This window comes from Nycticebus coucang, chromosome 4 (genome assembly GCF_027406575.1).
Source record: "Nycticebus coucang isolate mNycCou1 chromosome 4, mNycCou1.pri, whole genome shotgun sequence".
Lineage (NCBI taxonomy): Eukaryota > Metazoa > Chordata > Mammalia > Primates > Lorisidae > Nycticebus > Nycticebus coucang.
The window spans coordinates 80,986,349-81,130,527 of NC_069783.1; the positions used below are offsets into that span (position 1 = coordinate 80,986,349).

General features: G+C 34.4%; 1 long non-coding RNA gene across 2 annotated transcripts in view; it reads left to right on the top strand.

Moving 5' to 3' along the window:
• The window catches only part of LOC128584845 (uncharacterized), an 11,929-nt gene extending 10,057 nt beyond the window's left edge, over positions 1 to 1,872 (top strand). For both annotated transcript variants that reach the window (XR_008379745.1, XR_008379746.1), the window contains one exon: positions 1,710 to 1,872. This is a non-coding gene — a long non-coding RNA (uncharacterized LOC128584845). The remainder of the gene's footprint in view (positions 1 to 1,709) is intronic.
• The last annotated feature ends 142,307 nt before the right edge of the window (positions 1,873 to 144,179 follow it).

Consider the following 144,179-nt stretch of genomic DNA (forward strand, 5'->3'; position numbering starts at 1 on the left):
GGGAGATAGCTTTATGTGAATCTCTAGAAAGCTTAGCGCCTTTGTGGACATCTTTCACTGTAACTAAATCCAGGCAGTATGGGTGTAACACAATATCCCTTGGATTTTGCTTACTAGCAAAATATATAAGCATTACAAGTAACATATATAAAAAGAAGATTTATACAACTGTATCTAAACTTAAATCTTTTACCTCTAGGATATTATTAAAAATAAGCATACAGAGCTATATTTGTTTTCCAGATCCTACACATTTGGCAAGAAAATAGAGAGTAAGCAAATAATTTAATAAATAGTATAATTTCAGGTGATAATGCATATATTATTTTCTTGAATTATATACTTAATTTATATATCTTAAATGATCTTTTCTGCACAGTAATACTTATATAGAGACAAAGTTTTCTTGCTTTAAGGATACTATGTGTCACCATGTAATCAGTAAGTACTTGCTAAAACATACCCACACCTATACACACACAAAGAGTTCTTGCAGCAAACCTTTACTAAAATTATTTTATAAAATTATCTGTTAAAATATGAAATACTATTTTCTGAAAACTAGTATTTAAAGGTGCATCCCAGTTTAGACAGTCACAAGTAAATGATAGAATTTCTAGTACTCCTCAGTAAACGTAAAAAATGAACCATCAAAAAAATTGAGAGGAAAATTCTCAGAGAATCATTGTGTATAATTCTCAGAGAGTAGAAAGAAAATAAATTGAATAACATCACCATATTCAATACCTTTTCCAAAGAAGACACCTTAAATAATACTATTTTTCTGCACTTCTAAACATATGCATGCTGGGTTTAAACAAAGCATTTAAACAAACAAAACAGAAAAATTATCCCAGAACTCCAGTTCAAATATTTACCTCCAATAAATATTAACCTAATTTATTGTAGTGAAAAATTATCTTCCTTATTGCACATTGTCAAGCTCTTCTAGACTCAACTAGTAAGAGTTCATTTCTTTTTTTTTTGGCTGGGGCTAGGTTTGAACCTGCCACCTCCGGCATATGGGACCGGCACCCTACTCCTTGAGCCATAGGTGCCGCCCATAACAGTTCATTTCTAACATATGATATGTGATTTTATGTGCATGAATGAGATTACAATGAAAGTTAAACTAAATTGTCAATTTAAAAATCTGTATTCACAAAATAGTAGTTATTTTTAGAGATTAGAGATACAGAAAAAAATGTCAGAATTACAGCAAAATGTACATTTGTGAGCAGGGAATTGGTAAGTTCAGTAATCTGTGTATTTCAGAAAGAAATTGTATTTACAATCTGTATGAAGATCTATACACAACAATGGATATAAACTTTAAGTCAATATGGACAGAAGAAATATTTCTGTTATTTAAGGATATAATAAGCATTTATTTTTAAAAGAATTAATTATATTTCTTTATTCTTTGAGAAAGAACAAAAACAAAAACAAAATCAGAAACATTATTTCTAAATAGAATTGTTACTAGGTAAATCACACTTCAGTTGTGAAATAAAAGTATGAATATGTATTTACTTGATGGTTTAAAAATTTTTTCTTCAGGATAGTTCATCTTCAAATGAAAGGTTGTTGCTACAAAACTAAATCTAAACTTTAAAGTCTTAAATTATCTAAGGGAAGAAATGAAATAAGCTTAATTCAAGAAACATTTTCAACAAGTTGTTAATAAAATTGTTTTAAAAATCTTGTAGGGAGGATTCTTGGAAGATGGCCGACTGGTAGCAACCCTCAGCAGAGGCTCCTGACCAGAGGGAGAAAAACTGGATGGAATGGGACTCCATGAAGCCAAAGGTGGGGAGCTGAGCCAAGAAAGAAATTTGGCGAGCTGTAACTCCAAGGAAGAGCATTAAAGAAAACAAATTACAGGTACAAAGCCCATCAACTAGAGGACAGGAGACCCCCTTCCCCTGTATATATTCCCCTAATATAAAGCAGGAGGCCTGCCACAGGCTACCCTCAAGCAAGCAGGGAACAAAAGACTTCTCATTTTTACCTCTCTGGAGGAGCCATTAAACACTAGGTCTTTTTATCCAGGGAGGTCCCACTTATGAACCTAGATACCACCCTGCCAGGCATAAAATTGAACAGATATTTTCTCCAAGTCCAAACTCCTAGTCCACCCTTCCCAACTTGCATGGTAGTCTGAAATTCTGCCACCCACAGAGCACAGAGTGTTCAGTCTTTTCCTGAGAGATCTTGGCATAGTGTGGACCACCAACCATCAGGACAGAATCTGTGACTACAGGTGAAAAAAAGAGAGTGCAGGAAGAAAGGGACACTCGGCAGGAAAAGGAGCAGTACCCTGGTTATGACTATGCCCAGCCAGTGGTAGTGTTGACCCTTGGTTCGGGCTATATCTAGTGGGACGGGATGCAGAATCCCGAGCTCTGACATCACCCACAGCGGGAGAGTGGTTGCCCCCTGTAGACTGAGTTTGGCATGCAGGGTTGGTCCCCAGCCCCTGCTGGGCCTGTGAGCAGAGGCTTACCAGGCATGGACTGAGATCTGAGGACAAAGGCATGGTCCCCTGAGTCCAACAGAACCCTTGAGCAGAGGCTTGCTCGGTGTGAACCAAGACCTGAGGGCAAGTGCATGGCCCCCTGTCTCCAGTGGGGCTGGTGAGCAGAGGCTTACCAGGTGAGGACTGAGACCTGCGGGCAGGGTATGGTGTCCTGACTCCAACAGAGTCTGCGAAAGAGGCTTACCAGGCAGTGGACTGAGACTGGCAGGTGGGGGCGAGGTCCCCTGACTCCAACTGGTCTGGCAAGCAGAAGCTAGCTAGGTATGGACTGAGACCAGTGGGTGGGAGCATGGCCCCTGGCTCCAACTGGGTCTATGAGCAGAGAAGTGGAAAAGAGTATGGACTGAGTCTGGTGGGCGGGGTTAGGGATCCCTGGCTCCAATTGTGCTGTTGGAGACCCTTGAATCCCTCTCCGTTGAGCAGGGTTTACACTGCCTGAGATAATTTAATTAGAACTTGTGTCTGGGGCTGTCCACTCAGGGAAATTCTGAGGTTGACCTTTGAAGTTCTGTAGCTGAAAAGAACTGAAGGGTGGGGGCTGGGGGCCACAGCTATTTGTATCTCTTCATAGCCAAGATTTAAACCTAATACCATGGCTTCTTACAGTAGGTAGAGGTTGGCTGATATCAAAACAGAACTAGCTTGTGCTGTCTCACCAAGTAGGTCCTCAGTCTCTGGCCAAAACTCTGAAAGAAACTTTGTAAGGTTGTAGGAAATGAGCCACAATTATAAAGCCTAGTGCTTTGGTAAGGGGCTATCTCTACAACCTGGGAACCCCAATTTAATCTCACCCTGCTAGTTCTAATAACCAAATGGTGGAAAATAAACATGGTGTGGACCCAACAGAAGAACTCTGGCAACATGACTAACCAGAGTAGATCAACGCCCCCAAGAAATGACAGTGGAGCTACAACTGAAGATGCCATGCATAGACAAATGGCTGCAATGTCAGAAATCAAATTTAGACTATGGATGGCAAGTAAGATAAATAGAATGGAAGAAAAGATAGAAATTGAATTCCAAAGATTGTCTCAAGAAATTAATGAATTTAAAACCCAAGTCAACATTATGTCTCATTATATGGACATAATGAGAAAAGAGATAGAAGAGCTTAAGGAAACAAAAAAGTTAGTTGAGGAGCTCCAAAATACAGTAGAATCCCTCAGTAATAGAGTTGATTAGAGTTGACCAGGCAGAAGAAAGGATCACTGAAACTGAAGACAAAGCTTTTGAACCTTCCCAAATGCTCAAAGAGGCAAACAAATGGAGAGCAAAAACTGATAATTCCCTGAGAGAGTTGTGGTATCAATCCAAAAGATCAAATATTCAACTTGTAGGAATTCCCAAAGGAGAAGAGGATGGTCCTAAAGGTACAGATGCTCTTCTCCAAGAGATCTTGGAGGAGAATTTCCTAAGAATTGCAAGAGATACAGATCTTAAGATAGTAGATAGTTTCAGAACCCCAGCAAGACCAAATCCAAATAAAGCATCTCCTAGACACACTGTGATTAACTTCACCAAAGTTAAGATGAAGGAGAAAATTCTGCAAGCAGCCAGACATAAGGAAAGCATCACCTACAAAGGGAGAAATATCAGAATGACTGCAGATCTCTCAGCCAAAATGTTTCAAGCCAGAAGATGATGGTCATCAACCTTCACTCTCCTAAAACAAAAATAACTTGTACATTTTTGTGAAATCATATATGTGATCCATATGTATGTGAATCATTCAAATATATTGAAAACTAAATTCTAAATAAATTCACATATATTATATATACCAGTACCCTTGAACAATGCTGGGTTTAGGAGTATTTGACCCCCTGTATAGTTATAAATCTGCATATAACTCTTAACTTCCCTAAAATGTAATTACTAATAGCCTATTGCTGACAAAAACCTTACCTATAACATAAACAGTTGATTAACATATACTTTGTATGTTTCATGTATTATATACTATATCCTTACAATAAAGTAAGGTAGAGACAATAATCATAAGGGAGAGAAAGCATTATTTACTCCTCATCAAAAGGAAGTAGACCATTATTAAGACCCTCATCTTCATTGTTTTAATGCCATAAGAAGAAGGAATTATGAGAGCACTTGTGTAATTGACCCACATTGGTCAAAGATTATATATATATATATATATATATATATATATGTTCTGTTTGCAACAAAAAGTTTAATAGACTAACATCAACTATCCTTTGGCTGAGTAGATGGTTAAATATCCAAATAGTCTTTAAATCTGTAACCCATTAAGCTAAAAATCATTTTTCTTCTCCCTGGACAAAACCAGCCTTTAGAACCCCATTTGTTTTGTCATTCAAAGTAACTTCGACTAATATGGGCTTTTATATTAGATGTCTGGGTCCATGGAAAACATGCAAAACCCCCCCAAAAAGAAATCTTGTATTTGTTAATATGCTCTTGAGAGCATCACACCATGTTTCTTTTCTAAGAATAAAGGCTACATTTCTCCTAAGCAGCTGGTATGTTTTACCTTAAAATTATTAGGAATACTGTATCTATCATCTTTCTCCATTTCTTGGGTTTCTAAAATATTTGAAATCGAATGTGGAATCTAGCTTAATGACAGTGAAGGCTTTTTTTATGTGTGTGAATGTGGATATGCACACACATATGTCATTATGAAAGTTTTGATATGTACAAAAATCAGGAAATGTAAAAAACTCCATGCAGATGGAAAGAAAGGAAGCCCTCCCAGCAAGTTGAAACTTGCATGGATGATTCAGAAAGAAGGCTATTGAGTGTGTTTCTTGGAAGTGAAATAATAGACCATACCACAGTCTGTCTCAAAACTTTCCCAGTGACCAACGTATGTGTGTGTGGCACACACATATATATGTATGTAGATAAATGAATTTTATCGCTAAATGAATGGTATCTATAAACACATCACTAATTTTTCTGTTTGCTTTAATACTTTATTGTAAATTTATGCCATAAGAAGAAGGAACTGTAATATATCATAGTTCTAACTCCTAGCAATGGACCAATAACTAGGAAGGATGAAATCATTCACACTATTTACCTCTAGAGAAATTTTCAGGATTTCAAGTGGTATGGTATCAGCATACAGTTATGCTGTAACTAAAATCACACAGACACTTTTAGTGGAGCTATAGAAACTCCTCTGCAATTAAGTCAGTAGTAGTAAGTGGTTGTCATTCAAAACACATTCCCACCTGGCTATCCAGTAATTCTTTGGACCCAATATAATCATCTGTAATACAACAGATTTATTTGAATACGACCAGCACTCTATACTTTGTGCTTCAGTAATGTGAATTGCCCACATACGATCGACAATCAGAAGAATAACGTCAGTCAAATAGGGTCTATTAATCCACATGAGATTTCTCCCCTAGTCTAGCAATGTATTGTGCCATGTGAGTGTATGCGACAGCATCTGAAATGAAAATCCAAGGGCAAGGACACAGTGAGCTGGGAGCAACACACAGTAGTGTGCCAGGTCTATTCACACACCCATCTGCCTCCCAACTCGGTTGGTCACCTGCTACACATATGATGTACAATTACAGTGATACTGTCCGGTATTTCTTGCAAGTCTCAACCTTTGTTTACAACCCCTTTCATTCTATAAAAGGAAAAAAAAAAGAAAGAAAAGGAACATTTTTATATTCAATATATAAATAACATTTACTCATTAGGAATGCCATTTTATATGTAACTATGCTATCACATTATTTTTTAATGTCACTGTGTTAGCAGCATAGTTATAAGTTGACTATATTTTCATTATTCTGCTTGTAGATTTATTCTTTTCATGAGCCCTGATATATTTAGTTTGTACAGAACATGAGATTTTTCAGGAGCACATTAATAACACTTTAGCAGAAGTACCTATATTTTAGTCGTTATCCATCCTTTAAAAAAACATTCCTTTTCATGATAAAACATCCAATATTTTTATTTGATAACATTTCAGATAAAATACAGATGAAAAATTTAAAACAGTACCACATACATTTAACATTGCTTTTTACTGCCAATTATACAAGTTGTATACATTTGAAATCTGACACTAATATGTACTACTGAAAATTTAATTTACTATATATTAGTAAGACAAAATCAGGGATATAAATACCAATTTATAGGAATTCATAACTAAAACAATGAATCCACATTGTTAGTGCCCAATTATTTAGCCCTTGTCGACGAAAAACAATTTTGTTTAGGTACCCTCTCTGAGGCAGGGCAACCCTAATCATCAGATTGGGATTAAACACTCCATCCAACATTTAGGCTATTCGTGGTAACTCTGTTAGTTATGTGCCTGTGATGCAATTCTCCTTACTAGTGCAAAAGGAAAACTGCTATAGCATTTTAGATAAACTTTCCTCACTCTAAAAGAGACATGAGCAGAATTGTTTTATATCACATTGTCAAGTGAAGTATTTTTCTTTTATTGAGACAGTCCCACTCTGTTGCCCCAGGCTAGCATCATAGCTCACAGCAACCTCAAACTCCTGGCTCAAGCAATCTTCTTGCCTCAGCCTCCCAGGTAGCTAGGACTACAGGCAACTACAACCACACCCAATGAGTTTTTCTATTTTTAGTAGAGATAGGGTCTCACTCTTACTCAGGTTTGTATTGAACTCCTGAACTCAAGCACTCCACCTGTGTTGGTCTTCTTGAATGCTAGGATTACAGGTGGAAGCCACTGCACCCGGCCTCAAGTGAAGTATTGATGTATGACATCAATTTAGTATTGCAAGAACATAAGGGGCCTGAGGACAATCCAAAGGCAGAATGAAAAACTGACAGCAATTCATGAGGCTTCATTAACCAACACAAACACCATCTACATAATGTTGTTAGTTCTAAAGAAGATAAACCTATTCTGATCTTTTAAGCCATTTTAAATGTACTTTTTTGTCATACTCAGTCAAAACTAAGCGCGTGGGCATGCCCTCTCTTTTTCTCTGTTTCTCAAGCTTTCAAAAAGATTTTATTTGCAAGGATCCCCAGCAGTCATTTGAAAAATTCTAATATCTATCTCTATTTATCTATTTATTTTCTCACTTCAAATGAAGGCATTTCTGAAGGAACAATACTCAAAATTTTCCACTTCTTTTTGTAGTCTTCCCCATCAATAACTGAGTTACTCACAGATCCCACCATCTTCTCTAAGAAACTTAAATAAATGTTAATGATGTCATTCCATCACTGAAAACTAAGTTCTAGTGCAGTGTTGCTGCAGACTCTAAACACAAACTAGCTTTATTCCACAGGATTCTAACATCAGCCATCACTAAACTGTGTTGAATTACCTTTCACCAACTCTCTATGGCGAACATTGAGTTTAGTTCTTCAGAGGTATAATTTTCCTACCATTTTAAATATCTAATGTATTCAATAAGATTAATTTGTCTTTACAATACCAGACTTCCTCAAGAGGAATACCTAGTCATGTGTTACTTCTACAACAATTTTTGAGCATCTAATATGTGCCAGAGTCTCTTCAAAGTGTCAGTGATACGTGAGTGAGGGAAAAGTCCCTATTCTCATAGAACTTAAATTCCTTTAAAGTAGTTTGATTAGGAGCACACAGGTTTTCAGTTTTTTCTCTGTATGTACCAAACATTGAATAAACCTTGTAAGCCCTCATATTGATCCTCGTCTTATTTTGCCTCAGTGTTTTACTCAGCATCAAACATTAGGTGCCTATTATATGTGAGGAACATGGTTCAGGTTCGGTGGATCTGAAAATACAGAGGGAAGGAGAAATGTTAAAATGTAAGGAAAGGAGAAATGTTAGTCAACTATAATTTACTGAAGTAAATACTAGAAAGACATATGAGAATGACTGTATCAGATCACAGAAAGTAGTTAACTTTTCAAGTACATGAAAAAGAGGAGAGAATGTTTAATTGGTGCATAATTATTTATGCTGATTTTTTTTATCCAAGGGCAAAGAATGAGCAGTTTTCCTTTGTCAGAGAAAACCACTAATTTTAAATTGAAAATAACTGAGAATTTCAGAAAAGCTTCACTGTCTTAGCTGAGGAATATCACCTTTATCTGCAGGCTATAGGAGTCATTAGAGATTATAAAAGGTGTGGTACTATCAGATAACCTGTAGGGAGTTTACTCTCCTGCCAGGTAACGACCAGTCTATAGCAGGGTAAAATGGAGGCAGGGAAATCTTTGGTAAATTATTGCAATTTATAAGACAGAGATAGATGAAGGCCTAAAATACTGAAATATAGTAGAAGCAGCAAGAACTGATAGCAGATAAAAATGAGAAATATTGATCTAGGACTTTTTAAGACAGAAAAGCCTTAGATACTGGTGTGTATCTAAAGATTAGATGAGCTTCCCCTAAAAACATAATGGCTTCTTTAATCTCCTAGCTCTGATCAAAAATCAGAGAAATGTGTGTGTGTCGGGAGGTGGAGGGGAGTGTATGAGGGAGGTTATGTGTGTGTATGCGTGTGTGTTCTCACCAGCGTTTTACGGGTGAAATCCAAGGATACATAATATTAAAAATGTGTTTTGAAAGTTTCAAATGCATTTTGGAGAGAGCTGAACACCTTAGGTAGCATTTGGTGATGCTATTCAAATAAGGCAGATAACAAATATGTTGTACTTACTGTGAAATCGGAAATCACAGTCTAAGAACAATTTTAATAAGTGAACTATAAGGATGGGGAATATTTAAAGGGTATATTTTCAATCAAACCATGGATAAAATTATACCTGCCATCAGTCATAGACATAGCAAAAATTCTACCCCAGACCCATCTAGAAAAGCACATACTGTGCATGGTGAAGAAAATGAGCTTTCAATTTGATTTTCTAGTCACCTTTCAGCAAGACCTAAGTTGCTGTGTTTATTCATTCATTCATTTATTCACTTCTGTTACAAACTGTACAAATGATTTTCCAGTAGCAATCAGAAAGTACAAGGGCTCCCTTTACTGCCTGTGACCAGTCATGTGTACCACTTTATAGCCAGATACTACTGTGGGTTATTAAGTTGTCACCCAAAGCAGAGAACAAGCAGCAATAAAAATAACTACAAGATTTACAGTTTGATTCAATGTAAAAGGCAGAATATGTGGTCTGTACTGGGTGACACTCCAGCCCCAAGGACTCTCACCCAATTCCAGAGATTGTACAAGTGCCGTGCAATTTTCCTCATTCATTTGGGGATATGAATTACAAGACTGTTTGGGCTTTATGATATTATTTACTTTCCCAAAGGTCATGAGAAAAAGAAATAGCAACTAATGAGTTAGTTCCAGAAGAACATATTTTTATTATACTATGTTCATGCAGTGGAGCAAAAATTGGACTACGATACATTAGCATTTATACTGCTCTTGATCAAAGAGGACGTACTATACAGATCGCTTTTATGGAAAAAGGCATTAAAAAGGCCTATGAAAGGATCATATGTTCTTTGTAATTCCTTTTTAAAAAATATGTTCCTCTCATAATAAAATTTTGGGTAAACCAGAAAACATAATATGTACTTAATAAAATGTTTAAGAAAAACGAATTGACAAGCAGAAATTAATTAAGACATTAAATACAAATTTTAACTAATATTCTGAAAGTGAATGATGCCTCATAATTAAAAATATGCTTTATAAAATATCATCAAAACACTGACAAGGTCTAATAAAATCCAATTTATTTTAAAGGGCAACATGAACATCTCACAGCAGTGGTTTTGAAATAGCCAATTCCACATATACAGCGAAATAAATCAAGTGGCCAGTATGCACTCTCTCTCTCGCTCCCATTTTATAGAAGTATGATATCATTTTTCAGATAATGATAGATAATTTAGAATAAAGAGAATAATTTTAGAATAAAGAGAAATATAGCTTTTCCCTTAATCATTTGCTTCACACTACACTATAGTTTTATGTATATTCCATATATATGTATAATATGTAAATATTCCACAAATAGGATATTCTGTATGATATTCATGGAAACCACTTAAAATGTCTAACACATTCCAAACTGATGTATTGACTTGCCAAAATGAAATTCATGCATATAATATATACATGTATATATATATATACACACACACACACACACACACACACATATATTTCTTTATAGGTATAACAAATTTTGAGAAAAAAATGGTGGTAAGAACAGAGTCCTTCTATTCATCCCTAGACATCCAGGTATTTATTCTCAAAACCATTGAGTATGCTATTTTACATGGAAAAAATAATTAAGGTTAAGATTAATTTAAGCATATTAATGAATGGATAATAGGAAGATTGTCCTGAATTACTGGGTATTAACTAATGTAACTACACATGCCCTTAAAAGTGAAAGAGGAAGCCAGAAGATTGGGTCTGAGGCCTGAGGCAGCAGAGTAAGTGACAGGAGAGATGTGTGGCATGAGACGGACCTCATCTGCCACGGCTGGCTCTGCAGAGGGAGGAAGGAAGCCTTGAGCCAATGAACACCGTGACCTTTGAAAGCTGACAGTGATCCTCAGGTGACAAGCCAGCAAGGGAACAAAGGCCTCAGCTCTGTGATCACAAGGAACTGGATTCTGTCAACAACCAAAATGAGCAAAAAACAGATCCTTTCTTGGAGACTCCAGACAAGAAACTCTGCCCTGTGGAGTCCCTGCTTTTCTGGTAAGACGCACATCAGGTTCCTAAACTCCGGTCTATACAATAGTACATTTGCATGATATGTATTTTTTTGAAATCACAAAATTTGTGGTAATTTAATACAGCAGTAATAAGAAGCTAATACAAACATCTTGTCATAAACATCATTTTTATGTATTAGAAAACTGAGGCCTTATAGATTCAATGGCTTAGCAGACTCATGTCCAAGTAATAACAGGATTTCTAGACTCCCGACCTTCTCCCAACAGTGCTGTCTGCTCAGGCCATCTGATACATTCTAATCAAAGCTCTGATTACTGTTAGACCACATCAGCTCATGTGCCTCTGTGCTTACAACTCACTTATGGTCACAGGTCTTTTCACACCTTAGAATTCTCATTATCTAATAGTTTGCTGTCTGCCCCTTCTCCAACCTCATCCAGAATCCAGCTGTCTGCATTCCATGTGGCATGGCTCTGATCATCTCTGGGGACATGACCACTGCTTGCATGATGGCAGCAACCTTTTGTTGATTTGTCCCGAAACATGACGTCCTACCGTTCTGTCCATGTTCTCAGCATGTCTGGTGAATTCTCATAATTGAGGTGTCAGCTTAAATATCAGTCCTTACAGAAAATTCCTAGATAGATTTTTTAAATCACCATGTTCTTTTCTGTCATTTCATTCTTTTCGATCTGCATTTTTCTCTCTTCTCCATTACTGACTGCTTCTTCCTCTAGACTTTAAGAACAATAGGTGTGGAGATATTTTCTTGTACATGAATTAAAGACATTGGCATATAAGGGTCTGGTAAAAAAAATTCTTGTGCAAAATAACCTATTAAAACAATTTCTGCTTCTACTTCAAAAGCCTTGTATCCACTGTACCCGACTAGTTACAGGAATTGTGACTGGAATCCATACCTCCATGTTCTAGTGCTCCTTGTCACTGATGGCATCTACTTATGTTCAGTCACTGAGTTTATATTAATAAATAGTAGTAAATATAAAGCTATAAAATGTACTAACAGGAATAAAGTACCACTTTTACCTATTTCATGCATTAGGGATTGACATAATTCTTTATCTTTCTTCTTTTTTCCTGATGATAGAATAATAAATTACTAAAATAAGTAAATTAGGAGCATTAATCTGGCATATTCCAAAAATATTCAATGACTAATAGTTCAAAAGCAAGCTGATCATACTCTACAATGTTTATTTAGACAGAAGGAGAATATGGCCAGATCTAGAAAGAGTCAGTGGGAAGAATGAAAGGGGAAGGGGGTGAAACCTTTAATCAGAAAGAGAGGCTCACTGTGGGAATAGATCATAACAGGACTTACCAGAGGTTAGAATATCAGTGTAGAAGGTGAATGACTTACTTATGCAGGTAAAAAGAGAGTAAGAGATGGATTGATCTATTTGTACCAGTCCTACAAAACTGACTTACATGAAATTTTAGAAAATTTCTCATTTTAAATATCCAAATGAATAAAAATAAATTAACATGCCCCTAAAATAATTATTGAGAAACTCAGACAATTCATTTGAGACAAAAATTTTTTTTTTTTGAAGTGTTAGTATGGTGTCTGATATTAGTTTCTGTCACAAAAGTTTTGTGTGTCAGTTGTCTATATAAATACAAATTTTGTAAATTTTGGCAATTACAGTTTCTATTTTGATTGGCAGAACACTGTAGCTTGTTTGAATATAGTCATAAATTTTGTGCACATCACAAGCAATCCCAAATATGTTTAAGTTCCATACATTTTTAAATTGGTAAGAACACTGTTTTTATTACAATGCTGTGCTCCTCCAACAATGGCATTCACAATCTCATTTTCTTTTTCTTTTTTTTTTTTTTTATTGTTGGGGATTCATTGAGGGTACAATAAGCCAGGTTACACTGATTGCAATTGTTAGGTAAAGTCCCTCTTGCAATCATGTCTTGCCCCCATAAAGTGTGACACACACCAAGGCCCCACCCCCCTGTCCCTCTTTCTGCTTCCCCCCCATAACCTTAATTGTCATTAATTGTCCTCATATCAAAATTGAGTACATAGGATTCATGCTTCTCCATTCTTGTGACGCTTTACTAAGAATAATGTCTTCCACTTCCATCCAGGTCAATACAAAGGATGTAAAATCTCCATTTTTTTTAATGGCTGAATAGTATTCCATGGTATACATATACCACAGCTTGTTAATCCATTCCTGGGTTGGTGGGCATTTAGGCTGTTTCCACATTTTGGCGATTGTAAATTGAGCTGCAATAAACAGTCTAGTACAAGTGTCCTTATGATAAAAGGATTTTTTTCCTTCTGGGTAGATGCCCAGTAATGGGATTGCAGGATCAAATGGGAGGTCTAGCTTGAGTGCTTTGAGGTTTCTCCATACTTCCTTCCAAAAAGGTTGTCATAGACACTTGGAATCGAATTGAAAACCAAGAAATGAAACTAACATCTTACAACCACCTAATCTTCGATAAACCAAACAAGAACATACCTTGGGGGAAAGACTCCCTATTCAATAAATGGTGTTGGGAGAACTGAATGTCTACATGTAAAAGACTGAAACTGGACCTACACCTTTCCCCACTCACAAAAATTGATTCAAGATGGATAAAGGACTTAAATTTAAGGCATGAAACAATAAAAATCCTCAAAGAAAGCATAGGAAAAACACTGGAAGATATTGGCCTGGGGAAAGACTTCATGAAGAAGACTGCCATGGCAATTGCAACAACAACAAAAATAAACAAATGGGACTTCATTAAACTGAAAAGCTTCTGTACAGCTAAGGAGACAAATAACCAAAGCAAAGAGACAACCTACACAATGGGAAAGGATATTTGCATATTTTCAATCAGACAAAAGCTTGATACCTAGGATCTATAGAGAACTCAAATTAATCCACATGAAAAAAGCCAATAATCCCATATATCAATGGGCAAGAGACATGAATAGAACTTTTTCTAAAGATGACAGATGAATGGCTAACAAACACATGAAAAAATGTTCATCATCTCTATATATTAGAGAAATGCAAATCAAAACAACCCTGAGATATCATCTAACCCCAGTGAGAATGGCCCACATCTCAAAATCTCAAAACTGCAGATGCTGGCGTGAATGTGGAGAGAAGAGACAAAATTTTTTTAGAATTATTATTATCTTAAGTTGGAAATTGGTCAAGAGTCTCTACCCTTTTCAATTCCATTATTGAGATGTAACCTTAAGCAGTGACTTTATTTTTCTAAAAAGGCAACATAATTTTACTGTGTCTCACTTGTTGTACTGTAAAGAAATGTTACTTTATCCCTATCCCCTGCTTTAAAATGTTCCTCTGTTTAAGATTTTATATTTATAATTTTATGTTTTATCTTGTTTAATATTTTTACTATTTATAATAAACATTGCTTAGAATACTCAGATTTATTCTTTATGCAATTTATTCAATAAATCATTCAACTTGTTGGCTGGACATTAAGTCACAGGAGATTAAGAATGAATTAATTCTTAAATTTGCCTTCCAGGAATTTATATAGTAACAGGGAAGTGAAACGTATGCCCAAAGGGTCCTCTTAAAATAAGGGCCTGTCTTAGTCTGCCTAATGCTATTCCTACTTATTCTATTAAATTCAGAGCATATTCTACTTAATTGACATACATTATACCAAAAATGCGTCAAGGTTCTTTAAGTTAACTTAGGGTATTGGAGACTTCTTTCGGAGGAGGTGATTTTTAAAATAGCAAGTAAAGAATGAAAGGGATGTGATCATGTGAAAGCTGGGGAAGGATGGTACTAGAAAAACATAACATGCCACACCTCATTGTTACATCTACACTGATAGGTGATAGGTACATAGCATCAAAGTCTAGTTGGGATACACAGAATCTGGTAGCAAATATTCATGAATTCAACAAATATTCTCTTTCTACACCCTTTTTGGCCACTGTGATAGACTATATTACTATTACTCCTTCTGAGGGAGGCTCTATACCCTTACTCTGTGAAACTCAGTAGTGGCCATGTGAGTGGCTAATAAAAAAGTGTGTGTGTGTGTTTGTGTATGATGTATGAAAATACATCTCATAAATACATATAATATGCATTATATTATATATATGAGCAGAAGTGATGTGTGTCAGTAATGATCAGAGTTTTAAGAACCTATGGAACATGTGGCTTTACAAGCTTCTCTTTTGCTCTACAAGAACAACTAGCAATGTTTCAGACAGAGATTGCTTTGTGGCCTGCACCCAGCTTGTAATTGATATCAAAAGTTCAGTGTGAAGAAGAGAACATGAAGCAATGGCAGTTAATTATTATTGATTAGGATTATAGAATTTTCAGGATTTTTATAATTTTATCACTTTTTTAATTATTTATGTATATATTTATTTTATTTTTACTATGATATCCCCTAGTCACTTTTGTAGAGTCAGCCATTGGAAAATTTCCAAAGTTTTGCTTCTTGTTGCTAGGAAAAAGTTTAGACTTGCGCCGTCCAAAAATATAGCTACTAGCCACTAGGATATTTAAATTTTAGGGCAGCGCCTGTGGCTCAGTGGGTAGGGCACCGGCCCCATATACCAAGGGTGGCGGGTTCAAACCCGGCCCCGGCCAAACTGCAACCAAAAAATAGCCGGGCATTGTGGCGGGCGCCTGTAGTCCCAGCTACTTGGGAGGCTGAGGCAAGAGAATCACTTAAGCCCAGGAGTTTCAGGTTGCTGTGAGCTGTGTGAGGCCATGGCACTCTACCGAGGGCCATAAAGTGAGACTCTGTCTCTACATAAATAAATAAATAAATTTTATTTATTTCAAGGTAAGTATAATTTAAAAATTAGTTCCTCCAATCCATTAATCATATTTCAAGTATTCAATTGTCACATACATCTCATAGGCAGCACACAGAATGGCCCAGATTTAGATGATTCCCGTCACCACAGAAAGTTCTATTGTGAAGTAATGACCATTACTATGAAAGATACGGATCTTTTTTCAACTTCTATCATGTTTCCCACCCTTATAGATTAATTCATTTCCTTTCTCCAGGGGCAATAATTCAAGAGAAGAGCTTAATTTCTCCTAGGAATCTTAAATCTCACTGGCCTACTCTGAATTTTTATGCCTTTTTCTCTAAAACCAATTGAAGCTGTCACTGGATTTTTTTTTTTCATTACTAATGGCCAGACCCTCTAGAAATAACTAATACCATTATACACAGATCAATAATACTTAACTCCCATTGCTTTATGTTGATCTCCTGGTTCCAGGATTAGGAGCAAGATATCCTTGATGTAATTAAGAAATTCAGTTATTTCTGAAGCTTTTTAAACAAATTGATGTAAACTTTATAAATAATATCCAGACACTCATCCATGCATCCTAGCTGATAGAAACCAGCTTACTTTAAGCGGATTGAGTAGAATCAGCATGCCAGTCAACACCAGCGTCCAATTTCTCCACTGCCAATTTTCTTGACTTTGTCTCATTCCAAAGTTATCAAGACTTCCAATAAAGACTATATTCTGATCTAAAGAATCAATCTTCTTTTCCCATTTGAAGTTACCCTCAAAACTTCATTTTCTCCTTAGTCTTCTGAAGAATATTTTACTTTGATATGTTTAATTTTTGTCACTATTCACCAAATTTTCTGTACATATTGCTATAAGTATTGACTATAAATGAATCTCTTTATTCATATATACCATTATTATCTATATAACATTTAAGACCCAATTTGAGCTCCATTTGTCCATGACTCTTTCCCAGAACTTTTCATCTCACACTAATTATTGCTTTCTCAGAAATATTATAGTAGTTCACGTATTTTCTCTCCTATACATCTTCATTTATTATACTACTATTTATTAAAGGCCTACTGTATTGGACTCTAGAATACATAAATACGTGTGTATTCTTAGAATACATACATCCAAGTACACTTAGAAAACATCAATCAATAAATTAGAGTAATAAATTAGTTCCCATGGGACTTACATTTTAGTAAAATTTGATATACTTTAGCAAATTCGTTATAAAGTTCTCAAATACAGATGCTATATATTTTACTTTTTAATCCCCTCTGATTCTGTATTAATGAAAAACTTGTATGAAAAATATATCAATGTATATTGATCAACATTTTCAAAGAGTCATCACTCTCTCCTCTTATTAGGCTCCAAAAATCTTCTAAATCCATGGTTCCATACAGATTCTACTGGGTACTATAGCTTTGTAAATTGTTCCTATTAATAAACTGCCTGAAGACAACTGAAGACAGCTATCTGTTGTCTTCTATGTCTAAAACATAGCAGACTTCCATCTATCAAGGGCAGGTACTCACCTCAGTGATTCCGTTTAGTTAATATTCAAGTCTAAGTTGTCCAGTGTTGAAATTCCCAACTCTCCAATGGAAAAAAAAGTAGTACTATTTCTTGTAAGAAAAAAAAATAGTGTTTACTAACCATCTAGCTAATTCCCGTATGTGAAGACAGATATGCCAATATTATTCACAAATCATTTACTTGATGAGTTTGTCTTAACATAAGTGACAGATGGATAAACATATTCTTCCAGTGTCTCTGAAATATAATTCTGAGTCACACTATGTTTAAATATTACTTGAAAAAAATCATAATCTAAAATATATCCAAGAAGCCTTAATTAAATAAAATTTTTAAAATAATAATACAGAGTGCAACAACCCAGATATAATAAGATTTGTATTTATGTATTCAAAGAGTAGATTTAGCGAGTACATACCTCTTAGATTTTGCTCTCTCTCTTTCTCTCTCTCTCACTATGTATATATGTATATACATATCGATATTTTGTAAAACATTGTTCATAGAAGCTTTATTTGCTCTCCTTTAGTGACTGTTACTGAAAAGGTTAGACCTCCGGATGCTTGAAGAACTCTGGTCTACAACCTCTCATTGATTCTTCATCTCTAAAAAGCCATCTCTAAAAAGATTTCATAGCTATAAATCAAGTATCATTTAAGACTTATTATTACATACAATATAATTATAAATGTATATAACTTATGATGATATAAAATAATTATTATTCATATTATATCTCAAGTGAGATCTGTCCTAGATGTAACATTGCTATTTCTAGATAAAATGTGTTTGAGGAAGCATGGTCACCTTCAGTGAAGTTATTGGAGATTTCTTCCTCAAGGAAACTTAACATTGTTCCTTTTATGAAAAATAAAACATGTAGCAAACTGTAGATCTAATCAACTAATTACCAGATTTTTAGTTATTTTTATATAAATATATACTTGTATGTATGTATATATTTGCAAGCTAAAATATATGAAAATACAAAGATCAAATATAAGCAGCTATATTAATCTAAAGAGTCTGCTTTTTATTCAAAATGTTAACTATTTAATCACATAGTCACTCATTTTACACTTTTTCCCTTTACTCCTAAATAAAAATTCCAAATGTTTTAAGCTTTTCAATGTATAAAATTTTCAATTAGCTCTGGACAAATACATTACCACCTCATCTCTCTATCAGAACACCTCCAGTTTTTATGTCATCAGCAGACATATAGATAGTTCCCTCAGGAAGTTTTGTGATTGCTACAGTGGGATTGTAGCAGTGCTTGCCTTTGATGAGTTGCAACAGCATGATTGCAAATACTGGCTGAAATATGAAAAGGTCAGACTGTAAATAAAGTTTAATATTTTAAGTGCACTGTTTCTCCTGTAGAGGGAGCCAGTAGATTCTCAACTTTTTCTTTTTAGGGCAGGTTCACTGGGGTAGTCAATTCCTGGATGATTTATTATTTCAAAGAGGAGAGGACAACATACTGAGAGGACTGTGAGAAGTTAAGGATTTTTCTTGATCTTCAATCTCTTACAGCTTATCTACAGCATATACATTCATCTTAAAATCTGTATTCACAGAGAACCTAAGTTCTCCTTTGAAAATGGATAAAAGATCCATAGGTAGCTTAGACAGGTGAGGTCGGAGAATTATCCTTCAGATTGCATTTCATAATAGGTTTTGAAGAAAAATATGGGAACCAAAATCTATAGGAAGACAAGATATAAACCATCTCTAGGTATTTTTTTCTACCTCATTTAAGCTTCTAGAAATTATGTCTAAAATATATATATAGAAGAGTTAGGGAAGGAGGGAACTAGAAACCTACTGAAATAACCTGAAAAATCCATTGGTAAACAAGCAACAAATATTAATTTTGTTAACTAAATAATTTAACTTTCCTTTTAAATGATCATTGCCAAACTCTAATATATCTAGATATGATCTCATGGTCATGTGTCGTGTTTTATGTTATTCATCTCATTTCATCCCTTCATCCTGGTGGGCAGTTGACTGATAACACAATGCTATGAATGAGAAAACTGAAAATTATAAAGTTGAAAGATTTTTTTTCAAATAGCCCACAGAATAAATCTTAGAGTTAGTATTTTGTGTATTACCTTTACTTTCTCATCATAATTCTTTATCTCTGAAAGAACATGACATTATTTTTAGTTGTATAGTTAAAAAGGAAAGTTTGTTCTTTGGGACTTTTTCACTTTCTCTTCCATACTTCTTTTTACACTTAGTTCAGTGGCCATGTTCCCCTATGGGAAAGCTGGAAGCAATAAACAAAGCTGAGAGCTAACATACAGGTCTGTTTCTATAATGCTTACCATATTAGTTGTGGGGGGTGTGAGGTGGTGACAATTCCTCAGAAAATTCTCTGCCACCATCTTTGAACATTTTACAAGCTGGAAAATCATTATGATAAATGAAACCAGCCAGTCTCAGAAGAACTTACATGAGCTATCTAAAATAGTCAATTAATGAAGGCAAAGAGTAGAATGGTGGTAGCCAGGTCAAGGAGAAGGAAATGATGAGTTGTTCACAGGTATACAATTTTAACTATGCAAGATAAAAAACTTTATTTGCCAAGAAATAACAATAGCATATTCTACTCTTAAATATCTGTTAAAAGAGTAGATTTCCTATGTAGTGTTCTTACCAAAATAAAATTTTAAAAAGAAAAGAAAAAGAAACAGACATCGATGGGAATATTTATGTAGTTAGATAATGGCTAATACTAAAAAAAGACCTGCAAATCCATACAAAGTAACCTACTTTGGGAGTTATTCAGTAAATGTAGGGCTACTGTTTTATCTGAATGACACTTCAGAGATGAATAGAGTGTCATTTTAGTTTTGTACAAATAGCGCACTGTTCATGCTCTTATTTTCTGATGTGTTTTATAGGGTTATAACTATATATATATAACATTATATTATGCTTTCTGCAAATTAAAAAAAAAAAAAAACATTGCCTTATATAGATTATCCTGGAGGAGAAGTTAAATAAGTCAATCCAAGACAAACACTGGATGTTCTCACTCATATGTGGGAACAAAAAATGCTTATTTTATAGAATTCGAGAGTAGATAGTGGTTATTAGGGGCTGAGAAGGGTAGCGAAGAGAAATAGATAGAGAGAAGTTGGTAAATGGGTACAGAATTACAGCCTGAAAGGAGAAGTAAGTCCCAATGTTCTATTGTATTTTAGGGTGTCTAGAGTTAACATTCTTCATAATAAATTTCAAAATAGCCAGAAGAAGGCTCTTTAAGGCTACTAACAAAAAGAAATAACAAATTTTTTCGGGCGGTGCCTGTGGCTCAGTCGGTAAGGCGCCGGCCCCATATACCGAGGGTGGCGGGTTCACACCCGGCCCAAGCCAAACTGCAACCAAAAAATAGCCGGGCGTTGTGGCGGGCACCTGTAGTCCCATCTACTCGGGAGGCTGAGGCAAGAGTATTGCTTAAGCCCAGGAGTTGGAGGTTGCTGTGAGCTGTGTGAGGCCACGGCACTCTACTGAGGGCCATAAAGTGACACTCTGTCTCTACAAAAAAAAAAAAAAAAAAAAAAGAAATAACAAATTTTTGAGGTGATAGGTGTTTTATTTATCATGATTTGATCGTTACACATTATATACATGTATCAAAATATCACTGTACCCCATAAATATGCACAATATATTAATTAAAAATAAAAACTAACTTAAATAATATTGCTACTGCATTTTTCCACAAAAATTGTCCATGTTTAAGAAGCCAGGTGCAAGAAGGTCTTCTTTAATAATTTGAAAGTAAGTTACAAACATCATATTTTCCGTACATTCTCCAATACACATATAACCAAAATAGCATTATCACACTCAATAAAACATTAATATTATCTAATCTAATTATGAGTTCAAGTTAAAATTTCCCACCTGTATCAGTAATGTTCTTATATTCAGTCAGGCTATGATCAAGAAATATACATTGCCTCTAATTTTCAGATATATTTGCTCTTTTATTGAGAACAGTCATCCGATTTTCTTTGTATATGGCATAGATATTTTACATGGTGCATTTCACTTGTTTTGTAAAGTATTGCACATTACGAATTTGTCTGGTGGCAAATATTTTCTCATGAAAATATTTAAGTTAATGTTGTTGTCAAAAGTACTGCAGAGATGTTACTGTGTGCATACTGTTGCAGTACGTCAGAGGCCAAAAAGTCCCATCATCCCATTATTGGTTATGCTTAGTTTGAGTGGTTGGGAGGTGGGGTCTTCCATAATTCTCCCATGTAAAGGTAACTTTGCACCCTATTGATAGTTTGAGAGGTGATGTTTGAAACCAATGTCTAGGGTTTTCTTTAACAAATATTTCGTAAGTTCTTTTTGCATTCATCAATATTCCTTGCCTGAACAAAGCATTGCAATGGTGCTTTGCAATGGTGCAAATTTATGAATTTCTATTCTTATCATTCTTTTTAACATTAGCTGGCACTCTTCTGTAATTAAGGGTTCTCCTTTTATTAACATATTGCTATTGATTCATGATTTATTTTGATTCAATATATTAAAATCGATGACCATAGGTTTTTTTTTTAATGTACAAATTGTTTTTCATTTTACTGATGGAAGCTCTTTCATGCAGGCTGCTATGTTCTTTCAGCATGTCTCCCACAGTCTTTGAGTCCCTTCTCGCTTTCTGTCATAACAACCTCTATTAGGCTCTCTTGTGTTTCCTCTGACCCACATATATTGAAAAACATACTTTTTCTTATTGGACAACAATATTTAGAAATGAAGACATGACAATTAAATGTGGTAGATCAAAAAGGAGTATGTTGTTTCAGGGACCTGTGGGTGAATAGAGCTATAAAATAGCTTTGTAAAGATATCATCAATTTATACTGATACTTCTAATTCAGGTCCAACACTATCCTTGGCTGCTATCATTCCAAATTTATATCTTACTCTCACAGAGGGAAACCTAGAAAGACGTGTGTGTTTTCTGTCTTGTAGTATGCATGTATTGTTTCAGAATTACTACCACTTATCACTATTAAAAACTAGTCAAATAATAAAAGTTCAGAATTCTTTGTACTACTTTTACTCTTAGAATATATCTTTTTAAGGATATAAAGATAATACCATGTGTTGAAAAGTTGTATGGATTAGTTCAGTTTTTCTCTGTGTGATTATTTTTATTTAATTTCTGTTTGTGTTTTCTCTTTTTTAATTGTTCAAGAAAGTTTATTTCAGTATACTGTGGGGATATATACCTTTGGTTACAGAGTTTGATTTTGTAAATTTTAAGTCAAAGTTACAGGTGTACCCCTCACTCAGAAAGTGAATCTATCCTGAAAAGTACCCCTTGTGTAAGAACTTACCATTTGCCTAATTTATTTCCCTAACCATAATTTATTTTTCATTCCAGAGTATTACAGAGGTACATACATTTTGGTTACCTAATTTGCATTGTACATTTGAAGTTGATATGTACATCATACCCATTTAGGTGAATTTGTCCTACCGTTACTACCCCCAACCCTCTACTAAATTTCCTTTGAGTTTTACTTCCATATATGTACATTTCCTCATAAAGAGATCTTGACAATAAAATATTAAGCTTCCAAATTCTGTCCTCCTGTGTTAAGTAATAAATTAGGATGATAATATCAAATGCATATTCATTCATCGAAACTAGTAAAGTTCACTTATTATCTGAATATACTTTTATAGATACCTGAAGTAGAGGGGTATGTGCATGGGTGTGTTTGTGTGTATGTTCATGTAAGATTATATAAAGGAATTGTGTTTCTTGGAAGTCCAGTATATATAGAAACTAAAATCTATGAATTTAATTTAGCAACTATTACATTCATACCTATATTATGCAAGACACTTTATAGAGACAAATTTATGACACACTCTTTGTCTTCAGGAAGTGATACTCTAGTAGAGAGACAAAAATACCAATATTATAATATCTATATTATATATCAGAATTTATCATACCTATTTTTACATAATTGATAAGTCTAGGTTACCTAAATATTACCAATCTGTGTCACAAGAATGGAATTCAGATTATCTTGCTCACTTTTGAAAATGAAAGAGCTATACAAGTGTCTGACACAGGAAAAAATATTTTTACCATAAGCATCTTTCACTTATATGTTTATAGCGGCTCAATTCTCAACTGCAAAGATGTAAAAACAGCCCAAGTGCTCATCAACCTATGAATTAATTAATAAACTGTGGTGTACATATACACACACACATATATATATATATATATACACACACCATGGATACTATTCAGTCATAAAAATAAGATGGAGACATTACATCTTTTAAATTTACCTGGATGGATTTAGAGAACATTCTCTGTTAAAGTATCTAGAAAACGGAAAAGTAAGCATTCCATGTACTCAGAACTAATCTGAATAGTAGATCAACAACTACATGCCCACACAAGAGAAAAACAAATTTAAATACAAGAGAGGGAGAAAGGGGGTTCAGTAATTCCCACCTATCAGGTATAATGTAGGGGTATATGGCCTACTTACTGGGAGGACTCTACTACAGCTCAGACTTTGAATTTTACCTTACAAAGGCAAATAATGTAACCTACTTATATACACCCTCATATTAAACCAAAAATTAAAAAAAAATACATGTAAAGAGAGAAGAAATTGATAAAATGAATAAAACACAAATGAAGACTAAAAAGAGTGATGTTTGGAGTTAGTCAAATTGTAACATTTTGAAAGACAAGGTAAAATAAGAGTTCTATTATAATAATTTTCTAGTATAAGTTATAGTTAATTTACTATGGTTAGAAGAACTATCTATTCCAGAATTTTAAGTTTTTCATATTTGAGACAAATAATCCCTTTTACTAAAACTCAAGTCAGATATTTTTATTTAGTATATTTAATCTCCCCATAATCCTATTATCTTCATTTTTTTTTCCAAATTACACCATAATACTTAGCAAAATTTTCCCCTCTGGTGATCAAATCATTAGAGCAATTATGCAAAAGAGAAAATAAAAATTTTCAGGTTTTTCAGGCATTATATGATACCAGCTCTGATTTCATGCCAGTAATGGAAAATTCAAAAATCCCTGAGATCCACAGGTCTGAGTGAGGGCTAGTGGAGTTCAGATAATGAAAGTTATGTTGGCCTGAGTTCATCTCTTAGTAGCTCAGGGCATCCATAGACATATTCTATGTTTACCCAGATATTGACATATATTTGTACTATATACTGAATATAAGGCACAAATAAAGCACTGCATCACGGGGTGAGTGGTATAATATTAGGGAAGTTCAAGTGGATGATATTCCAGAAATTTGTGTCCCCAGTAGATTATTAAAAAGTAATAATCAGAGCCTTCCAATTTTGGTAAAGATTGAGAATCAGGGATAAGATATACCAACTCACCTGAAACAACCGAAAATCAAACAATGTATTCAAATCAATGTACATCAGACAATGAAGAACAGTAATAGCCAAGAAACGGGAAGGAAATGAGGCTAGACCTAGGCTGCACAATACTGCCATGGGACAATTTCTAGGATAAAATGCAGGGAGTACAGAGCAAGGTATATGCCCTGTGATGAGGGAAAGGAGCTGATCATCTGGTGCAAACAAGGTGACTAGTGACTAGAGTTAATGAGAAATAACACTAAAAAGGGTAGACAAGCACAAAGAATGAAATCCCCAGGTATGTGTCAGCTCTGGTGACACCTGAAGGGTAGTATTGAAACGATGGCATCACAAAATGATCTCAAAGGTTACTTGGAGAGAAGTTACTGCACTAATCCACACAGATCATTAAACTTCCTTGTTATAAGACATTCAGATATCACTGCTGTTTAATACAGTACAATAAATAACCTAGTCTATTCTGACAGGTAAATTTTATGCAAATCTATGTCAGTTCCTGGAATTATTTCCACCATTTTAATATTCAATGAATCACCATTTTGGAACCACTATTATAGCCAGTGGGGTTTAAAAAGAGAAACAACAAAACAAACAGAAATGAATGTGTCAGGCCAAATGAAAGGAGAAACAAAATCACATGTAATACAAATTTCTGTTGTCAACATTAGCTAATTAATTAATTATATGTTTGAATGTTCATTATTTTGAGATACTGTGCCAGTCACTCTCAATGTAGAAAGAAGTCAAAGTCTCTGCATTTATGAGTCCACTTTGTTACAAGATAGGTAAATAAATGAACACATAATTATAGCACAAAATTTCTTATAAAAGTGTATAGCAGGTAGAGAAGAGATACAAAAGAGGACAGAGAAAAATAGGGGAGAAAATATATTTAGAAGATATTAATGAAAAGGAAGATGCAGGAAGGGAACAGTACTTCATAGATAAATAGAAATTTAAAATTTCACGAAGTGAAAGACTAATTATAGCTAAATTATAATATTATGTGATTAAGATAACTTGAAAATATAGAAAAGGACAGATTTGGATTATAGAGAGCCATCTAGTAAAATGTGACCAGGTTGGGAGTCATTTCAGATCTTGAATGATGAGAATTACAGGCTTACACTATCTTTTCTTTTCTAAAGATAATCCGGTCAGATATGAACAATTGGTGAAAAAAGAGAAGACTTTGGAGGGAAACCAATCTGAAGAATATTGAAATCACAAGGAAAAGAAATAAGGCACTAGATGTTTGACAAGGCTATGAAATGGATGAAGAGATATTTAGGAAAAAATAATTTGTGTAAAGACAGAGAAGTTGGGACAATTGTTAAAGGACTGTATGGTAGGGTATTTTGTGTGGTAAATGATAGACTTTATTAGAGAGATGATTAGCAAATCAGGAAGCCAAAACAATACTACACAAACCACGTGAACACAATTCTGTCTCTTTCACTTAGTGTCTTAGTTGTTAGACCAAATTTCCAAACTGTTCTAAGTTTCGATTACTAAGTAGAGATGACACTATCTACTACATAGAAATATGGTAAAGATTATACAGACATTTAACAATTGTAAGAGCTCAATAACTTTTCAGACACCAAGTTTTGGAGGTATAGTATTAAATTTTTATTATTGTTTACACATGTGTAAACTTAGACGTGAAACTGCTAATTTATTTGTTAAATGAAACAAAATTCAAATGCAGCTGGCATGAAGATATACCTCAACTACGCTATAGTCATTTCTTACTCAGTACTTAATAAATACTAATTTTATAGGACAAAAATTAGAAATTTGATTTTATGAATCAGAATGCAAATTACAGGTGAATTTTTTTCAATGTTCAGCTTGATACAAACATTGGAATCTGAGAGATCAATCTGTGCATATTTACCATAAATCAAAGACATCAGAAGGAGGTGACTGTAAAAGCCATGGGAATGTGGATGAGACCCGCTAACAAAGTATATAGTAAACATAGACACCTGGAGGAACAACCACATGTAGGCCATGCATGAAAAAGAAACTAAGAGAAGTTTCTTTGTCATTATAAAAAAACTTTGGTGAATAGGGAAAACCGCCTTTTTTTTTTTTTTTGTAGAGACAGAGTCTCACTGTACTGCCCTCGGTAGAGTGCCATGACGTCACACGGCTCACAGCAACCTCCAGCTCTTCTTGGGCTTACGTGATTCTCCTGCCTCAGCCTTCCGAGCAGCTGGGACTACAGGCGCCCGCCACAACGCCCGGCTATTTTTTGTTGCAGTTTGGCCGGGGCTGGGCTTGAACCCACCACCCTCAGCATATGGGGCCGGCACCCTACTCACTGAGCCACAGGTGCTGCCCGAAAACCGCCTTTTTAAATCTATGTTCTCCTTTTTAATTAATTAAACCTTGCCATATAGATGGCTTATTATTATTCGTATTAAGAATTATGCCATTAAATTGGCCATTATTGGAATTATCTGAATAACTAAAAGATTTGAAAATCACAATTACTATTCACAAATGAAAAATATATGCCAGTATTATTTTCAATCCAAGGTGCATAATGAGTGTTCTTCTTTTCCCAAATATGTCTTGATAAAACCATTTATCTCCCATCATAACAAAATCTAAAAGCTTTTTAAGTTTCACTTATTTAATAATCAAAGAATGACTTATACTTACTAAATACACTTGACATTTCAGTAACTGTAAACAAGGTAAATGAGAATAGCAATGATTTCCTGAATTAGTTAGTCATGGCAAAAAAACACCCTCTGGAGAACGATTTGTCAAAGTATTAACTTAAACCATAGATAATTACAAGTTATGCCCTTGGAAGAAGTTTCTATTGCTGAAAGATAATTCAAAGGAAAAAATCTTGCTACATTCTTTTCGGGTCATAGCAGGGGTAATATACAAGTTCCTTCAAATAAAACAAGCTTAGTACAACAGAATATCTAGCATCATTATGCTTAGTTCATTTGTTCAAGCTTTGAAATTGAGACATACAGCCCCGTGAGTTCAACTCCTCCACATTATTAATTTATTTACTTTCTCTGGGGTATTTCGGTAAGGGCTTAGAATATAGTTCTTTTTTTTTCTTCTGCTCTTCTAAAATTGACGAAAAGTACTGGCAATTAATTAAACTTTTTAAATCTCAGTTTTCCCATATATAAATAAAAGAGAATCCTATTCTCAAAATGCATTTGATTATCAAAGGAAAGCAAAATAAATCACTTCTTAAAGTAGAAAATATATATTAATTATTAATAACTGTTATTCTATAATGGATAAAACTAAGTGAAAATTTAAAGCTTAAATAGCACATCCTCTTTAAGAGAGACAGAGTGATCAATTCATGCAAGGGCATACATTTATTTAATGCCAAACATTAGAAGCCTATTTGTGTGACTGTACCATTTCCAACAATTATTCATCAGTATTTCTAAAAAGAATATAAATATAAATACATGTATTTAATGGTTTTAGTTCAATTTTGTTACATGGATATCTTATATAGTGTATCCATCACATGAATAATGTATGTTGTATACAACTATTAAATATTACATTATAATAATATTTTCTTATCATCCAGCCATCTCCTACCTCCCCACCCTTCCAAATCTCTATTCTCCATTATTCCACACTCTATGTTCATGTATACATATTACTCAGTTCCCACTTACAAGTGAAAAAATGATGTATTTATGTTACTATTTCTGTGTTGTTTCACCTAAGATAACGGCCTCCAGTTCTACCCATGTTGCTGCAAAAGGCATGATTTCCTATTTTCTGCCTGAATAATATCCCGTTGTATATGCCAAATTTTCTTTATTCAATTATCTGTTGATTCTTTATCTTTGCTATTATGAACAGTGCTAAAATAAACATACAAGTACAGTATATTTTTTGGTATAGTGATTTATTTTCCTTTAGGTACATACCCAGTAGTGGGATAGCTAGGTTGAATAGTAGTTATATTTTTAGTTCTTTGAGAAATCTCTATACTGTTTTCCACAGAGGTCGTAGTAATTTACATACCTACCAAAAGTGTATAAGAGTTCTTGTTTCTCCACATTATATATGTATGTATGTATGTATGTATACACATACATATACATACATGTATAATACACAGGTGGACATAAGTTTGTGTGCAGTTTACTATGTTAAACTATTTTAAGTTGCACATGACTTTTAGGTCCACCCTGTGTATATGTGTGTGTAAATATACATATACCATATTTATGTGATATGTATATAGTGAATACATTAATATTATAATAAGTTATGACATATGTGCTCAATTCCCTATGAAAAAGTTTTTTAAAAAATAAGTAATATATCATTGTTTCAATCTTGCAACTAAGTGGTCAAGTAGAGAATCACCATAGATACACAAGTAAGTGCACTACAGAAAATAAGTGAAAAAGAAAAATTTAAAAAGTGAAAGCAGTATAGGCAATTAGAGCTCCAAATCTATAATAAATTATAGATTTGGCTTTTGTTACTATCAGAAGAAGAAAATGATGCCTGTGTGTAAGGTATCTCAATAAAGGCAATAAACAACAATTAATTATGAAGCACAAAATACTTTCTTTAATTCTTTCATACATAGAGTCAGAAAATATAGCAAAATATAAATTATATTTGATATTGACATTGGTTCTAGAAGAAAGGAATTAGAATATGAATCTTCTGGAATCAACCATCTAATCTGATCAGATTTAAAGGTTCAAGAGAGTGCAGGGGAAATGCTTGATAAAAAGGCCTGGAAAAAGATTTTATGAAGAAAACACCCTTGTCAATTGCAGCAACACCAAAATGAATAAATGAGGCATGATCAAGCTAAAAAGCACAAGTAAGGGTACCACATGTAAAGCAAACAGACAGCCTTCAAAACAGGGGGAGATGTTTGCATGATATGAATCTGACAAAGAACTGATAACTAGATCCACAAAGACTTCAAATTAACCAACAAGAAAAAAGCAAACAATCCCTTTTATAAGTGGGCAAGAGACTTGAACAGAAACTTCTCTGAAGATAAAAAATGGCCAAGAAACACATGAAAAACTCCTCATCCTCCCTGATCATCAGAGAAATGCAAATCAAAACCACCCTGAGATATCACCGAACTCCAGTGAGATTAGCCCACGTCACAAAGTCTCAAAGCTGCAGATATCAGCATGAGTGTGAAGAGATGGGAACACTTTCTCATTGCTGGTGGAATTGCAAACTAATATAACCTCTATGGAAGTCTGCAGAATTCTCAAAGAACTTTAAGTTGACCTTCCATTTGATCCTGCAATCCCATTACTAAGCCTCTACCCAGAAGAAAAAAATCATTTTACCATACGGACATTTGCACCAGAATGTTTATTTCAGTTCACTTCACATTTGCCAGGACATGGAAGCAACCCAAATGCCCATGGACTTATAAATGGATTAACAAACTGTAGTTATGTATACCATGGGATATTATTCAGCTATGAAAATGATGGAGACTTTACATCTTTTGTATCTGCCTGGACAGAGTTGGAACACATTGTTCTTAGTAAAGTATCACAAGTATTCATTGTACTAAGAAAAGCAAGTATCCAATGTACTCAATACTAATATGAGGCCAGCAGATGATCTAGTACACACCCACATAAGAGAAAAACTCAATTCAATTGAAAAAGAATGTAAACATTTTCTTTCTAAATGCTTAAAAAGCAAGTTGTTTTGGACTTCAGTTACAGATAAGAAAATATTTGGGGTAATTTTTTATAGTACACTTCTTTCTTTATATAAAGTTGTTAATATTCTTAATCATGCCTAGGTTAATCATATTGTTAACATGTTCTAGTGTTTTGCCTTCTGGTACATTTTGAAGTGGCCAGTTGATAAAATGCCTTTAACATCCATATGAGATATGAATTATCCTCAAGTAAGAATTTTTCTTCAAAGATTTATCATCTAAATTAAATAACTAAAGCCTAAATATAGTTTCCCAAGAATATATTGTTTAATATTTATAATTTAGTTTTCTAAATAATTTTATAAAGGTTATAATTATATTATAAAACAAAGTGTCTTATTCTGTAATATGAATTATAATATTATATGAATGTATTTGGACTCAAAAATTTTACTCTTAATCAGAAGTAGCTGTTACAGTCTGGTAATACTCCTATTAACTTTTATTTATTCATTATTTGCTGTAAAACTATTGAAAGGTATAAGCAGTGGTGCCCAAAGACAAGGCCACAGTGAAGATGTTCAGACCTGGTTTATTGAACGGGGAGGTTGATCCACCTGGGCAGTGCAAAGGCAGTGTCTGGTCTGGGGCAATGAGACTCCTTTTACATGGGGCTATAGGAAGCGGGCAAATTCCACATCTTGCCTAGAAATTTAGGGGCCTTTGGCAGGAACTTCTGAGTGTGGAGCTAATCAGATCCTTTGTTTCTTTGTCTTTAGTAGGAGAGGAGGAAGAGGAGGGTAAATTGTTCATATGGGGCTTGCTTTAGTGCCCCAACAACTATTAATTATTCATTTTGCATTAAATTATCCTCTTTAAGAATCACTAACTAATAATTTTATTCTTACCATAAAAAATATTTGTAATGTAACTGGCTTGGGTAAATTCCGCATATGTGCAATACATGAGATTTTTACTCTGCTTTATGTTAGAATGCTCACTTTGCTTGAACATAAATATTTACAAGCTAGGACAGTCAAAGGATAGTTTTGTTGACATCACTGATTCAGTTACAATGACTATATATCATCATACCTACATTACGTAGAAACTTTGTTCAGACATGTATTCAACACTAATAGAAATGACAAGTTAGCCCTTCAAGTTCAAAGCAGAAGCTGAAGCTAGAAAGTAGAAGAGTGCCAAATAGTGAGACCAACATCTAAATGTGGTGCAAACATAAACATGAGATCAGAAAATAGTCTTGCCCACACAAACTTTATGGAACTTGGGAGATCATCTCCCAGTTTAGAAATATTATAATGACAGGCATATTTCCAAACAAGGCCACATTATCATATTTCTTCAAATACATTTAGTAATACAATTGCATCAGTATCTGTGAGAACTAATTGGAATTTAAAAATTCACTGAATATTAGTGATAGTTTTTATATAAGTATTTTATTATTAAATAAATTGTTTAAAAACTCGTGTTGGCTAGTCTGTAATAATTTTTAGTAATTTTTAATTTAGATATGTATTCTTAATATAAATTTGAATACATAGCCATCTTTAGACACTGAGTGGGATAGACCACCAATTTATAATTACAATAATCATTTTAATTTTCACTGTGTAAACTCTGATTATTTCAGAGATCTTTGACAGTCCTAATTTGGAGCCTGTTTGTGAGCAATCCTCACATCTATTCTTGTATTTGGAGACTTCTCTCCCCTTAACATGGACAAAGGGTATAGCAGGAGGAAGAGAAGAGGAAGTCTATAAGAGAGAAAAGGTAGAACATAATTTGTATCAGTAACAGAAAGAGATCCTTGTGCCGTGCTTTTTTCACTCCAGAAAGGGGCTTTGATTATTCACCTCTAGACTTTCACTTTATATGGATTAGATAAATTTAGTAATTTTTTCACTGTTTATGTGGGAACTTAGTGTGATCTTGATAAGTTACTTAGGCACTTGCCTATGCCCCTGTTGGATCATTTGTGAAATGAATATGGCAATGGTATTCATATTCCATAGAATTTTGTAAATTATTCTTAATATGCTCTTTAAATGGTATTCATATTCCATAGAATTTTGTAAATTATTCTTAATACTCTCTTTAAAAACTATTGGAATTTATAAGCACCCACCCATTAAATGTAATTAATGTTGTTAATTTGGATGATGACCGTTACAAAGATATGTTGATATTGAAACATCTAGTTTGGGTTCTCAATTTATCAATTTGATCCAAAGTTTTACCAAATTATAAGGTAAGAAATTTACAAATGTGATAGTCTGTGTAATGGCCTGCCAAATATATTCATAGCCTAATCTTCTGAAGTTCAAATTCTTATGACAAAAGGGCCTTTGCAGATGTGATTAATGCTAAGGACTACCCGGTCAGGTTTAAATCAGCTTAGTTGTGCTAACTGCAATAGGGGCCAGGAGGTTTCACAAAGACTCAATTGCCAATCAAAGTGCTTTTCAAATGATGTTTTATTGGGAGGCTTTTACACTTTGGCAATCATGTGAATATATTCCATACACAAAGGCAGTAATAACAGAGCTACCATAGCAACTAGCTCAGAGATCAGTATGCTAACTGGCAGGTCCAGATCTCCCTCACATTACTAGGGGTAGGGCTGCTGCTCTTATCTCAGCAGAGATTCCCCTTTTCCAACCAGAAAAGAATTTTCATAGGCAGAACTTCTTCAGACTTCTAGTCAATGGTCAGTTTCTTTGTAAATATTGTAGCCCTCCACAGGAGTACCTATGGCCATTATCTCAAGCTGCCTTTTGGCTTCACTTTCTAGTAAGGTCTCAGGGGTGCCTGGCCAGGGCAAATGTTAACACCTCAGTCCATCATAGATATATGTTTTTCAGTTGTGGGTCAGGTATTTCACTGTATACTGAGTCACTGTACACTAAGTGACACCAATTTAAGATATTTAGAGTCAAAACACATTAACAAATATCATAGACCTTGATATGGGAAGAATATCTATGATTTTCCAGTGGAGTTCAATCTCATTAAACAAATTCTTAAAAACAATCAGAAAACAAGTAAAACTGATATCAATGAATCCTTACTTATCAATAACTACACTGAATGTAAATCGTCTCAATTCTCCAATTAAAAGGCATTGGGTGGATGAATAGATGAAGAAAAAAGACTCAACTATTCACTGCTTTTTATCTATAAACCACTTTATCTATAAAAGCACACATAGACTGACAGTGAAAGGGTAGAAAAATATATTCCAGGAAATTGGAATATACTTAAGAGTATATTTAAGTATACTTAAATATACTTAAAGAGTATAATTATACCCATATCAGAAAAAAATAGACTTCAAAGAAATACTATAAAAAATAGTTTTTTTTTATAGGAGGGTCCCTTATGTAATGATAAAGTGTTGATTCAGCAAGAGGATAGAACAATTATCAATATCTATGAACCCAATACTGGAGCTCCCGAATATATGAAGCAAACATTATGGGAGAGATAGACTGTAATACAGTAATAGAGGAATGTTAACATTCCCTTCTAAGTAATGAGCAAATCATCCAACAAAAACAATAAAGGAGTATCAGAGTTAACCTGCACACCAGAAATAATATGTCCATCTTATAGAACATACGTCATATATGACACATGGTAGACCCTGAAACAAGTATTTACAAATAGAAAGCATATCAAGTGTCTTCTCAACCACAATGGAATAAAAATAGGAATTAATAGCAAGAGCAACCTTGGAAAATACACAAACACATAGATCAATGAGCTAATGAAGAAACTAAGAAGGAAATTTAAAAGTTTCTTGAAACAAATGAAAATGGATATAATGTAACAAAATCTATAGGAGATGATGAAAGCAGTACTAAGAGGTACGTTTATAGCAATAAACACCTACGTCAAATAAAAAAAAAAAAAGACTCCAAATTAACAACTTAATGGTGAACTAGAAAGGCAGGCATAGATTGAACCCACAATTATCAGAAGGAAATAAATAATAAAGAAAATATTAAAGATCATGACAGAAATAAATGAAATAGATGAAAAGGAAATAAGATTGAGAAAATGTAAAGTTTCAAAACTGACAAATTTAGTTATACTACTTAAGAAAAAAGCAAGAAGACAAATATATAAGATAAGAAATGAAAAAGGAGGCATACAGAAATACAAAGAATTAGAGACTGCTATGAACAACTATATACCAACAAATTGGAAAATCCAAAAAAGGATAAATTCCTGGATACTTACAACCTATTAAAAGTGAACCATGAAGAAACAGAAAACCTTAATAAACCAACAACAACTAATGATACATAAGCTGAAATAAAAAGTTTCTCATCAAAGAAAAGCTGAATTGTACCAAACATATATAGAAGAACTAATAACAATCTTACTCAGACTCTTCAAAAAGAATGGAGAGGAGGGAATAATTCCAAATTCATTACATGAGACCAGCATTAACCTGATAGCAAAACCAGACAAGTACACAACAAAAAAAGAAAACTACTTGCCAATACCCTGAAGAACATAGTTGCAGAAATTCTCAAAAAAATACTAGCAAACAGAACGCAATAGCATATTAAAAAAATCCTTTACCATGATCTCATTCAAGAATGCAAGTATGTTTCAATATGTGCAAATCAATAAATGTGATACACCACATTAACAAAATAAAGATGCTGAAAAAGCATTTGATAATGTTCAACAACCTTTTGTGATAAAAACTCTCATCAAAATGAGCAAAAATGAGCTGAAAGTAATGGAGGCCATCCATGACAAATCCATGGCTAAAATCCTACTGAACGGGGAAAAATTGAAGGCCTTCCTTCTAAAGACTGGAACAAGAGAATGATGCCCATTTTCATCACTATTATTCAATGTTAAACCAGACGTTCTTGCCAGAACAATTAGGAAAGGAAGAGAAAGAAATAAACAAGTCAGAAATAAAGAAAATATTTTTAAACTACTCATCAGACAAGGGATTAGTAGCCACCCTATACAAGTAAGTAACTCAATAGCAAAAAAATTAATAATCTGATTTTAAAATAGCAGAAAGATCTGAAAAGACATTGATCAAAAGAAGACACAAAAGTGACCAACATATACATGAAAAAATACTCAACATCATTAACAATGTGAGAAATTCAAATCAAAAGAGTAATGCAATATAATATCATCACAAAATTAAAGTGGTTGATATCAAAAAGATAGGCAATAATAAATGCTAACCAGGATGTGGACCAGGATGAACCCTCATACTCTGTTAGTGGGTATGTAATTTAGTGCAGCCACTAAGGAGAACACTGTGGACCTACCTCAAAAAATTTTTCATATGACCCAGCAATTCCACTAAGCATATATCCAAGAAAAACCAAAATTTGATATATCAGAGTGGCACTCCCATGTTTACTGCAGCACTATGCACAATAGCTAAAATGTGGAGTCAACCTAAGTGTCCATAAATGTATGAATGGATAAAGAAAATGTAGTGTATATATGAGGTTGGACAATTAAGTTAAAAAACTGATCCTAGAAAAAGTGCTACATGCTTCATAGCTAAATTTCACTATGGTCACCTTCAAAGTACTCTCCTTGGCCATCTGGTGATCCTAGTGATATTCAGCAATGAGGTATGTGGCATTTTTTCTAGAATGAGTTCACAACCTTAATTTTCAGACCTCATACACAAAGAATATTCTGTAGCCATAAACTGAATGAAATCTTATCATTTGTAGAAACATGGATGGAACTGGAGGTCTTTATGTTAAGTGACACAAGCCAAACACAGAAAACAAATAGTTCATGTTAAAATTCAGATGAGGGAGATGAAAATGTATCTCATTAATATAGTGACCAGACTGGTGGTTACCAGAGGCTATGGAAGGGGAGAAGGCAGGGAAAGAGATAGGGGAAAAAAGAATAAAAATGTATTTATTACCACTACTCTGTACACTTAAAAATTGTGAATATATGTGCGTATTGCCTGCATTTTTAAAAGTTAAATTAAGAAGAAAAATGGAGAATTTTTCCTAGCCTACATCTATAAAAGAGATGCAAAAGCACAAGCTAGGTCATATAGATGGCATTATTAGAGAAGTCAACTTGTTCCTGATTTGAAAGATGGAGGGAGGGGACCACACACCAAGAAATGCAGGTGCATCTGAATGTGGAAATGAGAAGAAAGGGATCCTCCCCTAGATCCTCAGAAATGAGCACAGCCTTAACAACATCATGATTTTACCCGACTTGAGACCCATGTCGTACTTCTGACCTATATGATTGTAATATAATAAATTTTTGTTGAGATGAGCCATTAAGTTTGTGGTAATTTTTTATGGCAGCTATAGAAAATAAGTATAATAAAGAAATAGTAGAGTGGTCATTATATTAAGTGACATAAGCCAAACACAGAAAACCACTCAAAATCTGACCTTGGGTGTATGGGATTTGTTCAAGGCCTAATGGAAATGGTTTTGAATTCTACTAATGTTCCATCTTCCATGATCAGGCCTGAGTAGATTTGATAATCAGGGAAGAGACTGAATGTTCATGTAGAAAAGCCTGAAATGCGGAAGCAGAAAGCACATGATGGAAAATGAGGCAGGAGCCGGCACATTGTTCAGTTTCTCCTTAAAGACAATTTCTTAGGAATTCACCTGGTCCTGTGGAGGATCAATATTAGCATAAAATCTTTGCTGAGTACAACTGGAAACAGAGCCAAGATACCTGAATAATTTTGCGTGATATTTTCTCTCATGGCAAAAGGGAGGGGTGTCTTGCTAAACAAACTCTTTCTAATTACAGATGAATCTAGTAGCTAAAATATTCCCATTCCTCAGAAACTGTTCTTTCTTTTCCATATAGAGGCTGGATAAACATTGACTTGCTCCTTCCTTTTTTGTCTTATTTTGCTACTTTTAGTATTTCTATTCTGCCATATTTTGTAAGAGCAGGAGGTGAGTCAGTCAGCTCAAGTGACCTGCAGATAAGACCCACCATATCAGTGAATACGTTATATTTGATATTCCCAACACACGTACAAACACATACATACAAAATGGTACAATTCTGCAATTTTGAATAATCAATCATAATCAGTATTATGTGGTTCTGGTTATAGTCAAGGTTACAAGACAGGTAACACTGAAGAATGTTTGCATAAACTCATTGAAATGAAAGCACTGAAGGGAAAAGCTGGTTGTTGAAATGTACCTATACTAACATATTGGGACTGTTCAGAGACTGGGTACTTCAAGTATAGGTCAAGCTATCTTGTAGGTGACAAAACCCAGAACTAGTTTAGGACTGCTATTTCTGCAAAAACTGCAGTTGTCAGTCTTAAGATGGTGCCTTGAAAACAACTCCATATTAGAAGTAAAGTGACATATAAAATTGAGAACATTCTGAATAAACTTAAGTTTTAGATTTCTAAAATACAAAAATCTGTTCAATACCTTGTCAGTTTTATAGGCTGAACATTCTCTCTCCCATCTCTACTCCTCCTTTGTCCAAGAAACAGCCATCATCAAAATGGTCTCACTTGTAAGCATCATTTAACCATGCTTCCTGTATCTATGCTTTCCCCTGTTTAATTAATAATAGAGTTTGGCAAAAAGATTACTTTTAAACAGGCAAATAAATTAAAAAAGTGTCCTGCTTTAAGCTACCTGATGCGTACTCACTCTGATTAGAGTGGAACCCTTACTGACTCCTAGTAGGCATTATGTGTTCTCCTTCTGCCTTCTGGTGGGGTTCTTTTCTGCCTGGCCTTCAGTGTTTGTGGATTCCTAACAGGAAGCTGTTCAGGTTTTCATCCTACCACACTCTCTAGCACATGAAATCTTTTGCATGCCATTTTCCTCTCTATGAAATGCTCCAGGCCCTTCCTAAGCAATTCTATTCTTCACTTTTTCCAGATTATTTGATTGTCATTCTTCTCATCACAGTTTGTACAGTATTTCCTCAGGAAAACTTACTCTGACACCTCAAAACCGACAGAAGTGTCTAGAAATTTTCTTTAACAAATGGTGAAGTTTTTTATTGCTTATATACTATTGCTAATAAATAATATGCTAAACTTATAGCATATTAACTGTGCTACTTATTTCTCATATATATTGTGTCAGATTTATTCAGAAATATTAGGAAATAAACTAAGAATTCGTTATAATACTTTATTAATTAGAGGAATTGGTCTTCCTTAAAAAATAGGTCAACAAATCAAAACACAGAGTATCTTTTTTTCTTTCCCGCTGTAGGTAAATACTTAGTAGTGGGATTACTGGATCAAATGGTAGGCCTACTTTTAGTTCTTCGAGGTATATCCATACTACTTGTCATAGAGATTGTACTAGTTTGCAGTCTCACGATTAGTGTATGAATTTTCCTTTGTCTCCACATCCACGGCAACACTTACTTTGGAACTTTTTGACAGGAGTCATTCTCACTGGAGTTAGGTGATACTTCATTGTAATTTTGATTTACACTTCTGTGATAATTAGAGGCACTGCGCATTTTTTCATGTGTTGGTCATTAGACTATCTTCATTTGAAAAGTTTCTGTTCATGTATTTTGCCCAATTTTTAATGGTTTATTTGATTTTCTTCTTACCAATTTGCGCATGTGACTATTTTCTCCCTTTCTGTAGGGTGTCTATTCATTGTGTTCTTACTGTGAAGAAACTTTTTAATTTGTCAGGACCCATTGATTATTTTTGTTGTTACTGTGATTGCTGTTGAAGTCTTATTCATAAATTCTTTCCATAGCCCAATAGCTATGGGAGTTTTTCCAACATTTTCTTCCAGAATTCTTATAATTTCATACCATTGGTTTAAATTGTTTATCCATTGTGAATTAATTTTTTTCATAAAAAATCATACGATTAGGTTACATTGTTTGTATTCATTAGGTAAAGTCCAAATTGTAGTTGAGCCCTTCACCCAGGAGGTGTGCCATGTACCCCTACATTGTACCCATTATGTGAGAGCTTATCAAAACCCTCCCCATCCCTTCTTCTTGAGTTTAATTGTGTTTTTCTGTCATGTGGGCATATAGATGTTCATCTACTAGCTTCAGATTAGTGTTGAGTACATTAGATGCTTGCTTTTCTATTTTTATGATTAATGTTAGAGGATGGTTAGAGGATGTTCTCCAAATTCTTCCAGGTAAATACAAAAGCCTTCATCTTTCTTTGTGGCTAAATAGTATTTCATGACATATGTATGCCACAATTTATTAATCCATTCATGAATTAATGGACACTTGGGTTGTTTCCACATCTTGGCCATTGTGAATTGAACTGTGACAAATATTCCAGTGCAATTTTTGTGAAGCTAAGAGGTGCAGATCCTGTTTCAGGATGTTACATGCAGCTGTTCAGTTTTCCCAGCACTATTTATTGCATAGAGATTCTTTTCCCCAATTTATGTATGTCTCTGCTTTGTCAAAAATGAGATGGGAATATAAGGGTTGTTTCATCTCCGGAGTAATAAAATCTGGTATTAATATATGCCATACACTAATCCATCCACACATACCATGAAGTAATACTCAGCCATAAAAAAATTGTGATCTAGTATCTTTTGTGACAGCCTAAGATTTAACTAGAGGTTATTCTTCCAAGTGAAGTAACACAAGAATGGAAAAACAAATAGCACATGTACTCTATACTATATTAGAACTATAGATCAACACTTATATGTACAAATGGAAGCAAAACTCAGGGGAAATCAAGTAAGTAGGAGGAGGGTGGAAGGGTTGAGTAAATTCACACCCCTCTAGTACAATGCTCACATTCTGAGTGAAGAATACACTTACAACTTTGACTTAAATGTAAAAAAGAAAATTATGTAACCAAAACATGAGTAGCCTTGTAATAATCTGAAATTAAGAGGAAATTTTAAAAATAAATCAAAATGCAAAATAAATATGTATTATATTTAACATATATAAATAATAAATATATACCATATGTTGGCTTAGCACTAATTAAGTTGTTATATAAATAGAAAATTCTAGGTTCCTGGAGTGTGAATTAATCAGGTGATCATGTAAGGCTAGTTTACTATTTACTACAGGCATCTTCTCAACTGTATCCATGGCAAGTAATCAAAATGACCTTGAGAATATCATATGGAAGAATTCAATCTCACAAGATATTGCTAGTAGTTATAGTGAGAAAAGTTAATTTTAAATACTGAAATATATCTTTTCTTTTGTAACTTCTACTTAATGATCCTAATTTGGCTATCTTACTGCACACAATGACTTAAGTCTAGAGATAAGGGTACAAAAAATAACTATAAGCACAGAACATATTTTTCCCCAATTTTTTCATATACAATCTAAAAATCTGTTATATCTTTCAATTTAACTTTTAAATGATACAGTTTTAGCCATAGTTAGGTTATAAAAGACTGTCTTGATTTGAATTTAAAATTTTTGATAGAAACAAATCTATCCCATGTCCACTTGATATGAACTTTTTATTCCCCATATTTTTTTGGATAGCCCCAATAATTTGGTTGATGATAATCGCAATACCATGTAAAATATGTTAATTTAGTTAACAAAATATTTGTATATTGTGACATAAGTATAAATGCAACTCTTCCTTTTTGCTCATTTTAAGTTTTGTCTGAAATGCCCTTTCTTCCAATTTTCATATTATTACATTTAATGGTTATGGTTATTGAATCTATAGAGAGTTTGGGGTTATATATTTTTGTCATTTAAATTATTAATGCTTGCAAGGTAACCTACCTCTGAGCCACATGAATGTATCAGCAACAATATATCCAAGCCTGTTGTAGAAACTTAGATATATATTTTAAACTACGAATATTATAACAAAGTGGTAGGGGAATTTTCTAAGATGTTTATTGACCAGTATATTTATTTTTTTAATTAAGCACGTTTAATTAAGATGCTTTACTTTCTGTTTACATATAATTACTGGAAAAATTATCTTTTAATAATTTTGGTTAATCTTTTTAGTGATATTTTAGTAAACCTTTGCATTTCAGATTAGTTTCTGTTTATTGACTAACAAGTACAATGTGACCAATTTAAATATGTTAAAATGTGTATGCAGATTAGAAATTTTGTTAGCTCCTGTTTCATTTTTTATTATGAAATGACCCACCAATGCAAATTAAGATGTATCTTAATACCTATTCATCATATGCATTTTTTTCCTTTTTAAATCTATCTGCTCTAAAAGCTCTAATAACACAAATATCCATAAAAACAGGGTAATTGACATCAAGTGGTGACTTCACATGGTCAATTAAGCAGAAAGTATTTTTTTAAGATTTTAAACATCCTTAAGCTGAGAATGTTTTATTAAAGGAGTTATTTTACTTTTAATGGCTGAAATATTTCTGGGCTTTGAAAGTATATTCAGTCCTTAAGGGCTCCTTCGAGAAAATGAGTGACCTTTATCATCAAAGCACTAAATGAGAACACCACTGGCATAGCTGTATTATCATAAAGCAAATTTAGAAACTAGATTTCTAAAAGGGCATGGAATTGGCATAATGGAAAAGGCCAAGTATGAGTCCTCATGGAATTTCCCCATGTATTGAAAAGAATGCAGATCAACTGGAGTGGGACCAATTTACTCTTTTAGAAATCTGAGGTAAATTGAGCATGGGATTATGAAAATAGGATGTTGTTGCAGAGGCCACACACGAGCCATGCATATAAGTGATTGTGGCTTAAATCTTCTACAGATAACAGGTCAATGGTAATGGTGATTGATTCCATTCAAACATTTCTTGACCTTGGGCAATGACCAATGAGATAAAATCCAGCTGAAAAGTTGAAATCACTCCCATATGAATACCAAGCATTGAGTTATAGAAAGCAGCATAATATTTTTATGGCAAAAAATTATGAATTCATTGCAAATAAATTTATATTACTTAAAATACACAAAATATAACACTACAGAATACAAATGGTGGATGTAACATAGTTAAGGAAGATGATCTCTTACCTTATTCTTTGTAAACAAACCAAACTACACACACAGATGGGCACAACTATGTACCAGACAATATCCATTTATTTGCTATGTGTCTACAATTGCCTATTTAGAATAGCTAGAAGAATAACTTTTTAAACGTTCTCATGATGAAATAAGTTGCTAAAATGGTGGATATGTCAATGAGATTGATGGTCTCTTCCTACAATGTAGATATACGTCAACACATTAGGTCATATGCTATAGATTTACACAATTATTTTCTATTAAAATAAATTAAAAATACCACAAATTAATTAATTAATTAAGGGAACAAGCATGACTACTTGTGAGAACTGCTATATAAAGTAGCTTGCAAATAATATTCTATAACATTGCCATTCTCAGAATATTGATCCTTCGTAATGGTTTAAGTTGTAGTCATGTCTTTAGATATATAGTATTACATATTTAAAGTGATATTAAAGTAATAAATTAAGAATATTAGCAGAAGCAAGAGTTTTAGTAAATAATGTATAAATAGTAAATAATTTAGTAAATAATGTATAATATATAGTTATAATAAAATTATTCAAAATAAATGGAAATTCAGAAAAAATTCAGATAAGAAAATGTAAGTGAAAGTATGAAAATGTAAAATGCAGACTATGATTGCCTAAAGTGTAGGCTATGATTCCTTAATTATGTGAGTACTTAATCAATGCTTTCTCACCAGATGATTAGTAAAGTCAAGGAGGATATCTGTTCAAATCGCATCTTAAATCCTTAATACCTTAAATGTCTGTTGATTTAATTTAGAAGAATTATACAACCTAGCTTGATATATGAACGATTCATGAATATAAGCACATACAAGACCAAAGCAAATGAAAGAAGGTATCTATGTTAAGCTCCAGAAGACTAGATAAAATTGAAACTGGATATTTCTTTTTTCTTTTTTTTTTTGTAAATTTCAGTATGACGACAAATGTGATTAGGTTATATTGTTTGCATTTGTTAGGTAAAGTCCAAGTTTTAGTTGGGCCCTTATCCAGGGGGTGTGCCACATACCCTTACATTGTGCCCATTAGGTCAGAGTTTATCAATTTACCTTCTTCCTCCCCCCGACTTGAATTTAGTTGTGCTTTTTCTCTTATGTGGACATGTAGCTGTTCATCTACTGGTTTCATATTACCACTGAGTACTTGCTTTCCATTCTTGTGATACTTTGTTCAAAAATGGAAGTGAGGTGTGGGGTGAGTCTAATAAACTGGACTTTGCAGAAGCAGTGAGATGGCCATCCTTTCTCTTAAAGGAACAAGGGAAAGGAGCACTAGAGGGAACCCTGAAGGAAGGTCATATAGAGGAAGGCACAAGGAAAAAGACAGTGATCTTCACTGGAGAGAAACTGCTGCTAGCTGAAGATAAACTTGTAAAGAAGAAATACCGGGAAAAAACTCTTGGCCGCACTGTCTTCCATCTTTCCAGTATTTGTATGGGCTCACTATTAGACAAATTTGCCTGGAGGACAGATAAAACCAAAGTTTGGTTGGTATTTCACGCCGGTCAGTCAGCCTCCTAAAAAGAGCAGGGTGGAGAAACATGGACAGTGGATATAAAAGGCCAACTTGAAGACCCCCAGCATTTTCTCTATGCCTCTTCCCTAAATTTATTGTTCTTTTTTATTAGAATTACACACTCAGCTTACTTTCTTTTATGTTTTTATGATATTATTTTACTCCTCACTTGATTTTTAATTTTGGCATGTGCCTTTGGTTCATGTTGGCTTTACATATTTTTTAACACAACTATAATTATAAATCCAATCTGATCATGTTAGGTCTCTGAGGAGTAAGTGACAAAATGGTTTTATATAAATTGTGGTCACTAATTATTTCAGCAATTTATTGCTATGTAACAAATCTTGTCAAATTAACAATGCAATTCTCTTATTTAGCTTATGCCTCTGTGCGTACATCGAGTGTTGCCTACAACAGCTGGGTTTAGCCAGAACCAATCCCATAGGCTGGAATTACGCCCTGTGTGTCTTATCCTCCTCTTGGCAACCAGAGATTTCCCAAGACCTGTCCTAATCTAGACAGATACAAAAGCACAGGAGCAGGGAAACAAAATCCCATTTAATGAAAAGAAACACAAAGTTCCATGATAAATAATGTGAACACAGGTAGAAGTGAAATATTAGGATTAATCACATAATTTATAATAATAATTTAGAATTAATATTTGTGTGTGTGTGTATTTTCTTTTAACAGCAATGTTTTCTTTTATGTTATCTCCTAGGGTTCTTAACATTTCTTTATTTTCCTGTGATATTTAGGAAAATATTGATTATATTACTTCTATTTCACAGTTATCATACTATCTATAGTACACAGGCAACTATATAGTTCTATTACATATTCTAAGATATGATATAGAATTTATTACAAACTAATATATATTCTCTATATAATCTACGTTATTCAATATTCACTTCCTTTCTTTGATAAAGTCTTTACTATGTTTAATTTCACATTAAGCTATTGCTGCATCTTCCATTTAAGGTTTAAGTTTTAAAGCTTTAGTTTTAACCTGAAAATAAAGCATAATATTAGTTGTTTCATTGTTTAACAATTATGAACCAGACCAGGCCAATGTGCAAAATGTTTATTCAATTTATTTAAACATGGTGGTCATAAAAATATCTGTGGTAGTAATTTATAATCACATGCAACCTTGCTATCAGGTTTAAATAAATTATTTTAGAATACGTTTTCCATGCAGATAGAAATTACTGTTTAAAATAGCATTGACAACTGAAATATGTATAAGATCTGCTCTGAAACTTGATGATCCAATTGCCTGTCCTTTAAGTGCTCAGATTACTATCTTTCAGGACATATTCATTGCCAGCATGTAGAATAATATGACAAATGCATAATTATGTCACCCTAATACCATGAAACACTGTTAACTTATCTTACCAAAATTCAGACAGAGAGTTATTTACACATCAAGCCTCAGGTACCATTCCTATAAGTGCAGGCTATATGCTTCAATAGATTCTTAAACTATTCCTACAAGGGTGTGTTTATGTTCTATTTTCATTTAAGACATTTTATGCCAATTCACAACACACCAGTTTCACCAATGAAAACCTGTTTCTGACATTTGTTTTGCTAATTGACAAAATATCTGATATTTATTAAAGTTAAAAATAAAGTGACAGTTCAGCGGACACCGATAATGGAAGTTGTGATAATGCCAGCTGTCCAATCTATTAGCAATATTATATTCTTAGAAATACACAGTGCTTATTCGGTGCCTGTAGCACAGTGGTTACAGCACCAGCCACATACACCCAAGTTGGAGGGTTTGAACCCACCCCAAGCCAGCTAAAACAACAATGACAACTACAACAAAAAGTAGCCGGGCCTTGTGGCAAGCACCTGTAGTCCCAGCTACTTGGGAGGCTGACACAAGAGAATCTCTTAAACCCCAAGAGTTGGAGGTTTCTGTGAGCTGTGATGCTATAGCACTCTACTGAGGGTGACACAGTGAGACTTTCTCTCAAAAAAAAAAAAAAAAGAAAGAAAGAAAGAAAATAAAAGAAAAAAAGAGGGCGGCGCATGTGGCTGTGGCTCAAAGGAGTAGGGCACTGACCCCACATGCCAGAGGTGCTGGATTCAAACCCAGCCCTGGCCAAAAACTGCAAAAGAAAGAAAGAAAGAGAGAGAGAGAGAGACAAAAAGAAAGAAAGAAAGAAAGAAAGAAAGAAAGAAAGAAAGAAAGAAAGAAAGAAAGAAAGAAAGAAAGAAAGAAAGAAAGAAAGAAAGAAAGAAAGAAAGAAAGAAAAAGAAAGAAAGAAAGACACAGTACCATTGAAGGGGAGATTATATTAATTAACACATACACTTTTATCATAATAGAAATGAAGAAATAGTTTAAGTTGTAGGCACTAATATTTATCAACGTATTTTGCCTTTCTTTTCTTTTCAAACTTTACTCTGCTTAATTTTTCATGTACTGAAATTGAAAGCAAATATTCTGATATAGGGCATATGTATTTTTCTTTTTTTTTTTATTGTTGGGGATTCATTGAGGGTACAATAAGCCAGGTTACACTGATTGCAATTGTTAGGTAAAGTCCCTCTTGCAATCATGTCTTGTCCCCATAAAGTGTGACACACACCAAGGCCCCACCCCCCTCCCTCCGTCCCTCTTTCTGCTTCCCCCCCATAAACTTAATTGTCATTAATTGTCCTCATATCAAAATTGAGTACATAGGATTCATGCTTCTCCATTCTTATGATGCTTTACTAAGAATAATGTTTTCCACTTCCATCCACGTTAATACAAAGGATGTAAAGTCTCCATTTTTTTTAATGGCTGAATAGTATTCCATGGTATACATATACCACAGCTTGTTAATCCATTCCTGGGTTGGCGGGCATTTAGGCTGTTTCCACATTTTGGCGATTGTAAATTGAGCTGCAATAAACAGTCTAGTATAAGTGTCCTTATGATAAAAGGATTTTTTTTCCTTCTGGGTAGATGCCCAGTAATGGGATTGCAGGATCAAATAGGAGGTCTAACTTGAGTGCTTTGAGGTTTCTCCATACTTCCTTCCAGAAAGGTTGTACTAGTTTTCAGTCCCACCTGCAGTGTAAAAGTGTTCCCTTCTCTCCACATCCACACCAGCATCTGCAGTTTTGAGATTTTGTGATGTGGGCCATTCTCACTGGGGTTAGACGATATCTCAGGGTTGTTTTGATTTGCATTTCTCTAATATATAGAGATGATGAACATTTTTTCATGTGTTTGTTAGCCATTGCTTTGTGATCTTTAGAGAAAGTTCTATTCATGTCTCTTGCCCATTGATATATGGGATTGTTGGCTTTTTTCATGTGGATTAATTTGAGTTCTCTATAGATCCTAGTTATCAAGCTTTTGTCTGATGGAAAATATGCAAATATCCTTTCCCACTGTGTAGGTTGTTTCTTTGCTTTGGTTTCCAGCACTATGTTGAATAGTAAAGGTGACAGAGGACAACCTTGTCTGCTTCTCAGTGCTTGAAATTGGTCTGTTCAGGAGCTCTATTTCTTCCTGGCTGAGTCTAGGGAGAGGGTGTGATTCCAAATATTGATCCATTTCCTTCACATTGTCAAATTTCTGGGCATAGAGTTTCTGGTAGTATTCAGAGATGATCTCTTGTATCTCTGTGGGATCAGTTGTTATTTCCCCTTTATCATTTCTGATTGAGGTTACTGGAGATTTTACTTTTCTATTACTCGTTAGTCTGGCCAATGGTTTATCTATTTTATTTATTTTTTCAAAAAACCAACTTCTTGTTTCATTAATTTTCTAAATGATTCTTTTGTTTTCAATTTCATTGATCTCTGATTTGATTTTGGATATTTCTTTTCTTCTACTGAGTTTAGGCTTAGATTGTTCTTCTTTTTCCAATTCCATAAGATCACTTGTGAGATTGTTGATGCGCTCTCTTTCTGTTTTTCGAATGTAGGCATCTAAAGCGATGAATTTTCCTCTCAAAATTGCTTTTGCAGTATCCCACAGGTTTTGGTAGCTTGTGTCTTCATTGTTGTTATGCTCAAGGAAGTTAATGATTTCCTGTTTTATTTCTTCCTGCACCCACCTGTTATTCAACAGAAGATTGTTTAATTTCCATTCCTTTGGGTGGGGTCAAGCATTTTTGTTAGAGTTGAGTTCCACCTTTAGTGCCTTATGGGTTGAGAAGATACAAGGTAAAATTTCAATTCTTTTGATTCTGTTGATATTTGTTTTGTGTCCCAGGATATGATCAATTTTGGAGAATGTTCCATGGGGTGATGAGAAGAATGTATATTCTTTGTCTTTGGGGTGGAGTGTTCTATATGCGTCTATCAAGCACAGTTGTTCTAGGGTCTCATTTAAATCTCTTATATCTTTGTTTAATTTCTGTTTAGAGGATCTGTCCAGCTCTGTAAGAGGAGTTTTAAAGTCCCCTGTTATGATGATATTATCAGATATCATATTGCTCAGACTGAGTAAGGTCTGTTTCAAGAATCTGGGAGCATTTAAATTGGGTGCATAAATATTTAGAATTGAAATGTCTTCTTGTTGTATTTTTCCCTTGACCAATATAAAGTGACCATCTTTGTCTTTTTTGACTTTAGTTGCTTTAAATCCACATGTATCTGAAAATATGATTGTAACTCCTCTTTTCTTCTGAATTCTATTTGACTGAAAAATTGTCTTCCAACCCTTGACTCGGAGCTTTAATTTGTCTTTTGAAGCCAGGTGTGTTTCTTGCAGACAGCAAATGGATGGCTTGTGTTTATTAATCAAGTCAGCCAATCTATGTCTCTTCAGTGGGAAATTCAAGCCATTAACATTTATTGAGATAATTGATAAGTGTGGTAGTATTCTATTCGTCTTATTTTGTGAGAGTCGATTGCTTAGTTTTATCTTTTGCATCAGTGTGGAGGTTTGGTTCTGTCCTTTAATTTCTGAGTTCTTACTTTGCTGCTGATCCATTGTGGTGGTCAGTGTGCAGAACAGGTTGAAGTATTTCCTGTAGAGCTGGTCTTGTTGTGGCGAATTTCCTCAATGTTTGTATATCCATAAATGATTTGATTTCTACGTCAATTTTTAAGCTTAGCTTAGCAGGGTACAGAATTCTGGGCTGGAAATTGTTCTGTTTAAGTAGATTAAATGTAGATGACCATTGTCTTCTTGCTTGGAAAGTTTCATTAGAGAAGTCTGCAGTCACTCTGATGGATTTGCCCCTGTAGGTCAACTGGCACTTACTCCTGGCAGCTTGCAGAATCTTTTCTTTTGTCTTGACTTTGGACAGGTTCATCACAATATGTCTTGGAGAAGCTCAGTTAGAGTTGAGGTGACCTGGGGTCTGATATCCCTCTGAAAGCAGTGTGTCAGAATCTTTGGTGATATTTGGGAAATTTTCTTTTATAATATTCTCTACTATGGCTTCCATTCCTCTGGGGCATTCTTCTTCCCCGTCTGGAATTCCTATAACTCGTATGTTGGAACGCTTCATAAAGTCCCATAATTCTGACAGTGAACGTTCTGATTTCTCGCTCTTCTTTTTTTTTTTTTTTTATGGTTCAGATTTATTTATTTATTTATTTATTTTTTGGCTGGGGCTGGGTTTGAACCCGCCACCTCTGGCATATGGGACCAGTGCCCTACTCCTTGAACCACAGACGCCACCCATTTTCTCGCTCTTCTTTTCTGCCTCTTTTACTATCTGAGTTATCTCAAGAACTTTGTCTTCTACCTCTGAAATTCTTTCTTCTGCATGGTCTAACATGTTGCTGATACTTTCCATTGCATCTTTAAGTTCCCTAATTGACTGTTTCAGTTCCTTCCGCTCTGCTATAGCCTTTTTATATTCTTCATAGCGTTCATCTCTTATTTGATTTTTGGATTTCCTTTTGGTTATTTTCCACTTTATTAGCAGTTTCCTTTATTGTTTCCATCATTTCTTTCATTGTTTTCAACCTGTGTATTCTAAATTCCCTTTCTGTCATTTCTAACATTTCTTTATAGGTGGAATCATCTGCAGTAGCTACCTCATGGTCCCTTGGCAGGGTTGTTCTGGACTGGTTCTTCATGTTGCCTGGAGTTTTCTGCTGATTCTTCCTCATGAGTGATTTCTTTTATCTGTTTCCTTGCCCTAATTTTCCTTTCACTTCCTCTTGCTCTTTAAGTTCTCATGCCTGTGAACTAAGGGTTACAGGACCAGAAGGGTGAGACGGTTGAAGAGCAAAAAAGGGATGAAAGAAAGGAGGACCGAGTGATAAGAAAATAAAAGAAAAATAGAGAAAGGAGAGGGGGTGGGTAAAAGGAATATTGACAAAAAGAAGAGAGGCACAGAAAGAGGGAGACAGAGCAATATAGGTGTACAGTAGTGTACTTTGACACAACCTTAAAAAAAGCCCACCTTCTGGGGGTACCCAGTTGGGTGGTTCCCTTGAGGTCAGCAACTCTTTGCTAACCTGATTAGACACAGTACCCCACCTCCACTAAGTAGAGAGGAAAGACAAAAATGCTATAAATCAAACCAAAACAAGCAAATAGAAAACTTTACTGGATAAAATTGGGTGAAAAACCAAATAATAGTGGTAGAAACACTGGCAAAAATGAAGTTCTAGTTATTGAAAAAGGCAGCAATGGGAAATTATAATTAAACTAGAAAAATTGAGAAAGAAAAAGGATCTGTACGGATAAGGTTGAAATTAAAAAACAAAACAACATTGACAACATCAAAATAAACCAAAAAAAAACCAAACCAAAAAGAAAATAAAAACAAAACAAAAAAAAACACAACCAAAAACAAAGCAGTATGTATATGTTATTGAATATTGTCTGGGCAACACATGGTCTTCTGGGGTATGAGATGTTAATCACAGTTCTGATATGACTGGAGGCTGCTGATTTCTCAAACCCCAGCAGGTAGACACCCTAAATCTCTCTTCAGCCCACTTAAAAGGCACTTTGAACTTGTAAACTTGCTGAGCAGAAGCTTTCCCAGTAAAGTGCTTGTCGCTGGAATCACTGCTGAAGTGGCTATCCACTTACCCAGTGTGCCAAAACCGGTCTCACTCTGCCCCTGAGGGTTAGGGCTGCAAGGCGGCTCAGACCCCGCGCTTAGGCTACTTGGTCGCTGGGTTACCAGCTCCCACCCGATTCTAGCTCTGCGACCCTGAGGGCGGAGCTTGCCAGGGCAGATCGCTCACAATGGCTCCCTGTGACCCAGAGCCAAACACTATTAGCTCCGTCTGGCTCAGCGGCTCAGACTGGGGCCCTAGACAAAGGCCAAAGTTCTCCGCACTCCCACTCAGACTCTCCCCAAGGCAGTTCAACTGAGTGCCAAGTCCAAAGACACCAAAACAGTTCACAGGTGAGGCCTTTCTCATTTGCAGTGTCGCTGCTACTGAACTTACAGTTGCAGGCGGGTTTAGACGGATTGAACACACGCAACCACTTGCCATTTTTCCACTGTTTTAGTCTTCCTCTTGGGGTCCAGAAGTCTCTTGCTGACTCCCTGTATCCTCACAGGGGTGATGATAAGCAGATCCCAGCAGCCAGAGATGCCTGGAGTCCTATCTGCCCAGACTCACGGTGCCCAGATGCAAGGAAGCTGTTACTTGGCCACCATCTTGCTCTGCCTCTCCCGGCATATTTATTTTTCTAAACTTCACAACATTAATTAAAATTGTGCTGAAAAAAATATAGGACTTTCAATAAAATGGGATTCAGGGCACAATACTCTGATATATTGTTACTGATGCATGGAAAAGATAGAAACATAATGAAAAAATGGTGGCACCATTTTATACACAATATTTGAGAAATTCCTAAAATCTATGATAGATTTTGCACATGAGTTATTGTTGTCCAAGTGTGTATAGGAGGTGTTACAACTTTTGAGTTGTTGCTAAGTGGTGGAAGAGTAGTGGCATGAAATCAGAAGAATAGTTATAACACCAGCTAGAGATGGGTGTCATTTATACATAAACACACACAGAGAACTGAGGCAACCTGCAGGTATTTGAATTTTCCATATTCCCACATGGGTAGATTTATCTGAAAGTATTTTTCTCTATTTACCTTATGTTCCCATAAATAGAATTTAAAAATATGAAATTTGAGTCACACACCAATTATTCCCCACTATATCAATTGTTTTGGAACATATTTTTTTTCTATATAAATAACATTTATTGTGTCCATTTTTTTTTCTCATGTCCATTTTTTTTTTTTTTTTTTTTTTATTGTTGGGGATTCATTGAGGGTACAATAAGCCAGGTTACACTGATTGCATTTGGTAGGTAAAATCTCTCTTGCTGTTTTGGAACATATTAATGTTTTAAAATAAGTTAATTAGAAGATTTGACTGTATAATTTTACATTTTTCTATCTAAGGATCTACATATACAAAATTATTTTTTACTTATTTACTGAAAAAAAAATTTTTTACTCTTATACTATGGCTAGGTATAAAACTGTAGATGGATGGTTTTTAACTGCCTCATTTTGTTCTGCTGTCATTGGTTGCTGACTAAAGGTCCATGCTCTATTTTTGTAGGTATTCTGTCTTTCTAACCTCTATTGGATATGAACATTTTCTTTACACTTTCTTGAATTGCTATTTCACTAAATAAATTTGAGTGTGGATTTAATGTACTTATGCTATTTGGCCCTACAGTATGATTTTAATCTAAGGATTTATACATTGTTCACTTGTCTAAAGTTCTTAGTTTCTCTTCAAATGTTTTCTTCCATTTTTGTCTTCTGGGACTTCTTTATTCTCCATGTTTTCAGCTTTTTTTCCTTTCCTCCCTTTCTCTTCCCCCCGCCTTCCTTCCTCTCTTCTGTTATTTTCTCTTTCCCTCTTTCTGCCTTCCTCCCCCCTTTCTCCTTCACCTTCTTTTATTCTCTCAATATCTTAGCCTCTTTGAATTGGTTCCTATCAGTCAATATTTTCTTTTGATACTTTATTGTGTAGTGCACTATATAATTATTAGCATATCACTAAATGGTTAGTCTTCTTCAATTCTGTCCTTCTGTATCTTAAGATAAATTTTATTGTTGTGTGGATTACATACAATAAAATTTACACATTTATAATGTATAATTTGATGTTTTCACAATTGTATACACTCATGTAACCACCATACCATATTCAAGATATATTTCTATCATTAGAAAGTGTTTCCATTCTCTTTTTCAGTCAGTTGGCTATCCCTGATCTAAAACATCACTGATCTGATTTCCATTATGACAGATTAGTTTTGACCATTCTAGATTTTCAAATAAATCACATCATTTACTATGTACTCTTCCATTTCTGACTTTTAACCATGGATGGATGGATAGATAGATAGATAGATAGATAGATAGATAGATAGATAGATTCATTGTATTCTGCTCTGTTGAATATTTGTTTCATTTTATTACTGACTACTATTGAATTGTATTTATCCTTTTACCAATTGATTGACATTTGGGTTGTCTCTTATTTAGTGTTAATAGGAATAAATATGTTTAGGTGTAAATATCTAATAATGGCATTTCTGGATCATATAGTTAGTTGGTATTTTAATCACTTTGTAAAAAGCTGCCAACATGACTTCCAAAATGATTGCATGGTTTGCACATGTAGAGTATAAAAGTTGTACTTATTCTATTCTTTACACTTGGCATTGATTTTTTTTTTAATTTAGACAGCTATAGTTGTTTCTTAATTTTCTTCCCTCTCTCATTTTTCACTTTCTCTCTAAACATCAGCACGAAAGTCAAATTGTGTGGCTTGGCTCAATTTCTGTTGGTCTACATTTTCTAATAATGTAGATTCAGCTCTATTCAGCAGGTTTTATTTGTTCATTCATTTTTAATTTTAGTGATTATGACTTAGGTTTCCTATCAGGGTGAACAATTTTAGTCCAATTTTTTATGTAAGTAGTACAACTTCCAAAGTGTATCTTCCATTTTCATTTCTGTTCCATTTTTAAGTTTTGGAAACATTGATTTTGCTCTGAGTCTGGATATTCACTTATTTATTTAATAAATCCAGAAATCTCACCCTTAGGCACTTATCCAAAAGAATTAAAATTAAGATTCCCCCAAAGATATCTACTCTTCCACGTTCCTTACAGCATTATTCACAATAGCCAAGATATGGAAACAACCCAAATGGTGATTGACAAATAAGTAGATTTCAAAAAATTTATGCTTTGTTTATATAATGGAACACTACTTGGTACAAACTAGAAGGAAAATATATCATTTGAAACAACATAGATGAACCTGGAGGACATTATGACAAGCAAAATAAGCTGCTCATGAAAGACAGAGATTAAATGCACTCATAAAGCAGTGTCTAAATAGTCAAACTCATAGAAACATAGAATAGAGTGGTGGTTTCCAGGGGCCTGCGTAAGAAAAAAAGAGGAGCTGTAGCTTTATGAGTATAAAGGTTCAATTATACACAATAAATAAGTTATCGAGATTGGGTGTAGTGAAACTTAGTGCATATAGTTAACAATATGTAATGTGCATATAAAATGTGTTAAAATGTTAGATCTCATATTAAGAGTTCTCAACATGAAGAAAAAATACAAAACACAAAAGAGACACAAGCAATCTTTTGGAGGTGTATGTTTATTATCTTGACTGTGGTGATAGTATCATGCCTGAATGCACACGTCCAAACTCATTGAATTGTGTTTAAATTAAACACGTAGAATTTTTATATCAATTATACCTCAGTAAGACTGGAAAAAAAATTATTGAGCACCTACTATGCCCCACAGTTTTTGACAGAGTTTTTGACACTGGCATAAACACTGACCATAGTAGACCATGTTTCCACCATCATGGAGCTTACATTGTAATGAGAGATAGTAGAAAATAAACAAGCGTACTATTACAGTTATATATGTTTAACTGAGTTAAAGTATTGGGATACCCAGGAACTTTTACCAAAAGGTGCCTTTTCAAGAAGTAATTAATAAAGCAATAAACCATAGTGGAAGATCATGTTAGGCAGAGGGAAGAGCAGATGCAAAGGCCTGAAGAGGGAGCATTTTTGATATGTTCAAAGAGCAACAAGAAACTTGGTATTTTCCAAGTGTCAAAGAAAGAAGAGGAGTAACGTGAGATAAGTAAAGGGGTAAAGCAGTCTAAATAAGGTCTCAGTGATTTATTAAGGACTTCTTCTTTGATTCTGGATGAGGTAAAAAACCATTGCATGGTTTTTAGTAGAGATATGGCATGGTTTGACTTAAATTTTAGCCATATCACTGTGACTGGTATAATCAGGGAAACAATTTCTAGCTAATCCAGAAGAAAGTAGTGATGGTGTGAACAAGTGACAGTAATATGAGTAGTAAATAGTGTTCAAAGTCAGGATATTTATTTTAATGTTAATCTTTTAGTTTCAAAATATTAAAATAATACAAATGTTTTTAATACATAGCTTGAGTATGGGCTGTAACTGTGCCCATTACCTAAATAGTGTTCATTGTACCCCATCAGGAGTGTGTTTTCCCATTCCCTGTACTCCCCTTACCTTGATTTCCTATGATGTTTACTTCCCACTGTAGTGTGTGCCCATAATTCTAATTTATTAAATAGTATATGTACTGTTTGTTTTTCCATTCCTGAGATATTTCACTTAGATTAATCGTCTCCAGGTAATGCCAAATTGCTGAAAAAAGGCATTAATTCATCCTTTTTGTTACTGAGTAATATCCATGGTATACACATATCACATTTTGTTAAATCATGTACACTTGGGTTGATTCTACATCTCTGTTACCACAAATTGTGCTGAAATAAATGTTTGAGTGCAGGTGTTCTTTCGATAAAAATACTTTTTTTATTTTGGTTAGATACCCACTAATGGGATTGCTGGGTTATATGGTGGATCTAAGTTCTTTGAACGGTCACCATACTGTTGGTCATAGAGGTTGTACTAATATGCATTCTTACCAACAGTGTATAAGTGTTGCTTTCTCTCTATATCCATGCCAGCATCAACTGTTTAGAGACACACACACACACACACACACGTATACAGATAGATAGATGTAGATATATATTAGAACATCTCTATATATGTCAAAATGATTTTATATATATTTTAATTTAAGAAACAATTCTTAAGCTAATAAAATTCAATGCATTTTTATTGAGCAAATTCAAAAATCATAAATGCCTTAAATAAGATGAAATTAAATATTCACAAGTCAATTTCTAAATCAAGTTGAATGGCTCCATTTTATACTTCAAAATCCTGCCTGGATGTAGTATCTAATGCTGTAATCCTAGCACTCTGGGAGGCTGAGATTGGAGGATCCCGCTAGCTCAGGAACTTGACAACAGCCTGAGGAAAAAAAAATGAGATTCTGTCTTTACTAAAAATAGAAAAACTAGCCCTGATGATGGCTCTGCCTATATTCCTGTCTACTTGCAAGGCTGAGACAGGATAATTGATCTCAGGAGATTGAGATTGTTGTGAGTTGTGGCCATAGTACTCCTGGAAGTGATAAATAAGTTCAAGAAAGTCTCAACATGTAAAATCAATGTGCACAAGGCAGTAACATTTTTATACACCAATTGCAGTCAAGCTGAAAGTCAAATTAAAGACTCACTACCTTCAAAATAGATACAAAGAAAATAAAATACCTAAGAACATACTTAACCAAGAAACTGAAAGATCTATGCAAGGAGAACTACAAAATGCTAAGGAAAGAAATTCCAAGATGACACAAATGGAGAAACATATCCCCCTCACAGATTGAGAATCAATATTGTTAAAATGCCCTTATTACCCAAAATGATTTAAAGATTTAATACTATCCCCATCAAAAACCAACATCATGTTTCACACATTTAGAAAAAAACATTTTACACTTTATTTGGAACCACAAAAGAGTGTAAATTACCTGGTAATCATAAGCAAAAAGAACAAAGCTGGAGGCATCACATTACTGGACTTCAAACTATACTACAAGACTAGAGTAACCAAAACAGCATGTTACTGGCACAAACATAGAGACATAACCCAATGAAACAGAATAGACAGTCATCTACCTGCATCTGACTTATGTTTGACAAAGCAGACAACACAACAAGGCACACGGAGGAAAGAAGTTCAGTGTGCTTCTTTTACTATTTACTATTTACTGTCCATTTACTTCAGTAAATAGTACTGGGAAACTTGGTTAGCTGTTAGATACCAAAAGAGTGAAACAGGATCTCTACCTTTTATCATTCACAAAAATTAATTTAAGATGAACAAAAGAACCATAAAAATCCTATAAGAAAACTCTTAGAAAAACTCTCTAGATATCAATTATATGATATACAAATATGTTATGTATTTATAGATAGATAGTGGCAGTTGTATTTTTTGACTTATATTTCCCATTTCAAAGGGCACAAACTTACACTTAATGTAAAAAGTTTTAAGTCTAGAGATATAATGTCTACCATGAGTACTATAGTTAATAATACTGTATTTTATATGGAATAATTAGCTAAGTTAATAGATATTAGATGCTCTTCTTACAAAAAGAAGTTAACTACGTAAGGCAATGGACAAGTTAATTTCCTTGACTGTGGTAGCCATTTCACTGCATACATCAAAACAACATATTATACAACCAACATGCATAAAACAATAAATAACTTACTAAATAATGCAGATCATGTATAACATAATTAAACAATAGAAATACATAAACTGTATATGTGTCTGTTTATATATATATGAATTAAAATAAAATAAGGAAATATCACAAATTGTTAAACTTCTGCTAGAGAGCTAAGTGATAACTATTGTATTGCAACTTTTATGTGCTTTTATAAAATTTGCAAGTGAGCACATAGTGTATGAATAGTTCAAAACTACTTTAAAAGACCCTTTAAATTTTTAGGGGAAATTAGTAGCAAAAGCACAGAAATGTATCATTACATACAAAGAAATAAACATATGACAATTGATAAAGATACAGTAAAGGAATCAGTGAAAATTATTTTACAATCAATAATATTTTAGGGGAAATAGACATGATAAAAATTTATGTTAAAATAATCTATGCGTACATAAGATTTTTAAATTTATTTTTGCTTTGAACCTGTATTTTTCCAATCTATACATGTCAAATCAAGTTAGCAATTTTTGTTAATGAAAAATGCAGGTTGCTACACTTATTCCTTTTTTAAATGGATAAGTCATCATACTCTGTATGTTTATATATATATATGTGTATATTATATATTTATATATATATGTCCATATATTTAATTATATGGGTGTGTATTACATATATATTATCTATATTTACATATAATCACATAACTACTAATGACAAATATACATGCCATATATATAGTCACAGTAATTCCAAAAAAGCAGAAGGATTCTGGAGAGCTTTAAGATCAAAACCCAGAGGGGTTTAAATGCTGAGGAAACAATCATGCAATCACAGAGGGCAACTAAGTTAGGAATAAGAACCACAGAAGCTGCCAGCTGTGTTCTCCATCTTCTGAAAAAACCACAGTGCCACCTTATATCACAGTGACATATCACAACATATATATTCCTATTAAAGTTGGTCCCTTCCACTATCCAATTTTTCAACTCAAAATTTATATATATAAAGTTTTCACTATTTCACTATTTTTACTTTTTAATTTATTTTTAATTTTTCTCTTCTTTTCTATGTTGCTGAAGTTGCTGCTGTATTTGGCTATTTGAGCTTGTGTGTGTGTGTGTATGGTGTGTTTTGTTTTTCTCATTTGTTTAGCTGATTCTATTCTTAACTTCCATTTTTACTTTCATCAAGAGCAAGGACTCCTATAATTTTGGTCATGGTATTTTACCCTCATTTATTTATTTCACTCCTCTTCATTCTTTCTTCTAATAGAGACTCTTTTATTTTTCTCACCTTTCCCTCATGCAACAGCTAAGATATCACCTCTTTATTCTTTTTGCCTTTCTTCTTTATTTCCTTTTTGCTTTTCCCTCTCTCTCCTTTATTTGATACAACTGTATTTTTAATATTCTTTATTCTTATTTTATTGTTTTTTTTTTTCCTTTTCTTTTTCACATTTTCTTTTTTTTATGAGTGCTGGAATGGCATGCCCATGGTCTGGCAGGGAGGTCATGGCAATAGTTTGGCTCAAAGAGGCCAAGTGATCATTGTCTAGGAAGCCCTTTTCCTTTTAGCCCTGGGAAAACAATATTGGCAAGTCCATACTGCAGAATTTTTGTATTCTTTTCATTTTTATTTATTTTTTTCCTTCTTGTTTTTGTTCTTGTTTCTTTTCTTTCTCTTCCAATTGTTTGGCAGAGGAAGAGTTTGCCTTTGCTCAGACTGGTAAGGAGTTCCTGATTTCAAAAAATTTAGCCAGCCCCACAAAATCCTTTAATTACAGGTGTAGCCTTAACACCATAACAATCAATATAATTACTTCTATCACTATCATTCACTCTTTCTGTCCTCATTCACTCCTGTTCTTCAATTCTTTTCTTACATTCCTCTTCCCTTTTTTTACTTCTTTTCTTTTTCTCTTTCCTTCTTTTTCTTCTTTATTTCTTTTCCTCTTGTTTCTCTCTGCTTGCACTTTACTTTTCTCTTCCTTTTGACCTAAGCACTGAGACAAGGTAATTTGAAGCAAAGGAGAAAGCAAGAAGAAAAAAGGAGTACAAGGATGTGAACAGGAAGAAAGAACACATGAGAGGAGGAAACAACAGAAAAATTTGAGCAACATGAAAGGCCAAAACAGAGCAACTACCAAGGGACCATGAGGCAGCTACTGTAAAAGACTCCACCCAATAAAGAATTAATGAATTTGACAGAAAGTGAATTTAAAATACAGAGGATAAAGATAACAAAAGGAATGGATGAGAAAATGGAAAGACAGAACCAAATGTAAGATGAGAGATATTGAGTATGCAGAGAGGCTATGGTGGAGGTTCAGGAAATGAAGGAAATAATCAGAGAATGTAAAGATGCAGTGAAAAGTATCAAAAATAGGTTAGACCATGGAGAAGAAAAAGGCTCACAGCTAAAGGATAATGATATATTCTTTTCTACTTGGAATATTTCATTCAAGTTGCCAGAGAAATGAGGGTACACACAAATAGAGAGCCCAAAATTGTAAAGGAACTCAGAACTCCTTTATATGATGAAAAATTGAAGACGTCAGCAGAGATGATAAAGTACTTTGAGGTGTCTCATTGGAACAACAAAGAAAAAAGATATTTTTCTTTCCATATCCATAATCTGAAAAGGTGTCAGTTATGACTAGATCTTTCTTTCACTTGATCATTTTCCACATTCCTATCATATCATCATTTAAAGCTTTGTTGATATCATCTCTGCCACATAGCTTTATTATTTCTTCCCCAGATAAATAAATTGCATTTTATTATGTTTATTTAAAAAATTATCTTTTATGTCTATGGTTTGATGTTACTGTGATATAATCAGTGAGATTTTTAGAGACAACTGCTAGTTTTTGTATCAGTATATTGTACATAGAAAAAAGATTCTCAATTAATGCTCATGGATGCATTGAGTTGATAAATGAACAATACAAATGTTTTATATTTGACACATGAAAAAAATTACCAAGAAGCATAATGGGAGGATATTTGAAATAAGTTTTCTATCTCTCTGATGTCAGATGCAAACCTTTTTCTGTAGTTCACCAGACAGAAAGGATATAAGACATATTTAAACATGTATATAATTCTGGCTTCTTTATTTGGACTAGATATTCTTTACTATCTTCTTCCAATTTTTTTAATATATCATTTTCATATTAAAAAAAAATGAAGACTTGCCAAATACATGTTAGTTAACAAATTATTCATCAGTTTTCCATGTGAAAGACCCTTTCCTTGAGATACATCTATTTAAAGGTTCTTCCTATGCATGTGAATGTAGTCTAGTTTTCCTTATATTCATATAGACATTTAATGTGTAGTTGACTATTTAAAAAAGATTTAATGTTTTAAAAAGATGCTGATTTCAGTGATTTTCATCTTCTTTATTTGACCTTGTGCACATAAAAATGATTTGTAACATAGTATCTTTTTTCTTATATACACTATAAGAAAATATAAGTTATATTTGCACAAACACAAAACTTTTTAAGTTCCTTATCTTTTTTTAATCAAGGCTTTTAAGAATACCAAAACAATGCCCCAAAGTATCATGGAAATGAATAGCAGAGCAATACCTAAAGGTACCCATTTCAGCTATAATATCTGTGATTCCACTTTGACCTCTCTGTACTGAATGTGCCCCAGAATTTCAAGACCTGAACTCTATCTCAGCCACAAACAGGTTTTCTTTTTACTAAATATTTCTACCTTTTGAATATTATTCTGTTCTATCTACATTTGAAATCTTAAAAGTTTTATTCCTTCAGATAGTTTTAAATGGTTTTTGAAGAATAACATAAAATCTTATGTTTCTTTGGAGTCCCTATTAAATACGCACGTAGTGTTAACTTAGAGCACTGTCAGTCAAGTTGGTTTAATCATGCTATGCAAGTAATTTAATTCACTTTTCATAACACAAAAATACCCTAATGATTTACTTTAACCCTTTAAGTCTATCACTCGGGTTGTACATTTTATTTTGCTATACATTTTTAAATTAGCCTTTATTTAAGTTCGATAATAAAAATGAAAAAGTACAATATAAGAGAAATTCATATAATTTCTCAAGCACTGAAAAAAATATGAATCATTTGATTCATTATTTGAATATTTTATAAGCTTTAACAGAGAGAAACCACATGCCCTACTGACTTTAAAGTAAAAGTATATAGTTGTTGAAAATAGTGATTTGTTTCTCTAAACCTTTTAATAGATCTCTTATGTGCAGATATTGGACTAGATCTTTTCACATTGTTATTTAGTCTGAACTAAAATTACAAAAGTGTCTCCTCTGTGTTTTAGTTATTAATAAGTTAACTGTCAGAGAGGTTACAAATTTGGTGAACACAGATTCTTCTAAGTGAAACTTGTATTCAAACTCTTCTATCAAAGACCATACTTATCATGTCTGTTTATTTTACCATGTGCCTGGCTTATGGGTACCATGAACATACAAATTTTATGATAAAATTTTATTAATTCTATATTCTTTTTGTTCATTTTTTTTTAAACTTTTATTTTTTTATTCTTCCTTGAGATAGCAAATGCTTTGCAAATTAATGCTGAAATGCCATGGAATGTAATGAAGTAATTCATGCTCCAGATTATGGTAAAAAGGTTTTAAGCATAAGTCCTATTAATAGCCTATTGCTTCTGTTTATTTGAACAAGATACAATAAATGCAAATTTTGGTTTTCATTTCCATGAACAGTGCAACAACATGATTATTTTTGATGTTCTATTAGCAATCAATGAAAAAAAAAATTGTCCTTAAAACAGACTAACAGATTTGGCAGATGGTCATATGTTTAGTCAGTCTGCATCTTGCTTGATTTCTTTTCTTTTTTTTTTTTTATTAAATCATAGCTGTATACATTAATGCAATCATGCGGTACAATGTGCTGGTTTTATATACAATTTGAAATATTTTCATTGAATTGGTTAACATAGCATTCATGGCATTTTCTTAGTTATTGTGTTCAGACATTTACATTCTGCATTTAGTAAGTTTCACCTGTACCCTTCTAAGAACATCTTGCTTGATTTTTTAAATTTTCTTCTACTTCAGGTAAAATCATTATTTCAGCTATTAAAATTTCAGTAATAAAATCAATCAAAGAATTTTTGAAAAAATGTGCAGAAAAATGTAAAGAGAAATGTAGATTCCAGAAGATAAATATAAAATGTTATAAAAAAGCTCAAGTAATATAAAAAAGAATTTTAATGATTAAAAGAATACATGTACATGTAATTTCACTAAGAACAAAATTAGTAAGGCAACTAAATCCAGAAGAAGAAACCATTCTACAATTATTTAATTGTGAAAAGGGTACCTAGAAATGAATTTGGACTGAAGAGAAATGTTGTGTATTTTTCTATATTTTTACACAAAGTCAATATCTATGTCTATACATGTTACACATATTTAGTATAACATCATATTATAAACACCTGTTTATGTAATTATAAATATTTATTCTTATTATAAAAGGTGCTAACGCCGGAAAGGCTATGTTAACCACTGTGATAAAAATGTGTCAAATGGTTTATGAAGTGAGTGTATGATGCCCCATGATCATATCAATGTATACAGTTATGATTTAATAAAAAATATATATATAAATAAAAAAAAAGGTGCTAAATTTTTGTCTCAATTTTAGCAGAAGTTTTAACCATGAGTGTAGGTATCTGTCAGAGTTAAAATTCACATCAAAAAAAAATTAATGAAAGAATCTCAAAATGAGAAGAAAATATATATTATACAGAATCTGGGATTGGGACTACAGCCACTTGAAGAAAAAGACTAAACCATGCGATACTGATGATGGCCGGATTTGACAGTCAAAATTGGCAGAAGTTTGCCGATTTTCATGATTTACATTTAGAGGGAGAGAAAGATAAAGGAAAGCTAGATGTTTAGGTATTAAATATTTAGGGAGGAACATTTAAACTCTTTTAATTTCAATCCTTAACTTTATTCCTAAAAATCATTAAGCTGAAGAACTTTAGGAGTTAATTTCACATTTTTACCTGGAATTGCATATAGTTTGAAACAGATTCCCATTACCTCTCCAGTCAGCAAGAACTCTGGTGAGGGTGTTCAGAATTGCAAGTACTGGATGAGTGACAATGGTAAGGAAACCCCAAATGTAGCACAAGTATGGAAATAGGCAATGCCAAAAGTCTGTGCTTCCAATGCTGCAATGTGATTTGACAAACTGAAAAATAAAAGCTGAAGGGAGATGATTATGACTGTCAATGTTTGCAGAAAATTGGTCCACCAGATGTCCTAAGATCTTAACTAAATGCCAACTTCAGTTGCACATGGTCATGAAAATAATCCTTCTATAAAATATCACAAACAGAAGTAAAGGAAAAAATAATCTATATCCTTTCCTGAATGCAAACAATGTTTCCATTTATTTTGACTTAAAAAAATAAAGAAGCATTAGTAACTCCCACATGGAATTGTTAACATGCAATTGAAATTGGGAGGAGCAAAGGACTTCTACCAAAGAAACGAAATACTTAAAGATAACATAGATAGTATGAAAGAAACAAAGAATGTCAAACTGGAATACTTAGAGCAGTGGTTCTCAAACTTCCTAATGCCACAACCCTATAATACAGTTCCTCATGTTGTGGTGACCCCCAAAATTGCTACAAAGTAGCAATGAAAATAATTTTATGGTTGGGGGTCATCACAACTTGAGGAACTGCATTAAAGGGTCACGGCATTAGGAAGGTTGAGAACCACTGACCTAGAGGAAGGTAGAAAGATATTCAACCCAAACTCTAACCTCTACATGATACTCATAAAAGATATGGAAGAAAAAGGTAAGTTTTTTTCTATACTGAGATGCCTTCTCCACCACCACTCACTACTACATGACTTCTTAAGTGTTCATTTCCACCCACTGCAATGGAACTTTGACAGAATTATGAAGGCACATTTAAAAATAAGTTTTGAGATATTCATAACTAGGGGACATTTAGCTAGATTTAAAAATAAAGGTATTAAGTTTTTAGATTGTTTTACCTATCTACTTAAAGATAACACAGATCATATGACAGAAACAAAGAATTATTTTAACATATAATTTATATTATTGCATTGATAAAGCATTCTCCATTTCTTAGCTATTTTCTACATATTTCTGGTCCCACAACAATCCTCCACTCCATAAACTTGCTAGTAATTTTTATCCCTAAAGCCCTAATGTCAAAAGTGTCTAAAGAAAATGAAGACAAGTGCTCTTCTAATTGGTACTAGAATGACTCAAGTATGTAAAATTAATAGGCAATAATAAGAGTTAACACTAGTGAAATCCTATTGTAATATTTTGTTATGTGGTTTAGATTTCCTTCCAGTTCTATATAAACACAAGCATTATTGCTTAAAAGGGGCAATACATTCTGAAAAATGCATCCTTAAGTGTTTTTGTCTTTGTGCAAACATCACAGAGTGTACTTACACAAACCTAGATGATGTAGCCTACTACAAACATAGAAGGTATAGCCTATTGCACACCTAGGCCATAGCCTATTGCCCCTTGGTAATAAATCTGTGTGGCCTATTAGTGAACTGAATACTGTAAGATATTACAACACAATGGTAAGTATTTGTATCCAATAATATCGAAACATAGAAAAGATACAGTAAAAATATGTTATAAAAGATCACAAACAGTGTATTTATAAAGGACAGCTTCATGATGATCTTATGGTACCATCATCATATATGCAAACTGTCATTGACCAAAACATGGTTATACAGGGCATGACTATATATCCCTACTATGTGTAAGTAAAGACAATTTGAATAGAGATGAGAAGACAAACCATAATAATTCCATTTTATCATTAGAAAATATAATTATTGCAGGATTCATAGGATAGATTTAGCATTCTGTGCACTGAATCCAGAATCCATTTTTATCCCACAAATATTTTTATAACATATTAGAAATAATTTGACTCCTCTGTGCCAGCTGCAATAGATTTCTTGTCTGTTCCCCCTCTGGGGCAAGCCAGTGTTACATAAATTCTGTGCGACATATATAGGAGACATATGGTCAAAATATTACAAGATGAGAAGGTAAGATTGTTTACTAAAATGAAATTTTGTCAAATTCATGCTAATGTAATTCTAGTATAGTGTCTGGTTCTATAAAACAAAGAGAAATCAATGTTTATCATAAAATTTTTAGTGTCATGCTGCTATCATTTAAATAAAGGTTTCTGCAAAATGTGATTAAAGATTCATTAAATATGACTTTCTCTTTTAACATAAATGCTTTCCTTTTCTTTCCTACAAACATACTTTTTTTATTTTTAACACAAGAAAATCAAGTTATGCACTATTTCTGTACAGTGAATTCTGTGTACGAGGGAAGGAAAATACAGTGACAACAATAGTTATATAAAACACAAGGTATACTTTGAACTTGGACACAGTATAATAATTATATACCATCCTCTTAGGATCATTCTAGAAAGCTTTCCTGACCAAATAATTTATACCAGCAGCTACATCTTGAAATAATATCATATGAATGATGGCAACATATCTAACTTAAATTTTTTGGAGGGAACTTAGAAAGTGACTCAATGTATCTGGTATCATAAAGAAATTCCCTATAATATTAACATATTAGAGGAAAAGGCATGAAAATTCTGTTAGCTTTGGGATATCATGACAATTAATATTTAGGCTTTTAAATTTCCAAATGAGCAAATGTGGTATTTAAAGTACCTGTTTTTCTATTTGAATTTTAGTTTTAACCTTAATATTTCCTTCTTCCTATTTTTCTTCATTGGCAACAATGTTCCTTATTTGTTAAAGGCAGTTCAATTGCTCGTGCTCTTCTCATCTTTCTCTGGACTTACAGGATCCCTCACTATTCTATTTGGTGATGCTTTCATCCAGTGGCACATTATATCATCAAGGTGTTCCAAACCATGGCTCTCTACTCTGTGATACAATTTAGTAAGTTTATTCCTTCAAAAAAAACTCTAGAGTGATAAATAGTTTAAATGTCTGTGCCCAGAGTACAAAGGCACAAAGTAAATTGCTTGCTTCTTAGAGACCTACAGAATGGAAAAAAATATATAGGCCTAAGATGCTAAGGGGCTAAGGGGTAAAGAGTACATGTTTAATCACTACTTTTGGAGAAAAACATGAAACTATGGACACTACTTTGAAAAAGCAAACTCCTGAAGGATATTGAGTGGCCCCTAATTAAATTTTCTACACTAATTTTAATTTTTAGGAACCCTCAGATATTTACAGATTACTTGAGTTCAGTACTTTCTGAGTTTCCAAAATATAAAATAAAGGATATCAGATGAATAATATCATTTGCTAAATCTTCCAAACATCCTAATTGAATAACTCTTATGAAAAGCAGTTTATTTGGTTAAAAGATACCAAGAATTCAATTACAGTATCCACTTGGCTCTGTAAACAAATTAGAACAAACAGCTAATAATGACATTTTTATACTGCTGATTTCAACATACTCTTACCCTAACTCTGTACTGTCTTTACTTTCATTTCTGTATAGTATCATTGTAAATATTTCCCAAAGGGAGAAACCCCTTTTATTATATCTTTGAATTATTTACTTAAAGAATAAACATCATCAGTTATTTTAAAAAATATATAGAATGAGGAAAAATAGAATATTTAAATAAAACTTTAATTTTCATTTGTGTGTATGTGATTATGTACAGCATTGAGTGCGAGACCAGAGAAATTGTAGTGATCTCCTAATTTTGTAATTTCATAAAACCACCAAATCTCCCTAAAGTTTTAAAAAATTCCATTTCCCGAAGTTATTTGTTTAAATAAAACATAAAAAATTAGATTTCCCAGAGACTGTTTCTCTAGACTATTCTTTCATAGAGAAAACTTTTAAGTACCATTTGTATTTGAATTCCTACTTGAAAGAATGAAAATTTTAAATATACCATATTTTCAGTAACTTAAAGCTTACTTTTTTTCCCCTGAAGTATTAATTACAAAATAAAGTAGTAGTTTGAATCTTCACCAAAGTCAAAGATAAATTTATTTAATTTTGTGCAAATATGTGTATATGTGTATACATATATTTTTTTCTTTTCTTAATGCAGAGAGGGTCCAATTAAGCCTTAACTAAAATCTAAAACTGAAAGGCAATGTTTCCCATTTGTAGTTTATAACTTTATCATATTTTTTTACATAAAAATAATGTATTCGTCATCCTATTCCACAGAGCATTGTTTCTGACCAAGTAACCAATCTTACGGTTTTTGAATTTAACAATGAGATCAAACTTACCAAACTTATCAAATGGATTACATGTCTTATCACATTGAATCATTGGTCCAATAGATAATGGCTTTTGAAAATTAGTTATCGCACCTTAAAAATCTATAGTTGAGTCTTGGCGCCTGTGGCTAAAGGGCTAAGGCGCCAGCCACATACACCTGAGCTGGCCGGTTGGAATCCAGCCCGGACCCACCAAACAACAATAAGGGCTGGAACCAAAAAATTGTCGGGTATTGTGGTGGGCGCCTATAGTCCCAGCTACTTGGGAGGCGGAGGCAGAAGAATCACTTGAGCCCAGGAGTTGGAGGTTGCTGTGAGCTGTGATGCCATAGCACTCTACCCACGGTGACAGCTTGAGTCTCTGTCACAAAAAAAAAAAAAAAAAATTGATAGTTGATTTAATATAGTCATTATCATAAAGTCCTCAGTCCCTTATCTACAGAATGTATGGATCCAGGAATCAAGGAATAGAAATGAAGTTATCTTATTTTATTATTATGCTTAGAAAACATTCATTCTAGTTTCCTTCTAACTGGGCTCTAAAGGTTTAGAAGTTTTAGTTCTCAGTGAAGGAATATTTCTACTAGGGAACATAATAATGGTTCCATTTAACTGCAAGATAAATCATTATTTGTCTACTTTGAAGCACTACCTGCCAATGCATAAACAGAGATGGTTATTCTAGTGGCATGGGTGATTGGTTGTGATTATCAAGAAGAAATGACTTTAGTAACACCTTTGAGGCAAAGAGGAGTAAGCCTGGAATGTAGAAGACTTCTGGAATGCCTCTTACTACATTAATGAGCTGTGAAAAAAATCAATAGAAAACCAGAACAAGGGCGGCACCTGTGGCTCAAAGGAGTAGGGCGCCAGCCCCACATACTGGAGGTGGTGGATTCAAACCTGGCCCTGGCCAAAAACTGCAAAAAAAAAAAAAAAAAAAAAGAAAGAAAGAAAACCAGAACAAATCGATACAAGTAGGACTACTCATAGCACATATTCATTAGAACTGAATGTTTGGGTCACTGCACAAGGTACAACAGTACAACTGGAGTACTTGCTAAAAACAGAAGGAATATGGAATGGGTGGTAGAATAAGATATTTACATAAATGACTACTGCAACTACAAAAACAGTTGTGGAAATAAGGAATAAAATCTTTTTGAGGTTTTATTATATTTTAAAGCAATACATTTGTGTACATATTTATAATTAATTATCTCCCTCTCCTATCCTCCGTTATATGACATAAAGTATCTTAATGGTGGTTGATCTTATATATTACTGTTTAAGTTCCAAACTGCAACTTTGCAGGAAGAATAATAGACAGCACTTAAAAACAAATACAGAAGCATTTTATTCTTTTTTATCTTATTTTATTTTACTGGGAGGGTTAATATCATTTTTATTATACAATAGAAAAGTGGTATCACGTTAGGTAAGAACTATTGACCCATGTTTGATAGTAACATGGAATGTCAGAATGTCTGACAAGAGAATGTCAGTATAAAGAGAGCAATTTTAAAATAGCAAGTTCTAAGGCCTACTTTGAAACTAAGATTTTTTACAAAGACTAAAATAAGAGGAATAAATGAGTTATAAAAATAACAATATAATCAAAAGAGGTGAGAGCATATGCCAAGTTGACTAAGGATGCATTGTGGTAGCTTTGTACTGTATCAGCTTATCTAAACTAGGAGTATGTTCCCCTAAATCACATTTCATTACATTTCCAGGCTAGACTTGCCCCAAAGGGAAATTTTCACAGCATTTGTCAGGTAGAAATGGCAACCATGTTTTCCTGTTTTTCCTTGGAAGGTCAGGGTAAGGTTAGGTACTTTCTCAGTTCTTGTATGTTGTTTCGTATCTTCTGTTTTACCACATTGGTGGGGGCCAGAACCCAAAGCTGCAGCCTTCTTAGCTTTTCCTCTTCTTACTGAACTATGTATATATTTATCTCAGAAGAAAGGCACATACTTCTTCTATAATTATCCTATGTCATCAAACTTGGAGCCTAGGGGGCAGTGATAGACCTAGAAGACACTTATTTTACAATTTCTTTTTCCTATTGCCTCACCTGTTGACTCCAGGCTCAGGATCAAACACAAAAGCAATCACTGGACATTGATTGCTCCACCATAGTACAGTAGCAAATCTCTGTAACAAACTTCATATTCTATAACCTTCTATCATTTCTACTACTCTGACAGAACCTTGATTATTATAGTCTGCTATAAATTATTTTTTATTTCTACTATTCATGAACTCTATTAAAATATGTTAATTAATATTGGCTATGTCCCTATTACTTGCAAAGCTAAGTATTATGGGACAACAAAAATAATGGTAATTGCATTTTAGAAATTTATTATTTGGGGGGTAGAATATACTGCACTTAAACACATTATAGAAATTAAATTATAAGGCTACACGTTAGTGAAACAGACAACAAAATTAGCAAAAGCGAGAGAAGTGAAAAGCTCACTGGAGGATGAAATAATCAGCAAATGATTTGGCAACAAGTTTCTTCTGGAAGAAGTAACAAGATTCATCAGATTAACAGCTCTCATGTGTGTGATCACCTAAAAAGTTATTTATTATCCACTTACTTGTGATGAATTTTCATGCTTTCCAAGAATTTGTTATGACTTTTAAATCACTTTAATCATTTTTGCTTACTAACAAGGTTACAAAACTTGACTTCTATTCATTATTTCACAATGCCTACCGCAACTTTCAATTTAGTTCTTGAGGAATGAGGCTTCATCCAACATACATGTATTCACTGATACATTCCCATCATCAGAAGAGTGTGTAGTTGTTTAATCTTTCAACAGATATTCATCAAGTACATGTTGCTAGTGAGAGAAATAGTATTCAAAAATAAAAATTGGATACATATCTTTACCTTCTAGAGGTTTACATTCTATTTGGGAGCAACAGGAAATAAACAACATATATAGGTACAATATATATTATGCAAAGGATGATAAGAATTATGGAAAATGTAAGGCAGAAAGGAAATACAGAGAATGTCAGAATGAAGAGAACAATTTTAAAATAGTGAATTCTGAGGCCTACTTTGAAACTAAGATTTTTTACAAAGACTAAAATAAGAGGAAGAAATGAGTTATAAAAATAATTTATTGAGGGCAAGTTTGGGCCATAATCCTCAACTACACAATTCCAAATGCCATAACATCTAATGTTAAAATTCCAAAAAATTCAAAATTTCTAAAATCTAAAATCCTGAAAATCACAATCCCAAATGATCAAAATCCCAAAAATAAAATTGAAGAAATAATAAAAAAAATTGAAGACATTTATTTACATGCTCAAAAGGGAATTTATTACTGAACCTCAACCATAGTCTTCTTTTCTCTTCGCCTCTCTTTGCCTGTAGAATGTACTGTATGTAGTCATGCACTTTATATTAATCTATTAGAAATCTACAGATGTGTTTTGTACTTTTTAAACTGTTGGATACTTATAATCAAAACATTTACTAGAGTATTGAATAAATCTAGTCTTATTAGAAAATAAGAGGAGCTGTTTTGTGGCTTTGCTTGAAAGGTCTTGAGTAAGAATAACGGTTTTAGCCTTCACAAATATTCAGTTTAAATGTTAGCATTATAACAGGACATGAAGGGAGAAAAATCCTTTTTACTGAGAAATAAAGACTTTAAAACAAAAGATATTGTAACTGATGTGCAAAATAATCTAGTGGGTAAGGTAAGATGGTTTTAACAGTGAAGAACAAAATGTTCCCAATTTTTGAAAAAGGGAATTCATTTGAGAAAAAAAACACTATGTAACATTTCATAGGCCATTTTGTACAATAAATTAGGCAATAATGACGTATATATTTTACAAGCATAAACACTCAGGTATACCAATGACAATCACACTGGTGTAAGAGTTATAAGCAGACAAAACACATTTACAAATAAATCGGTCAAAAGCATGATTTATTAAGTGCTTATTCCATCATTGGTAATTGTATGGACCCAGTTTTATAACTGTGTCCATCTCAAATATCTTGAAGAAAAACCTAAATCTTCTGGTGAGATATATCAAAAACAGCAATAAGTCATGACGAAATAAGCAGTCACCTAAAGAAACAAAATCTCAAAGAATTTTATCTTTCTCAAATGCAGATGGACAAAAATGGCATCCCTTTACTTACTGACAAAGTTTCAACATCTTTAAATACATGCCAAATTAATTACACACACAGTCAATGATAGTGCATTTTCATAGAGCAGAATTTGCAAAAAATGCATGAAATAAATTAGAACTGTTTAAAAGTCTTTAGGCAATTTATACATCCAGTATTGGAAATGAAGTGAAGATAAAATACATAGCATGGAAAACGTTAAAAAATAAAATAAAACTTCTGGCAATTTACAATATTGGGAAAACCCTACATAAACAAAAAAGTGAAAAAACTGAAAGAAATATTCAACATAAGAAAAAGTTTAATAGAGATAGATTATGGTCAATGGCCTGGTGATAGTCCGTAATAGCTGGCTGACTTTCATGATCATTAACTATATTTTGAAGTATTTCATTGTAATCAATATCTGCTTTTTATCTTTTAGGGTATGGCTCTCCTTGGAGAACGTTCACATTTGTTTTCTTCATGGCCTATTCTTTTTGAAATTCTTCTGTGATTTAATGTAGAACAACATAAGCATTCCCTATTAATTTTTCCCAGCTTCTGTGTCATGTTTCTATATAGTTTTATATACACAGAAATCTATTTTGCATGTGGCAATGTTTCCACAAATTTGTAGGAAATAATACTAAGATCAGTGATTGAAACCGTTGCATTAAGTGTCTTTTTATTCTACCGTGCACTAAATTATTTTTAAACCAGTCAGTTATTTCACTAGCTTTTTGAGGAAAACATGGCTTTAATTCATTACAAGATCCTGGGATGTCATCAGCTGGAAGGAACGTAAATGCAGACAAATATATATTCAATTTATAAACTGAAGTTGTTGTAGTTACTGAATAGAGTCTCCAATACACTCACCTAAATTTTCTACCAAATGCAAATAAAGACAATAAGGTAACAGTTCCACCCAAGACGCTGCAACTAATGTGATGAAATTATCCTGTGGACAACATAAAACACACTAATCTCTATTCCAAAAAAGATCTCTTTTCCTTTTTCAGTTTTCAGGATTTCAATGTTCGCGATTTCATCATTTAGGATTATGATTTTCAGGATTTCAGATGACAGGGATTTTAGGCTTCTGGACTTTAATCTTAGCATTTTAGCATTCAGGACTTTTTTGTTTAGGACATGTCTTTTGGAGGAAACATCCAGGCAAAGTTTCTAAGATAGAAGCAAGCCAAGTATGTTTGCTTACTTACATCACAGCAAACTGCAAAGTGGGCAAATGTGCTAAAGGGAGGTTTGAAAGAAAAGCAGTGGAAGGTGTGACACGGAATACTGGTCAGTAGGCAGTGAACAACAGTAATTGAAGATTATTCCTGTTAAACTGGGAATGCTTGGTAGGAAGCCAAGAGAACATCTGAAGTAGGTAGGTGGATTTAAAGGTTGTTAATCCAGGGTAGAAAGAAAAATTTTACCATTTTTACCCTGCTATAGACTGGTCATTACCTTGCAGGAGAGTAAACTCCCTACAGGTTATCTGATAGTACCATACCTTTTATAATCTCTAATGACTCCTATAGCCTGCAGATAAAGGTGATATTCCTCAGCTAAGACAGTGAAGCTTTTCTGAAATTCTCAGTTATTTTCAATTTAAAATTGGTAGTTTTCTCCAACAAAGGACATATACCTCTGCTCATTCTTTACCCTTGGATAAAAATTAGCATAAATAATTATGCACCAATTAAACATTCTCTCCTCTTTTTCATGTACTTGAAAAGTTAACTACTTTCTGTGATCTGATACAGTCATTCTCATATGTCTTTCTAGTATTTACTTCAGTAAATTATAGTTGACTAACATTTCTCCTTTCCTTACATTTTAACATTTCTCCTTCCCTCTGTATTTTCAGATCCACCGAGCCTGAACCATGTTCCTCACATATAACAGGCACCTAATGTTTGATGCTGAGTAAAACACTGAGGCAAAATAAGACGAGGATCGATATGAGGGCTTACAAGGTTTATTCAATGTTTGGTACATACAGAGAAAAAACTGAAAACCTGTGTGCTCCTAATCAAACTACTTTAAAGGAATTTAAGTTCTCTGAAAATAGGGACTTTTCCCTCACTCATGTGTCACTGCCACTTTGAAGAGACTCTGGCACATAGTAGATGCTCAAAAATTGTTGTAGAAGTAACACATGACTAGGTATTCCTCTTGAGGAAGTCTGGTACTGTAAAGACAAATTAATCTTATTGAATATATTAGATATTTAAAATGGTAGGAAAATTATACCTCTGAAGAACTAAACTCAATGTTCGTGATAGAGAGTTGATGAAAGGTAGTTCAACACAGTTTAATGATGGCTGGTGTTAGAATCCCGTGGAATAAAGCTAGTTTGTGTTTAGAGTTTGCAGCAACACTGCACTAGAACTTAGTTTTCAGTGATAGAATAACATCATTAGCATTTATTTAAGTTTCTTAGAGAAGATGGTAGAAACTGTGACTAACTCAGTTGTTGACGAGAAAGTCTACAAGAAGAAGAGGAAAATTTCCAGTATTGTTCCTTCAGAAATGTCCTTCATGTGAAATGATAAAATAAATAGATAAATAGCTGGATAGATAGATATGACAAGGATTCAAATGACCACTGGGAATCCTTGCAACTCAGTAATTAGCAGGTGACTATAACAAGGGGAAATATTACCCTGAGATGAATAACCAATACCACCTAAAGTATGTGGAATTGTATACAGTTAGAGAAAAACTGTCTTTCTCTCATGGGTGGAGTCATATTAGTTGTCCTCACCTGAGTGGATTCAACAGTTGTCTGATCATGAATTGAATTTTATCCACTGAATCTAGGATTATTAGATTTTGGGTTTTTTTTTTTTCCAGTGATCACGTTCAAGAGGTATTTATCTATAAACTAGAATGACATTTGATTATATTAAAAACATACATATGTGGATGGAAGGACTCATTGACATAAACCACTCTTTGCAGATGTGCAGATACTCTCTGAAAACAGAACTAGGGTTTTCTCTAGTTTTGCAGGCATGCTGATGAGAAAGAGAGATCATATGTGTTAAAATGCACTCACAGGATTGTCTATGCCTAATTGTCTTAAGAATCTGTGGGGTTGAACAGAAAAGAAGGCAAAGGCAAGGTCTCAAAAGGGATTGAATACAGAACTATGGACTTAAGACTTTTCTCCTAGTTATTTCTTATAAAGCATATTTTTCTTACAGCATATGTGCATTCCTTTTATATTTGTGATAATTTATTTTTTAAACAAACACCAATTATGGTACATAATAACTTTAGACATCTTTAAGCTGAAAATCACACAGAGACTAAATGATATTTGGGGAGCAAAATTAGCACTTGTTGAAGCAGAAGTTAAGAACCATGTACTATTTAGCTGACTACCTTCTTTTCCATATTTTCAAACCTGCATATCTTTGAAATCTCACTTCTTAAAAGAACCTTCTCCAGAGCCTTGCCCATACAGATGTTTCCCTTTTCTGAATGCCTATCATATTTAGTCTCCTTCCTACACATTTAGATGTGATATGCGACAAATAATTAGTTAACCCATTTTCTGTATGGCATCACTTGGTTAGAGTACATGCCCATTTCTGGTGTAGATTTGTTGCTCTAGTTACTTGACTAGACAAATATCACCTCTATAGCTCATATTTTTCTCTGAAAGTTTTTATAGCTCCTCTGATGATTTATTACCAGACCCTTTGTTTTAAAAAATGATTACTGGCTTACGTGATTTTGTTTTTAAAAATGATTACTGGCCCACTCTGGTGGGTAGATCACTGGTCTCAAAGAAAGGCAAGTAAAGTGTGAAATACATAGACTATATTCATCTAATATGGATAGTAGATCATTGGTATATTTTATAAAGAGAAGTACACAAAGTTATTTTCAGTTTTTTCCCTCATAGATCAGATAATATAAATGCTAAAATGTTACTGAATAACAGATTAACTGACAGTTCTTTTCCATGCATATCATCAACCCAGATTTTGACCATTCTGTTTTGGTTAAAGTGTTTACAGACCTGCCAGCAACTTACATATTCTTCTAGTGAAAGATCGACTCTCCTGAGAATAAGAACAGAATGGGAGATTTAATGCAATTTACATACCATCCTAATAATTGGCATGAGGATAAATAATTTTATTCTGTCAAATAAGACTATTTCAAGACCCTGAATGTTTGATAAAGCAAATCTCAATAACTGACTAGTTTTTTCCCCTTAACTAAATCTATAATTTCAAATTTTACAAAAGGTCTAAGGGAACTTGTTAAACAGAAGTTGAGAAGGAAATGAAGAAGCTGCTAATTAGTAACAAATACATTATTTATAGTTTCCTAAAATATTATTTACATAACCCTTAAGTTAACAATGTGGTATAATTAAATTTTAATTGGAAGTAGTCTCATTTTTAAGATTTAGTGGAGTTTTTATATCATACTTTTCAAAAAAAATGCAGAAATATCTCACTGTCCAAAGTTTTTGCTTAAGAACACTTTCCATAATAGATTGTATTATACTTGCACAAAAGAGCTCCATGTGTCTGTGTATATGTTTATATGCACTCTAATTTTCCTAGAAAGTATATGTTCAAAATTGAATTAAGCAAATTTCTATTAAGTAACAAGTAACAAATGTCAAAAAAAATCAAGAACATTTCCAAGAAATATTGGATTTGTAGAGGGTATCTTATATCTATGCATATTCAGCATGCATTCCTTCATTTTTCTCAATCTACCCTGCAATTATGTGAAAAATAGACTAATTGATCCTGTATCCAGCAAGTAATGAAGAGAACACACAATCTATTTTCCCTTATCAACTGTTGATTAATTCATACCAGTGCCTCAAATAATTTTTTTTCCTCATATCAACTGGTGATTAATTCATACAAGTGCCTCTAAAGTAGGTAATGTAACATATAATTGAAGGTCAAAAAAAAGAGGAAATAGTTTTATAATAAGCTTCAAAAAACATCTTATACATGATTATCTAAGCATAGGTTCAGCTGTATTCCATGGGTAGAATTTAGATACTATTAGGATCTAAGTATTTGCATATAAACATATTTATTAAAATAATATGAGTATACTTTCATTATTTTTTAATTTTAATTCATCTTATCTTTGGCACCCAAATCACATAGAAATAAATTATTAGCAAATACCTTAAGAACTTCATAAATTATCTTTTGTAATATCAGAGTACTTCTGTTAAAGATGTCATAAGAAGAAGATATACAAATTAGGAAAAAATAAATTTTTCCCTTGTCTGTGAACAAATGGAACATGTCAGTTCCAATAATGACCATTATGTGAAGCAATTTGGGACTATATTTTAACTCATCTTTTTGAGCCATTGTCATTCAGACAATTAATTTTTGCAGAGTTTCCTTGTTGTTCAGTTAAATGTATTTTCACTTTATTGAACAACAATATTTTAAATTTGTTTTGTCCACAAGTAAGCTTATGATTTTTTCCTATATTTTTACTTTCCTTAATCTCAGTATAAAGGTCAGTGATATTTATCATTGTTTCAAGTTCAACAAATTTTTGACTTGAAGAATAGCTTTAGAATCATAGAAAAGTGGGTTTGGGTCTCAGATTTGTCACTTAAAAATTTACTCATTTGCATGATGCAAATAAATGTTATTTAGTCTAAATTTAATAACCAAGTAACTTTTGACAAAATGCACAATGTTTGTCTCTATCTTATTATTTTTGGGCTTCTGTAACAAATCACCATAGGGGTGGCTTATAAACAACAGACATGTATTTCTTACATTTCTAGAAGATGGACGTCTGAAATCAGGGTGCTAGTATGCTTGGCATGTTATTAAAGTTTCATACTGCCAATTTTTCATTGTATCTTCACATGACTAAGAGCAGTAAGAGGAAGTAAGGTCACTCCTGACTCTTAGAAGGGTACTAATTCTGTTCATGAAGGCTCCATCCTTGTGACCTCATCTAATCCTAGTTACCTCCCAAAGGCCCCAACTCCTAATGCTATTCACATTGAGTGGTAGGGTTTCAACATGTGAGTTTTGAGGGGACACAAACATTCAGTTCATAAGAGTCCCTGAATTTATCATCTAAATATATGCAGGCCCTCAAATAAAATGTCCTATAACATATATCTTGGAAGAGGCACATAAATGATGATACTAAATAAGCATTGTTCTTTAGCGAAACAAAAGGATAAACACAGTTCATTACAACAAATAATTAACTTGACCCATGTAAATAGCACCACATCTTCGGTAGAATCTTTGAAAATTGTGTTTTGTCATTCTTAGCTTAAAAATGCATGTACAAGTACATTCAGCCTAGTTAGAATAAACGTGAAATCTCTGAGTTACTGTATTTTGTACCTTCTGGCCTGGTTAGTTAACTTAATAAGAGTTAGGGGTTAATGAGGTGAGTCTTAATGATTTTTCTTCCCACATTGCCAAACCTTAATATGTTTATATAGTCAAATATTAAATCACCAACTGTGGTCATCCATCTGCATGTCATATATGATAAGTATGATAACATAGATAGTACTATTTACCTCTCCCAATGTCTACAAAAGAAAACAAGGTCATTCATTTACAACACTTACTGAGTTTCTATTCTGGTAAGAATGTGTTATAGTTAGGAATATGTATATGTACATTTATATATATGTACAACATATATATGTACATATGTGTATATGTACACATATATATTTCTTATAACACACTTTTTTACATATTAATGCCCAGTTTTTCACATCAGAAAATTAAATATTCATATAAACAAGCAGTTCTTTTTCATAAAGACTGGAAAAATAATTAAAAAATAGTATTATAAATATTGCTATGATAAATATAATTGTTTAAAAAAAAAACTAATGCCACAAACTTTCCAATGGTAACTAGTGGTAACTAATTTTTCCATTACAAGATATTTTTGTGGTTATGCATCCTAGAACATGCAGTTAAATGTCAAAAGAAATTTTTAACCTTTGTTCAGGTTGACTTTTTCTGTTTTGTCTATTTTGAGTATCTTTGAATAGAAAACATCTGAAAAACAACTGTAAAGTCTTATAACTACACAAATTTGGACGTGAGATTTTTATTCCTGGTTTATTTAATAGCTTGTATGTGTGTTTTTGACATTAATTACAAAGATAAGATTCTCACTCTGACTGTTCTGTATTCCACTGTAACAAAACTTTTACTACAGTAATAATTATAACACAACATGGACAGCAACAAATAGTAGTAAGACACATGCATATATAAAAATAATGTGACATGTCACAGAGTGAGCTGGATTACTTCTATTTGAAGGAAATATTTGGAAATCTTCATAAATTAGTAAAGGGGTTGATGATTGAGTCAGGCAGGTTCTGATGAATAAGTTTGAATTGAGCATGTGGAAAATAAAAATTACTATCTTGGGAGAGAAAACACATGAACAAATCCATGTGTAACCTGTGACTACAGTGAGAGAAAAGGCAAAGCCTCTAGATCCCAGGTGTTAGAAAATGATTTAGGAAAATCGTAAGCTTGTTTAGGATGTTTCTGTAAAATGAATGTGTGTCTTCAACATTATCTAACCAGAAGAGAGGTAAGCCTTGATGCAGAGAAAGACTAAGGAGATGGATCTTGAAACAGTTGGAGGAAATAGCTTTTTCTTCTCTCGAGGTCTAAAAATTAATTGACTTGAGCTCAGGGTTTCCCACAATTTCCCAGTATTGAAAACAGAGTCTTCCAGGGAAGTATTTCAGCCTGATGAGACACAGTAAAAAGACCCCTTCACATAGCCTGAAAGTTCAATAAAATCTTCTTTAGGAGCAACAGCTTTGTATTAATTTCACTGAGGATAATTAGGAACTGTACTGCCGGTTCTTGGGGCAGAATTCATAGAGAACAGTCTGTCTCCCTCGCACCCCAACTGAAGTGAGAGTGGGAAGGCTAGACTAAGCACACTATCCACTTCACAGTGGGGTCATGAGAAGGTAAATTAAGGAGACAAGGCAACAAGCATCTTACAGACATGTTCCAGTAGTATAGTTCAGAGACAATGAGTGTGGAAATTAATTTCCATCATAACAGGCACTGGAGCCTCATGACATCCAAGTTTTATTTAGACAAAGATGCTAAATATTAGAAATTATGTTCAATCAATGCTAAAAACTTAGATTTTTTCCTAGATGCACAGACTTTTCATTTGCCACTGTCAAAGACACCATTTCCCCCATTCTTATCAAGTAATATTTATTAAACACTAACAATATACCTGTAGCAAAATTTTAAGAATTGCTTTTACAAAATTTCCCAGAATCCTTACAGGCACTATGAATTTGAAAGGAGTATGGTACAGAGGACCCACTATTTTATTTGAACACGCAAACTATTTGTAGAATGTGTGTTTTTCTTACTACTTATTTTGATCAATACCACTAATTAAGGAGTAAGGTTCTTTGGATAGTAGATAGTTTTTTACAGCTTCTAATCTAGGGTTTTAGCTCTAATTCTACTAATGTAATTCTGAGATTTCAGAAAATTATTTCTCATCTCAATAATTTTTTTTCCTTTAAATATCAGAGATATCAGAGTATCCCTAAAATGTCAGTTATAGATTTAGAGTTTGAAATTCAACGTGTAGACCTAATCTATGTGTATCTACTTTGTTACTATAAACACTTATAAAATGTCTATGATACAGCATGGATCAATTTTCTAAATATTAAGATTTTCCCATTGCATCTGAATGCTCTTCACTAATTCTCACCAAAATGTTAAAGTTCTACGAATATTGGTGGAAATATATCAAAGTTCAATTACTCAAAGGTACTATTCAATCAGTTCAATAAAACCAAGAAAAAATTAAATGATGACAATTATACCTTATATAGGTGATTAATTCACTTTCTCTCTGTTATTTCAGGCATTAAATATTTTAGAAGTGATTCTTCCTCTATACTGTATGTAGAACTCAGTAATGAAAATTGTTTTATGAAAAAGGGAACATTTATTTTCTGACATGTAGACTAGTCTTATGCACTAACAAAGCTTTTCTTAAATCCTCATTACCAGCAGAAACTTACTTTCAGTTCCTGCCTAGGAAATTCAGACCTCATTTTGTAAAAAATCTGGAAAAAATATATATGGCTTTACAAAAAGGCCTTTCTCTTGTGTAGTTAATAGATGGTTCTGGTATGTTAGCTCTTTATTTTAGAACAGATGCTTTTGAATTAATGTTATTGATTCATCCAATTAGTTGTGCTGCCTCTCTGGCCGCAGGTCTCACTGCTAACCTTGATCTGGCATCCTGAACACTTACAACATTGATAGCAAGAGGATTTAACCAAGATAGCCTTGAGAACTAAGAACAACCATAATGTTATTGACATTCAAGCCATAGCACTTGTTCTGCTGATCATGAAGAAAAAATATCCCTTTGATACAAGAAGAGTAGTATATTTTAAAGCTGAATCAGGGTGCACATTATATAGAAAACTGCATGTTCTGTGATTCCTTGTTCAATGAGAAGTATTATATATGTTTTAGTTCAGGGTAATTCCTAAATAGAAAATTCGAGTGAGAAAAGAATCAATAAAGATAGACTTTTTGCTCAACCACTAGAGAAACTAGGAAAAATGTTCCTGGGAGAAAGGTTTTATATCTGTCCTCTCTTTACTAATAGAAAAATGCATGTTCTTCTATATGTACTAACAATTACATTTAAAATTACAATATATTGTTTAAAATCTTTTTTTAAATTAATTTATTTTTTTATTAAATCATAGCTGTGTACATTAGTATGATCATGGGGCACCATACATTTGGTTCATAGACCGTTTGACACATTTTCATCACACTAGTTAACATAGCTTTCGTGGCATTTTTTTAGTTATCTAACGGAACATTTATAAAAACTGATATTTAAAAATAAAACACGGTTTGATACGAAAGACAAGTAAAATTTTAAATCTTATTTTTATATTTTTTATCTTTTTAATTTCAGTATTTATGAGGGTACAAATTTGTTACATGTGTACCTTATATAATGCTTAAGTTGGGCTTCTAGTATGCCCGTCACCAGAGTCGTGTTCACTGTATCCATAAGGTAAGTGTTTATGCTTTTCCTCCCTTGTGCCTTCTCTCCTTCTTGGTTTCCAATGTACTTCACATTCCTTGTCCTCCTCATTTAGTTCCAAATTATTAGTGAGTACGTATAATGTTTGTTTTTCCATTTGTGAGATACCTCACTTAGGAAAATGTGCAGCATCCTCCAGTTTCATCTAAATTGCTGCAAAAGATACTATTTTTTTTTTCTTGTTATGGCTGAGTAGTACTCCAGGTACATATATGCCACATTTTCTTTATGCACTCATGAATGGATGTACAATTTGGTTCATTCCACATGTTTGCAATTGTGAATTTTGATTCAATAAACACTTGAGTACAGATGTCTTTTTGATAAAATGACTTCTTTTCCTTTGAGTAATGGGATTGCTGGTTCAAGTGGCAAGCCTACATTTATTTCTTTCAGGAATCTCTATATTACTTCCCATAATATTTGTAGTCATTTGCAGGGAATAAGCATTTGCTTCTCTATGCATCTATGCCCGCATCTATTGTTTTTGACTTTTTAATAACAGCCATTCTGACAGGCTTAAGGTGGTATCTATTTCATTGAAGTTTTAATATGCTCTTGCCTGATGGTTAGTATTATTGAACTTTTTTTCATTTTTTTGACTATTTGTCTATCTTCTTTTGAAAAACCTAGGTACTTGGCTTCTCCCCACTTTTTAATGGTATTGTTTGGGTTTTTTTTATTTGAATTTTTTGTAGTTTCTAAATGTTAATACTTTATCAGATACACAGTCTATAAAATTTTCTCCCATTCTGTAGGTTGTCTATTAACTCTGTTGATCATTTCCTTTGCTGTGCAGAAGATTTTGAATTTAACCAAGTACCACCTATTTTTTTTTCTTTTTTGGTTCTATTTGCCTTTGGAGTCTTAATTATAAATTATTTTCCTACTGATGTCTAAAAGTGTTTTTCTCATGTTTTATTCTAGAATTTTTAGAGTTTAATATTCTGCATTTAAATCTTTTATCCAACTTGAATTAATTTTTATATGGTGAGAGATAGGGGTCCTGTTTCATTCTTTTGTATGTTGCTATCCAGTTTTCCTAGCACTATTTATTGAATACCGCTCCCTTTCCCCAATGTGTGCTCTGTTTTGTCAAAAATCAATTGATTGTAGGTAATTGGTTTTATTTCTGTGTTCTCTATTCAGTTTCATTTGTCTATGTCACTATACCAGTACCATGCTGGTTTATTTACTATAGCCTTGTAGTATAATTTGAAATCAAGTAATGTAAGATTCCTCCAGATTTCTTCTTTTTGCTTAAGATTGTTCTGGCTGTTAGGACTCTTTCCTTTCAAACAGAGCTTACATTTATTTTCTATATGTGTGAAATATGATTTTGGTGTTTTGAGGTGTACTTTTGAATCTGTAATTCACTTGCAGCAGTATAAATATTTAATGATGTTTATTCTACCAATCATGAGCATGGAATGTTTTTCCATTTGTTTGTGTCATTATTTATTTCTTATCTTCAATGTTTTGTGGTTCTTCTGGTAGAGATCTTTTACCTCATTGATTAAGTATATTTCTAATAGCTTTATTTTCTTTTTGGCTTATAAATATTATTGACTCCTTGATTTGATCTCACTTTGTTACTGATATATAGAAATGCACTGATTTGTGCATATTGATTTTATAACCATAGACATTTGTGAATTTATTTATTAATATCAATTTTAGGAGTCTTTTGGTGAAGTCTTCAGAGTTTGGCCACCTCTATCCTAATTTAGTTACCCTATAATTCTTTTTCTTGCCCCAAATGGCCATGTTGAATAGAAGTACTGATGGTGCACATCCTTGTCCTCTTCCACTTTGTAGGGGAATCCTTTCTACTTTTCCCCATTCAGTATAATGTTGGCTGTAGGTTTTTCATATATGGCTTTTATAAAATTGAGGCATGTTTCTTCTAAGCATAGTTTGTTAAGGGCTTTTTTTTATTATTATTGTTTGGGAGTCTTTGAGGGTAGAAAGTATTAGAGGTTATACTGATTGCATCTGTTAGGTAAAGTCTCTCTTATAATTGTGTCCCTCCCCCAAGAGGTGTGCCATACACACATCCCTGCCCCTCTTTCCTCCCCTCTCCTTGCTCCCTCATTACTCTACCCTCCTCTTTGTATTAGATCGTCTATTGCCTTCATATTAGAATTAAATACACTGGATTCTTGTTTATCCATTCTTGTGATGCTTTACTAAGAAGAAAGTGTTCAACCTCAACCCAGGTTAATACCAAGGATATAAAGACATTTTTTTTTCCAATCATAAAAGGGTACTGAATTTTATCAATTGTTTTCTGTATCTATTGAGATGATTATATGGTCATTGTTTATGGTTCTGTTTGTTGATTTGCATATATTGAATCATTCTTGTATTTCTAGGATGAAATCCACTTCATCACAGTAAATTATCTTCTTGATGTGCTCTTGAATTTGATTTGCTAGTATTTTGTTGAGGATTTTTGCATCTGTGTTCATATAGTGGATATTGATCTGTAGTGATTTTGTTCTTTATTGTTGCATGCTTTCTAGGCTTTGATATCAAGGTTATATTGTCTTCATAGAATGACTTAGGAAGAATTACCTCCATTTTGATGCTATGGATGATTTCTTTCCAGTATTTTTGTTTGTAGGTTTGGTAGAATATAGCTGAATCCATCTGATGCAGCATTTTTAATTGCTGGGAAATTCCTTATTGCCCCTCAATCTAGCTACTCATTATTGGTCTATTCAGCATTTCTGTTTCTTCCTGATTCAGGCTTGGGAGGTTATAAATTTCCAGGAATTTATCCACTTCCTTTATGTTTTCTAGTTTGAGAATGTAGTGACAATCATAGTATTCACAGATGATATTTTGTATTTCTATAGTATTAGGTAAATGGCTTCCTCTTTCATTTCTAATTTAGCTTATTTGAATCTTTTCTATTTCTTGTAAATGTGGTTAGTGGTATCAATTTTGTTTATCTTTTCAAATAACAAACTTTTTGTTTCATTGTTGCTTTGTATTGTTATTTTAGTTTCCATTTTGTTTAGTTATACCCTGAGCTTTGTCATTTCTTTTGTTCTGCTGGATTTGGATTGATTTGCAATTATTTTCTTGTCATGTGACATTAGGTTTTAATTTGTGATCTTTCCATCTTTTTCATTTAGGCATTTAAGGCTTTAAAATTTCCCCTTCAGACTGCTTATTCCACATCCTATAGATTTTGAAAGCTTGTGTCCTCTTTGCCATTCAGTTTGAGTAACATTTTTATGTCCATTTTGATTTCATCATTAAACCGACTGTCATTCAGCAGCATATTGTTTAACTTCCATAGCTTCATGTAGATTTGTGTATCTTGAAATTGATTTCTAGTTTTTTTCACTGTCGTATGAGAAAGTGTAAGATGTAATTTCAATATTTTTTAATTTGCTGAGACTTGTTTTGTCTAATATATAATTAATGTTGGAAAATTCCCCATGTTCTGAGATAAGAAGAATATATATTCAGTAGTTTGGGGGTAGAATGCTCTGTAAAATCTCTGTAAATATCAGTTAGCTCCTTTTCTTCCCAAGTTCTAAGTCCAGTGTTTCGCTGTTAATTTTCTCCTTCTATGATCTATTCCCTTCTGTCAGGAATGCTGAAGTCTCTGGAAATTATGATGCTACTATTTCTTTCATAGAATTAGCTTTATGAATCTAGGAGTTCCTGTGTTAGGTGCATATATATTTGGGATTATTATGCCGTCTTATTGAATCACTCCCTTTATTATTTTTTAATGATCATGATTGTCTTTTTTTGGCCATTGGTGATTTAAAGTCTATTTTATCTGATATAAGAATGGTTATACTTGCTCTCTTTTGATTTCCATTTTTGTGAAATATTTTTTCTATACCTTTACTTTGAGTGCATATGACTCTTTGGGAATTAGATGACTTTCTTAGAGTATATACTTGACTTGTGTCTCTGTCAACCTTCAATTAGTCTGTGTCTTTTAAGTGTGGGTTTAAGACTGTTGACAATATTTCCTTCTTGTACTATCAAGCAATCCTCTCACCTCAGCATCCCAGAGTGCTAGGATTACATGCGTGAGCTGCTGTGCCTGGCCATGGGAAAAGCTTCTTGACATTGGTCTGGGATGATTTTTTTTGGTTGGAGGAGGGGCTAGAATCATATTAACAAAAGAGATCATTTACTTTGTATTTTTAAAGATGTATATTTCTATATCTTTTAGAAATATACAATGTTATGACAGTTGTGAACCTTAAGATTAGAATCAGGAAATATCAGGAAGAGATTTATAATTTTATCTGTCTTCAGGTTTATAATTTTATCTGTCAAGATTGAAATATGATTAAAGCATATGAATAGATTAATTTCTAAATATATAAAATATGCAGTCACTTTGGTCACATAATTTTATTTTAGCATTACTATCTACCTTTCATCATACAGAGGTCTGGTTTGGAACTAAGTGGATTGCATTGATAGAGAAGATTTGAGTATTAAAAGAAGTGCTTGGAATCTCCAAGTTATTATTCCTTCTTCCCATTGCAACAAGCAGGAATGTATAAGTATATAAGAACTGGATAATTGCATTTGTAATCTCTAATTATGAGAGCCAGAGCTAGAGATGCTCCTTTGGTGAGGCCGTTATCTATAATGAAGTCACTAATAGAATCTTCTACAAGTGCTTTTTTGAATGAAGTATAAAACACATATTAAGAGACTTGGAATAATATTTATACAGCCAAAAAGTAATTATGTATGGAAAAGATATATTTTAAACAATTTGAATAAAAGTTTTCTTATATTGGATAATAAGGAAAATTTCCCTTTCTCTTTTTTTCAAAGGCCTTTATTTAGTGCTCATTAATATAACTTTTTTTTATTTTTTTGGTGTGAAGATTCCAACAGTTCTTTTTTTCCTCAGTCATAACTACCATATGTATTTCTCAAAAGCAGATGATGAGACAAGAAATTGGGTTCAGGTGTTCAATATGGGAAGTGATTTTTGGATGAACAAGGAAAGATCAGGGAGTGTGTGATGAGAAAAGAGAATATCCATTGAAGATTAAGTTATTAGATAACAGGTTACCATTGTAGGCAATAGGGACCAAGTAAAATATGTCTCAAGATTAACCAAACAAAGGATGCTAAAACAGGAGTGTTCATTTGGACTCTCATCCCTCATTGCTTGCTCTGATAGGCATTACTTTGTCATGGTCAAGATTCCTTGAATGCACTGAGAAAATTCTCATGACATTAGAGAAAGATGAACAAGTCAAGAGGCTTGACCAATGGAGATAGAAAAACTCAGCAGGCAACCATCCACCAACTAAACAGCCAAGGGTGAGCTTAGAGGTGTCAGTAGCTGAGGAAAACGGAGTGGAATGTGAGTTGCACCTTTTGCAATCAACCTCCGAACTTTCACGTGCCTATTCATTCACTTTCCTATTTTCCATACTTACTCTTTTACACTTTTAATTTTCTTTTTATCACTTTCATTTCTTTAAATATATGATTTTCTAAATGGACACCATAAAGTATATAATAAGATGTACTCATAAATTCAGAGATGAGTTTTTGAGTTAAATTTTCTTTATCATTTTAACACTACTGATATTGAGAATCAAACTATTGTGTTGATCTACAGGATCCTTTAATTTACTGAATTAAATTATGTTTAAGAATTCATAGGACATTAAAAAAAAAAAACAGACATGGAGAAGTACAGAATTCCTTACCCTCTCACTGATTCACAGCTAAATTACTTATAGATGTAAAATATTGAATTGCATTCCCACTATGCACTGTAAATTAAAAATCTTTATTATGGCTTAAAAAGCAATGCTTTCCCTACCCTACAGATAACTCACTGATCCTATTTACTACTCTATCTTATTTTACTGCTTTCAAAGTAAACTGTCTTTCTTGGTTTCTCAAATATGTCAAAATGATTGTGAGTCTTCACTTGCCATTCCACTACTAGCAGCTCTCTCCTAAAACAATATTGTATCATTCCTTTCACTTAATACATGTTATTCAGAATGTTCAAAATTATTTCTTCAGGGAAGTTTTCCTTGATTCCATAATAAAAAAGTAGCACTTCCCAGGTAACATGCTCCCTTTACCTTATTTCATTCCATAAACAGACAAACCAAATATTTATTTTCAAAATATTTTATTATTAATATTAACTCCCTCAACTTGAATGTAAGACACTTCACAGGAAAGATATTGTCTCCTCCTTTTCTGCTGTATTCACTGTATTCACTGTACCTAATACAGTGTTTTTCATATTGTAGGCAGTCAATAAACCTTTGTTGGCTAGAAGGAGGAGCAAGATCATGGCCGAGTAACAACTTCCTTGCAACTGGGCACAGTGAGACTGGGGAGCAAAGACTCCAAGCATCTCTGGCTGGTGGGATCTGCCCAGAAACATCCCTCTGCGGACACAGGGAGTCATCAAGAGACTTCTGAGTGCCATGAGTAGGACAAAAACCATAGAGAACTGGCAAGTGGTTGCATGTGTTCATTAGATCTAATCCCGCCAGCAGCTGTAAGTATAGCAGCAGAGAGATTGCAAACAGGAAAGGCCTTACCTGTGAGCCGTTTTGTTTTTTCTGGCTTGGCACTCAGTTGAACTACCTTGGGAGAACTTGGGCAAGAGTGAGGAGGACTTTAAGCATTGTCTAGAGCCCTGGACTGTGCTGCCAAGCCAAGGTGGAGCTAATATTGTTCGACTTTGGGCCACGCAGAGCCACTGTGGGAGAACTGCCCCAGCAAGGTCCGCCCTCAGGGTCACAGAGTGAGGATTGGGCAGAAAACCTTGGGTGAGTAATCTAGTGACTTAGCAGCATAAGGTGGGGACTGAGACATCTTACAGCCTTGGTCCTCAGGGGCATAGAGTGAGACCCATTTTGAAACACTAGGTAAGCAGATAGCCACTTCAGGAGTGATTCCAGTGACAAGTGCTTTCCTGGGAAAGCTTTGGCTTAGCCAAGGTTGACAGTTTAAAGTGCCTTTTAAGCTGGCTGAGGAGAGATTTAGGCTCTCCACCCTGCATGGTTTGAGAAATCAGCAGAGGCCTCCAGTCTCCATTTCATATAGCTATATCAGCATTGTGATTAAATCTCATACCCCTCTGGGGTATGAGATATTCATTAAGAGAGATATACTGCTTTGTTTGTTTTTTTGTTGTTGTTTGTTTTTTAATTTCAACATTTTCCCTCTATATTTTTCTTTTTTCTTTCTTTCTCTTCTTCATTTTTCTAGCTTAAATGAAATTTTCCATTGTTGCCTCCTTTAACATGGAGAACTTCATTTTTGCTAGTGTTTCTACCCCTATTGTTTAGTTTTCTCCCCAATTTAATCCCAGAAAGTTTTCTGTTTGCTTATTTTGGTTTGATTTATAGCAATTTTGTCTTTCCTCTCTACTTGGTGGAGGAGGGGTACTGTGTCTGAATAGGCTGGAAAACAGCTGCTGACCCCAAGGGAACACCTGACCCGGCATCCACAGAGGTTGGGGGTTTTTAATGTTGGGTCAAAGTACCCTACTGTACACCTATATTGCTCTGTCTCCCTCTTTCTGTGACTCTCTTCTTTTTGTCAATATTCCCTTTTACTCACCCCCCTCTCTTCTTTCTCTTTCTTCTTTTCTGTCTTTCTTTTTTTTTCTTTTTATTCTTTTCCCCCTTCTTACTCTTCAATATTCTCATGCTTCTGGTCCTATACCAAAAGGACTCATGGAAATCCTAGGCCAGAGGCATGCTAACTTAAAAATCAAGAGGAAGTGACAGAAACATTAGGGCAAGGAAACAGGTAAAAGAAAACACTCATGAGGAAGAATTGGCAGAAAAATACTGGCAACATGAAAAACCATTCCAGAGCAACCCCCCAAGGGACCATGAGGTAGCTACTGCAGAGGATTATACCTATAAAGAAATGGTAGAAATGACAGAAAGGGAATTTAGTATACAGATGATGAAGAAAATGAATGAAATGATGGAAACAATGAAGGAAACTGCTAATAAAGTGGAAAATAACCAAAAGGAAATCCAAAAACAAACAAACAAAAAAAGAGATGAACCACATGAAGAATATAGAAAGGATATAGCAGAGCTGAAGGAACTGAAGCAGTCAATTAGGGCACTTACAAATTAGACCATGCAGAAGAAAGAATCTCAGAGGCAGAGGACAAAGCTCTTGAGATTACTCAGATAGTTAAAGAGGCAGAAAAGAAGAGAGAGAAAGCAGAACATTCACTGACATAATTATGGGACTTTATGAAGCAAATCAAACATATGAGTTATATATATCCCAGAAGAGGAAGAAGAATGCCCTAGGGGAATGATAGCCATACTAGAAAATATTATAAATGAAAATTTCCCAAATATCACCAAAGTTTCTGACACACTCCTTTCAGAGGGTTATCGGACCATAGGTTCCCTCAACTCTAACAGATCTTCTCCAAGACACATTGTGATGAACCTGTCCAAACTCAAGAGAAAAGAAAAGATTCTTCAAGCTGCCATGATTAAGTGCCAGTTGACCTACACAGAAGGAAAATCCATCAGGGTGACTGCAGACTTCTCTAATGAAACTTTCCAAGCAAGAAGACAATGGTCATCTACCTTCAATATACTTAAACAAAATAAATTCCAGCCCAGAAGTCTATATCCCTCTAAACTAAGCTTTAAAATTCACAGAGAAATCAAATCATTTACTCATATAAAAACATTGAGGAAGTTCTCCAAAACAAGACCAGCTCTACAGGAAATACTTCAACCTCTTCTAAGCACTGACTATCATAATGGATCAACAGCAAAGTAAGAACTCAGAAATTAAAGGACAGAATCTAACTTCTACAATGATGCAAAAGATAAAACTAAGCAATGGACTCTCACAAAATAAGATGAATAGAACACTACCACACTTATTATCTCAATATATGTTAATGGATTGAATTCCCCACAGAAGAGGCACAGATTGGCTGATTGGATTTAAAAACACTATCCATCCATTTGCTGTCTGCAGGAAACACACCAAGCTTCAAAAGACAAATTAAAACTCCAAGTTAAGGGTTGGAAGACAATTTTTCAGGCAAACGGAATTCAGAAGAAAAGAGGGGCTGTAATCTTATTTTCAGATACATGTGGATTTAAGGCAACTGAAGACAAAAGAGACAAGCATGGTCACTTTATATTGGTCAAGAAAAAAATACAACAAGAAGATGTTTCAGGAGGACAATCCAAGATGGCGGCCGAGTAACAGCCTCCCTGCAACAGGGCACAGTGAGTCTGGGGAGATAAGACTCCAGGCATCTCTGGCTGATGGGACTGCCTATAATCATCCCTTTGAGGATACAGGGAGTCAGCAAGGGACTTCTGGACCACAAGAGGAGGACAAAAACAGTGGAAAACTGGCAAGTGGTTGCCTTTGTCCAATCGACCTAATCCCGCCAGCAGCCATAAGTACAAGCAGCAGTGAGACTGCAAACTGGAAAGGCCTTCCTTACCTGTGAACTGTTTTGGTGTTTTTGGACTTGGCACTCAGTTGAACTGCCTTTGGGGAGAGCTTGAGCAGGAGTGCAGAGAACAATGGGCATTGTCTAGGGCCCCAGACTGAGACGCTGAGCTGGATGTAGCTAATAGTGTTAGGCTATGGGCCACAGGGAGCCATAGTGAGAACTGCCTGGGCAAGCTCCGCACTCAGGGTCACAGAGCAAGGATTGGGTGGGAGCTAGTAACGAAGTGACTGAGCACCCTAAAGGCGGGGACTGAGCTGCCTTACAACGTTAACCCTCAGGGGCAGAGTGAGACCGATTTTGGCACACTGGAGACTCAGGCTGTTGCCCTGAGTAGAGTGCCATGGTGTCACAGCTCATAGCAACCTCAAACTCCTGGGCTTGGCACCACCCAGACCTCTATAAGAGCTGCACTGAGACCCCCGACATGAGACCTGCGCCAACCAGGACTCCTCATGCTCTGACTAGGAACTGCGAGAGCTGGGCAACCCTGCATCCTCTCTCCTGTAACCTCCCTGCCTCCACACTGGCCTGCTCATCTGGTCAGGGACTCTGGTAGCCGCATTCCCTCCAGAGCCCTCCCTGCCTCTAGGCAGAGCCCTTCCCTGGGCCAGAGACTGCTAGAGCCTTGGGCTCTCTGTGCCAAAGTCACTGGGCTCCAGGAACTCCCAGAACCGTGTGCACCACCTCCTGCCCTGTTGCTGGATCTGGGTGTGTCACACTCCAGAGCTGCTTCCACAACCAGAACTCCATGGCTGGGGCTGCCCAAGAAGAACTACACAGGGCAACTCCATACAAAGATCCAGCAACAATAGAGTGATCACGTTGAGGAATAATCTTGGAGAGACACCTCCCAAACTCTGAGAATGGCCAGAGGTAACAGTGAAAAACAATCATAAGGCAAAATCAACAGAAAAACTCGGCAACATGAATAGTCAGAGTAGATCAACTCCCCCAAGGATCAATGGAGCAGACACAGCACAAGATCCCATTCACAAACAAATAGCTGAGATGTCAGAAATTGAATTCAGAATCTAGATAGCAAAATATGATCGAATTAGAATTCCAAGCAGTAACCCAAAAGATAGCTCAAGAATTCAATGAATTCAAAGACCAAATGACCAAAGATTTTGACACATTCAGACAAGAAGTTGCAGCACTCAAAGATCTGAGAAACACAGTAGAATCCCTCAGTAACAGAATGGAACAAGCAGAAGAAAGGATTTCTGACATTGAAGACAAAGCTTTTGAATGCTCCCAAACTCTCAAAGAGGAAGAGAAATGCAGGGCAAAAACAGTTCACGCTCTCAGAGAGCTCTGGGATAATTTGAAGAAAATAAATATTCGTCTTATAGGGATCCCAGAAAGTGATGAAGTGGCTTCATAAGGCACAGAGTCTCTTCTCCATGAGATTATGAAGGAGAACTTTCCAGACATGCCAAGACATTCTGAAATTCAGATAGCAGACAGTTTCAGAACTCCAGCAGGACTCAACCCAAATAAGACATCCCCCAGACACATCATAATCAATTTCACTAAAGTTAATATGAAAGAGAAAATTGTAAAAGCATCCAGATGAAAGAAAACCATCACCCACAAGAGCAATAATATTAGAATAACTGCAGATCTCTCTGCTGAAAACTTTTAAGCTAGAAGAGGATAGTCATCGACTTTTAATCTCCTAAAACAAAATAACTTTCAACCCAGGATCCTGTACCCAGCTAAACTGAGTTTAATTTATGACAGAGAAATTAAATACTTCAATGACATTCACATGTTGAAGAAATTTGCCATAACTAAACCAGCTCTCCAGGATATTCTCAGACCTATCCTCCATTAAACCTCCACCACAAAAGTAAACCCACCCAAAAAATTTTGATCAAATGAAAAATTCTACAGTCACAAAAGGATTAAAAATGTCCACCAGACTCTCGAAAGGCTTATCAATATTCTCAGTTAATGTGAATGGTTTAAATTGTTTTCTAAAGAGGCACAGGTTGGCTGACTGGATACAAAAACTCAGGCCAGATATCTGTTGCATACAAGAATCGCATCTTACATTAAAAGACAAATATAGACTCAAGGTGAAGGGATGGTCATCTATACTCCAGGCAAATGGAAAGCAGATAAAAGCAGGCATTGCAATCCTATTCACAGACGCAATAGGCTTTAAACCAACTGAAATAAGGAAGGATAAGGATGGACACTTCCTATTTGTTAAAGGTAATACTCAAAATGAAGAGATTTCAATTATTAATATTTATGCACCGAACCAGAACACATCTCGATTAATAAGAGAAACTCTAACAGACATGAGCAATTTGATTTCCTCCAGTTCCACAGTAGTTGGAGATTTTAACACCCCTTTAGCAGTGTTGGATAGATCCTCCAAAAAGAAGCTAAGCAAAGAAATTTTATTTAAAACTTAACCATTCAACATCTGGACATAACAGACATCTACAGAACATTTTATAACAACAAAACTGAATACACATTCTTCTCATCAGCCCACAGAACATACTCAAAAATCGACCACATCCTAGGCCACAGCAAATTTGAAAAAATAGAAATTATTCCTTGCATCTTCTCAGACCATCATGGAATAAAAGTTGAAGTCAATAACAACAGGAACCTGCATACCCATACAAAAACATGGAAGCTAAACAACCTTATGCTGAGGAATAGATGGGTTATAGATGAGATTTAGAAGGAAATCACCAAATTTTTGGAACAAAACAACAATCAAGACATGAATTACCAGAACCTCTGGGATACTGCAAAGGTAGTCCTAAGAGTGAAATTTATAGCACTGCAAGCCTTCCTAAAGAAAACGGAAAGAGAGGAAGTAATAACTTAATGGGACATCTCAAGCAACTGGAAAAGGAAGAATACTCCAACCCCAAACCCAGCAGAAGAAAAGAAATAACCAAAGTCCCCTGCAGGGCCGACCCACTGCCAGGCCCAGCTCTCCAGGGAACTCAAATAAAATAAATAAATAAATAATGAAAGAAATAACCAAAATCAGAGCAGAATTAAATGAAATTGAAAACAAAAGAATTATATAAGAAATCAATAAATCCGAAAGTTGATTTTTGAAAAGATCAATAAAATAGGTAAACCTTTGGCCAACCTAACGAGGAAAAAAAGAGTGAAATATCTAATTTCATCAATCAGAAATGGTAATGATGAAATAACAACAGACCCCACAGAAATTCAAAAAATCCTTAATGAATACTACAAGAAACTCTACTCTCAGAAATATGAAAGTCTGGAAGAAATCGACCAATACCTGGAAGTATGCCTTCTACCAAGTCTTAGCCAGAATGAAGTGGAAATGTTGAACAGGCCTATATCAAGTTCTGAAATAGCATCAACAGTACGAAATCTTCCTAAAAAGAAAAGAAAAGAAAATCTTCCTAAAAAGGACCAGATGGCTTTACGTCAGAATTCTACCAAACCTTTAAAGAAGAACTAGTACCTTTATTACTAAACCTCTTGGAAAATATAGAAAAAGAAGGAATATTACCCAACACATTCTATGAAGCAAACATCACCTTGATACCCAAACCAGGGAAAGACCCAACAAGAAAAGAAAATTATACACCAATATTAGTAATGAATACTGATGCTAAAATACTCAATAAGATCCTAATAAATAGAATCCAACAACACATCAAAAAAATTATACAACATGACCAAGTGGGATTTATCCCAGGTTCAATATACATAAATCTATAAATGCAATCAGAACATAAACAAACTAAAAAATAAGGACCATATGATTCTCTCAATTGATGCAGAAAAAGCTTTTGATAATATCCAGCATCCCTTCATGATCAGAACACTTAAGAAAATTGGTATAGAAGGGACATTTCTTAAACTAATAGAGGCCATCTACAGCAAACCCACAGCCAATATCATATTGAATGGAGTTAAATTGAAATCATTTCCACTTAGATCAGGAAACAGGCAAGGTTGCCCATTGTCTCCATTGCTCCTTAACACTGTAATGGAAGTTTTAGCCATTGCAATTAGGGAAGAAAAGGCGATCAAGGGTATCCACATAGGGTCAGAAGAGAACAAACTTTCACTTTTAGCAGATGACATGATTGTATATCTGGAAAACACTAGGGATTCTACTATAAAACATTTAGAGTGATCAAGGAATACAGCAATGTCTCAGGCTACAAAATCAACATCCATAAATCTGTAGCCTTTATATATACCAACAATAACCAAGCCAAAAAAATAGTCAAGGACTCTATTCCTTTCACGGTAGTGCCAAAGAAGATGAAATCTTTGGGAGTATACCTAACAAAGGATGTGAAATATCTCTACAAAGAGAACTATGAAAATTTAAGAAAAGAAATAGCTGAAGATGTTAAAAAATGGAAAAACATATCATGCTCATGGCTGGGAAGAATCAAAATTGTTAAAATGTCCATACTACCCAAAGCAATATATAATTTTTAATGCAATTTCTATTAAAGCTCCATTGTCATATTTTAAAGATCTTGAAAAAATAATACTTAGTTTTATATGGAATCAGAAAAAAGCTCGAATAGCCGAAACATTACTCAGCAATAAAAACACAGCAGAAGGAATGACGTAACCAGACCTGAGACTGTACTATAAATCCATAGTGATCAAAATAGCATGGTATTGGCACATAAACAGAGAAGTAGATGTCTAGAACAGAATAGAGAACCAAGAGATGAATCCACCTACTTACTGTTATTTAATCTTTGACAAGCCAATTAAAAACATGCAGTGGGGAAAAGATTCCCTATTTAACAAATTGTGCTGGGTGAACTGGCTGGCAACCTATAGAAGATTGAAACTGGACTCACACCTTTCACCATTATCTAAGATAGACTCTCACTGGATTAAAGATTTAAATTTAAGACATGAAACTATAAAAACACTTGAAGAAAGTGCAGGGAAAACTCTTGAAGGAATCGGCCTAGGAGAATATTTTATGAGGAGGACTCCCCAGGCAATTGAAGCAGTATCAAAAATACACTACTGGGACCTGATCAAACTAAAAAGCTTCTGCACAGCTAAGAACATTGTAAGTAAAACAAGCAGAGAGCCCTCAGAATGGGAGAAAATATTTGCAGGTTATACCTCCGATAAAGGTCTAATAACCAGAATCCACAGAGAACTCAAACGTATTAGCAAGAAAAGAACAAGTGTCCCATCTCAGGGTGGGCAAGGGACTTGAAGAGAAACTTCTCTAAAGAAGACAAACGCATGATCTACAAACACATGAAAAATAGCTCATCATCCTTAATCATCAGAGAAATGCAAATCAAAACTACTTTGAGATATCATCTGACCCCAGTAAGAGTAGCCCACATAACAAAATCCCAAAACCAGAGAAGTTGGCGTGGATGTGGAGAAAAGGGCACACTTCTACACTGCTGGTGGGAATGCACACTAATACGTTCCTTCTGGAAGGATGTTTGGAGAATACTCAGAGACCTATATATAGACCTGCCATTTGATCCTATAATTCCTGGTTTATACCCAGAAGACCAAAAATCACAATATAACAAAGACATCCATACCATAATGTTTATTGCAGCCTAATTCATAATTGCTAAGTCATGGAAGAAGCTCAAGTACCCATCAACCCACGAATGGACTAGCAAATTGTGGTACATGTATACCATGGAATATTATGTAGCCTTAAAGAAAGATGAAGACTTTACCTCTTTCATGTTTACATGGATTGAGTTGGAACCTATTCTTCTCAGCAAAGTATCTCAGGAATGGAAGAAAAAGTATCCAATGCACTCAGCTCTACTATGAAACTAAATTATAGCTTTCACATGAAGGCTGTAAACCAATTATAGCACAAGACTATGAGGAAAGGGCCAAGGAAGAGGAGGGGAGGGGGGAACTTAGGGTGGAGGGAGGGTGATGGGTGGGGCTACACCTATGGTGCATCTTAGAATGGGTACAGGGGAAACTTACTAAAGGCAGAATACAAATGTCTATATACAATAATTAAGACAATGTCATGAAGGCTATGTTGAACTGTTTGATGATAATATTTCACATTGTATATGAAACCAGCACATTGTACCCCTTGATTGCACTAATGTACACAGCTATGATTTAACAATAAAAAAAAGAAAATGTTTCCATTCTAAATATTTATGCACCCAATTTAAATGCTCCCAGATTTTGGAAACAGACCTAACTCAGTCTGAGCAATATGATATCCTATAACACCATAATAACAGGGGACTTTAACACTATTCTTACAGTGCTGGACAGATCCTCTAAACAGAAATTAAACAAATATATAAGAAACTTAAATGAGACCCTAGAACCACTGTGCTTGATAGACACACATAGAACACTCCGTCCCAAAAATAAAGAATATACATTCTTCTCATCGCCCCATGGAACATTCTTCAAAATTGACCATATCCTAAGACACAAAACAAAACTCACCATAACCAAAAGAATTAAAACTTTACCTTGTATCTTCTCAGACCACAAGGTACTAAAGGTGGAACTCAACTCTAACAAAATCATTCAACCCCACATAAAAGCATGGAAATTAAATAACCTTCTATTGAATGACAGTTGGGTGCAGGGAGAAATAAAATAGGACATCATTAACTTCCTTGAGCATAACAAGAATGAAGGCACAAGCTACCAAAGCCTGTGGGATACTGCAAAAGCAGTTTTGTGAGGAAATTTTATTGTTTTAAATACCTACATTCAAAAAACAGAAAGAGAGCACATCAACAAACTTATAAGCCATCTTATAGAACTGGAAAAAGATGGACAATCTAAGCCTAAACCCACCAAAATAAAAGCAATATCCAAAATTAAATCAGAGATCAATGAAATTGAAAACAAATGAATCATTCAGAAAATTAATGAAGCAAGGAGATGGTTTTTTGAAAAAATAAATAAAATAGATAAACCCTTGGCCAAAATAACTAGAAATAGAAAAGTAAAATCTCTAGTAACCTCAATCAGAAATGATAAAGGCAAAATAACAACTGATGCCACAGAGATACATGAGATCATCTCTGAATATTACTAGAAACTCTAAGCCCCAAAAGTTGACAATGTGAAGGAAATGGATCAATATTTGGAATCACATCCTCTCCCTAGACTTAGCCAGGAAGAAATAGAGCTACTGCACAGGCCAATTTCAAGCACCGAGATTAAAGAAACAATAAAAAATCTTCCAAGAAAGAAATGTCCAGGTCCAGATGGCCTCACACCAGAATTCTATCAAACTTCAAAGAAGAGCTTATTATTGTACTGTAGAAATTATTCCAAAAAAAATTGAGGAGGAAGGAATCTTCCCCCAATATGGTCTACGAAGCAAACATAATCCTGACACCAAAACCAGTAAAAGATCCAACTAAAAAGAAGAATTTCAGACCTATTTCACTCATGAATATAGATGCAAAAATTCTCAACAAAATCCTAGACAATAGATTACAGTTTATCATCAAAAAAGTCATACATCATGATAAAGTGGGTTTCATCCCAAGGTTGCAAGGTTGATTTAACATACGCAAGTCCATAAACCTTATCCACCGTATTAACACAAGCAAGAAGAAAGACCATATGATCCTCTCAATAGATGCAGAAAAAGCATTCAATAAAATCCAGAATCCTTTTCTAATTAGCCCACTGAAGAGTATAGGCATAGGTAGCACTTTTCTGAAACTAATTGAAGCTATCTATGACAAACCCACAGCCAATATTTTACTGAATGTAGTAAAACTGAAAGCTTTTCCTCTTAGAACTGGAACCAGACAAGGTTGTCCTCTGTCACCTTTACTATTCAACACAGTGCTGGAAGTTCTAGCCAATACAATTAGACAAGACAAGGAAATAAAGGGCATCCAAATGGGAGCAGAGGAGGTCAAACTCTCCCTCTTTGCTGACGACATGATCTTATACTTAGAGAATCCCAAAGACTCAACCACAAGACTCCTAGAAGTCATCAAAAAATACAGTAATGTCTCAGGATATAAAATCAATGTCCACAAGTCTGAGCCTTTGTATACGCCAATAACAGTCAAGATGAGAAGATAATTAAGGACACAACTCTCTTCACCATAGCTTCAAAGAAAATAAAATATCTAGGAATATACCTAACAAAAAAGGTGAAGGACTGCTATAGAGAAAATTATGAAACCCTAAGAAAGGAAATAGCAGAGAATATTAACAAATAGAAGATCATACCATGCTCATGTCTGGGATGAATCAACATTGTTAAAATGTCTATACTACCCAAAGCAATCTACCTACTCAATGCCATCCCTATTAAAATACCAACATCATACTTTCAAGACTTGGAAAAAATGATTCTGCGTTTTGTATGGAACCAGAAAAAAAAAAAAAGTATATCTAAGGAAGCTCTTAGTAATAAAAACAAAGCCAGGGGCATCAGCATATCAGATTTTAGGCTGTACTACAAAGCCATAGTGGTCAAGACAGCATGGTACTGGCACAAAAAAAGAGACATAGACATTTGGAATCAAATGGAAAAATAGGAAATGAAACTAACATCTCAAACCAACTAATCTTCAATAAACCAAACAAGAACAAACACTGGGGGAAAGACTCTCTATTTAATCTGGATATCTACATGTAAAAGACCGAAAGTGGACCCACACCTTTCTCCACTTACAAAAATTGATTCAAGATGGATAAAGGACTTAAATTTAGGGCATGAAACAATAAAAATCCACAAATAAAACATGAGAAAAACACTGGAAGAAATCTGCCTGGGGAAAGACTTCATGAAGAAGACTGTGGTGGCAATTGCAACAACAAAAATAAACAAATGGGACTTAATTAAACCGAAAAGCTTCTGTAAAGCTAAGGAGACAACAGCCAAAGCAAATAGACAACCTATAGAATGGGAAAGGATATTTGCATATTTTGAATCAGACAAAAGCTTGATAACTAGGATCTATAGAGAAGTGAAATTAATCCACATGAAAAAAGCCAACAATCCATATATGAATGGGCAAGGGAGATGAACGGAACCTTCTCTCAAGAAGACAGACAAATGGCTAACAAACATATGAAAAAATGCTCATCATCCCAATTATTAGAGAAATGCATATCAAAACCACCCTGAGATACCATCTAACTCCAGCAAGAATGGCCCACATCACGAAATCTCAAAACTTCAGATGCTGGTGTCGATGTGGATGTGCTAGTGGAACTGTAAACTAATACAACCTTTTTTGGAAGGAAGTATGGAGAGCCCTCAAAGAACTCAAGCTAGACCTCCCATTTGACCCTGCAATCCCATTACTGGGCATCTACCCAGAAAGAAAAAAATTCCTTTTATCATAAGGACACTTGCACTAGACTGTTTATTGCAGCTCAATTTGCAATCACCAAAATGTGGAAACAGCCTAAATGCCCACCAGCCCAGGAAAGGAATAACAAGCTGTGGTACATGTACATCATGGAATACTATTCAGCCATTAAGAAAAATGGAGACTTTACTGCTTTTTTATTAACCTGGATGAAAGTGAAACACAATATTCTTAGTAAAGCATCACAAGAATGGAAAAGCATGAATCCTATGTACTCAATTTTGATATGAGGACAATTAATGATACGTGGGGTGAAGGAAGGGAAGAGCAGAGAGAGAAAGAACGAGGGAGGGGTGGGGGAAAGAAAGAACAGAGAGAGGGAAGGAGAAAGGGGGTGGGGTTTGGGTGTGTAACACACATTTTGGGGGCAAGATACTATTGTAAAAAGGACTTACCTAACAAAAGCAATCAGTGTAACCTGGTTTCTGTACCCTCAGTGAATTCTCAACAATAAAAAAAAAAAAAACTTTGTTGGATAAATAATAAACATAGTACTTTCTAAATGGTGCTATTATTTGTTGTAATATATACCACTACTATATTTAATTTCCTTCAAGGCAGGTCTTTTTTTAAATTTGTTTCTATCCCAAAACAGTACAAATTCTGATACATGTGTTTATTCACTGTTGAATACATTAACTCAGCTTCTAAAAACCAGTAATGGATGTAGGGTGTCCTATAATTGAAGTTATTCGATACGAACTGTCATTAGAGTCAATCTTTAAGTGATTCCTATGGGTAAGGACATATCACGTTTCAATTCAATGCATCACACCCTTAGGTAAAAACTTATTCAAATTTTTCAACTGAAATATTTAACTATCGGCAGAGGAAATATCTGAAGATTTTCCTCCCAATTTATGAAGAATGATGGACTTTTTCTGGGGGTCAGAGTGGTTTTGTGTGTTTTCATTTTGTTTTGGTTCTGGCATTGAATTGTAAATATATTAATAACAAGTACCAAACTGTAAGGATAGTGAGGTTTAGAATTTTTCAGAATATCCTGAGATTCATCAAAGCCTTTGCATTCTCAATTATTCTGTGAATTATAAAAAGGTTTTGCAAGTTTGGATAAAAACAATGATAAGGATGTACATGATGCTAACAGGGCAATGATGAAAGACACACATCTCTCCAGAGGTAAGTAATAGAGTTAAAATGTGTCCTCAAAAAAAAGTTAAATAGAAGATCAGAAGGAAATAATTATAAATTACAGAAAATGGAAACATTTCTTCCTACTACAAAAATATGTACCTAAGCATTAGATATATCCAATGTTGTTATAGGACTATAATAATGTTCAGTGGGTTTAAAGCTCTATGTTGAATTTCCCACATAAAAAGTCAATTTTTTCAGTGTTTCCATTTTGTCTTTATAAACAAACATGCTCATAATTCAATTTTGCATGATTCAACATTGTTCATGACAAATTATATTCAATTATTTCACCAGCATACTTTTCTCCCCCATATTTGCAAAAGTATTTTCTTTTTCTCAAGTTCACTTATTAAAGTTGTTTGATATTTTGCTTCCTCCTCATATTCTATTTTAAGATAATATAATTGAATCAGGTGAAACAATTCATTAACTGTTTTAAATACATGTATGTATGTAATATATTCTTCCCAACTGTTTTATTACTTGACAATAATAAGTATAATATTAAAATCACTCTTTCATTTTTTATGAAGTACCATTTTCTCATTTTTTCTGTCCTATTCTTGTATCTCCCAAATTTAAATTTTCTTTACATCAGGGCCAGTCTTTTGCAAAGGCAAACTGAAATGAATTTGTTGTGTTTGAAGAACACATTATAATCCCAAAAAGCTTTTCTAAACAAGGTTACCTAAAAGCCCCACAAAAAAAAAAAAAAGTTTAAATCCAACACTCCAATGAAATTAGGAAAATATAAGTAAAAGTCTTACCTCTACTAGCACTGGAAACAAGAAAAAAGGAAATTCCATGCACTAAACTTCGAGGGATTCTTTTTGATTACCTGCTAATTTTAGGAAGTTACAAAGCACTAAGTGTTGACTTACCATCTCGACAAACAAACAACAAAGGAAAAATGTTAGAAATTTCTACAGCCTATCTGTGTAGGAGCAAAGGTAGGGGAGGCATCAAATCATAACCACTCATATTTGACTAACTTTCCATTTCAACTGGTTAATGATAATTTGAATGGAGTAGCAACAACAAAAAAAAAATTAAAAGGCAAACAAAATCATACTAACCCAGAAGAAGATAGTCTTTGGGTACCCTTTGCTTAATCAATTGTTTCTACCCCATTGCTCGTAAGCATCTGAGAGAAGACCTATATGCAAATTATATCACATCATGTCTATGATTACTACCTTCCGATTGCTAACATCACAGTTAGGAAAAACAAAATCAAAGTTAACACATGCTTATAAAGCCTTGTATAAACAGGCCTTTTCCTATCCCTTCCAAATTATATTATTAACATTATACTTTCCACCCAACACATCAAGTCATTTCCATCTCTAAGACTTATCATTCATGTTCCTTTTTTCTAGAGTACTTTACCCCAACATTTTTCTTTCTTCAAATTACTCTGATGTCTGCTCATATTTTTAAAAACAAATGAATGAAAATAACTCGAATGTCTAGCACAATGGATGAATTAGGAAATGATGTGGAACACTATGAGGCCATAAAACCATAAAAATAACAATCATATGGAGATTAAGGAGCTATAATTTAAGTGAACAAAGAAAGATCAAAAGGAGGTTATAGTGCAGGAAAAATTTTGCCCCAGAAAAGTGGAGTTAATATATATGCACATCCACACACATGTGCACACACACACGCATTGCTTATTTATAAAATGAAACACTAGAAGTATAAATATAAAATAATAAAAAGTTACCTGAGGTAACATATAGAATGTGGAAGCAAATGCTCCTTGTGTATATTTCATATATTTAAAATTTTTGAATCATGTAAAGTTATCACCTATAAAAGACTAAATTAGAAAAATGAAGTTGCATATAAAAACCAAAAGACTAAAGTTACCTTTTCAACTCAGATGTAAAAAGCTGAAAATGGTGTTTCTAATGTAATAATGAGAAAAAATAACTTAAACTTCAAAATTAAGTTTTCTTGAAACAATAACAAAAAGCTTAGATCATAGGAAATAACAAGACCATCTACGAAGAAATCAACATGTGCAACTGCAATTTCTCCTCTAAGGAAAAACACAGGACAAAATGGTGTCCAAGATGCAAGTTAGGGGCAGTGCCTGTGGCCCAAGGAGAAGGGTGCCGGCCCCATATACCAGGGGTGGTGGGTTCAAACCCAGCTCCAGTCAAAACTGCCAAAAAAAAAAAAAAAGCCTGTTAATAAAGACAATTCAACTAAATATATAATAATCTTTTAAAGATTGAGTGTGGACTAGCATAGAAACACATTACAGATCCTTGAAGAGATTCATACACAAAGAGAGGTTACAATACTTATGAAATCTTTTCCACAACTTTTGCTGGTGCTCTTGAGAAACATTGGGCACAAAGTTGGAGACCAGATAGAATATTTCATCGCTGATGCAGACATGGAGTATGCCAGCTCCAGAAAAGGCAAGTAGCCCTACCATTCTGTTTAGACTCTGCCCTGGTAGGGAGCAAAACTATGAAGTCACTAGAACTGGGCAGTAAAGCCACTATTGCTGAGGAGGGGTAAAAGAAAAAAAATAATAATGCTCTAAACTGAAGGGCAAGAAACATCCCAATAGCACTACGGAACTTTCTTTAACACAAAGCCTGGAAAAGCTTCAAAGGAGAATTTGGTTGTGTTCAGTAGGAGGGGCAAGAACAGAGAAATCAACACTTTGAAACCCTAAGCTCGGTTACTTTCTAAGACTAGACTGGAACTACCAAGAACATTCATGTATCTCACCACCAGCCTAGCAAGGATCCTGTAACCAAAAAATAGCAATTTAATATTGGGAGAATAAGAAGATAATGGAGGGATCCTCTCTGACATGCAATCACACAGGAATGAATGAAAACAAAGGGTGAAAGTCCTTGATAGCGATTGCATTAGTCTGTTTTGTGTTGCTATAAGAGCCTGCTGAAGCCTGGATAATTTATAAAGAAAAGAGGTTTATTTGGCTCACAGTTCTGCAGACTATACAAGGAACATGACACCAGTATCTGCTTCTAGTGGAGGGCTGCAAGGAGCTTCCAATCAAGGTGGAAGGCAAAGGGTAACAGTTGTGTCATATGGTGAGAGAAGGGGCAAGAGAAAGATAGGTGGTAGGGGGAGGCTCTTTTAAACAGCCAGCTCTAGTGCAAACTAATAGATAGAATGCACTTGTTGTTGCAGGAAGGGTACCAAGCCATTCAAGGGCTCCAACCTTGCCCCAACCCCCACCCCCACCTCGGGCTCTACCTCCAATACTTGGGAGAAAATTTCAACATGAGATTTGGAAAAGCCAAACATCCAAACTATAATACCAGTCATCAGGTTAAACAAAAGGGCATCATTAGGGAATTTTAAGGCTGTAGTGTACTGGATGTCATGATAGCAAAAATAAAATCCAGTCAACAGGTTGTGAACATTTTTAGGCATAAATACTGTTTATCTTCATTTCCACTGTTCATGCACACACATACACATACACACATGCACACAACTAAATAACTCACAAGAAGTGACAAATCAATAATCAGTTAACATATTTGTCCCATACATGACCCAGATGTTGATATAGATATGACACAGATGTTGGATCTTTAAGGCAATAGTAATTAATATTTAAATTTGAATGAAATATTTGGAAAACATGCATAAGCAGAGGAGGAATTTCAGAAGAGAGAACACTTTAAGAAATAATAAAATAGATTGGTAGAGATAAAAATGTAATTATTAGCAATTAGGAATTCCTTCAACAGCCTCATCAGAAAACTTGAATAAAATCAGTGAACATAAGTATATCTCTTCATTTTTATTACTATAATAATAAGTGTAATAAACTTTTCAAAGAATGACAGCATTGAGAAACAAGATTTATGAAAATAAGAATAAAAGGGAGAGTTTAAAGAGAAGAATGATGAAATATTAGGAGATATTTTGTTAATTGAATTTGGATGAGAAATTGAGGCAAAATAGACTCGTGTCTTGATACATAATTTCTACATTTTTTGAGTGAAGGAGTGGAGAAATATGTCAGCTGAATAACTGAGTTGTGTCTGAGTGTTAGGGAGCCTTCTATCAAGCCCTTAAATGAAATTATCACAAGCAAAAGTAAAGTTATTTATTTATGTTGATAAGAGAATTCAACAAACATCTTTGGGTACAAGTAGAAAATTTTCCCTTAATTATGCTGAAGTATATAGCATAATTTACGATTACTCAGAATGTTTTATATTTGGAAATTTAAAGTCAGCTTGCATTTCTTGAGCCAAAGCAGTAAAATTCATCCCAATCTGTGATCAGAAAGGAACAAAAATCTTTTGGTATGTTGATTTTAGAAGTAAAAATTAAAGAACAGAACAGAATATGCTTTTATTTTTTATTTCTATAGACTATCATATCCTAGACCAAATAGAAACAGAATTTTTATGCATTAGTTCGCTCATTATCTATCATTAGCTTTGATTATTATAGTTTAGAAATGCAATTTATATTTGTCCCTAAAGTTCACATTTCATGTTTGTTTGTTTTTTTTTCCTACCTACCTAAATCATTTACATCATCTTTCGTCCATGAACTACACTTCTGATTTTGGTAATAGCTATGCACACGGTGTCAGGCTCCTCATGAAAGGGAGCTCTCAGTGAACAATACATCATGACAGTTTAAAAGCGCCAATGGAAGAAAACATGCATAGGTACAAAGTAGGTCTACAGTGAGTTTGAAACATCTAAACTCATCAAGAAGATAACCACAATTTTTATAAGAGAGTGAGAGAATAAATACAAAAAAAAAAATAGCTTGTTTTCCAGCAGTATTTGTATAAATACATTAAATCTAAAATAGACCCAAATTTCCTCCAGTGGGTTTTACATTTTCAATATGGTACTTCTTTTCCTAGTGTTTCTAAATCTTGTTTCTAAACAACCTAACCCCATATCTAATAAAGACAGACACTATCCAAATGATAGTAAATTTAGTAGATTAAATAGTCTTCATAATTAGCACTGTCCAATTCTACTTATAAGGTAAGTATCAATCTTGTCATTTAAAGTCAAACATCAATAAGATGTTTTTCAGAGTTCTATAGTTGAAGTACACAATTCATCTGGCAAAGGATATGACTAAATTACTAAAAGAAGCAAGTATATATGTAAAAATTTAATCTGAATCTTCCTTGTATATACTTCATTTAATAACCTATCATGAGAAAATATTAATTAATGTATTCAAACACATATTTAAATATATTAATGTGAATATAGAAATCTATCAAAAATACTTTAAATGACTGAAAATATTTCTTAAGTAAAACACATATATTTCCTTCCATCCCAATAGCCTATCAAGAAACATCTTCCATTGATAGCCCTCCAACATCAGAACACTAATCCAAATGCCACAGCAGACAAAATGAAATTTTGAAAGTGGATCTTGAAGCTATGTGTAGGTCCTAAGTACTCACTATACTGTTCTCTGTGTGATTGTTTTTATTTAGGACTCAAACAGAAAACTGGGGGTGTTTTTTCTCTTTTCCCACACTATACATCAAAATTATATTCATCATTAAGAAGATAAATATGACTTCATATAAATGAGTAAATGCTTTATCTATGCCTTGAGTTTATGGACCAAATATGGATACCAAAATGGGGGAACAAACTAGAAGAGAAGGACCAAATATGGATACCAAAATGGGGGAACAAACTAGAAGAGAAACGTAAGCTATAATTAGCTTAGTCAAATGAATATTTAGATGTACTCAGACTCAAATTAAAGATACTCAGAGGGAGGTGCCTATGGCTCAAGGAGTAGGGCGCCTGTCCCATATGCCAGAGGTGGCGGGTTCAAACCTAGCTCCGGCCAAAAACCACAAAAAAAAAAAAAAAAAAAAAATACTCAGACACTTTATGCAGTTCCATAAAAGCTTCAATAATCCAGGCTCCTGTCGCCTCAGTGCCATCTTCAACACAGGGAAGCTTTTGGTCTTATGCTCTAGGATGAAATGAAGTAAGAATGGTGTTCCTCATCATTTCAAGAAGAATTCTGAAAGGTAATACTCAAAGATGAGTAAGTAAATCTTTATTTGAAAAAGTGATCATATGATTGGTTGTTTAAACAATATTTAAATTAGTATATCTGTATTTCCAAAAAGTTGAACAATTACAAATTCATTTGTTAACAAAGCCAAAGCACAGTATCATTGATTCCTTTCTCTCTTGCATTCATGGAGTTAAAATAAAACCTAGATCTTTGTTGTAATGCTTATTGAAAGATTTTGTCTTTCTTTTTTTTTTTTTTTTAGAGACAGAGTCTCACTTTATCGCCCTTGGTAGGGTGTCTGGGCATCACAGCTCACAGCAACCTCCAGCTCCTGGGATTAGGCAATTCTCTTGCCTCAGCCTCCCGAGTAGCTGGGACTACAGGTGCCCACCACAACACCCAGATATATTTTTTGTTGTTGTTGCAGTTTGGCTGGAGCCGGTTCAAACTTGCCATCCTCAGTATATGGGGCTGGCGCCCCATCCACTGAGACACAGGCACCACCCAAATTTTTGTCTTTTTAAATTAGACTATTTTTGGTCCCTGGTATAATGTTTTAAACAAAAATATCAACTCAACACTTATTTTTGTTCTAATTCCTCTCACACACAAAAAAATGATCAGATTGACTAGGATAAAATAACATTAGCAATGTCAAACAGGTGATTGAAAGTGCCCTAAAAGATTGTCACAAAGCCTTGTTACTCTACTTTAGTTGAGATAGTTGAAGCTATCTCAACTTCTCAACTTTGTTTTATTTTACCCTTTACCTCTAAGGTACAGAAAGAGTTTAGAGATAGAATACTTTGTCTCTACTTTGGACCAATGAGACAATGAATGAGGAAAGCATTGGAATATTATTATTAGGCTTTTTATATCAGTGAAATTTGTATATTGTGCAGCCCTGACAGAGTTTGCAAAATATATAGTGGTATTATCTTGGGCAAGATTATGAAACAGATAATGAAAGAGATGATTTGTGGGTCATTTAAAGAAGGTGTTGCAGAGTAAGAAAAGCAATGCAGAATTAAAAATTGTAAAAATGGCATGCTTGAAGACCAATGTCCAGAAAGTTGTTTGATGTATTCCAGGAACTGAAAACATGTATGCACATCTAGCTAGAAAATCAGTGGCAAAGTAACGTGAGATGTATGATTGGTAAGCAGAATTGGTAAGTAATGATTCTGTATGTCATATTAAGTGTAAGAGGACATCATGAAAATTTTTCAGCAGAGAAATATTAAGGTTAGGACTGTCTTTTAAAAAAAAAACTTACCTTTTATAGTATGAAGAAACTATTAGAACAAATGCATTTGTAAATCAAGAGATCCATTTGAAAGATACTGAAATGGTTCAAGTAACAACTGGTGGTAAAGTTTGGAGATAAGTCATATCAAAAAGAGAGTAAGGTGGTAGAATCACAAGCCGTGATGAGTACATGCATTTGGACATGAGGAAAGGGAGCCATCTATCACTTTTTCACCCACAGCAACTGTCTTCTCTCCACTTCAACCCTTGCCATCATTGTTATTGGTTTCAATGTCTCTGTAAGAAATTCATCCAAAACTCAAAAATCCAGAATAGCTCTATCTCACTTCCAGTGAACTTCTCCCAAGTTTAGCAAATTATTCCTACAGGTTCACTCTAGACTTCAGCCTCCACATCAAACTGAGTAAAATGTAAATGTAAAATTACTGGTCTAAGGGTCCCACTCTCTGCATACCACCTCTCATAGTTATCCTCCCCACCAAGACTTCTGGTTTATCAGCATAGACAGTCATCATATTATATAGTAACTTCTGTATCTCTTTTTGCATACTTAATGCATCTGGTTCATCATTTCAATAATTCTCTAATTAATATTAAAAAAACACAAACTTTACATTGTTCTGTAAATTCCTTGCTGCCCACTTCCGACATTCTAAATGCACCCAACTATTAACTTATTCATACTTCACTTGGGATTCTATGTTCCTTGGGTCTTATGAGTTTGTTGCCACTTTAGACTCAATCTCATGGTTTTTTTTTTTTATTATTGTTGGGAATTCATTGAGGGTACAATAAGCCAGGTTACACTGATTGCAATTGTTAGGTAAAGTCCCTCTTGCAATCATGTCTAACTTTAACATTGCTTGGAAAGCATTCTATTTTTGCTTAGTCAGTTTTTCCATTACCTTCAATTTTTATTTTAGAATTTCTCAATGTTTCTCATGTCCCTACTTTATGTCCTCTCCAATCAGAGTCAGCCCTCATTATCTGTGGGTTCCAGATCTATGGATTCAACCAACCATAGATCAAAATGGTCAGAAAAAATACTAAAACATAATAATAAAAATAACACAAATAAAATAATAATAAAAATAACACAAATAAAATATAGTATAATAACTATGTACATAGCATTTACATTGTATTAGGTATTATAAGGAATCTAGAGATGGTTTAAAGTGTACAGGGTGAAGTGCATAGGTTATACACAAATACTATGCTAATTTATATAAGGGACTTGAGAATCTGAATCTAAGAATGTGATATCCATGTGGGGTCCTGAAATCAATCCTCATGAATACACAGGGTTGGCTGTATATTAGCAGCAAACTTCACAGAGGAAAACAGAAGATGTCAAAGTAAAACTAGAACACATTCTACCATAAAGTAAAAGATTATATACATCGTATCTATCTCTTCCTCCCTGTTCCTTATTATTCTGGATTAGATGTCCTCTTCCTATAGAAGACTAGTCCCTCTTCTTTTACTCCATAACACATCTCTTCCTGACTTCTCAGTTGTCATGCAATATTAATTATAGCATTTGCTCTGTATGATGCGTAACATCTATTTCCATATTGGGTCCTACAATCATCAAAGAAACAAATGTTTTCCCTTGACTCCATTTATTTATTCAACTAAAATTCTATATTCCCCCTCAATTATCTACTCAAAGGATTTCCTGTATATTCTGCTTTTGTATTTACCTGTCACTCATTTTTTTTTTTTTTTGAGATAGAATCTCACTATGTTGCCCTTGGTAGTACCATGGTGTCACAGCTCACAGCAACCCCAAACTCCTGGGCTTAAGCGATTATCTTGCCTCTGCCTCCCAAGTAGCTGTGACTACGGCGCCTGCCACAATGCCTGGCTATTTTTTGGTTGTAGTTGTCCTTGTTGTTGGCAGGCCCAGGCTGGGTTTGAACCCCCCAGCTCTGTTGTATGTGGCTGGCACTCTAGCCATTGTGCTACAGGCGCTGAGCCCCTCTCATTCATTTTTAACCTCACTTCATTCTGGCTTTGAATACTATAAAAACTCTCACTAAGTGACTAAATAATCTCCACGCTATGAATATTAAGTTCATTATTCAAGAGTATAGGGTGCGATTCGTGCCATAGCTCACAGCAACCAAATAATGTGACATCAGCCCTGTGCACCATTCCTCCTTATCTTAAACTCCTTTTTGACTTGGTCTCCTATTACTTTATATTTTTCCATATTCCTCCTACGTCTCAAGTCATATGCTCCATTTTTGACTATGTCACTGGTTCTTTTATCACTACCTGGCATTCTTCAATGCATAGTCCTAGAATTTCTTCTTTTCTCATGTGATATTCTTAAGTTGTTTCATCCAGACCCATGTCTTTAACATGTATGCATCATGAACATCTGAATTTAAATGTTATTTATACAACAACAACATATACCTCCATATTCAAACTCTTCTCTATGCCCCTATTGGTTCCTTTCCCATTCAATAATTCCACTTTCATAACTCAAAGATAACTGGGATATATCCTATTCAGCACTTACTTTACAACTTTCTCCACTTAACCTTATTTGCATTCATATTCCTTTTCCCCTCCATACTTAGAGATATCATCATTTATTCCATTTTATACTTTGCATTCCTGAATCCCCACAACCAATCCACTATCAAATCCTTCTGATTTTACATTTAAAAATAAAAAAGAATTCAAACTTATCTTTATCTTTTATTGTTGTGGTTATTCCTGTTCAAGCTATAATCATTTCTCACATATCTTTTAAAACACTAAACTCTCTCTTCCCAAACTTAAAATTCCTCAATTGTTTCATTTCATGATTAATGTAAACATAAAATTTTAAATCAAGCTATCATCCTTTCTTTAAAACTACTAAGTATCTCTCTCTTCTGTTCCAATTGGTTTATGTTTCCCATCCACTTGGTTTCCAATGCTTCCTTTTGCATCAGGATCTGCCTGCAGTTTTCCTCCTCTATTCCCATGGGCTAGTTAGGATGAGTCTTCACTTATAAGGCTGAAGCTTGTTAGAAATACCATTTTGCATAAATGTACAACTTCCTTTTAAAAACTGCATTCCAGTTACTTGTAAATGAATGTAATTATCAAATTAAAACTCCCTCTTTCTATTAAACTGTAAGTTCCATGAGAGAACTGTCCAAGAATATTTTGAATATTGTAAGAGACACATACAGTAATATTCGTTTTGAGGGAAAGAAAAATGAGAAATAAAAATGATTTAACAAAGTATAAAATGAATTTTTATAGTATAATATATTATTTGGGGAACAAGGAGTGACGAAGGTTTTGGAAAGTACTAATCACAAGAGAAATCTGTATGGGAAGAAAGAAGTATATAATATGTAATTGGTACATATATAAGTCAGGAAATTCAGGAAATATAAGTGAAAAAACACACATAACTGGATAGCACACTTGTAATAAGAATAAAAACACAGATGTATACTAAAAATATCCAAAAGGGAGTCAAACGAGAACCCTCATAGTAGAAAAGTATGGCATTTACTGCTGCTCTATAATGCCTTGCTTACGGGCCTTTCTGTTTTGCTTTTGATATTTCATTAAGAAAAATCAAGGCGGGCGGCGCCTGTGGCTCGGTTGGTAAGGTGCCCGCCCCATATACCAAGGGTGGCGGGTTCAAAGCCGGCCCTGGCTGAACTGCAACCAAAAAATAGCAGGGCGTTGTGGCGGGCGCCTGTAGTCCCAGCTACTCGGGAGGCTGAGGCAAGAGAATCGCTTAAGCCCAGGAGTTGGAGGTTGCTGTGAGCTGTGTGATGCCATGGCACTCTACTGAGGGCCATATAGTGAGACTCTGTCTCTACAAAAAAAAAAAAAAAAAAGAAAAATCAAGGCAAATGAAATTCATAGTACATTCATATGCCGTTTAATGACATCACTGTCAGTGACAGACCACATATAGGACTACGGTACATAAGATTATAATAACATATTTTTACTGTACTTTCACCTTTCCTATATTTACATATGTTTATACAAAAAAATACTATTACGCTACAATTCCCTACACTATTCAGTACAGTAATGTGCTGAACAAGTATTAGCCTAGGAGCAATAGGCCACCATATAGTCTAGGTATATAGTAGGCTATAATATCTAGTTTTGTGTATGTTACACCATGATATTTGCACAATGACAAATTCACCTAATGATGCCTTTCTCAGAACATATCCCTGTTACTAAGTGATGTGTGACTGCAGTTACTAAAATAAAGCCACCATTTACAGCTTATGGGAGGGTGTCAGCAGGAGTTTGGGATATACATACATACACATATGTACATATATGAAGTTTTGTATTCTATATAATGGAAAATGACATTAAAAAGTCATTTTATTTGGAATTAGAAATTTAATTAAAATAAGCCTAAAAGCCAAAAAATTTCTTAGGAGAGAACACAAATTATAGAACATTTTATAATCTCAAAAAGGTCTATTAGAAGCTAATCCTATTCACAGGTGGTTCTCAAAATGTGGTACTGGATCAGTAACATCAGTATTTCCCAGTAACTTCTCTAAAGGCAACTTCTCAGGCAATACCTCAAATTAGAATCCAGGTAGAAGAGGCAGTGATATTTCATAACAAGCCAACAAGATGCTAAAGTTTGGAACCACTACAATCAATCACTTTCACTCTCTCTCTCTCAACCCCTCCACACATATCCTATAGCTATTTTAAATTTTCTATTGTCTGCGCCTTCATATTACTATGTATGTTCTACTGGGAAGCTATTGTTGCATCAAAGCAGAACTCATGATTGGGAAATCTTGGAGTAGTTCATCACATTGATATGGTAGTTTTTGTGATTTGGGTTGGTATTTAATTATACTTTACAACCCTGATATATCTCCCTATGTGTTGTTGTCATACAAAGAGGAGAAGCATTCTCAAAGAGTATAAGAAACCCACCTCATTATGTAAGATACTTATCTTAGGTCACATTGCCCAGAACACAAGCTGAGACATGAGCTGTTGTGTAAGTCCTTGGGGAGATGCTCTCCAGTGAAAACCATGTCAGAGTGAAGAGACCAAAAAAGGACATAGGAAGAAGCAGGCGAATGACTGGATTAGCTAAAGTCTCAGCTCAGTTTGATCTGACAAGGAGCTCTGCAGCATTCACAGCAAGAAAGTATCACCAAACCAAAGCAGTAGGTCCATAATATTGTACACTTTTAGGAGTCCATCACTGGCTAGGGGCTGGACTCTTACTGGGTATTTCAGAAGAAGGATGCACCTGTGAGCAGAGATGTGAGCCCCTGATTTGCAAACTAGCTCTGGACAGAGCACTAACAATATCCACAGTACTGGAGAAGTGAAGTAGAAGAGGAAGGTCAGTGTTCGATTTTACTAAAATTGATTCTAGTAGAAATTTCCTCATGCTCCATCTTATTTTCTAATAAGGTGGGATTAGAAGGAATAATGTACTACAGTATCAGACTTGGAATGAATATTAAGGGAGAATAAATTGTATCTTCTTTATAAGCCATTAAAAATAAGTGGTCAAGACTTCTTATTTATTACTTAATGATGAGGCCTAGAGAAGAAAGTGATAAATAATGAGGTTAATGATTTAGTGAGTCACTAAATATGCACCATAATCAAAATGTTGTCAATGGCCACTATTAATCCATCAAACTTACATAGAAAACAACTAAAAATGAAAAATAATACAGCCGCTTTCAGTTAAAATGTTTCTCTTTAAAGGAGTACTCTTGAAGTACTCTTTTCTACTAGTTCTACTCGTGATTCTAGAAAAAATGGAATCTAATTTGGCTGTGAGTGTAGACTCCTGCTACTTCTTAATTCCCACTAAAGCTGTAACAGCTAAGTCTGTCTATATATGATGCTGGCCCAAAGGGATCACATGAGGGGAGTGCTAAGGGAAGTAATTTGTCACCTAGTACACCCAGTCATCATGGAATATTGACTCCTCATTATCACGTCCTGCAAATCATCCAGTTGTCCAAATGGACACATTTTTCATAGAGCCCTATGAGAAAAGCTACATTATTTTTTGCTATTGAATTGTGAACTTTCTTAGGCACTTAATTACACTTAAAACAATCTACAGATATTAATCTTCCTCCCATTTTCCTGAAGCTTCATCCCACTGTGAAACAGTGCTTGCTCTGGAAAGACAGCATTTCTGTGACAAAAATAAAATGTGCTTTTTTTACATTCACTCACCAAGAAAGATAGATCACAGTCTCCCTATAAAATTAGGTAAGCAAAAGAGTTTAAAAACTTAATGATCTTGGCCATTCTCTCCTCTCTCACCCTCTCTACTCCCTCTCATCAGCAATCCCTCAATGGAAGAAAGTTTTGAGAAATGGGTACAATGTACATGTTTCAGCATATGTTTTATGCATTATAATGAATACTGCAGGGGAGAACACTGTTCTTGATCACTACTAGTGTGAAATCTACCTAGAACAGTAAGAGGATATATATAGATAGGTGAACCACATAGAGGACTGTGCATATAAGACTGGCATTCCTCCCTTCCTGCATGTTTACTGGACATATACAGGCTGCTCCTAAATTAAAGACGTTAGTTATGAAAAATGCTTGCTTAATATTTTGATCTATTCTAGACTAAGTTTCAAAAATATCATGCTTCAAATATAACATTTGAAAACATACATACAAAACATACATTTGAGTAAACTAGTCAATTATTGGTGGAAGTAACAGACTTTTGAAAAGGACTACAATGGTGCTATGGCCTGAAGGTTTTTGACCCCCCAAAATTCATGTGTTGAAGCACTTAACCCCAATGTGAAGGTTGTGAGGGGATGGGTCTCTCATGATGGCATTAGTGCCCTTACAAGAACAGAAAGAGACTGGAGAGTTCTTGGAGAAAGAGAGTACTCTCTACAAGAGAACATAGTGAGAAGACTATGGGGGAACCAGGCCTTCACTGGACACTGAATGTGCCTTTAACCATGACCTTGAATTTCCCAGCCTTCAGAAATGTGAGAAATAATTTTCTTTTAGTATTGGTATTTTGGTATTTTGTTAAAGGAGCCTGAACTAAGACAAGTGGACTTTGGAAAGCAGAGATGATTAACATACAGTTTTGGGTTTGTTCCATTATTTCCACACCATCCTAAAGTTTAGTACCATATTCACCCCCAAATGTTTCATTTTTTTTTTTAGTGATAAAATAGGGGAAATGGTATGGAAACAGTAATGTGACCTTTGAAGCATGTACAGAAGGACAGAAAGGTAATTAAAATGACGTTTGTTGAAAAACTGGGTTCTGAACAATTTCAAATAGGACTTGAAATATTGCTTGTGAATCTATCCAAATTAATTGACTACATTATAAAATAGAAATAATAAAGAATAATAAATACCACATTCTATATGATGGCTATCATTTTTTTATCTGAACTGTTTCTTGATAAATTTTGAAAGTCACCAAAACACAAACAGCTATGATTTCTAGGTGGTACGATTTGAAGGACAATTTAACTTGTTTACATTCTTCCACATTAAAAAATCTAAAATGTGTATATATATTTCACCTCATATTTTAATAATAAGAAATGAATACATTACTCAGGATTTTAGTGTAGCTACATAACATCTGGATTTTCTGCTTCAGGATAACTTTTGTTTGTTATCCCACACTGCAAAGTAATGGTGGGTATAAATACGCCTTAGGTATGTACAACCTTTCCCACAGGTTCCTTGAGGGTGGACAGTAAGCAATACTTTATCTCTGATTATTTTCTCAGTGGTCAAATTCATTTGTTGATGAATAAAAGAGTGAATAATTGCAAATGCTGAGGCTTTCACTTCTTTAATCCAAAGCCTGCATTTGTTTCCCAAAGCCCACAGTGTATAAAGTCAATATGATCTAAACAACTTGAACTTTCTTGCTTTATTTCTACACTACATTAAAACTAAATTTTAATCATGTGATGGTGATTACATCAGTTTCTGGCACATTTGTTTTATAATTTTTTGACATCCTTCAAAAACATCCTATAAGAGAGTGATACTAGCGTATCTCAAAAGAGTATGATAGAATGCTTTCAAAATGCAAGTTCCCAAACATACAAAATCCCATCTCAATACATGGGATAAAGTGTCACACTTTATGGGGGCAAGACATGATTGCAAGAGGGTCTTTACCTAACAATTGCAATCAGTGTAATCTGGCTTATTGTACCCTCAATGAATCCCCAACAATAAAAAAAAAAAAACATTTCTAATCTTTGCTAAAAAAAAAAGAAAACTTTCTTTTCCCAGGTGAAGAAAACTAATACATATGCAAATGGTCCCTAATTTAAGATTTTTTACCACATGCTTTTTAGACTTTATGGTGGTGTAAAAGCCATGAACATTCTGTAGAAGCTATCCTTAGAATTTTGAATTTTGGTCTCTTCCCAGGTTGATGATACGTGGTAAGATATGCTCTAGTGATGCTGGGTAGCAGCAGCAAGCCCAGCTCCCAGTCACTCACATGATCAGGAGGGTAAATGGCAGATACTCCATAGTGTACTGTGTTGCGAGAGTATTTTTGGATATCACCCTTCATCTTTTTGCATCCCATCATGCCTACAATGTAGCCTTATTTTCAATTTAGAATATTTCCAACTTTTGGTGGTGTTTTGGAGGGGACACAACCCTAGCATAAGTCCTGGAACACCTATATATCTTCTGGTCCTACTCAGGAAGATTTATGTAGAGGAGTTAATTTTAGCTTAAACATACACCATCAGACATAAGGAAATTAAAACCTAGGAAACACAGTGTAGGAGTAGATATGTGGTTCTGCCATCTTTCACTGTCAGCAAAACTGATAATGTTTTTCTGCCTCATGTATTGAAGGTCCTAGCAGCAAATCCTGCCAGGCAGCTTCTAAACAGGTAGAAACTAAATATTCACATCCAAACCTACCCAAGACATGTTTTTAATCTGGCATAAAAAGCTGCCCATAGCTGACATTTGCCTAAATCTTTGACTTACTCATAAAGCCATCTGAAACTTGACTGCTATGTAGGAATAGTAAACTCTTTCACTGAACATGTGTTTTTCTTTTTGTTTTCTCTTACTTTTTCTAACTTCATTTCATAAAACGAGAAACAATATGATTCAGATGCTTATTATGGAAACAACAGACATCACCATTATGAGAAAAGATGGGATAGAAGAATTAGTGAAGATGCCCATACATGGTCATTTATTTTTTATGTTTTTTTCCTCCTCAGAATTCCTTTTTCTCTCCCAGAATATTATCCAATGCCCTACCTAAATAAATTACCCAACTTTATGTCCTATTCTTAAGAAGAAAATATCCCATTATGAAAATTAGCCCTTCCTCTACAAATGCCTTTGTTTATTTTTTTTTATCATTATTTTGTTATTGCTGGGGATTCATTGAGGATACAATAAACCAAGTTACACTGATTGCATTTGTTAGGCAAAGTCCCTCTTGCAATCATGTCTTGCCCCCAAAGGTGTGGCACACACCAAAGCCCCACCCCCTCCCTCCTTCCCTCTCTCTGCTCTTCTTTTCTCCACCCTTCCCTCCTTCTCTCTCTGCTCTTCCCTTCCCCTACCCCATCGTGACCTTAATTGTCATTAATTGTCCTCATATCAAAATTGAGTACATAGGATTCATGCTTCTCCATTCTTGTGATGCTTTACTAAGAATAATGTCTTCCACTTCCATCCAAGTTAATACAAAGGATGTAAAGTCTCCACTTTTTTTAATGGCTGAATAGTATTCCATGGAGTACATGTACCACAGCTTGTTAATACATTCCTGGGCTGGTGGAAACTTAGGCTGTTTCTGCATGTTGCCAATTGTAAATTGAGCTGCAATAAACAGTCTAGTGCAAGTGTCCTTATGATAAAAGGATTTTTTTCCTTCTGGGTAGATGCCCAGTAATGGGATTGCAGGATCAAATGGGAGGTCTAGCTTGAGTGCTTTGAGGTTTCTCAATACTTCCTTCCAAAAAGGTTGCACTAGTTTTCAGTCCCACCATCAGTGTAAAAGTGTTCCCTTCTCTCCACATCTACACCAGCATCTGCAGTTTTGAGATTTTGTGATGTGGGTCATTCTTGCTGGGGTTAGATGGTATCTCAGGATGGTTTTGATTTGCATTTCTCTGATAGATAGAGATGATGAACATTTTTTCATATGTTTGTTAGCCATTCATCTGTCTTCTTGAGAGAAGGTTCCATTCATGTGTCTTGCAGATTGATATATGGGATTGCTGGCTTTTTTCATGTGGATTAATTTGAGTTCTCTATAGATCCTAGTTATCAAGCTTTTGTCTGATTCTAAATATGCAAATATCCTTTCCCATTGTGTAGGTTGTCTCTTTACTTTGGTGGTTGTCTCCTTAGCTGTACAGAAGCTTTTCAGTTTAATTAAGTCCTCCCATTTGTTTATTTTTGGTGTTGCAATTGCCATGGCAATCTTCATCATGAAGTCTTTCCCCAGGCCAATATCTTCCTGTGATTTTCCTATGCTTTCTTTGAGGATTTTTATTGTTTCATGCCTTAAATTTAAGTCCTTTATCCATCTTGAATCAATTTTTTGTGAGTGGGGAAAGGTGTGGGTCCAGTTTCAGTCTTTTACATGTGGATATCCAGTTCTCCCAACACTATTTATTGAATAGGGAGTCTTTCCCCCAAGTTATGTTCTTGCTTGGTTTATGGAGGATTAGGTGGTTTTAAGATGTTAGTTTCATTTCCTGTTTTTCTGTTTTATTCCAAATGTCTATGTCTGTATTTTTGTGCTAGTACTATGCTGTCTTGACCACTACGGCTTTGTAGTACAGCTAAAATCTGGTATGGTGATGCCCCCACCTTTATTTTTATTACTTACTAAGAACTGCCTTAGCTTTATGGGTTTTTGTTTTTTTCTGATTCCAAACAAAATGCAGAATCATTTTTCCCAAATCTTGACAGTATGATGTTGGTATTTTAATAGGAATGGCATTGAATAGGTAGATTGCTTTGGGAAGTATCGACATTTTAACAATGTTGATTCTTTCCAGCCATGAGCATGGTATGTTCTTCCATTTGTTTATACCCTCTGCTATTTCCTTTCTTAGGATTTCATAATTTTCTTTATAGAGGTCCTTCAGCTCCTTTGTTAGGTATATTCCTAGGTATTTCATTTTCTTTGAAACGATGGTGAAGGGAGTTGTGTCCTTAATTAGCTTCTCATCTTAACTGTTATTGGCGTATACAAAGGCTACTGACTTGTGGACATTGATTTTATATGCTGAGACATTACTGTATTTTTGATGACTTCCAGGAGTCTTGTGGTTGAGTCTTTGGTATTCTCTAAGTATAAGATCATGTCGTCAGCAAAGAGGGAGAGTTTGACCTCCTCTGCTCCCATTTGGATGCCCTTTATTTCCTTGTCTTGTCTAATTGTATTGGCTAGAACTTCCAGCACTATGTTGAATAGTAAAGTTGACAGAGGACACCCTTGTCTGGTTCCAGTTCTAAGAGGAAAAGCTTTCAGTTTAACTCCATTCAGTAAAATACTAGCTGTGGGTTTGTCATAGATAGCTTCAATCAGTTTCAGAAATGTGCCACCTATGCCTGTACTCTTCAGTGTTCTAATTAGAAAAGGATGCTGGATTTTATTGAATGCTTTTTCTGCATCTATTGAGAGGATCATATGGTCTTTCTTCTTGCTTATGTTAATATGGTGGATAACGTTTATGGACTTGCGTATGTTAAACCAGCCTTGCATCCCTGGGATGAAACCTACTTAATCATGATGTATGACTTTTTTGATGATAAGCTGTAATCTATTGGCTAGGATTTTGTTGAGAATTTTTGCATCTATATTCATGAGTGAAATTGGTCTGAAATTATTCTTTTTAGTTGGATCTTTTCCTGGTTTTGGTATCAGGGTCATGTTTGCTTCATAGAACATGTTGGGGAAGATTCCTTCCTTCTCAAATTTTTGGAATAATTTCTACAATATGGGAATAAGTTCTTCCTTTAAGGTTTGATAGAATTCTGGTGTGAAGCCATCTGGACCAGGGCATTTTTTTGGAAGCTTTTCTATTGTTTCTTTGATCTCAGTGCTTGAAATTGGTCTGTTCAGGAGCTCTATTTCTTCCTGGCTAAGTCTAGGGAGAGGGTGTAATTCCATATATTGATCCATTTCCTTCACATTGTCAAACTTCTGTGCATATAGTTTCTGGTAGTATTCAGAAATGATTTTTGTATATCTCTGGCATCAGTTTTAATTTCCCCTTTATCATTTCTTATTGAGGTTACTAGAGATTTTACTTTTTTATTTCTAGTTATTTTAGCTAAAGGTTTATCTATTTTATTTATTTTTTCAAAAACAAACTCCTTGTTTCATTAATTTTCTGAATGATTCTTTTGTTTTCAATTTCATTGATCTCTGATTTGATTTTGGATATTTCTTCTATTGGGTTTAGGCTTAGATTGTTCTTCTTTTTCCAATTCCATAAGATGGCTAGTGAGTTTTTTGATGTGCTCTCTTTCTGTTTTTTGAATGTAGGCATCTAAAGGAATAAATTTTCCTCTCATAACTGCTTTTGCAGTATCCCGCAGGTTTTGGTAGCTTGTGTCTTCATTGTTGTTATGCTCAAGGAAGTTAATGATTTCCTGTTTTATTTCTCCCTGCACCCAACTGTCATTCAACAGAAAATTGTTTAATTTCCATGCCTTTGTGTGAGGTTGAACATTTTTGTTAGAGTTGAGTTCCACCTTTAGTGCCTTGTGGTCTGAGAAGATACAAGGTAAAGTTTCAATTCTTTTGATTCTCTTGAGGATTATTTTGTGTCCTAGGATATAATCAATTTTGGAGAATGTTCCACAGGGCGATGAGAAGAATGTATATTCTTTAGCTTTGGGATGAAGTGTTCTATGTGCGTCTATCAAGCACAGTTGTTATAGGGTCTCATTTAAGTCCCTTATATCTTTGTTTAATTTCTATTTTGAGGATCTGTCTAGCTCTATAAGATGAGTGTTAAAGTCCCCTGTTATTATGGTATTATAGGATATTGTATTGCTCAGACCGAGTAAGGTCTGTTTCAAGAATCTGGGAGCATTTAAGATGGGTGCATAAATATTTAGAATTGAAATGTCTTCTTCTTGTATTTTTCCCTTGACCAATAGAAAGTGACCATCTTTGTCTTTTTTGACTTTAGTTGCTTTAAATCCACAAGTATCTGAAAATAAGATTGCAACTCCTCTTTTCTTCTGAATTCCATTTGCCTGAAAAATTGTCTTCCAACCCTTAACTCCGAGTTTTAATTTGTCTTTTGAAGCCAGGTGTGTTTCCTGCAGACAGCAAATGGATGGCTTGTGTTTTTTAATCAAGTCAGCCAATCTATGTCTCTTCAGTGGGGAATTCAAGCCATTAACATTTATTGAGATAATTGATAAGAGTGGTAGTGTTCTATTCATCTTATTTTGTGAGAGTCCATTGCTTAGTTTTATCTTTTGCATCATTGTAGGATGATGTCCTTTAAGTTCTGAGTTCTTATTTTGCCTTTGATCCATTGTGATGGTCAGTGTGTAGAAGAGGTTGATGTATTTTCTGTAGAGCTGGTCTTGTTGTGACTAATTTCCTCAATGTTTTTATATGAGTAAATGATTTGATTTCTCTGTGAATTTTAAAGCTTAGTTTAGAGGGATATAGAATTCGTGGCTGGAAATTTCTTTGTTTACATATATTTAAGGTAGATGACTGTTGACTTCTTGCTTGAAAAGTTTCATTAGAGAAGTCTGCAGTCACTCTGATGGATATGCCCCTGTAGGTCAACTGGCACTTACTCCTGGCAGCTTGAAGAATCTTTTCTTTTGTCTTGACTTTGGATAGGTTCATCACAATGTGTCTTGTAGAAGCTCGATTAGAGTTGAGGTAACCTCGGGTCTGATATCCCTCTGAAATGAATGTGTCAGGATCTTTTGTGATATTTGGGAAATTTTCATTTATAATATTCTCTAGTATGGCTTCCATTCCCCTAGGGCATTATTATTCCCCTTATGGGATACCTATAACTCATATTTTGAACACTTCGTAAAGTCCCATAATTCTGTCAGTGAATGTTCTGCTTTCTCTCTCTTCTTTTCTGCCTCTTTAACTATCTGAGTTATCTCAAGAGCTTTGTCCTCTATCTCTGAGATCCTTTCTTGTGCATGGTCTAATCAGTTGTTGATACTTTTTATTGCATCTTCAAGTTCCCTAATTGCTTCAGTTCCTTCAGCTCTGCTATATCCTTTCTATATTCTTCATATTGTTCATCTCTTATTTGATTCTGATTTTGGATTTCCTTTTGGTTATTTTCCACTTTATCAGCAGTTTCTTTCATTGTTCCCATCATTTCCTTCATTGTTTTCATCATGAGTATTCTAAATTCCCTTTCTGTCATTTCTAACATTTCTTTATGTGTGGAATCTTCTGCCATAGCTACTTCATGGTCCCTTGGGGGGGCAGGGGGTTTGCTCTGGACTGGTTTTTCATGTTGCCAGGAGTTTTCTGCTGATTCTTCCTCATATGTGATATCTTTTATCTGTTTCCTTGCCCTAATTTTCCTTTCATTTTTCTTGCTCCTTAAGTTGCTGTGCCCCTGCACTAGGGTTACAGTGAGTCCTTTTGGTACAGGACCAGAAAGATGAGAAGGTTGAAGAGCAAGAAGGGATAAAAGAAAAAAAAAAAAAAAGGAAGAAAGAAAGAAAACAAAAAAGGGAAAGGAAAGGGGGTGGGTAAAAGGGAACATTGACAAAAAGAAGAGAGGTACAGAAAGAGGGATACAGAGAAATATAGGTGTACAGTAGGGTACTTTGACATAATCTAAAAAAAAAACTCAACCTCTGGGGGTGCTGGGTTGGGTAGTTCCCTTGAAGTCAGCAGCTCTTTGCTAGCCTGATCGGACACAGTACCCCACCTCCAACAAGTAGAGAGGAAAGACAAAAATGCTATAAATCAAACCAAAACAAGCAAACAGAAAACTTTATGGGATAAAAGTAGAGGAGAAACCAAATAATAGGGGTAGAAACACTAGCAAAAATGAAGTTCTAATTATTGCAAAAGGCAACAATGGGAAATTGTATTTAAATTAGAAAAATGGAGGAAAAAAGAAAGAAAAATCTATAGGAAAAAGGTTGAAATTAAAAAACAAAACAACAACAAAATCAAAATAACCAAAAACAAACAAACAAAAAACCATAAACAAAGCAATATATATATCTTGTTGAATATTGTCTGGGCAACAGGTGATCTGGGGTATGAGATGTTAATCACAATGCTGATATGACTGAAGGTCTCTGCTGATTTCTCAAACTCTGCATGGTGGAGACCCTAAATCTCTCTTCAGCCCTCTTAAAAGGCACTTTAAACTTCTAAACTTGGCTAAGCAGAAGCATTCCCAGGAAAGTGCTTGTCACTGGGATCACTGCTGAAGTGGCTATCCACTTACCCAGTGTGCCAAAACTGGTCTCACTCTGCCCCTGAGAGTTAAGGCTATAAGGTGGCTCAGTCCCTGCCTTTACACTGCTCAGTCACTAGATTACTACCTCCTGCCTGATTCTTGCTCTGCGACCCTGAGGGTGGAGCTTGCCGGGGCTGATCTCTCACAATGGATCTGGGTGGCCCACAGCCAAACACTATTACCTCTGTCCGGGTCAGTGGCTCAGTCTTGGTCCCTAGACAACGTCCAAAATTCTCTGCACTCCTGCCCAAGCTCTCTCCAGGCAGTTCAACCAAGTACCAAGTCCAAAAACACCAAAACAGCTCATAGGAAAGGCCTTTCCAGTTTGCAGTCTCACTGTTGCTGTACTTACAGCTGCCACTGGGATTAGATGGAATCAACACACACAACCACTTGCCAGTTTTCCACTGCTTTTGTCCTCCTCCTGTGTTCCATAAATCTCTCACTGACTCCCTGGGTCCTCAAAGGGATGATTATAGGCAGATCCCACCAGCCAGAGATGCCTGGAGTCCTGTCTCCCAGACTCACCATGCCCAGTTGCAAGGAAGCTATTACTCAGCCGCCATCTTGCTCGGATTCTCCTCCTTTGTTTTTTTAAATTTGATTTTTGGCTTTTTTTTGGGGGGGGGGACCGTATTTTAAAACTCAGTATTAAACTGCTAACCTATGAATAATTTAATTGTGGTCTGTTTTAGGAACATTATTTCAAAACAGAAAAACCTTACATTATATACAAAGATCCATTAAAATCTTAGGCATTTTGCAGAGCAATATAAATTCTAGAGATTAGAAGGAATAAATATTTATATATTTTTAAAACTCATGCAAATACATACAAATACATATTTCAGTAGTGTTTATAATATTTAAATTAAAAATATGATTATACAGAAATAGCTAAATAGATTATAGTACAAGAGCACTATATGAAATTAAGTAAAATTAGGTAAACTTATGCAGCAATTAACAATTATTTTTATTAATAGTTCATTAATTCATTAACTATTCATATTTCATCTTCAAGATGCTAAAATTTATTGATTATTAAAAAAATTATAAATACAATTTTTCACATACATAAATACATAACATATAGAAATACACAATTTTCTAAAGAGTAATAATTAATAAATGCTGTGAAAGTATAGATTATGTTTTATATTATAATAAACTTATTTTGTAAGTATTTCTGTGAAGAAAATGTGTGTTTTCATTGTACACTAGGTTATACTATGTCCCGGGATAGTATTTTACTTTGCAAAAAAGTAGTATATTTTATTCTAGAAAATAAATTCAATGTGGAAAAGAATATGTACACATATATGTTTCCACAGGATTTTAGCAGATATGTTTCTATTTATTTCATATATGTTATATAAGTCAGTATAAAACAGTAACACACTGAATGCTATTTTATAACCAATTGTATTAACTCAAATTAATATAATTTTCTGCATAGCATTAGGAATTGTACTCCACCATATTCCAATATATGTTGTTAGTACATTTGATTTTACCTTACTTGGAAGAGGCAGGAATTTCTGTTGGAATTAGATACTTAGGTAATTATTTATATACTAAGGTTTGAACACCACTGAACTAGAGGGTTTTCAATAAACATTTGTTGAATTAACACAAATATTCACCTAGGAATCAATTCACAAATATGGGTTGATGAACCAAAGGTCACGCTAAATTCCAGGGCTTTTGTTTTGTCTTATATTTTTATCAGTAAAAGTATTAATCTTTGTTTTAACCAGTTATCTTTGAATGTTTCTGTGTGTCATCCAAATGCCAACTCTAACTAGTACCATAAAAATAGCTCCCCAAACAAAAAGGACAACAACAATGCTAACAATTATTTTTTATTTGAAATATAAAATGGTAGTTTTTTGTTGTTTTAACTTAGATTTTTTTGACTTCATTTATTTCCAGATTTGTACATTTTTCTCTTATGTATTAACTCTATTTTAATGGGTTAATTTCTTTCTCATATATCTTACTAATTTTAGAGTTTATAATATTTATAATATTATTATAATATTAATTTCAAATTTGAGGTGTGTGTGTGGAAGTAATTATTAGCATGAAGTTGTTGTTTGTTTCATTAACTTTTTATAAATCACATTTTATTGAAAGAAAGCCATGCTCATTTGTTTCTATGTTATCTGTGGCTACTTTTATTCTACAATCATGGAGTAGTTGTTACAAAACTTCATCACCTACAAATCTAAATGTTTGTTACCTATCTCTCTAAGAAAATTGTCAATCCTTGCAATAGACACTTTTTAAAAATTGGGAAAGTACTTTTGTTTTTAAGCTTAATCTTCATCTTTTAAAAATTTCACTTAAATTACTCTTTGATATCATATCCTTGTACTGGAAGCACTTTTCTAACATTCCTTTAGCTCAATAATCTGTTGTTAAATTATAAGAGTGTTGCATGACCAGAGACGTGAAAGAACACCAGCTTTGCTGTGGATATAAGCTCACTCCTATAACTATTAAGGGTAAACAAGAAACAGACAATACTGCATGAGATGGCATGTACCAAAGTTCTTTTTTTGTGTATGTGTGGGTTTTGGCCGGGGCTGGGTTTGAACCCACCACCTCCGGCATATGGGACCGGCGCCCTACTCCTTGAGCCACAGGTGCCACCCATAGCAAAGTTCTTTATTTGAGGATCTGATTTTATATACTTCCAGTCATGTACACACTTAATCTATCATCTGTTAGTTTCACCATTACCTCATTTTACCTATCCGAAATTAACTTGTAAGGAAATATCCTGTTACTACATCAACACAATCACTTCTGCAGTAAACATCCTTTTCTAGAGACTGACTAATCTCTTGGGCAGGTATCTAAATAATGATCACAAAGAAGAAAGCAGCCACAGGGGAACAGAGTTAATAGAAGAGTACCTTCAAGCATTCACTCAGTTTACTCAGCATGAAGTAACGACTGTGTCTCTCCTCAGGGCAGAGCACCTATAGACCTTTGACAATAGTTTTTAACATATGTCAACTCTCTGGCCCATATCTCTGAGGAAGGCTGCATGCCCCTTGGCCTCAGGCTTAATGGGGTGCACACAGACAATTGGCTTGTGGAATTTTAACTCCAGGCAAGTTAACTCTGTGCATGCCTCAGATCAGTCTGAGAAAGCTTCTTGTTCACTAAACTTCCTTTCTCATTTAAGATCTATAGATATGTTCTACTTTAAAATTTATGAAAAGTCACATCTCTCTTAAATGTTTGCTGTGATATTAGACATAGTTAAATCTTTCAATTTTGAACCTCTCTCTGTCTCTTTCTCTGTATATCTTTTTCTCCCTCTCTCACATAAAACATATCAGTACTTAATTTCTGTGATACTGTAAAAATGCTGTATTATATTAATAGTAAAAATGGACAGAATAGGAGAGGATGATTATTTACATTTAGTAATAAAGATGAGGTGGGGATTGCCTTGACTTTAAATTCAGTAACCCAAAGATCTATTTCCCAAGAGACATTCTTTAAAGAATATGAGTAAGAATGTTTTTAGGAGAAAATTAGATTTGTGAAGTCTAACAAGATTAACATTACATATTATGATAACATGTTATCTATATTATAGCTATAGATATTATGTCTATAGATAGATAGTATATCTGTCACAGCACCAATTTAGTTAAAATTTATTCATTTCCCACAAGGCTCATGAAATTCAGGGGAACTAAGGAAGACCCATTCCTAGTTGGTTAGAAAGGTGTCCTTAAATCTAAGCCACTAAACTAATTATGATCAATTCAACCACTTTTCCCTAAATAGATTCTGGAGTTAAAATTAAGACCATTGGGTAATACTATTGCCTTGGAAACAGTAACTTGGTCTAAAATATACAATTGATCTAAATTGTCACAGAGTAGTTAATAAAAGATATTTTATTCTTTAGTTGATTAGTTTATCTCTTCTGCCACTGCACTTAAATGTGGTAGCAAGCTGCTCCAAATGCTGCTATAGTCACCATTTAACTATGAGGAAAGCTACTCTGAAAAGAAAAATTGAGAGTGTCATGGACCTGGAAGTATCCCTTCCCCATTTTGAAACTCTTAGGTCTAAGTTCCTCCTTTTATTAGCCAAAAACATATGTAATAAAATAAATAATAACTAAAATCATCAGTTTTATATGGCATTGCATAGGAAAACATAATGAATAAAACAATGGCAAATAGAAAAAACAGAGTATTGGAAGAGGAGACTCATTCGCTTTCGATACAACGCATGGAAGAAACATATGCATGGTTGTAACAATAAAATTATAGGTGAGATATAAAACCAAATACCAATATTTGACAATATATTACTTTATACATAAACATTAGCTAACATGATAATGACCCTGGAATTTTGGTAGCATCCATGTTTATTATAGTAATAATGTCTAAGTGCTCTGATACATAAGGCATAAATACCTTTTGGGTAACTGCATAGTGTAGCATTTCTAGTACTTGTGCTGTCAAATGTTACGACAGTCATGTAATATTATTCTCAGAATGGGAAAACAAAATAAAACATGACACTAATAATGTTATGTTTAATTCATGGTAATTCGATGTTCTTATTTTTTATGCTCAAAATAAAATAGCTAGTGTAAGATAATACATTTGATTCATTTTATACCAAGTCTTTATTATAAGGCCTATAAAAGCTCAAATAATTACAACAACAATTTAGTTGGAACTTATTACTACAAATACCTTCCAAATTGAAATGTTGGCTTGAATAATTTCAGAAAATAGCAACAACAAAGAATGCCAAATACTGTTAAACAGCTTATGTGGTGAGCTACCATACTGTGATTTCTATCCTTAAAAAGATCCTTCCCAGATGTCCAGTGAACATTAGAAGGGTATAAATGCATTTTGGTATTATAATTATTCTTTTTCACCTTTGCCAATAGCTTGTACAGTTGCCATCATGTTGCCTACCTCAAAATTAAAAGACGTGTTTTTGTTCCTGAAATATTCTTAAATACAACATTAGGCTGAGTTTTCTTTGAGCTGCCAGGAAGCAAACCCTTGTTATAAGTTCTCAGATGTGGGATTTTTGTATTGAGAATTAATAGAGGAAAGAAGGCTTATAGCAGGGGAGGGACACTGTAACCCAAGTTCTCTGAGGCTTGGAAAAAAATAAGAAAAACTGTCCTTGAACACCAAGAAGCCCCTATTATTATTGAAGGAGAAATGTAATTTAATCCCAATCATATATAAATTGTGCCTAGAAAAGTTCTAACTTGGAGAAATGTGTTGTGTTGGAAACAACCTATAATAATAGAATCATTTACTAAAACAAAAGGTATTGGAAAGAACTGACCTCTATTTATCTCAGAATTGTAGAACCAGGATGCAAATTTGAGAGTTTATGGGTTACTAATATTCTTTGAACATGTCTTCCAGGAAATCCAAAATCTTTCTTTTCTTATGCCTCAATAATCAAATCTGTGCATATTCATTCTTGGCAGATTCAACTTATAATCAAAATATACCTTGTAAACCTTTGCTACTCACCAACTCCTACTGTTTGGATTTAGGAGCTTAGTAAAATATGTTTGGAAAGGAAAAAAAATAGTGGGAGAATATAAACACTTATCTCTGCCATCAGTAGGCTACAAGGTACTGGTCAAAATCATTTTTTTTTTCTCTGAGATCTCACTGCATCTGACAAAATTAAACAGTTACAGAAGAAAAACAATTGTCACGTATTTTCAGACATGAATCATCCAAAGCTTGGTTAAGTCATGATTTTAAATATTCCAGTATTTTCTATATCTAAAGGACATAAAAGTGTATAAAATTAGATAATACATATTTTTATAGTAATACATTATGGAGATTAGTAGATTTGGGGGGGGGGAGGTTAGACCAAAAAAACAAGGAAAATGAATGTAGAAAAATAAATACAGGAGTTTACTAAAAATTATAATCCTCCTCCTCCTTGCTTCTTTTTCTGTTTCTCAATTTTTATTACAATGAGAATATACAGTGGCTTTTTAATAATTTTATCATAATATATTGGTATGGTCATTCAATACTACTTCCATCCATTAACCCATCCCAGATACACACACAGAGTTGACAATGAAAATGTTGTCATTTTTGTGATTTAGTCACAAGAAATTAACTTGTGGGTAATCATTTTAATTATACATGCTTTCCAAAAATTAACAACTTCATCCATGTTAAAAGGTTGTTAATATTATTTGAAAGGTTCTATTTTATTTTAATTTCTAAATCTTCCACAGAACGTATTGTTCTCTATTTGGTATCCTATACCTCCTCCCTGATTGCTTCTATCTCAAAGAATGGAAGTGTTAACAATGAACACACTGATCCCTAATCTAAATGAAGGTGGCTCATGTACCACTGTTTTTAAATGATTGATGTGATATAGCTAATGTAAGTTTATACATTGTAAGAATATTCTCATTAAAATTGCTTTCTTTCTCTGACCTCCAGTGACTTCTTTTTAACTTAATAGCTAATTGCTTCTGGAAGTCTTAGATAAAAAGACCATCATTTGTAATTACTTAGTCATATATTATGATTTTCAAAATTGTTTATTATAATAAATTTGATGGCATGAGGTCCTAACACTTCTTTCTTATTGCTATTTTAACAGTCTTGCTTTAAAAAATGTATTTGATGTTTTAGTAAATACTTCTGATTTTTCAGATTATATTACCAAATTTTATTCACATTACTAGTCCTAGCATATATTTTTGAGAGGCTACAACCTGTAATACTGTAGGAATAAGAGTAGAAAAAAAAATCAATTTTTAGTACCGTCTCATTGACTTTTTTGGTTTTTGTAACCACTAGTCCCTATGACACTTACATTTAATATTTAGCATAAAATATATATTTTTTTAATTATTTACACCTGATATGTTTGAGAAATAATTGACAGAAACTAGTGCAATAGAAATTGGACTCCTCCAGGTCATTTACATATGTTATCTAATTTATTCTACATAGTGACACTATGAAGAACGGTAATATTTTCTTCTTCATTTATAAATAGTTAAGAGAGCCACAGAGATATTAAAGGACTAACATCAAACATCATATATGGCAAATCGAGGTTTAGAAATGTATTATCCTGGCCAGGCATGGTGGTTAATGCTTGTAATCCTAGCATTCTGGGATGCCAAGGTAGGAGGATCCCTTGAAATCAGGAATAGGAGACAAGTCTGAGAGAGATCCTGTCATAGTAAAAACTAGAAAAATTAACAAGGTGTATTGGTGCAGGCCTGTAGTCTTTCCCATGAGGGAGGCCGAGGCAGAAGAATCACTTGAGCCAGGAGTTAGAGGTTGTAGTAAACTACTATGATACTACTGCATTCTAGCTGGGACCACAGAGTGAGATAAAACAAAACAAAATAAACAAAAAAATTATCATCTAACCTATTATTGTAGCTTGAGATTAACTTAATACTAATACTTATTGCATTTTTAAAGTATCCACATTCTTAAATATCATGTTTCAAATTCTTCCTAAATTACTTTACAGCACTCAATATCAACTACTGAAAGTATTCTCGCAATAATACAGTTAAAAATACTATTTAAGAACAAAAATTTAGGAAATAGAGGGCTTAAGGCAAGACATTCATTTGGAAAAGTTAATTTCTCATTAATGATCATTCAGATTGACACAATTATTTTTCCACCTCTTCAGTATTTGTCACATGTATTTCCATTATGTAGATTCATTACAATTCATTGTTTGATATGAACATAAATTTCTCAAAATGTTAAATTGTACCTCCTATTGAAAAACTATAAATATTTTTTTCAAATAATATCATTTTCTTATGGACAACTAATATTTAAGAAAATGGGAGCAATCTTAGGATACAGAACAACATAAGAGGGCCATAAATACAAGTGTTCTGGGAGATAAAAAAAAAAAAAAACACTGAAAATATACTGAAAAGAGTGAAGTATAAAATCTAGGAAAATAATGCCTTAGATTGTAATTATTACATATGTATGAATCCTTGAGCTCACACTCGATACATTTGTTGAAATTGAAGCTCATACCTAAAGCAGGAACACAACAAAACTGCCGATGTCATGAACTAGTGAGTTAGAAAATAATGTTTAACATAGAAATGAAGATGGCACAGTGAATTGACTAAGTCATCTTTGACTCTTGAAAAATCAAACTATTTTCAAGAAGGTGAAACCCATACATAAACAAGAAGGAAAAATACTCAACTACTACTTCCTTTCAAAGAACCAAGATGTTATGTTTGACAGACAAAGTATTAAAAATACACTCAAAGAAATAAAGAAAACAAACTTTAAATAATTAAAGAACAGTATAATAATTATGACTCATTAAAAAGAAAATACCAACATGGGCAGAGACAAGATGGCTGACTGAAGCCAGCTTTCCACAGAGGCTCCAGTCCACAAGGAGAGTTAAAGGACAGAAATTTAGCAAGTAACCTGGTGGATTTGAGCTGCACCAAGAGAGAAGGTTGAAGAATGCACATCAACACTGCTGAGGCAAGCTGTGACCCCAAGGATACGAACAAAAGGTACAATATCCATCACCAAGTGGACGGGAGTCCCCTTCCCCATGAGAACAGCTCGGAGTGCCCCACAAACAAATGAGCAGAGTTCAAAGGTCCTCCCAATACACTCCACAGAAGAGATCCTCTAAAAATTGGACCTAACTCCCGTACTAGGGTGCCACGGCGTTCTCCTGGCAGGCATAAAACTGTATATATTCTCTACCTGAAACTCTGAGCTCCCAGCACTGCCCTCCACTCTCACTCTGAGGTCTAGAGGCCTGTCCCCCAGAAGTCCAGATTCTTGGGTGATTTCTCGAGTGGTGTGGACAGTGCCTAAACTGAAGCTGTTAAGTGCTGACTCTGGGGCATGGGAGCGAGGAGAGGATGGTCAGCTGAGAGGAAACCAAACCAGAGCAGCAGTGCCCCGAGGCACAGAGAGGTGCAGAGCAGCAACCATCTTTTAGCAATAATATGGCTCACTCCCAGATAGTCTGAAGCCACAACCCCTGTCTTCCTGCGCAACCAGACAAGGCCGGGCATCTGCTCAGGTGTAAACCACCACAGGAACAGATCTGACATGGAAATGGAAGCCCTGTAAGTAAAGGGTTTGCCTGAAGCGGTACCAACCTGGGTGGAGTGCAGGAACTAGAAATGCACTTGCAGCGCGGGAAGTTCCCAGGATGGGGCTGACCCAGAGAACCACTTTACAGAACCTAAGATGCACCAGGCCCTCAGGGGATGGTCAGCCTATAGACAAAGGAAGGCAGAAAGCTAGAACTGACAGGTAACCGAATAAAAATGTGCAGGAGCGAAGACAGGGCTTGAGGCGCAGGCTCTGGGAACTCAAAGCAGCTTCTCTTCTGCAGGGGAATTTGGCAGGGACAGAAACAACTCCCCGCAAAGTTGTTCTGTTCTGTTCTGTCAGTAACATCAATCAGGGGCAGGCTGGAACTGAATGAACACCCCCCAGCCTCCATCAAGCACCCGAGGTTGTCAGGCCTCAACTCCTCCAGCTGAGAGAGGCAGAGAGCAGCATCCTGGCTGAGCAGAAATAGATTTCCTTGTGATTCATGCAGGGGCCACCCCCTGGATTATCTGTTCACTACAGGCAACTGGGTCAGCAAACTGCCAGGCTATCAGTGACTGGGTGTGATAGAGGTGCAAGGTGGGGAAGGAGGCATCAACCTTCCCAGACTGATCTATTTGCTGGGTGGCTCCTCCTTACTCCACACAGCACTGGAGCAAGCCATACCAGAGTAGTCACCAGACCCCTGTGATCCAGTTGCCAGAGATCTTTTAAACTCTCCCACCTGAGACAGGTGCTGACTGAGACAATTGATTTGGACCATTTGAACTGAGCCAATCGCCCAAGGACTATTCAGGTGGTGCCCTGGGTGTGTGGTTGTAGGAAGGTTTGATTTTCCTTTTCCAATTGTTGCCTGCTGGGGGTGGGGTGACTTAATTGCTGGCCTTTCTCCACAGCTGAGACTTCAACCCAGAGTAACTGTTTCACTAGGGTCAAACAGAAACCAGCTGAAAACAAGACAGAACCACTTAGACCTGTCACACCAAACAGGTACCCAGTTTCTCAGGCCATAGCACTGTACGGGTCCTTGACAAAGCTCCAGTGGAAAAATCAAATGGTGTAAAACAATCATGGGGCAGAATCAGCGGAAAAACTCTGGTAACATGAATAACCAGAATAGATCAACCCCCCCAAGGAAAGATATGGCAGATGTAACTGAAGTTCCCATTCATAAACAGCTGCTCGAGATGTCAGAAATAAAATTCAGAATTTGGATTGCAAACAAGATTAATAAAATGGAGGAAAATTTGGAATTAGAAATTCGAGCAGCAATTCAAAAGTCGGACCTAGAAATTCGAGGACAAATTCAAAAGTTGTCTCAAGAATTTAACGAATTTTAAGACAAAACCACAAAAGATTTTGACGCACTGAAGCAAGAATTTGCAGCCCTCAAAGATCTGAAAACTACAGTAGAATCCCTCAGTAACAGAGTGGAGCAAGCAGAAGAAAGGATTTCTGAAATTGAAAACAAAGCCTTTGAACACTCTCAAACTGTCAAAGAGGAGGAGAAATGGAGAGGAAAAACGAATAATTCTCTCAGAAAGCTCTGAGATAATTTGAAGAAGGCTAGTATCCCCCTTATTGGAATCCCTTAAACTGATGAAGTGGCCTTGCTAGGCACAGAGACCCTTCTCCATGAAATTATGAAAGAGAATTTTCCAGACATGCCAAGAGATTCTGAAATTAAGATAGCAGACAGTTTCAGAACCCCAGCACGACTCAATCCCAACAAGACATCCCCCAGACATATCATAATTAAGTTCACTAAAGTTAGTATGAGGGAGAAAACTCTCAAAGCAGCCAGATGAAAGAAATCCATTACCTACAAAGGGAAGAATATTAGAATGACTGCAGATCTCTCTGCTGAAACTTTTCAAGCAAGAAGAGGGTGGTCATTGACTTTTAACCTCCTAAAGCAAAATAACTTTCAACCACGGATCCTGTATCCAGCTAAACTGAGTATCATTTATGATGGAGAAATTAAATACTTTAATGACATTCATATGTTGAAGAAATTTGCCATAACCAAACCAGCTGTTCAGGATATTCTCAGACCTATCCTCCATAATGACCAGCCCAATCCTCTACCACAAAATTAAACTTACTCAGAAACTTTTGATCAAACTCCAACTTCCACAGTGGCGAAAGATTAAAAAGGTCCACTGGACATTCGAAAAACTTGATACCCAAAATTTTACCAGACTTATCAATATTCTCCATTAATGTGAACCGCTTAAAATGTCCTCTAAAGAGGCACAGGTTAGCTGACTGGATACAAAAACTCAGGCCAGATATTTGTTGCATACAAGAGTCACACCTTACATTAAAAGACAAATATAGACTCAGGGTGAAAGGATGATCATCCATATTTCAGGCAAATGGTAATCAGAAAAAAGCAGATGTTGCAATTTTATTTGCAAATACAATAGGCTTTAAACCAACAAAAGTAAGGAAGGATAAGAATGGTTACTTCATACTTGTTAAGGGTAATACTCAATATGACCAGATTTCAATTATTAATATCTATGCACCTAACCAGAATGCACCTCAGTTTATAAGAGAAACTCTAACAGACATGAGCAACTTGATTTCCTCCAGCTCCATAGTAGTTGGAGATTTCACCAATCCTTTGTCAGTGTTGGATCGATCCTCCAATAAGAAGCTGAGCAAAGACATTTTAGATTTAAACCTAACCATCCAACATTTGGATTTAGCAGACATCTACAGAACATTTCATCACAACAATACTGAATACACATACTTCTCATCAGCACACGGAACATACTCCAAAATCGATCATATCTCAGGTCATAAGTCTAACCTCAGTAAATTTAAAGGAATACAAATTATTCCTTGCATCTTCTCGGACCACCATGGAATAAAATTTGAGCTCAGTAACAACAGGAATCTGCATAGTCATACAAAAAGATGGAAGTTAAATAACCTTATGCTGAATAATAGCTGGGTCAGAGATGAGATTAAGAAGGAAAATGCCAAATTTTTGGAACAAAACAACAATGAAGACACAAATTATCAGAACCTCTGGGATACCACAAAGGCAGTCCTAAAAGGGAAATTTAAAGCACTGCAAGCCTTCCTCAAGAGAACGAAAAGAGAGGAAGTTAACAACTTAATGGGACATCTCAAGCAACTGGAAAAGGAAAAACATTCTAACCACAAACCCAGTAGAAGAAAAGAAATAACCAAAATTAGAGCAGAATTAAATGAAATTGAAAACAAAACAATTATACAACAGATCAGTAAATCAAAAAGTTGGTTGGTTGAAAAGGTTAATAAAATAGATAAACTTTTGGCTAACTTAATCAGGAAAAAAGTGTAAAATCTCTAATCTCATCAATCAGAAATGACAAAGACAAAATAATAATGGACTCCTTAGAAATTCAAAAAATCCTTAATGAATATTACAAGAAACTTTATTCTCAGAAATATGAAAATCTGAAGGAAATTGACCAATACTTGGAAGCACGTCACCTTCCAAGACTTACCCAGAATCAAGTGGACATGTTGAACAGGCCCATATCAAGTTCTGAAATAGCATCAACCATACAAAACCACCCTAAAAAGAAAAGCTTGGGACCAGATGGCTTCACATCAGAATTCTACCAAACCTTTAAAGATGAATTAGTACCTATATTACTCAACCTGTTCCAAAAGGTAGAAAAAGAAGGAAGACTACCCAACACGTTCTATGAAGCAAACATCACCCTGATCCCCAAACCAGGAAAAGACCCAATAAGAAAAGAAAATTATAGACCAATATCACTAATGAATATAGGAGAAAAATATTAAACAAGATCCTAACAAACAGAATCCAGCAACACATCAAACAAACTATACATCATGACCAAGTCGGTTTTATCCCAGAGTCTCAAGGCTGGTTCAATATCCGTAAATCTATAAGTATATTTCAGCACATAAACAAATTAAAAAACAAAGACCATATGATTCTCTCAATTAAGGCAGAAAAAGCTTTTGATAATATCCAGCATCCCTTCACGATCAGAACACTTAAGAAAATTGGTATAGAAGGGACATTTTTTAAACTGATAGAGGCCATCTATAGCAAACCCACAGCCAATATCATATTGAATGGAGTTAAATTGAAATCATTTCCACTCAGATCAGGAACCAGAAAAGGCTGCCTATTGTCTCAACTGTTCTTTAACATTGTAATGGAAGTTTTAGCCACCACAATTAGGGAAGAAAAGGTGATCATGGGCATCCACATAAGGTCAGAAGAGATCAAACTTTCGCTCTTCGCAGATGATATGACTGTATATCTGGAAAACACCAGGGATTCTACTACAAAACTCTTAGAAGTGATCAAGGAATACAACAGCGTCTCAGGTTACAAAATCAACATTCATAAATCGGTAGCCTTTGTACATACCAGCAATAGTCAAGCTGAAAAATAGTTAAGGACTCTATTCATTCACAGTAGTGCCAAAAAGATGAAATATTTGAGATTTTATCTAACAAAGGGCGTGAAAGATCTCTATAAAGAGAACTATGAAACTCTAAGAAAAGAAATAGCTGAAAATGTTAACAAATGGAAAAACATACCAGGCTCATGGGTGGGAAGAATCAACATTGTTAAAATCTCCACAGTACCCAAAGCAACATATAATTTTAATGAAATCCCTATTAAAGCTCCACTGTCATACTTTAAAGATCTTGAAAAAACAATACTTTGTTTCATATGGAATCAGAAAAAAACCTCAAATAGCCAAAACATTACTCAGAAATAAAAATAAAGCAGGAGGAATCAAGCTTCCAGACCTCAGACTATACTACAAGTCGATGGTGATCAAAACAGCATGGTACTGGCATAAAAACAGAGAATTAGATGTCTGGAACAGAACAGAGAACCAAGAGATGAATCCAGCTACTTACCATTATTTGACAAGCCAATTAAAAACATTCAGTGGGGAAAAGATTCCCTATTTAACAAATGGTGCTGGGTGAACTGGCTGGCAACCTGTAGAAGACTAAAACTGTACCCATACCTTCCATCATTAACTAAGATAGACTCTCACTGGATTAAAGATTTAAACTTAAGACATTAAACTATAAAAATACTAGAAGAGAGTGCAGGGAAAACCCTTGAAGAAATTGGTCTGGGAGAGTATTTTATGAGGAGGACCCCCCAGGCAATTGAAGCAGCTTCAAAAATACACTACTGGGACCTGATCAAACTAAAAAGCTTCTGCACAGCCAAGAACACTGTAAGTAAAGCAAGCAAACAGCCCTCAGAATGGGAGAAGATATTTGCAGGTTATGTCTCTGACAAAGGTTTAATAACCAGAATCCACAGAGAACTCAAACGTATAAGGAAGAAAAGAATAAGTGATCCCATCGCAGGCTGGGCAAGGGACTTGAAGAGAAACTTCTCTGAAGAAGACAGGCACACGGCCTATAGACATATGAAAAAAAGCTCATCATCTTTAATCATCAGAGAAATACAAATCAAAACTACCTCGGGATATCATCTCACTCCAGTAAGATTAGACTATATCACAAAATCCCAAGACCAGAGATGTTGGCGTGGATGTGGAGAAAAGGGAACACTTCTACACTGCTGGTGGGAATGCCAATTAATACATTCCTTTTGGAAAGATGTTTGGAGAGCACTTAGAGATCTAAAAATAGATCTGCTATTCAATCCTATAATTCCTGTACTAGGCATATACCCAGAAGACCAAAAATCACATCATAACAAAGATATTTGTAGCAGAATGTTTATTGTAGTCCAATTCATAATTGCTAAGTCATGGAAAAAGCCCAAGTGCCCATCAATCCACGAATGGATTAATAAATTGTGGTATATGTACATCATGGAATATTATGCAGCCTTAAAGGACTGTGCCTGTGGCTCAAAGGAGTAGGGCGCCGGCCCCACATGCCAGAAGTGGTGGGTTTAAACACAGCCCTGGCCACAAACTGCAAAAAAATAAAATAAAATAAAAAATTCAAAAAAAAAAAAGAATAATGGAGACTTTACCTCTTTCATGTTTACATGGATGGAGCTGGAACATATTCTTCTTAGTAAAGTATCTCAAGAATGGAAGAAAAAGTATCCAATGTACTCAGCCCGACTATGAAACTAATTTATGGCTTTCATATGAAAGCCATAACCCAGTTATAACCCAAGAATCGGGGGAAGGGAGAAAGGGAGGGGAGGTAGGGGAGAGGTGGGCGGAGGGAGGGTGATTGGTGGGATTACACCTGCCGTGCATCTTACAAGGGTATATGTGAAACTTAGTAAATGTAGAATGTAAATGTCTTAACACAATAACTAAGAAAATGCCAGGAAGACTATGTTAACCAGTGTGATGAAAATGTGTCAAACTGTCCATAAAACCAGTGTATGGTGCCCCATGATCACATTAATGTACCCAGCTATGATTTAATTAAAAAAAAAATTAACAAAAAGAAAATACCAACAAAGAGATAAAATTATACACAAAAAGTTCAAATGAATATTACAGAATTGAAAATTACAATAATTAAAATTTTAAAGAATCAATAAAGACTTTCAAAAGAAAATTTGAGCCAGCATAAAAAAGAAATCCATAAATTGGAAAATCAGCCAATAGAGATTGCCCAATCTGAATAACAGGAGCTAAAAAAGAATGAAAAAGTTAATAGTATTAAAGATACGTGGAATCCTAGTCATCATTCCATTTATGTGTTAGTAGAGTAGCAGAAGGATAAGAGAATAAGAAAAGGTGGAGAAAAATTGTTTGAGGAAATAATAGCCTAAAACTTTCCTTGTAAAGTAAAAACATTGATTATGCATACATGCAAAAGGTCCACTTAGTTTAAATAGGGTAAATACAAAAGAGACTTACATGTTGCCTGTTTCATAACTAGTTGAAGTAGTTGAAGGAATGTAGTAATATTAATGTTCTTTCATCTATATACATTTTCCAACGTCTTTTTCTTTCTCTCTTTATTTATTTATTTTTATTTTTATTTTTGAGATAGTCTCACTCTGTTGCCCCAAGCTAGAGTGCCAAGACATCACAGCTCATAGCAACCTCAGACTCCTGGTTCAAGCCATTGTCTTGCCTCAACCTCCTGAGTAGCTGGGACTACAGGTGCCCACCACAATGCAGGTCTGTTTTCCTATTTTTTTTTCTTTTTTCTTTTTTTTTCCAGCAGAGATGGAGTCTCACTCTTGCTCAGGCTGGTCTGCAGCTCCTGAGCTCAGATAATCTACTTGCCTCAGCCTCCAGGCTAGGATTACAGATATGAGCCACCACACCTGATCTTTTCCAACTTATTTATTTATTTTTTTTCTTTTTTTGTAGAGACACAGTCTCACTGTACCGCCCTCGGGTAGAGTGCCGTGGCGTCACACGGCTCACAGCAACCTCCAACTCCTGGGCTTAAGCGATTCTCTTGCCTCAGCCTCCGGAGTAGCTGGGACTACAGGCGCCCGCCACAAAGCCCGGCTATTTTTTGGTTGCAGTTTGGCCGGGGCTGAAGTTTGAACCCGCCACCCTTGGCATATAGGGCCGGCGCCCTACTCACTGAGCCACAGGCGCCACCCTCATATTCCTGCTTTCTAATAACTTCTATAGTAATAACATTTACTCCAGCAGGAAAATATACTAAGAAAATTCATGAATTTGAATAGTGATTTCCAATAGCAAAGCAGCAAGATAGAGAGAGTACTATCTTGCTATAGTGCTAACAGATACATACATGTCTCAACATAATATGCATCATCATACATCTCTTTATAGATATTAATTAGCTTAGTTAACCTTCATAGCAAAGATCCTACTGTACCTCCACATATGACATAGATAAACTTTATTGGAATTAAAGTATCAAGTACATACGTTTTCATTATTATTTTCTTGAGTATATTTAAGAATAAGATTTGAGGATTTTTCAAATAAGATTCATAAAATATAAGAGCATTACGTTTGCTACACTGGACCAAAAGAGTGTCTTCGAGCTTAATAAGGTTTAAAACATTGGGTCTATAATTGAGAAAAATAATGGCATAATACTTTGTCAAGGAAGATGAACTATTAGCTATTGGGCAATGTTTTATATTATGCCATTCTTTTCAGGTGTCATCAATAGTGATGACAATTTTTCATGATTTTCTCACCAAAAAAGTATAAATTAAAATTATATGTTGCTAAATGCAGAAATTTACAACCTTATTTAAATTCAAAATCCATTTATAATGAAAGATCAAATAGTAGACCATGAAATTTTAATTGTAATACAAATGAAACTGAGATATATTTTAACAATAGATGGATTGACAACTGGACCATTGAGTATTGTAATGAAGCTCAATATTATGGACCTCAAGTGATAAACTCTTCCAAGCTCTATTTTTTACCTATTCTAAAAATTCAATTTTATTAATGAAATTAATTTAATTGGGAGTATGATTTTTTTCTTGAATACAAATGGGTCATTTCGTTCTATCCACATAGTAAAAATGCACACTTCCTACATTATTGTCTTTTAATTCAAAAAATGCATCATTTTCTAAATTTTACATGTCTGCTTTAAGAAACCCTATCTAGGTATAATTTTGTGATTCTGTCTTGTATTTTTTACTTAATGTTTTAATCAATCCTTTATTTCCAGTTTGTTGATAAGTCCCTCCTCAGTGTTACTATTACTGCACACACTAAAATGAAGGCAAATATCTGAAATTTAGCTTAAAATTTATCAGGATTTGGATAGGTAAACCATTTGTTTTTAAATCGACCTATCTAAAATCTACCTTCTAAAATACAAAGAAATGGAAGGAATATAGAATAACTTAGTATATATAATATATATGCTTCACACACTTGTGGATTACCTTAAAATAATCTATATTTTTCTCATGTTGAAGTCTGGTTGGAGGTAGTTCAAGGTTGGCAATAAAATAACTTACAGGCAAAAGAACACTTATCCCTTTTATTTATTTATTTCCATTTGTAGCCTCCATTCTCATGGTGAATTGATGGCCAAGTAATTAATCAATTTCCCATCATCAATTTTCATTCTACTCAGCAGGAAAGAGAAAAGACTGCTGAGTCCCTTGTTTCATAGAAAAATATATCACTCCCATTTAGATCCCTTTGGCAAAAATTTAGGCATTTGGTCACACAGAATCGCAAAGGAAGCCAGAACACATAGTTTTTCTTTGAACCTAACCAAAATCACAGGAAGACTTTAAAAATGTCATCACTAGCCAACTCTGCCACATTCCATTTGCTTACTGGACACCTTTGAAAAGGACAGTAGTTTATTCTCAGGGAAAAGGCAAAATGTGAAAAATTAGATAAATATACACTCTGTTCTCTACTTTAAGCCATTTTTTGAATTGTGGTAGAAATATAATTATGTATTTCATAAATTAATATACCAATTAATATATTTTATAAAGTTTTGTTCCTCAGATGCTTTATAAATGATGATCTGAATTCTTGAGGAAATAGAAACTAAGTAATACAAAATTTGATCTGTTGTAAGTAAACTAAAGGCTAGAATGTTACAAAGTAGTTAGACATAACTAGAATAGTGAGGCAAGAAGTTGTGATGGAAATAATAAATTCTGATATTAGGCACTGACAAAGAGGTAAGAACAATTTATTCAAAAATAATGGCAAGATTAGAGGGAAGAAGGAAGATGGCCACTAGAGGCAGTTTT